At 45.5% G+C, this 144,179-nt stretch overlaps 4 protein-coding genes across 4 annotated transcripts in view; 1 reads left to right on the forward strand and 3 right to left on the reverse strand.

The window, feature by feature from the left end:
- The first annotated feature begins 18,324 nt into the window (after positions 1–18,324).
- Positions 18,325–69,923, forward strand: SPPL3 (signal peptide peptidase like 3). Its single transcript, XM_066603630.1, has 11 exons — positions 18,325–18,588; positions 56,259–56,336; positions 59,281–59,369; positions 64,043–64,162; positions 64,241–64,319; positions 65,238–65,350; positions 65,578–65,684; positions 67,573–67,736; positions 67,848–68,047; positions 68,484–68,593; positions 68,832–69,923. The coding sequence occupies exons 1-11, from the start codon at positions 18,566–18,568 to the stop codon at positions 68,901–68,903; spliced, it is 1,155 nt and encodes a 384-aa protein (XP_066459727.1). The 5' UTR covers positions 18,325–18,565; the 3' UTR covers positions 68,904–69,923.
- Positions 69,924–91,108: 21,185 nt separating this feature from the next.
- Positions 91,109–103,496, reverse strand: ACADS (acyl-CoA dehydrogenase short chain). Its single transcript, XM_066603631.1, has 10 exons — positions 103,364–103,496; positions 103,141–103,289; positions 100,617–100,766; positions 98,903–99,014; positions 96,865–97,016; positions 94,064–94,234; positions 93,850–93,987; positions 93,064–93,159; positions 92,929–92,985; positions 91,109–91,494 (listed from the first exon to the last, which is right to left on the reverse strand). Exons 1-10 carry the CDS (start codon positions 103,419–103,421, stop codon positions 91,342–91,344), a joined length of 1,236 nt encoding a protein of 411 aa, XP_066459728.1. The 5' UTR covers positions 103,422–103,496; the 3' UTR covers positions 91,109–91,341.
- Positions 103,497–103,623: 127 nt separating this feature from the next.
- On the reverse strand, positions 103,624–118,325 carry UNC119B (unc-119 lipid binding chaperone B). Its single transcript, XM_066603632.1, has 5 exons — positions 118,063–118,325; positions 117,871–117,981; positions 113,377–113,485; positions 110,288–110,460; positions 103,624–108,011 (listed from the first exon to the last, which is right to left on the reverse strand). The coding sequence occupies exons 1-5, from the start codon at positions 118,268–118,270 to the stop codon at positions 107,899–107,901; spliced, it is 714 nt and encodes a 237-aa protein (XP_066459729.1). The 5' UTR covers positions 118,271–118,325; the 3' UTR covers positions 103,624–107,898.
- Positions 118,326–140,857: 22,532 nt separating this feature from the next.
- Positions 140,858–144,179, reverse strand: part of MLEC (malectin) — a 6,446-nt gene continuing 3,124 nt past the window's right edge. Inside the window, exons 4-5 of the mRNA XM_066603633.1 lie at positions 143,807–143,864; positions 140,858–141,232 (exon numbers count right to left, since the gene is read on the reverse strand). Of these exons, the coding sequence (XP_066459730.1) occupies positions 141,009–141,232; positions 143,807–143,864 (282 nt within the window). The 3' untranslated portion in view covers positions 140,858–141,008. The remainder of the gene's footprint in view (positions 141,233–143,806; positions 143,865–144,179) is intronic.

Raw genomic sequence — 144,179 nt, forward strand, 5'->3', positions numbered from 1 at the left:
GGGTCTTTATAGTTAAGTGCTGCCTACATTTCTTCATTTTAGGGTATGAGGATTGTGCATCAGATCTAATTAGGTGTGCACCAAACCTAACAAAAGATTTTTCCAGTGTTGCTTTTTCTGCCAAGGGTCCTGGGCTGTCCAAAGAATTTGGGCCCCCGACATTTGAGATGAGCTGCTGATTACTACATATACAGTATACAATTACAGAACCGAGCTTACTACATAGATCGGATTACATACCTAAGCTTACTACATAATAATATAATAATAATAATAATCTTTATTTGTATAGCGCCAACTTATTCCGCAGCGCTTTCAGGCATGGATAAATGCAAAACAATACAACAATTGCAACAATTACAATGTGAGATACATTGGGTTAGACACAAATGGGTTGAGGGTGGTACAGGAGGTGCAGGGGGTGGGGAACACAGGCAGTAGGAAATTTTATGTACAGATCATTTATCAGAAGGCAAACAGGGTGGAGCACCATAGGGAGGGGCGAGGGACTAGGTCAGGAGATTTGGTATGCTTCCCTGAAGAGGTGCGTTTTTAAGGCACGTCTGAAATTTCGTGCATCGGGAATTGTCCGGATGCCTTGGGGTAGAGCATTCCAGAGGATGGGTGCTGCTCTAGTGAAGTCCTGTAGGCGAGCATGTGAGGTTCGTATTACAGGGGCGTTTAGTCTGAGGGTGTTAGCCGATCGGAGTGAGCGCGCTGGGTGGTATACTGACAGTAGGGAGGCGATGTATGGTGGCGCAGCGCCATGCAGAGCTTTGTGAGTGAGGTAGAGGAGCTTAAATTTAGTTCTGCAGTGGATGGGCAGCCAATGCAGCGACTGGTGCAGAGGCGTCTGAATAACGACTGGATAGAAAAATGAGTCTAGCTGCGGCATTTAGTATGGATTGCAGTGGAGCGAGTCTAGTGCGGGGGAGGCCAATGAGTAGCGAGTTGCAGTAGTCAGGCCGGGAGTGGATGAGTGCAACCACGAGCATCTTTAGCGTGTCCGTGGTTAGGAACGGACGTATTTTAGCAATATTTCTGAGGTGCATGTGGCATGTTTGGGCCAGAGATTGGATATGGGGGGCAAAGGAGAGGTCAGAGTCCAGTGTGATCCCAAGGCATCGGGCATGCCGTCTGGGGGTTATAATGGTTCCAGACACTGGAATGGAGATGTTGAGGGGAGGTCGGTTAGAAGGTGGAAAGACAAGGAGGTCAGTTTTAGAGAGGTTTAGTTTGAGAAAAAGGGAGGACATAGTGTTAGAGACAGCGGACAGACAGTCGGTGATATTTTGGAGGAATGTTCCAGAGATCTCACGAGAGGAGGTGTATAGTTGGGTGTCGTCAGCGTAGAGATGGTATTGGAGACCGAATCTGTGGATGGTTTGTCCAATTAGGGCAGTATAGATAGAGAAAAGAAGGGGACCAAGGACCGAGCCCTGGGGTACCCCGACAGCGAGAGGAAGTGGAGCAGAGATAGAACCAGCAAAGGAAACACTGAAAGAGCGGTCAGAGAGGTAGGAAGAGAACCAGGAGAGAGCAGTATCCTTTAGACCAATAGAGCGGAGCATAGTGAGAAGGAGATTATGGTCGACAGTGTCAAATGCAGCAGACAGGTCAAGGAGGATTAGTAGGGAGTAGTCACCTCTCGACTTTGCAGTCATCAGGTCATTTGTTACTTTTGTAAGGGCAGTTTCGGTCGAGTGTAGAGAGCGGAAACCAGACTGGAGGGGGTCGAGGAGTGAGTTGTCAGAGAGAAAGCGAGTAAGGCGGGAGTAGACCAGGCGTTCCAGTAATTTGGAGATAAAGGGGAGGTTTGAGACGGGTCGGTAGTTAGCAGCATTAGTCGGGTCCAGGGTTGGTTTTTTAAGCAGAGGGGATATAATTGAGTGTTTGAATGAGGAGGGAAAAGTGCCAGAGGTTAGGGAGAGGTTGCAGATTGTGGTAAGGTGAGTAATGAGAGCTGGGGAAAGGGAGCGGAGGAGGTGAGAGGGGAGAAGGTCGCTAGCGAAGGTGGTGGGGCGGGCAGCGGAAAGGAGCCTGGAGACTTCTTCCTCTGTCATTGGTTCTAGCGTAGATAGTGAGTAGGTGCTGGGTGCAGTCCTGATGAAACTGGGATCAGGGCTAACCATGCAGCTTTCAGAGATTTCTTTTCGAATGTGGTCGATTTTTTCTTTGAAATAGGCAGCTAGTTCTCCAGCAGTCAGGTCTGTCACAGGGGTCTGTTCCTTGGGGCTGAGGAGGGAGTGAAAGGTCTCTTTAGGTTGTTTAGGGTTGTGGGATAGTGAGGAGACAAGGGAGGTGAAATAAACTTGTTTGGCATGGTGAAGGGCTAGGTTATACGTTTTAAGCATGAATTTGAAGTGGAGGAAGTCTGCTGGCAGCTTTGACTTTCTCCACAGCCGCTCGGCGCACCTAGAGCACCGCCGGATGAAGCGCGTTTGGGACGTGAGCCAACATAGATACATTACCAGAACTGAGCTTATTACATAGAAATAATGTGAGAACCAGGCTTATGACACAGATATGGTACCAAAACCAAGACTTCTACATAGATAAGGTAAAAGAACCAAGTTTACTACACAGATACTGTACTAAAACCAAGCTTACTACATATTGATAATTATTGGTAACTAGCGTACCCGTCGCGCGTTGCTGCGAAGACAGACATACATACATACATTCGTTTTTATATATCTAGATGACGGCAGCAGCGACCACTGAGGTTTTGTAGGCCGCTGCTTCCCCCTTGCAGGCTGAATAAAATAGCCGTTGTGTGGAACATCCAATTTATCCGGCTGCTGTGGCTTCTTGGGAAGATAGCCTAGTACATGTTTGCCCACTTCCAACTCCAATGGAGACTGACTGTAAATGGCTGGCGTGCTCTAGTATTTATGGTTCCAAGCTGTACGTGTCATTGCATACAGTCTATCTATCTATCTATCTATCTATCTATCTATCTATCTATCTATCTATCTATCTATCTATCTATCAGGGTTATTGCATACAGTCTATCTATCTATCTATCTATCTATCTATCTATCTATCAGGGTTATTGCATACAGTCTATCTATCTATCTATCTGTCTGGGTTATTGCATACAGTCTATCTATCTATCTATCTATCTATCTATCTATCTATCTATCTATCTATCAGGGTTATTGCATACAGTCTATCTATCTATCTATCTATCTATCTATTTATCTATCAGGGTTATTGCATACAGTCTATCTATCTATCTATCTATCTATCTATCTATCAGGGTTATTGCATACAGTCTATCTATCTATCTATCTATCTATCTGGGTTATTGCATACAGTCTATCTATCTATCTATCTATCTATCTATCTATCTATCTATCTATCTATCTGGGTTATTGCATACAGTCTATCTATCTATCTATCTATCTATCTATGACATCAGGAAATGAGAGAATTAAATTCCGTACATAAAATTTGGATGCTAATTCTTTTGCGCTTAGAATTGAATAATCGAGTTGGGATGAGACATAAGGCCTTGCCCATAAGCATTCCCCAACCTCCAAGAACTGAACCTACCTACCTGAATGAGATTTTGTAGGCCGCTGCTTCCCCCTTGCGGGCTGAATAAAATAGCCATTGGGTGGAACATCCAATTTATCCAGCTACTGTGGCTTCTTAGGAAGATATCCTAGTACTTGTTTACCCACTTCCAACTCCAATGGTAATTGGCTGGCGTGCTCTAGTGATTCCAAGCTGTACGTGTCATAATAGCGTACCCGTCGCGCGTTGCTGCGAAGACTCTCCAAATCTAGCCCACACACTTGCAGCGATTGTCCTTGTGCTCTGTTGATGGTCATTGCAAAAGCGAGTCGCACCGGAAACGGTAAACGTTTGAATTCAAATGGCATATCTGTTGGGATGATTGGAATCCGTGGCAACAGAACATCTTCCCCTTGAATTTCCCATTCAGAATTGTAGCTTCGGTGACATTGTTCATCATCTTTTTCACTGAAAGTCTTGTACCGTTGCAAAGTCTGGTGGATGGATGTTTCGGAGAAGAATGATAGGCACGCCTATTTTCAATGTTAAAATATGCGGTGGCATACCTGGAAAATCGAGTGAATTCAAGAATTCCATTGGGTAATTGACAGCTTCATCTTGATTCATCACAGTATCGATGGACTTATATGTTGTCGCTTCGCCTGGTATTCCGTTTTGAATGCTGAAATTGATGGCATTGACATCGTTGTTGGTAGCTGCTAATATAGCTCGTGCGCTGAGCCACTGATGATTTTGGTAATTCCGCGCAATATTTGGGAACACCTTTTGGATCAATTCGTCTTTGGTTGATGTCATCTTTCCAAAGTTTGTTGGCAATGTGATACATTGTGTAGATCTGTCGATAGGCATTTTCCCATTTCCAATATCCAGCAATTGTTTTGCGAAGCGTTCGGCGGATGCATCATTTTGTAGTTGAACACGCATATTGGTTTTCAAAGTCAATTTCTTTACATGTCGCCATAGAACTGACAGCCTTAATGACATCACAATGCAGCTTTATAGAACATGTTGGGGCATGTTCAAGGGCGTCCGATGTTGATGACATCAGTGATGACATCACAATAGCAGGTGGCTTACTTATTCGATCTACGTGGGGGGGGGGGCGTAACTTTCGACGAAGCTCGCGCGCCATTTATCGTAGGATATTTGTACTATGCCTATAATCTTCCCAGGAGTGTACTTAACAACTTCCCAAAGTTTCATGGCGATCGGATGAATGGTGTAGTAGCGCATAAAGGACAAACAGACACGCACGCAGACACGCACGCACGCACGCAGACAGACATACATTCAATTTTATATATATAGATAATACTCAGTATTGAGGACATCCATAGAAGGACAAGCTACTGGGATAAAATATATAGGAGAAATACACTTTTAACTATATACAATTATTAACATTAATAAGGTAGCACTTTGTAGAAGTTCCATCGATATCAGGGATCATGTAATCATGGGAAGATTACCTGATTGACACCCATGATGTCATCACGCACCGTGTGGTGCGCACCGCTGCGCTCCAACAATCTCTATGGGTTTTTGTTCTCAAATTGGAACGCATTCTGCGTTCCAACTAGAAACCTCAAGTCACATGCATGCAATCAAGATCGCATCATCAGAAGGTGCCACTACCTTGTGCCTGTTTGTTTACACAAGGAGGCGGGTGAGAACCCCTTTGATTAAGCTTTTATAATTATATATATATATATATATATGTTTGATATGAATTTTTATGCTTGAGAAGGGCTAAGTGTTAGCCGGTGACTTGAAAAAGACCCCTGCGTGGGTTGAAACGTTGTACCATAACCTGATATGGAGTAAATAAAGAAGCATCCATTTTAAAGAAGACACTCCTGACGCTGCTCTTCTTTACCTTTATGCTGGATCAATATATCCTGGTCATGCTAGACTATGCCACTCATTATTCTGAAGTTTTCCCTTTAAGAAATACTGCTACCAAAATTATTGCACAGGAATTCTTCTATATGTTTTCTAGGACAGGGATCCCTAAAGAAATCCTTACTGACCAAGGGGCACCATTTATGTCAAAGATGTATTTACAATCATGCACATAAGATGGTCATAACTGGGACTCTCTATTATTATATCTGATGTTCTCCATTAGAGAAGTACTACAGGCTTCTACAAGATTCTCACTCTTTGAGTTAGTCTATGGTCGTCACCCAAGGGGTCTGCTAGACATAGCCAAAGAGATATGGGAAACAGAGTCTACTCTCTACAAAAATGTTATTGAACATGTGGCACAAATGCAAGAGCGGATTGCTACGAGAATGCCTATTATAAGGGAGAACCTGCAGAGGGAACAAGAGGCCCAGAGCAAAGTGTATATCGGTCTGTCAAGGTTAGAACTTTAAACCCTGGAGACCAAGCATGAAAACTGCACTTTATGCTTGGAGGAAGCCAAATACCTTGGTTACATCATTGGCAGAGGTGTAATCAAACCCCAGAATAACAAGGTGGAGGCCATATAAAATTGGCTGAGGCCAAGTCAGGGCTTTTCTTGGTATCACGGGATATTATTGCAGGTATGTGGCAAATTTTTCCTCCATAGCTCTAGCATTGATTGACTCGAATTAAGGTCGGAAGTCAGTATTGGTGACATGGACTCCAGAGACAGAGAAGTTTTTTTAGAGCCTGAAGTCTACTTTGTGCCAACAGCCAGTACTCATCACCCCTGATTTCACCAAGGAATTTCTAGTACAAACAAATGCTTCTGATGCCCGTTTAGGCAAAGTGTTGTCACAAATGCGAAATGCTGAGGAACATCCAGTAATGTACTTCAAAAAAATTATGTCATCATAGAATGGGAGTGTTTAGCGGTTACGTGAACACTTGAGTTGTTAAAAACACCTCCTGGGCAAAAAGGTTTTGGCTGGTATCAGACCATGTCCTCCTGATAAAATATGGTTCTTGTCATTGCAGAATTTCAATTTTACCTTTGAACATAGACCAGGCAAGTCATAGGGTAATGCTGACGCATTGTCTAGGGCAGTGGTGGCGAACCTATGGCATGCGTGCCAGAGGCGGCACTCAGAGCCTTCCCAGCTGGCACTCGCCGCAGTCGGCCGCTCTCCACATTAGTAAATACTGGCTGGGGTGCCGCAGCTCCCCTGCTGGTATTTACTCAGCAGCGCTGCTAGAAGCGCTGATCCCGGCGCACACTGTGATGTCAGTGTGCAGCTGGGATCCTCCTCCCCCCTCCTCTGACGCCTCCTACTTGGTTCCGCAAGAGCAGGGGAGGGGAGGAGGTGCCCGGCAGCATGTCACAATATGCTCCTGGGATCAGTGGGATCAGTGGCAGAAACAGCGCCAAGCAGAGGAGCTGGGGGGTGGGGGTGGATTTGGGTCTCAGAGGTGGTGCTACAGGGGCCACCTTGGGATGTCGCTATTATTACTGTGGCCAACTGTGGGATGTCACTATTACTACCGGCTACTGTGGGATGTCACTATTACTACTGGGGATGCTGTGAAGTGTCACTATTACTACTGGGGACCACTGTGGGGTGTCACTATTACCGTTGGGGCCGCTGTGGGATGTCACTATTACTGCTGGGGGCTGCTGTGGGATGTCACTATTACTAGTGGGCTGATGTGGGATGTCACTATTACCTCTGAGACCACTGTGTGGTGTCACTATTACTACTGGCTACTGTGGGATGTCACTATTACTACTGGGGATGCTGTGAAGTGTCACTATTACTACTAGGGACCACTGTGGGGTGTCACTATTACCGTTGGGGCTGCTGTGGGATGTCACTATTACTAGTGGGCTGATGTGGGATATCACTATTACCTCTGAGACCACTGTGGGATGTCACTATTACTACTGGCTACTGTGGGATGTCACTATTACTACTGGGGACGCTGTGAAGTGTCACTTTTACTACTGGGGACCACTGTGGGGTGTCACTATTACCGTTGGGGCCGCTATGGGATGTCACTATTACTGCTGGGGGCTGCTGTGGGATGTCACTATTACTAGTGGGCTGATGTGGGATGTCACTATTACCTCTGAGACCACTGTGTGGTGTCACTATTACTACTGGGGGGCCACTGTGGGATGTCACTATTACGACTGGGGAAACGGTGCGGTGTCACTATTACCACTGGGGCTGCTGTGCGGGGTCACTATAACCACCAAAGCTGCTCTGGGGGGGTCACTATTAGCGCTGGGGCTGCTCTCGGGAGGGGGGGGGGTCACCCTTACTGCTGGGACCTCTCTGGGGGGGGTAGGAGGGGGGTCAATATCACTGCTGGGATATGTTTACACGAAGTGGAAATGCTGTAGAATGTCCTCAGCGGAAATTTCCGTGGCAAATTCCACAGCAATTCCGCATCCAAAAGAAGTCAAAATCTGCACACTGTCTATTTTGAAACAGCCCAGTCCTTTTAAGAACGACGGAGGTAAAAATCATACGTTGTGATAAGCCCCGCCCCCTGACATGTTGGCACTTCACAATAAATAAGTGGGTTTTGAGTTGCAGTTTGGGCACTCGGTCTCTAAAAGGTTCGCCATCACTGGTCTAGGGTGCTGTATGATAGCCAAAAATACCCAGCCTTCCGGTCTATAGAAAAAGGAAGGGAAATGTAGGCATGTGAAAGGAAAGTTACTGGAGGGAGTCTGCATCTCACCAAGATGCTTAGCCTGGGAGAGATGGAAAATCAAGAAATGATGGTTTTGCTGAGTAAACTTAATTTACTGAGCTGTTGTTCAAGTGTGCTATACGTTGGATTTTATTCTAGTAATGGGTAGGTTGGTAGTGGGATCCATCCCTCTCAATCCAGAAAAGAACCTCTTCTTGGTCCCCAGGTAGCTCAGCTGTCTCCACAGAGCTCCTTACTGGGACATAAAATACTGCAATCCCAGGCAGATTCTCAGAGCCTGGAAGTGAATACAAATCCAATGTGAACTTCTGATTGTTTGCTGATAAAAGGTGTATGTTAATTCTATGTGAGCAAAGCACTGTCTAGTTAGTGCCCAGCCGGGCAGGTGTTTTATTTCTGTTTATTGCACAAAGTTTATGTGCTGCAAGTGGTTGTTTCTCCACTGATCTTTTGTTGCTGAAATAAAATAACGCTGGTCGGACTTTATATGGACTGTGTGAGTGACTGTGTCCTTGTTAAACCCCATGCCCTACACAGATATTGCTACAATATACACACAGAATTAATTTTAGACATACATGAACACACAGCCAGACTTTTACATACATCTTACATACCATTCCACCATTAGAATGTCACAACTGATCCTGGAAGGAAAGAAGGGGGCATGCAACTTCTGATTGTCCTTGCCATTTATTACAGCTTTATAGGGGCCCAGGTAAGGGAAGGCTAAGGAACATACCTAAACTTTCAAAATTATGTTGCCAAACAGGTCTTCCGTTGTTGTTTCCACTCAACCAGAAAGCAGGCAGAGGGAACAGCGCACACACCCAATCCAGCAGGATGCAGGCAAGAAAGGAATATGAATGCTTTGGATGGCCAGGGCTCCCCTTTGGTACTTGGGCTGGGGTGGTTGCCCCTATTATAATCTGCCATTGTCTGTGCCGATACTGATGCATTCGAATTCATCACACTACACCTGCCTACATCACTACAGCTGTTGCCATGTTGTCTGTTACATAAACCATTGTTTTTCAGATACCTACCATAGAACCATGATCCTTAAGGTACCTTTACATGGGGCAATTACCACCCAAATCATCACAGGAAAGAGCAATCCGAGTGATAGTCGTCCTGTGTACATGCACTGAGTGAGAAATTGCTCACTTGTTTAAGTTGATTATTTTTTCGCTCACCTTAAAACCGAGCGACTATCTGCCTGTGTAAATAGGCAATTGTATGGAAACGGACGGCTGGAGGAGATCTCTGACCTGCTCCACCTCCATTCTCTGAATGACTATAGCTCCTGTGTTTTCACACATGAGCGACAGTTGCCCTGTGTAAAGGTACATTTAGCCCCTGTTGATATTGCATAATTTTGCCGCAGATTTGAGTATGATTCCATACTGTTTTTATATAGTACAGATTTTTTTTACGCATGAGGATTTTTATATCAGCACGAATACAAACAAAAGAAGCAGTCTGTGGAAAAATAAGTCTGGCACACCAAAAAATATGTAAGACCACACTACAAAGGATGAACAATTGTATGTTATTTACTTTTTAACCTGTCAGCTTGCCAGTGTTGCCAGGGATAAAAAAAAACAAACGGGTAGTACTTACCCGAATCCCCGCGCTCCGGTGACTTCTTACTTACCTTGCGAAGATGGCCGCCGGGATCTTCACCCTCGGTGGACCGCAGGTCTTCTGTGCGTTCCATTGCCGATTCCAGCCTCCTGATTGGCTGGAATCGGCACACGTGACGGGGCGGAGCTACGAGGAGCAGCTCTCCAGCACGAGCGCCCCATTCAACACAGAGAAGACCGGACTGCGCAAGCGCGTCTAATCGGGAGATTAGACGCTGAAAATTAGACGGCACCATGAAGACAGGGACGCCAGCAACGGAGCAGGTAAGTGAATAACTTCTGTATGGCTCATAATTAATGCACAATGTACATTACAAAGTGCATTAATATGGCCATACAGAAGTGTATACCCCCACTTGCTTTCGCGGGACAACCCCTTTAACAGACCTCTTTTGAGGGATAATCGTTGTGTGCATTTACATGGCAAGATGATCGCTCAAAATTCGATCAAACGGCAGTTTGAGTGACAGTTTTAAGCGTTCACTTTGCATAAGTGTGTAAATGAAGGCTCACGAAGTATGAGGGGGACAGGCTGGTATACAGCTGAGCGCTCCGAGCGGGGTGTACAGAGGACAGCTGGAGTGCTATCTTTTGCACACTCCTGCTGTGTTCACAGAGCGCTCAGCTGGTATACAGCTGAGCGCTCCGAGCGGGGTGTATAGAAGACAGCTGGACTGCTTGTCTTCTGCATACTTCTGCTGTGTTCTCCGAGCGGGATACCAGCTGAAACAATAGTATCAGTGGTATCTCACTGAGAACTCAGCACGCGGTTGTGATAAGACTTATCATGGTCTTTCAGCTTGCTGAAAGACAACAATGAGCGAATCGTTAACAAAAACTGCACGATGTCTGTGCATTTAGACCCAGCGATCTCGCTCAAAAGATGGCTTTGAGCAAATTTTGAGCGAGAATCGTTGGAACTAAATGGGCCTTTAAACGGGACAAATGTCAGACAAATGATGCCCGACACTTGTCCCTGTACGTCATCACTCCTGTTCTGTTGCACGGGAGCTAGTAGCGCTGGCTCGCTCACAGAGTGGCCAACAGGGGGGCAGGAAAGGCTGCAGGTTATCTTACTCCTCGTGCCCCCCCACCCCTCTCCATTGACTTAACATAGCGTCTGCTATTTACACTAAACGCTCATCATTTAACTCATCGTCCATCGTTTATGCAGCATAAAGGATGGACGATGAGCTGAACGATCATCGCTCAGTGTAAATAGCAGCCGTTCAGTATTGAATGACTGCTATGCTAAGTAAATGGAGAGGGGTGGGCGAGAGCGAGGAGAGAAATCTCCTCCAGCCTCTCTGCTGTGAGCCAGCGATACTAGCGAGTATGTGCAGGGACAAGTGTTGGGCATCATTTGCCCGACATTCGTCCTGTCTAAATGGAGCTTTAGCCTCAGACTGAAGTACCCACTGAAATACTGCGCAGCTAAAATTCAATACCCTGAACACTGAAATCCACCATAAAAAGCCCTAAGGGCTTTAACACATGAGTGTGAATTTCTCCCCTTATACCGCCATGATAATCATGGCCGTATAACGGGACAAAACTAAACCACTGATCTCAATAAGGGTTGAGTGATTTTGTTTGCACTGCGTGGATTCCTTGGCCATGAATTGTGCGGCCAGGAAAATGTAGGACATGCCCAATCTACCCCGCACATAGTGAACACATTGTGTGGGGAAGATTGGGCAGCCACTATCTTTCCGCCTCTCTTTTCAAACTCCTGCGCTCTGGTGCGGAGTTTGAACTGCCGGTGAGGGAGAGAAAATTTCCCTCATGCAGGCACAGCTATGCTCCATACTCCCGAGTGTATTTGCGGCTACGGCAATGTTTTTTCAGCCTGAGGTCAGTTTCACACGGGCGATCATGATTTTGCTGCCAGAAAATCGCATTTTCGTTCCCGTGATTTTTCAGCGTCAACTATGCTTTTTATTGAGAATAATCTTGCATCACATCGCTGCCGTCTACGATAAGTTCGGGGGATAATATCTCACGATTTTTTATTATGAAAGTCAACAGGACTTGCTAATGTTAATAAAACATAACATTGCACGTAAATCGCAAGTACGTGCGATGCAATAAACAAGCAGGCTCCATAGGGAAACATGAGAGGTAAAAAATAGCACAGCGCAGAAATATAGAGCATGCTGCTATGTTTTTTCCTCACAACATAGCATCATTGAAAAAGTAGCTAATATGAAGGAAACCGTTGAAAAGCATGGGTTTCACAAACATGCGGTTTTTTTCGCTATCGCATTGCCAGAAAATTGCGCGTTTTTGTCACCCGTGTGAAACAGGCCTTAGGGTTATTTGACACATTGCAGATTTGCTGTGGATTTAACGCTGAAATTCCACAGCAATGTACAGTGCAAGTTAAGTGTTGGGATTTTAACACAACCAATTTACTTACAGCGGAAAAAACAAAACAAAACGCATGTCTGTATAAGGCTAATTTCACACTGTGAAACGCGGCTCAATATCACGCTCAGGAACATGCGATTTCCCTGCGTATGCGAGCCGTTTTTGTATCAAATGTTTCAATGGGAAGTTCCGCATCGCGTGCACCTTGCACGCAGTGCGATGATTTCAGGGCCTCATTGGAAACAATCAGCAAGGCATTTTGAGGGAAACCCCCAAAATAGGACATGCGTTGCGGGAAAAGACCCCATAGAAAAAAACGGGCTTTATATCCGTGCGACATTTGTGCATCTCACAACCACAAATCTTGCACGATTTTCTCTGTTGCGTAAAAGAGGCCTACCCCTATTGATTATAATGTGTCAGTGTGCTCTCTGTGTACAGTCAGTTGCAAATACAGAGAGCACATAGATATGAAAATCGCTCTGGAGCAGCTGCCTTCCAGCACTGTATGGCCGGCCATGCGCAGTACAGTTTTTTTTTTTCAAAACCCTGCCTAGCGATGACACGGGTACCCGCGACCTTTCAGAAGGGCCACGGGTGGGACGGCTTCCATTGACTTCAATGAAAGCCATCCGTGTGCAATCCGCACAGAAACGCGGCATACCAAAATTTTTCCTCTGCGAGTGGAAAATCGCACTTGATTTCCATTCATGGACAGGAAAACGTTTTTTTTTCATAGCATGCTATGGCCAGTATTTGCTGCGGAATCCAGGGAAGGACGCCCGCTCTATATTCCACAATGTAAATCCGCCCGTGTGCAGAAGGCCTAAATGTTGCCGATTTGACGTGAAATAAGCAAAGCATTGAAAGTTATCATACTCTCCTTCACTTTTGCTTGCTTAGGAGAAAATAATTCTTTTTTATGACTTGCTATATTCATGTAAAATTGCTCATCTCATATTCATCCTCTGTACTGGGTAAAAAATGGGAAATTGCTAACATGGATCACCAATCTTACAGTCAGTGAATGACTGTTATGGAAAGTGCCTACCCTTCTAGGTAATAAAGCTTGGGTGTTTGCCATTATTTCAAATACGTCTTCCCAAATAACTCTGTATCATCTGCTGTCATTCTGTTTGTATGAGCAATTTTATTACTGAAAGAGATCACTATTTGGAAAGTAATTCATAGACAAAGGGTGCTTTTAACCCTTTCCAATCCAATTTTGGATTCAGGGTTTCCTAAAAGGCTTTCTCTTTTTGCTGTTATGCAACGGTGCCATCTGCAAGATAAAGCCAGTGTGTGTTCGCCAGAGAGGCTCCGACAGTGGAGTGGCTGGCAATAGACGGCAAGAATACCCTGTCGGACGTCTTCTGATATTGGAGCCGTACAGGCTTTAATCAGAATGTAGGAAGACGTCAGACAGTAGATTGGAAAGGATTAAAGAAGTATTCCCCAAATCAACTTTTATCATCTGTTACACCCCAATACACTTACATGGTATGGCGAGAGGCCTTTTGTTGTCACGGTGATACCACACTCTATTTGGACACTCCAGATGATGATGACACAGAAATAACGGAGACCAGTCCAGTATAGCTTAGTAAACTGAGAGTGAGCAGTTTTACTAACTTTGGTTAATATTGGTAAACAACAGGTTAACTGTACAACTTTCTGTGGAGGGCTTTATCTCAGGTGAACAAGGATGCAATATAAGACAGGCAAGACAGTAAGATTGATTTGATGATTCAGTGGTTTTCAACGCTCTCTCTGTTATTTAGCTGAAGACTGATTTACTAGACAATTTTTCCCATTAGTGACGTTAGATGAACAGATTTAGGTTTGCTTTAAATGAAGGTATATTTGTGAAGCAGAGAGACTAGTGATTATGTCCTGATCCTGGCTTTTGATTTCACCGGGTAGCTGTAACTCACTGTTTGATGAAGATGCACTTCGGAAAGGGTCTTCGGGAACTCTGCTGTAGGATAGCAAGGGAGCGGGTTGTACCCCACACTCTACCTTGGCTAGGAATAACTCGCTGAATACTCCTCCTCTACGACCACGGAACTGCAACCTTCTCCTTACTCTCTCCTGGCTGAGTCAGCTAGCGGCTCTGCATCACTTCCTTTTATCATCTCTCTCACTACCCGTCCACTTGCATAGGGACTTGTATGCTTGTTTCCCGTCCTTGGCACTCTACACCAGTGAGATTAAACCTGCCAGCCAATGAGACGCCAGCTGACGTCCGTGATGAGCTCTAGCTTAGAGCAGAAGGGGAGACTTAGAGTCTCTCCCACAGACGGCACCTTCTGTATCCAGGGACGGCATACAGACAGGTGAGACAGGACAAGTGTGATGCTAGTGTTCTGTAGTACCCGCTGGGCCACTACATATCCACAGGATAGGTGATAAAAGTCTGATCATTGGAGGTCTCACTGCTGGGACCCCCACTAATCCTAAGAACAGAGGTCCCATTTCCCCCACTCCTCCTAATTGCGAGTTCACTCCATCCCAGGTAGTGACATAGAGACTGAATGGAGTGATGGCCGAGCATGCGGAGTACCTCTCCATTCGTTTCAATGGGCTGAGAGAAATACAGTTGCTGAGTACAAGCGCTTGGCTATCTCTGGCAGTCCCATTGAAGATAAATGGACCAGCACTGCACATGTTTAGAGGATGCAGTGAGCCTGTAGTGAAGAGAAGAAGGGAATACAGAACTTGTGAAGGGGGGTCTCAGCTGTGAGACCCCCACCAATCAGACTTTTACCACCTATCCTGTGAACAGGTGATAAAAGTTTTGACAAATGTGCCATCTTCTAATAACAGATGTCCTAAACAGATATAATATCTCAGACCCCCTAAATAAATACAGACCCAACAGAGTTCCTGAACTAATATGTATCCAAGACTAGACTCTTCCTTAACACAATCCCCACTTTAGACACCCCCTAAATACAGACTATTCCCGATATGCAGATCCAAGACTAGAAGTGCAATGCTCTCCTTTCTTCGTTCTTGTACATTTCTTCCCTCCTGGGCACAGCCGCAGACAATATCTTGACATCTAGGCTTTTGGCATGGTGCCTGGGAGGGAGGGGGAGGGTAGGAATGAGGAATGGTGAGTATAATTTAGATAGAAATATGGTACACAGATTTCAGGAGAGGTTGGTGATCCAGTGCTGCAGCACCCACCGTCCCCCACTGGCCTCTGTGACATTTGGTAGTGGTGGTGACCGCTGCAGCAGGAACATGGCATACTCCTGGCTCCATGGTTCCCATTGCTCAGTGATGATGCCAGTAGTAGGGGCATGTGAGCCCTGCAGTCACTGATTGGCTGCAGCGGTAATATGCTGGGAAGATGATGGATGCCACAGCGATGGATCAGCAGTAAAGGATACCTGAGCAGCAGTTTATAGTTTTATCATATTTCCAGCTTTTTTATTTTTGTTTTTGAGACTAGATAGCCTCTTCAAGGCCTCATACACACGGATGGATTTAAATAGTAGAATCCACGGCGGGCGTCTGCCTCCGGACTCCGCAGAAAATACCATTCATAGCCTGCTGTGGAAAAGTGATTCTTCATGCACACAAGCGAAAACCGGTTGTGGTTTCCGCTCACAGATAAAAGATCGCACCATGCTCCATTTTTGTGTGGATTCCGCGCGGACGGCTTCCACTGAAGTCATTGGAAGCCATCCAATCCACGGCCCTTCTGCAATTGACATTGCAGAAAGGTTGCAGATTCCATGTCATCGCTAGGCGATGACGCCAGAGAAGTAGGAGTTTTAAAAAATCTGTACTGCGCATGTCCAACAGCTCGCCGTGCAGACCATCCGCAGTACAGAGAATCCGAAGAATGACAGGTATGCAGGGTAGCCGTCCTCAGGGCCGGATTCCGTGCGGGATTTCGCAGCCGGAATCCGTACGTGCCATGTGCATGTACCCTAAGCTAGAAGGGAGGGGACCAACGGAGGATTCCCTGGTCAGACAGTCCAGTGCTGGTCATACAAATATGGTCGACTAAACACAAGTTTGAATGATAGCTTAAAGGGGTTTTCAGGCAAAAACTATTAATAACCTATCCTCAGGATAAGTCATCGATAGTCCATCACCAGGAACCTGCCGCACAGGATCCCCAGCAATCACCTGATCTCCTGGGCCACTGTCAATGCATCAGGCTGGACGTGTGTCACGGGAGGGACTGGAAATGTCCTAGCTGGCTTCACTCCCATTGAAATCAATGGGTGCTAAGCAACTATTACACTTCTGGGGACGGGCACAAAGGTGTAATACCTGCTTCAGCTCCCAGAAGCCAACTAGGCCACTTCCAGTCTCATCTCCTATGATACACGTCAGGCCTGCTGCATTGACAGCGAGCCGGGAGATCAGGTGATCGCCGAGGATCCTGTGCATTGGTGATAAACTATTGATGACCTATCCTATACATAGGTTATCAATAATTTTTGCCCGGAAAACCTCTTTAATGTATAGCTCTGCAGTTGAGGGAAAGCAGGGTCGGGTATGATTGATTTCAGTTATACCAATACTTCATTCCCTTGGGAGATAAGCTGCCATGTCTCTATGTCTGGCATTTTACCTGCACTGGTGTACCGGACATGTAAAGTATTTGAGCTGCTGATATACGGTAAGAGATGTGACTCCCAGTACTTGTCTTAGATTGGATCTGATTTTAGAGAACTTTGAGGTCTAATCTCTGAATGTGCGATTTACCCACGGACGCAAGGCGCTTTTACGTCAAAAATGCCTCATATCACTTCTGGGAAGTTGCGATCCTCCAGCGTGGCTTCCAGCCATGGCAGAAGATCGTTAAGGGCTCTCACACACTTGCATTTTTTTAACACTGCGATGTTGCTGCGTTTTTTTAAACGCGATTGTCAATGGGACTTTCTGATGTTAAACACATATCGCAAGTTGGTGCTTTGCGATTTTTGTGCGATGCGTTTTTAACATTAGAAAGTCCCATTGACATTTGCGTTAAAAAACCGCAGTGTTAACGCAGCGTTAAAAAACGCAAGTGGGTAGAAGCCCTAAGTGTTTCCTATTGTTTACATTGGGATGCCTCGTGTGCACCTCACACGCTGTGCCAAGTGTTAAAGGCCTCATGCCCACAGCCGGGTCGGATTCGGACTATGAAATCTTGCAGCGGAATCAGACCCGGCGCCCCAGAGACACATACTCACCTGCCCAGATCCGCCATAAGTGTCTCGGCCAGAGAGCATGCGCAGTGCAAAATAGAACATGCTGCGATTCTTCCCGAGCCGAAAATCGTAGCTGATTTCCGCTCGTGCGCAGGGGAGATTCGTTTAACATGGCATGTCTATGGATGGACATTGCTGCGTAACTCGCGCTGGGTGTCTGACTACGAATTCCGCAGTGATAATCTGTCCATGTGCATTCGGTCTTATAGTCCCATTGAAGTCAATGGGCGATGCGTTCTGAGGAACATGAAAAGTTATACCATGCCACAAAAAAAAAATTGCTCAAGTATCTGACCCCATTCAAAAGAACGGGGTTCATATTCATGCCAGATGCACAAATCTTGTACGATTTTCTCGGCCATGTGAAAGCGTCCTTAGTTTTTTAACGCAAATCTCAATGGGACTTTCTAGTGTTAAAAACACCGCACAAAAACCGCAAAGCACAAAAATGTGATGTATTTTTAACATTAAAAAATCCCATTGAAATCCATGTTAAAAAAACGCAGCGTTAAAAAGACGTAAGTGTGTGGGCGCCCTAATAGTCAATGGGTTCGATCTGGCACTATTCGGGTCCAGCACATGTAGCCTGGCATTACTCAACTTCTAGGGCGGTAACAATGTGTGAACAAGCTTACAAAAATATAAGTTATAGAACTTGTAACAATGAAGTATTTTTAGAAATTGTTAAACTTTTTCTAAAAAACCCTAGGCAACTGCAATCAGCCGTGCGCATGGTGCAGCATGCCCCCTGTTTGTCATTCCCTTAGTGCACACATAGCGGCGCTCCACACCCCGACCGTGCTGCGTTTATTATTACAAGCGCCGAGCTTCTCGACGAGACGTCATGGGAAGCTAGTAAATAACTCCGCCCACACACAGCACGTGACCTACCTCGCTCATCGCGCTTGCGCGTACCCTGCAGAGCGCACCGTGGACGCGCTTTGTGCTCGTAGCTTCAAGCGCGCCGCCGTGGCCTCTCCGCCAGTGCTAGTCCGGTGCCCGCTGCACGTCTCCCTCCCGTCTGCCATGGGCCTTCCCCCCCTGGGATAACCGTCCCCTTGACAACTGAGCTCGGGCCGACATGTTGTGTGCACAGCCGCAAAGCCGTCGCTGACAAACACTGGGCCGGAGCCCAGACCCCCCTGAGGAGACGCCGCCATGGCCGAGCAGACCTATTCGTGGTGAGAGAGGCCGGTGTGGTGGGATGGGACTGTTGTTCTGCTGCTGCTGGAGGGCCGTACCTACTGGGCGGAACGGTTCCGGCTGAAGGGCTTTGTCTGTGGACCGGCGGCCGTGATGGTTGTGGAGCACAGAGGTCGTTGTGGGCCCCGGTGCTCGCTGCTGGCCGCGGCTGCTCGGGGGGCTGCAGGGCGGGTGGCGGGTGCTGCGAGATCGTGCCTGCCTGTGCGGGCATGTAAACAAAGGTGCCAGCACTCCAGGTGCGGCCGCTTCTCCGTGCCCGCAAGGGGCATCATCTCCTGGGAAGGGCTGGTGTCCCCAGCAGCCCCTCTGCCCTGGCCACACTGCACTAGTGGGGGTATCTGGTGGGTGCCGGGCATGCAGGAGGAGGGGGGGGGGGGGTTCTGGTGGGCGCCGGGCATGGGGCTTCCTCATTGTGACTGCACCCAGCTGATTGTACTGGGGGTCTGGAATGTGATGTAGGCCGGTAAGCGTATAAGAAAACGCGTCCGTGATCCGGATCCATATTATAGAGGCGTCCTCAAGCCTCCCATCCGTATTTCTCTGCTCTTCTATTGGGCGAATGCACACAAAAATAGCTGAAGTGGCATCGAAAACCGTCCGTAAAGTGATGTCCAGGAGGTCACTCTTAGGTTTGCCTGCACCCCCGGTACGGGACAGTGCGCTCATCTGAAGGCGCCGTGGGAGGAGCAGTGAAGGGGTCACTAATATTACCTTGTTTCTGCTCCTTTTTGTATCTTTTGGTTTTACTATTTTGCAGGAAAGTTCCGGAGCCGCTTATTGTATAACGCTTGTGCCCGTTCTACCCCCGAGGACTGGGCTCAGCTGGTAGTCTTGCCAAGTGATGCCGAGCAGGCTTGTCCGTGCCAAGTAGCACAACGGGACTTCTGCTTTCTAATGTTAAAATCTAGTAGTCCATAGAAATGTACCTACTAAGGGCCCTTTAACGCGGGGCGACTAGTCGGGCGCAGGTCATCCCAGCCATAATCACTCCTGCGCTTCTACTCCGTAACAAGCGTGGCTAGTGAATGGAGACGGAGCGGGCCGGGCATCGGCCATTCCCAATAAACGGGCAATCATTCATAAGTGACTGTTTACCCGGCCGATCCCTTGTTATCTGCATGCAGAAACTGAATGACCAAGGAGAAGCCAATGAGTTCACGTTGGTCATTGAGTTGGGATGTGGATTCACTCTGAAGGATCTGTGGGCCCGTGAAGAAGGGCCCTAAATGATGTATACGCACAGTGTGTGGTCTGGGCACTGAGGGCGGCATGTGGTCCAGGAAAAGGCCACTTACCATCTGTAACTCTTCAAAGTAGTGACTCCAGTTTTTGGAATGATTAGGGCTTTTTTACCCAAGCATTTCTATTGTGCTTTTCCATCGTTGGGACGGCACAATGTACAGAAGTGGTTTCAGTTTGTAGCCCATAGGAACGTATATAACTAAAAACCTTTAATTTCGATCAGTTTCTGTATTTTCCGTCTCCATCCCATTTTCACATTTGAGCAAAAACGGAAACTGGAAAGCAATCCGTTTTTCATTTCTGGAGCGCCGCAGAGGTTTTTGTGCTTCCTTTAGGTCAGGACACCTGTGTGGTACTCGTGGCTCCTCTAAAAATGAATGTGGCTCAGTGGTTAGGCGCTGGGGTCCTGGGTTCAAATATTACCAAGGATAACATCTGCATGGACTTTTAGTAACAGATGTTGTCCTTGATGAGATTTGAACCCAGGACGCCAGCGCTGTAAGGCAACAGTGCTAGCCTGTTGCTTTTTCCTCTTGCTCATTCTCTCTCCTCCACTTCCCTCAGAGGAGGAGGAGATCTTTTCCTTCTCCCTTCCCTCCAAAGGAGGAGGAAGAATGAAAAGAAGCTTGGTGGCTTAGTGGTTAGCGTTGTAGTTGTAGGTTCAAATCTGACCAAGGACAACATCTGGAAGGAGTTTTTGAAAGTCCATGCAGATGTTGTCTCTGGTGATATTTGAACCTAGTGACCCCCAGCGCTGCAAGACAATAGTGCTAACCACTGAGCCATGTTCATTAAGAAGGAACCACCACCGCATAGGCACAGCACAAAAACCTCCTGTGGTGTCAAAGGGCAGCATCCACTATTGTTCACAGTAAAAACAAAAACCCGCTATTGTTAGTGTAACCGCTATTAGTGGAACCGTACACTGAAGGCATTCTGTTTCCTCCGGCACCTACCAGATTTTTATTTATTTTTTTTTCTCCAGAAAAAAGCAATGTTGCTTTCAGGTTGTGGTGGATGACAGCAGTGCTGTATACCTAAATAAATGTACGTGGTCTTGGAAGTATGGCCTGTGCTACGCCAATTACATACCGTCGTACTGCTCGGCATCATGCCAGAATTGGGAAATGGGCAACAGTATGTTCTGGGGCCCAAATAATGTTGTGATCCATTTGACTTCTCATTTATTCTGGTGCACTTCTGAACCAACGCTAATGGACTGGTGATTCCACGCTAACCGATACAAGTAATTGTATCGCGGATTCCGCAGCAATGTCCGTCCATAGCATACAATGGCAAAGCGACTTTCACGTACATGAGCGGAAAACAGTTGCGGTTTCTGTTAGCGGATGAAAAATCGTGGCATGCTCTATTCTAGAGCGTTTTCCGTGTGGACGTCATCTGTTGAAGTCAATGGAAGCCGTTCGACCCAATCATTGTGGGAAGGCCGCGGAATCCGTGTCATCGCATAGTGACGGCACGGGGGACTTCTGTACTGTGCTAGTGTGCCGGCAGCCCATCCGCAGTATAGAAGAAAAGAAAGGACATGTTAGCAGTGTCGCCGGCAGCGGACACGGGAGGATTTCGAGCGGGATTCCCCACGTGGAATTCGTGTGTGCATGAGCTCTTAGTGTTGTGGTGATGAGGACAATCCAAAGCGGCCCCTTAATTTTCGCATTAGTTGAAATCCCATCATTAGGGCCGCTTGCACACGACCGAGTCGGAGCCCGCAGCAGAATTCGACCCTGTGCCCAGCCGGTATCCACAAATATCTTGTATCTTCAATGGAAGCTGTCCGCAAAAATAGAACATGCTGCAATTTTTTTTTTCTCTGCCAGCGCAAAATTGCCAATCATTTCCGCTCATGTGGAGGAAAAAGTGTTTTTCAATAGCATGTTATGGGCGATATTTGCTGCGGAATCCGTAGGCGGACGCCCGCTCCAAATTCCGCAATGCAAATCCGCCCGTGTGCAGGCCATTACAAGGGGGGGGGGGGGGAAATAAATGTAGTATGCATGATGATGCTATGACACACCATGATTGTTTTTCTATAGCTTGGTGCCAGCGTAGTACCTATGTTCATTGGCTGTTTAAGGCCGCTTGCACAGGACCTGGTCGGATACCGCAGTGGGATCCAACCCTATGCCCAGTCTTAACCCCTTGAGTGGCGGGTTTCCTACCACCCTGTCGTGCCCACCAGGGCAGGTTTTTTAAAATGGTCTAATCATTGAATTTCAACTAATTTTGCAGTTGCGTCTCAAGAGCACAAGAGCCATAACTTTTTCATTTTTCCATTGACATGGCCATATAAGGGCTTGCTTTTTGCGGGACAAGTTGTGATTTTTTTTTTTTAAACAGGGGGGAGGAAAAAAAAGAAATGGGGGAAAAAAGAAAAAAAGGGGCTATGTCATTAAGGGGTTAAATAATGTATTAACTTCCTTCTCTGGGTTATTACGACACACGGATACCACATGTGTGATTGTATTTTTGATTTTTTACAAAGTAAAGGGACACAAGTGTTTTATTTTTTTATTTTTTAACTTTTTTTTTTGGTCTCTTTAGGGGACTTCCACAGGGACCCATCAGGACCCCTGATCACATTCCGGGGGTCCGATGGTGACAGCCCTTTACATGCTGCAGTGACAGCCCTTACATGCTGCAGTCACATCGACTGCAGCATGTAAAGGGTACACAGCAGAGATCGGAGGTTTCTCTGATCTCTGCTGTAAGAGCAGGTACCTAGCTGTCCTCTGACAGCTAACAACCAGCTCTCCCTGCCACAGAGACCATCGGCTTGCTTCTGACAAGCCGATTGTCTCTATGGCAACCTGTAAACAAAGCAGGAGATTGCCGGCATATCGGCAATATCTTCTGGTTTTTCAAAGCCCCTTGCTTTGTTCTCTGTGGGTCTGTGCAGGCAGAGCACACTGACACAGCTTGTGGCATTGTGCTCTGCAGCTCCCATAGTGATACATAGCCCGGAAATCTTCCGGGCTATGTTGCTATGAGCAGTGGAGCTCGTCCCGCAAAATTTCCGGGCGTGCCACTCAAGGGGTTAAAGGGGTTGTCCGGCCAGAAACATTGCATGTCATTACTTCTGTTTGCCCATTTCCATGCACTTTGTAATATACATTGTGCATGGAAAATGAAGCAAACAGAAGTTTTGGACTTACCTGAAGGGGTCCCCCCCCCCCCCCCCCCCCCCCCCCCACCCCGTGTTGCTCCTCCGTCGTTCCTGGTTGCGATAAGAATCTGCTCTTGTCGGGCCGCAGCAGCTCTCGTCAGCGCGGGAACGAGCCTCTTCTCATCTGCGCATGCGCAGTTCTTCTCTCTGCAGCCAGGACCGATATACGATCTCCTTGTGTGCGGGGGGGGGGGGGGGAGGATGGAAGAGCGAGGAGCAGGAACTGAGCTCCGGCCCCCTCTCTGCCTCCTCTCCGCCCCTCTGCACTATTTCAATGAGGAGAGGCAGGACGGGGCTAAGTCGGGTGACTTATCCCTGCCCTGTCCCGCCTCTCATTGAAAATAGTGTAGAGGGGCGGAGAGAAGTCAGAGAGGGGCGGGAGCTCAGTTCCTGCTCCTCGCTCTTCATCCTCCCCCCCCCCCCCCCCCCCCCACCCCCCCCCCCCCCCCCCCCCCCCGCTCACAAGGAGATCATATATCGGTCCGGCTGCAGAGAGAAGAACTGCGCATGCGCAGATGAGAAGAGGCTCGTTCCCACGTCGACAAGAGCTGCTGCGGCCGACAAGAAGAGCAGATTCTTATCGTAACCAGGGACGACGGAGGAGCAACACGGGGGGGGGGGGGGGCACCCCTTCAGGTAAGTCCAAAACTTCTGTTTGCTTCATTTTCATGCACAATGTATATTATAAAGTGCATGGAAATGGGCAAACAGAAGTAATGACATGCAATGTTTCTGGCCGGACAACCCCTTTAAGCGTTCACGATGCTGTAAAAATAACGAACAACATTCTGTGGTTCAGTAAAACGCTGTCAATATCCTATTTGTTTTATGCTTCACTTTAAAAATAACCTTTTTTTTTTCTTAAAACAAAATTGCTTTATCGCTATATTTTGAGACCAATGCTATTTTTTTTTTTTTTTTTTTTTTTTTAATGGTGATCACTAGAGATGAGCGAGTATACTTGCTAAGGCACATTACTCGAGCGAGTAGTGCCTTAGCCGAGTATCTCACCGCTCGTTTCTAAAGATTCGGGGAGCGGCGGCGGTAACAGGTGAGTTGCGGCGGGGGAGAGAGAGGTCTCCCCTCCGTTTCACCCCGATCTCCCTCCGTTCCTCCCTGCTCTCCCCTGCCGCTCCCCGACTCTTTAGAGACGAGCAGTGAGATACTCGGCTAAGGCACTATTCGCTCATCTCTGGTGATCACCATGCAAGATAATGATCTAATATTTGTGTGTGTGTGTGTATATACGGTGTATATATGTGTATATATAATGAAATGTTGGTTTTTATATGAAAATGGGTTTAATTTTAGTTTTTTTTGTTTTTTTTCTTGAACTTGTCATAACATGATTTATTGTACTATAAACTGCAATCCTACAGTGCGCAGAAGGGGAAGGTTCAGACTACGACAGAACTTGCCTTGGGTCATTAGCAGAACAGAGAGCATGGGCAGGATAATAGACAGTATGATGAATGGTATATAGGGTGGAGCACACTGCAGAGCTTTATAGATGAGCGTGATGAGTTTATATTGGGTAGCTGATGGGCAACCAGTGCAGACTGGCACCGGGTGGAGGCATCGGTGTAGCTTTTGGACAAAAAGATGATCTTGGCTGCTGCATTCGGAATGATTGGTGAGGGACGACCCATTAGTATAGGGTTACAGTAGTGAGGCACAGAATGGATCGGGGCAGCAATAAGAGTTTTTGCTGTTTCCACTGAAAGAAAATGATGAATTCTAGAGATGTTTTGAGGTGCAGGTGACATGAAAATGCAAATAGTTGAATATGGGAAGCGAAGAAAGATCAGCGTCAAATATGCCATCAAGACTGCGGTGTGCTGCCTAGGACTTATTGTAGCAACAGACTCTGAAATGGAGATACTCGTTTAGGTAGGTTAGTAGATGGTAGAAACACAAGTTGTTTCAGTTTTTGAAAGATTCATTTTTGGGTAGAGAGAGGACATGATGATGGAGACAGCAGAGAGGAAATCGGTAGTGTCTCGCTGTAGGTTGCAATAGTGGGGATCCCCATACAGTAAGTCCGCTTTCACACGGCGAGAAATCTCACAAGAATGTGAACCCCATTCTTTTGAATGGTGGTATATATATTTGTACTTCCACCCTCCCCCTCCCCTACCACCACCACAACATTGCAGTGCGGAAAAAAAATTGTAGTATGTCCTATCTTTGGCCGTTCGCCTATTGTTTTCAATGGGGCTGGAAAACGCATCGCATGGCCTACAATATGCAGACTAGGTTTCCCATCTCCCAATCTGGCCCTCAAATAAGGTGGGAGATGGACATGATGGGCATATTTATTAATACTGAAACCGTTGCCTGCGTTGGTGGTGAGTTGTCTGCAGGATTTGCATATGGATCTTGGAACAAACAACATTCTGTGTAAAACATGTGTTAGAAAATTTGTAATAAGGTGCCCATACCCATTAGACAAAAATTTGGGGGGGACCATCCAACGATCTAGTGTAAGAGACAATTCCATCAAGCAGAGTGTATGGGGATTCGGGAGGAATAGCCGTCAGAGACCAAAGGGGTCCACCGGTGGCTATTATCCACCTCTCCCAACGAGAAAAAATATGCATGCATGGTAATGGTGTGCGTACTTATGGTGTGGTCAGGGCAATAACTACCGGCCAAACTAGCGTTTTGCCTGCAGCTATTGAAAGGGGTTATCCCAATTAAAATAAATAAATCTGTCATGTCTATGGTAAAACGTGGATCTTTCCAGTCTCCCAATGACGCTGTGCGCGCGGGTTGCAGCAGTCCATTTACAGGATGTCACAGGCCTCCGTGCTTGAATGCTGATCCCTGTGGTTGGCTGTCTTATACACAGGCTGCTGCATCTTGTAGACACAGACCTGGCAAGGAGGATGGAGCTGGGAGTCAGTAGAGGTGAGCGGAAGCTGTTTTATGTTTTGCCATGGACTTGCCAGATTTAAGTAAATAATACACCTCTACCAACCCCTTTAAGGGCTCGTTCACACTACCGTTATGGGCTCCGTTTGGACCCTCCGTGGCTGATTTCTACTAGAAAGCAGGATGGAATGGCGCAGCAGGCTGTAAATTCTGGCATAATGCCAGCTGCAGGTCAGGCATCGAAGTGACCCAGTCAGTCAATGGCATCCGTGCTGTTCGGCCAGCGAGTGCCATCTACCTGCTTTCCATACAGAGTAGGAAAACGCAACTCCCCAACGCTGATGTGAACGAGCCGTAATGTGTGCGGCCATCTTTAGGTAATTTGCCCCTTGTACTGCTGAAGCTGCTGCATTGTGGCTGGCGATGAGGCCTCAGTTTATTTTGTGACATGCTGAAACAGGGTGGTAATTCCATGGATACTAGTAAGTGGTGATTACTTGGCTTAAGGAGACTCCGCTGCCTTATAATTATCCTTTAAAATTTGTCTGAATAAGTTTTGGGCTGGGTACAAAGTAAAACTAGGTGTTGGCAAATTGTCATGGGAAGAATGGGCTAAACTAGCCAACAAACCAGTCGGAGGGGAAAAAACGAAATCTAAAAAAAATATATATTCTCTTTTTTTTTTTTCTACAACTCATAACTGTGTGAGGTTTATGCTAAGCCTACTTTTAACGGATCCTTGACATTTTTTTGGTGTCATATTCTGTATAAAGTCCCAAATCCTGCAGGTTTCACTCTGATAATAGGCTGACCCTTGCTTTCTATTCTGTATAGATAAGTTTTCAGTAGTCCTCTCACCATCGCAGACAGGTGACACCTATAGATAGATAACCTAGGAGCCACCATTCACAGTAGGTGATAACCACCGCTTATCTGCGTAGGTCACTGGTACCTAGAGCAGTTTTACGTAGTGGGCAATAAGTCCCATCCTGTCCTTTGTGTCGGTTGTGCATCACAACAAGTTCTACCTGTCATGTGGAGTCCGGCTGCAGGTAGTCCCAAAGTGTACACCTCTGCTCCAGTCACTTCAGTGGGACCGCTGGAGACGGGTGTCCGCTATCTCCGGTGGTCCCATTGAAGTGAATGCACATGTGCGGCCCCTGCTACGATACACTTGGGGACAAGTAGCAGCCGCACGCTCTGCATCACAGAACTTGTATCACAACTCTTTTTAAGTGCAGCAAAATCAAAATGGCGCCCCCCATAGTCGGGTACAGGCAACAGAATCCAAGAAAATCAGCAATCGGTAAATAAAACCAGATTATAAAGATGGACTGTGGTTCATGATTTGGTTTTTAATTGGTAGAATATAGGTGATGCATTCCTTTAAGTGGACTGCATAAAAAATAGCATTTTTGTTACTTGTGGGTTGTCTTCACCACTTAAGGTTCTATCAACAACACTATCCTGAGGCTATTGCCATGTTTAGATCACCGGAATAATATTCTTAATACTTGTCTTGGAGAAATAAAGAGTTTAAGGCCGGATTTTAATGATTGAAACCACAATCGTCACCTGCGCAGATGATCTGCGGTATTCTGCACCTATTGAAAGAATAGAACATTCCCATGTCCGTTCACATGAGTGGCAGCGAATTACATTTCCGTGAGTGGATGTAAAATTACAGCATGTTCTATTTTTCAGTGGTATCCGCAGGGATGGCTATCATTGAAGTCAATGGAAGCCGTCCGACCTGCGGCCAATCTGCATTTGACATTGTGGATAGGCCCACGGGTACCTGAGTCATCGCCTAGCGACGGCGGGGAAGAAAAAGATGCAACCCCCCCTGTACTGTGCATGACCGATGACGAGCTGCCGTGGTCATCTGCAATACAGGAAAAATTAGGTACGCGGGGTTGCTGGCCGCTGTCAGAGCCGGATTCCGCCGGCTCACACATGTAGAATCAGACCGGGTCATGTGCTGGCGGCTTGAGAGTTGTTGTTTTTTTTTTTAAGTAGTAACAAATTCCCTCTCCCTCTCCTCCCCCCCCCCCCCCCAGGTAAATGCAGTCTGAGGCCAGTGTCACACAGGCATTCTTCAGCTTTTTATTACGACATTTTCAAGCGCGTTCGACAGCGTTTTAAACGCACCCAATAATTACAGTGGGTGATGTGCATTAAATAAAACGGCCTTCAAAAAGCGCGGTGTTAAAAACGCTGCGCTAAACCGCTCGTCTGAGAAGCCCCATTGAAACCAATGAAGAACATTGTGTGGTGCAGAGTGCTAAGGCAGCAGAAACGCAGTCCTAAGCTCTCGATCACGACCTGAAGGTTGCAAGTTTAATCCCTGCATGGTTCAGGTAGCCGGCTCAAGGTTGACTCAGCCTTCCATCCTTCCAAGGTTGGTAAATGAGTACCCAGCTTGGTGGGGGTAATAAATTACCTAAAAAAGCGGTACGGAATAAGTTGGTGCTATACAAGTAACAAGTTTTATTTTTTAACGAAGGCTCAGAACTGCATTTTTAGTGGGCGTTTCAAATGCAGCACCAAATGCTGTAAAAAAACGCCTGTGAGTGGCCTAAAGTAAATCAAAATGACGATTTTAACCAAAGCGGTCGTTTATTGGGTGAAATTTACTAATTGTAGTAGATGATCAATGAAGGACTGTCTGGGAAAATGCCTGCTTACAATCTTTCTTTGAAAGAATGGGACAGTTTTATGAAAGCTCTAAAAGAAAAGCGGCCTTTGTCGCACATAGCAACCAATCATGGCGTTTCTTTCAAGAGCTGTATAAGAAAAAAGCTGCGCTGTGATTGGTTGCTGTGAGCAGAAAGTGTAGTTTTTCTCTTATACAGTTTCATAACTCTTCCCAATGTTCCCAGAAAGATTTGGTGCATCGCCCAATGTCCTTGAGAAAGCGTATGAGCGCCTCGTAGCTGCTAATGGGGGCTTTTTTCTTCACAGCGTTGCTTTGACTCCATTCCTGTGAATTGAGTTTATATTTGCGCAAGTCTCGTGAGTAGCGAGACGCAGCACACAAAAGTTGCACGGGATTAGCGTGTGTGTGACACCGGACGTATTCTGTGCTTTTTTTACTTTAACTGTTGGCCTATAGTTGATGGACGAGGTTCGGCTGCTCGGGATCACCATCCATCAGCGGATCGTCCGGCCTGTTGTCCAGAGCGTCTAAACATCCGCAAACAAGTAGCGGTGACGTCACTGACGCACTCGTTTAAACTAGAATCGGCCCGTGTAAAAGGGGCATAAGTTGTCAGACGAGTCGTGTTGTGCGGACCAAAGTTTACACGTTACCACAACACGCCTAGCTTCCAGTTGTCGGTTTAGCAGTCCTTGGCTGCACTACTGTGTGGCAGGCTTTCTTTCTCATTCTGTGGTGTTCCTGTTTGCATGAGTTTCCTCCAGGTATTCTGATCTCATTATATAATACAATTATTTACTGAGGCGTTAATTAGCTTTCCTTTGAAGTGAACCTAATGTGTGTATATGTTTGAGTAGTAGAAAATAGATTATGAGCCAGATTGTTGATTTATTGCAGTGCGCTCGGGTACTTCATAACCAGGAAATATACACATTGTAAGAAAAACAAAATCAAACACCTAGAAGGAGTTGTTCGAGTCGAATGAAACTTTATATGTGCTCTTGTAATGTTGGTATAAGTAAGTGATTACAACATGTCGACAAAAGGAGAATTCATTGTGGAAAACTGAATACGTGAAGGGAGGCTCTAATACCCTGTTGTACCACCTCTAGCTTGGATACAAGATGTAATACAGGCGGGCATGGAGGCTCTAGTACCCTGTTGTACCACATCTAGCTTAGATACAATATGTGATATGGGTGGGCATGGAGGCTCTAGTACCCTGTTTTATCTCCTCTAGCTTGGCTACGAGATGTTATACAGGTGGGCATGGAGGCATAGAGGTTCCGTATAATATCCGAAGGCATATCTGTCCACATTTGCTGTAACTAAGCCTCTAAATTCTGTAAACCCATAGGCTGTTGAAGTTGGCATCCCAGCTAGTTCCATACATGTTCTATTGATGATAAATCTGGTGCCCGGGCAGCCATGGAAGTGAGACAATGTTGTGGAGGCTCCTGTGACCCCTTGTGTGTGCGGCCGAGCATTATCCTGCTGGGAAATGCCTCTTGGAAGCTGCCAGCAGAGGAACACATGTGGCTGCAGGATGTCCTGAACATATCACTGAGCTGTCATTTTCCCTCATACCACAATTTGTGGTGGCCGTCGTCTGCCATGGCCCCCCAGACCATCACACCAGCAGTGCGGGCAGTGTGCCGCTCCACAACAAAGGCAGGATTGAGGCGCTTACCGGTAGGTCTCCAGCCACGAGCACGGCCATCGTCCTGGCTCAAACTAAACTTGGATTAGTCTCTGAAGACAACCCAGTTTCACTCCATAGAAGTCTAGTTTCGTCGTTCATGACATCACTACAAACAGACGATGGTGGGTGGCTGTCAAAGGCAGTACATGTAATGGGCGCCATGAGACTAAAGGATGGATATGGTTCCTACAGAGACGTAGGGGTGTAACGATGGCGCCACCTGTCTCTGGATGGTGGACAACAAAACAGTTGTAGCTGCTCATGCTAGTCAGATGATCTGGTGGGCTGATGAAGGCGTCCTCAGCCTGCTTTCCTTATGTACCTTCAAGCATCCATTGCTCTCTACACATCCTTACAGTCTGATCAGAACGGCTTGGTGGCTGCAATTTGTTGATACGACCATCCAGCTTATCGCATTCCAATAATGTGCCCCCCCCCCCCCCGTCCAGTGGGCAACAAGCTCTACACAATTGGCAAAAGAGGTCCACTACACACAAGTAGGCTCAGAGCTTTTCTATAGGCCAAGAGTGGAACCACTTTTAGGGCCTCAGGTGGCAAAACTGTTCATCTAATCACATCACTTGCATATCTGCCTGATATGTAACTGCATGCAGAGTTTTGCAGCAAAACAACTCCGTCTTGGTGCTTGATTTTCATTTTTTTTTTTAGGGCTAATGCCCAAGGCTGGTTTTATGCCACATTCCCCCGCGGGGGAAGAATTCAGCTTTTAGGTTCTGGTAAACCTAATTGCTCAGTCCTCACATGCGGGATTCTGCCGCAGATTTACGCCATGGGGAAAAAATTGCGGCATATTCTATTTCATCGCGTTTTTCCGCGGTGGGAGGTCCCTATTAATATAGTATTTATGGAGACCACAGGAAAACGCCCGAATTCCGTGGTGTAAAACTGTATCCTGCTCCGTCCATGGGCAGGAGGCTTAAAAGTGTATATAAAGTGCTTGCAAAGTCACGATGTAGCTGTGCTTTCTAAAACCTGTTAGCATGTCATAGGGACATGTCAAATGTTTTTATTGCTGGGGATCTGGCTGCTGAGACCCCTACTGATTGCTGAAGTGCTCGTCCAAATGTTGTCACTTCTTGCTAGCTGAAGATGGGTTTATAGACTTTCTGTTGAGTCCATCTTCTACTAGCGAGCAGTGACAGTACTCCTTCTCTAGTGATCAGTGGGGGTCTCGGGAGCCGGACCTCCGGTATTTAAAACCTCTGACCTGTCCCTATGACTTGTGAAAAGTTTTTAGAAAGTGCAGGTACACTTTAAGAAATTATTTGCCTTAGTTATCTTGAGTTACATCTGGTATTAGAGTGACATTCACAATTCTGCTCTCATTGTCACGCATCTAAATTTCTATAATGCGGTGGAAGTTTGTTTTTCGATGTCAGATCACAGTACAGTCCCAATGACTACACTTTTTAGAATTTAAATCATTGGAGCATGCCCTGAAGACCTGAGATAGTAGGGTGTGTGCTCAATTAACGTAAATACCGTGGACGTTCTGCTGAACTTACAGTACAAGCCATATGGATGAATGAGAGTTCTTAAAATTTCACATTTGAAAAAAAATTTGTGCCGAACTGCATGCTGTGTGGATTTTAAACCTGCAGTATGTCAATTGCTGAGAATTTCCCCTCTGCTACACAAGGGGTGAAAGTTCCTACAGATCCAGAGCATTTCTGTAATGAAATCAACAAAAAAATGCTCCAATTTGTGGAAATCTACAGTGAATTCTTGTGGGAACAGACCCTTAGGCCATTCTCACACAACGCTTTTTACAGCGTTTACCGTGGCGTTTCAAACACCGCAGTAAACGCTGTACAACACCTTCATTGATTTCAATGGGGCCTTGCAGACTAGTCAGACGCTGTGATGTTCGAGCGCTGTCTGCTCTATTTTTGTGTATTTTAGCACTTGACACGCCTCATCACCCATCACTGTGGCGCCTCACAGGCGGCAGAGGGGTGTGGTGTGGTGTGGGTAGCAGCGGCAGTAGCTCCGCTACTTCGCCTCTTCACAAAACACAACCTGCAGGAAGATCGCACAATGTGAATGGTATTCTAGTTTGGCGTTAAGTGCTACCCGAGCAATGTAGGATGGTGATTTGTCAAGTTCCTGACGCCAGACCTGTGTCTGACATAATAAATGGGAAAAAGAAAATGAGTTATTCTTTCCTTTGAAATTTAGTGCGGTACCCCAGTGCAGATGTTATGGTGATGGTAAGGGACTCTAGGAAGTAGGATGAACAGTGAAACAATCAAGTTATTTATTTTCTTGAAGAGCAGGATCTTCAAGTGCCCCATAAATACAACATTACTTCATGTCTTGAATTATATTTTCTTTACGAGGTACAGTCACGTATATCCATACACGTGCAGAAACCATATCTGGACACTAATGGACTCTCCAATAGAAACAAGCATGGGCATCCTTTCTGTCCTCTACACTTTGCCCTCCTGCTTTTCTCTATTTCTTGCCTTTTTATTTTTTTAGGTATGAAGCTTGAGTTTGTGTTAGTTACTGATACTTTTAGACCGTTCTTTGCTTTCTTTGATCTGTTTCATTTCTCTATCTTCCTTCTCTTACTGAAAATCTGGCTTTCTATAACTTCTTTCTCTTCTCTCCAAATCTCATGTAACCTTTGTACTCACACTTTCCTCCTTCCCACCCCACTGGCTTTCGCCATCTTTACCCTTCTAACACTCCATCTTCTCCCTTGAGTCTCGCCCTAGCCACACCCTGTCTCTTCCTTATACCAGCTGCTCCCAACCAACCCATGCATAAGTCTTAACTGCCAATTACAAGTTTGCTAAGAACTATCTAACTAGATGGCCAATACCTGGGCTGTATTTGGTTGATTGACAGGCTGGAGAGCATGCTAGGGGGGCTTACCAGTATAATGCAGGGTTAGGTTGCATAGGCAAATGTAAGTGGTAAACAAGTTTCTTAAAGTCATACATCCATCAAGGCAGTAACCACATTTCTTGGGGTGCGTTAAAAACCACTGTCGACACTGTAGCATGTGATTGAAAATGCTGCTCGAAATCACGGAAACATGCATCGGTTTACCAACTGTGAGAGTGGTCTTGGGTTACCCTCTCACAGGGGCAGGATCGCTGCTTGCATTCCACAGCAGAATACCTGCAGAAAATCCGCAGTGGCCAAATCCACGCCATTTAGGTGCAGATTTGGCTGCGTTTTTATTTGCAGATCAGACGTGAAAGTTAACCCTTGTATTGAATTCTGCAGTATCATCCCACAGCAATTCTCCCTTTGTTTTCAATGGGAGACCTTACGAAGTTGCTGCTGACCCCATTGAAAACAATATCGCTGTCCGGCCCCCCATACACAAGTAGTAGGCAGTGGTTCGGACTACGTTTTTCATTTATGGCTAGCTTAAAACTATGGATCGGTACAAGAAAAACATTGCACTGTATGTACACAGCTTAAAAAAAAATCAATGCAACACTAAAATCGCATTTTGGATCTCGGCGATACCCATCGTCTCAGGACTCATGTCTGTGAAATGTGCTCATTGTGAACATGGTCATCTGTAAAAAGAAAGGGCGGTAATGGCACACCTGTCAGTTCTGGTGATCTCAGGTGAGTGCCAGTGGAGCAGCATGGTGCTTGGCTATAGGCTCTGTTGGTGATGGTGTGGTCAGTCTGCCCACCAGTCCCCTGTTTGTAGGGCTCTGGCAGTGCTCCTCCCATAATGCAGTTCTGCTGCTGGGTTACTGCGATTATACAGTATATAATGACCTGTGTCCTAGTATCTACTCCATGCTCTTCAGACTGTGCTGGGTGACTCAGCAGACCTGGCACATGTGGGAATGCTGTGCTGGAGGAGCAGGACGACCTGTGCATCCTGATTGGGCTGCAGGTACCGTCTCAGGCTGCAAGTAGTGACAGGGACACGAGCAAAATACAAAACTAGAGATTAAGGAGAACGCGTCGCATCCCAGAACACCATAAACTAAGTTATGGTGCTGCTAGGGATTATGACAGGGAGCTGGCTGGTGTACTTTTTATACTCTCCTGCTCCCGCAATCCAGCGGTGGCCCCTTCTGGAGTCGTCCTTTTCCTATAAACGTGTATAGGAGAGCGTGCGCACTGGACTCTGAAAATAGTCAGACTTTCGTGCTGCGGTTATAGAGTCCTATTACATGAGTTTTTCTTCCCTGCATAACACAGGTGACGCTATGTTGATTGCAGCCGTCTCCTAACTCTTCAGTTCAATCGCTGTGATGAGTTTACGCACCGGCAGCAATCAGTGTTTTTCCTTAAGGGACCTTGCACATGGGTGGAAAGTAAATTCCACACCAAAATCTGCATGGACGTGATACGCTGTCTATACGCAATACATTTCATACGGGAAAACAAGGGGAAAAAAAGAAATAAATCACACTGCGCATGACTGTAACGTGATTCGCGGGCATACGCAATGCCATACTCGGCCCATACACAGTCTCTTAGCCTTGCAGATTTTGGTGTGGAACTCTGCGGTGTCCCGATGACATTATTCCACCTGTGTGAAAGGTATGGTTGCATGGTTTTTGTGCTAAATCAAGCCGATCATTTTGCTGCATAGAAGCACTGAAGATGAGGTTCACATGTCGCTTATATCTGTGGAAAATTTGCAGTGGATGAGATTTAGCACCTTTAATTTATTTCTTAATTGATATTTTAGCATTGCAACAACCCTAACCTTTTAATGTATTTGTCGCCATATGAGGGCTTGTTTTTGGTGGCACCTATAATCTCTCATAGACCTGTAAAGGAAAGTGATTGCACAGAATCTGAGGAGGATGAAAACTGATAAATCTGATACATTTACTGTATTTTCCAATATTTTGGGTTGTTAATTTTTGCCCAGTTGGTGAGACATACGGCTCCTGTCTATGGGTGTTGCGATATCCCGCGGCAGATCTCCACCAGGGAGCAGGAGACAGCTGATGGATCTCCGCGGTGAGGCTATCTGAAGGATAGGCTGACTGCGGAGAATTGCGCTATGGTTCTCCGCTCGTGGACAGGGGAGCTGCGCTTTCCATAGCAACACTGCGTTCTCCAAGCCAGTTTATAGCCGCGTGGAACGCAGTGCAAAAGCGCCCGTGGACAGGCATCTCGATGGATAAACGACCTACTTCCTGTTAGGCCTCTTGCAGGTTTATTACTTTTGAGGTATATTGGTGTTGTGACTGACTATTTTAGTGGGATTCAGCAGTAATTCCGTGTTTCCAATTTCATACAGGCTCATTTTTTTCTGTTTTATTCCTTCTAAATCCTACAAAGAAAAAATGATGCCAAGTTCTCCCTGTTGGTAACTGAGTGGAGCGGGTACTGAACCTGCTAAAGAAGCATTGATCACTTTCTATGGACAACCCCTTGCAAGAGATTCAGCAATCATAAAATCACTAACAATTGACAAACTTTGGGACCTGGCACAATCAACAGGGGAAACCTGAAAACCTGCAGTCTGAAGCAATTTCTTTTCTGAATTCCTAATAAATTTAGATCCCTTGAATGAAAATTTGCAGGTGATTTCAGCCCGGCTATACAGCCAGCACACATTTTTGTGTTTGAAACATTTTTTTTTTAAAGAATTTGCAGTGCTTTTTATTTTTTTTGTTAACTTTCAGTCACAATCTATATCTTAAATAAAATTCTAAAATCTTGCATTTTTCACACTGAGCACAGCGCCTAACACTAATCTGCCACTTCCTGTTCTGTAGAGAAAGCTTTGCAGCAGTCATCTCACTGGCTTCACAGGTAGGGTTACATACACTGAAAGCTAACACCTCTATGTAGATAACACAGGATCTACCATTCAAGATAGGTGATGAACTGTGACCATATACTCCCCCCTCCCTGCAAAATGACCTCTGCACAGGTCACAGAACATGCCCCAAACCAGTCTCCCATGGAAGTCAATGGGTCAGCTCCTGTCCATTGTGTGAATGGCCCATGAAACTGCTGTAAAGCATTTCTCTAAGTGCTGTTAAATGCAGCTCAGGCAAGAGGGCTACTCCATAATCCTGTATAGACAACAGAATAAAAAATTCTACGATTAGAAAATAAAAACAGATTAGAAAAATGGAACATGTTTTTCTATTTCTTTTAAAGGGAAAATCGAGGGCTGTAGGCCATCAATTTCTGATCAGTAGTGGTTTACCACTTGGACCCTGGTCAGTCAGCTGATTTGTAAATTATCAATTTCATCACGTGATTCTAACACTATACAGAAAAAAAGCTCAGGCGTCGCTGCCATTTCCTGCATGGAATCCGGTGATCGCATGATCGTCGGCAACCAGGGTTTTTAGCAGATCCCTGACCAGCTCTGACAGTGACTGCTGTTGCATTAGGGGAATGTTTTTCCTTGTAACTGGGGCTCCTATGGATGGTAAGGGTTACAGTGGGAAAGTGTGGGGGTGGGGATGAATTTCCCCCCAGAGGTTTTGTATCACTTTATACATTACGAAAATAAGTTTAAAAAAATTACAGAATAAAATATATAAAAAAAATAAAATGACCCACCACAAGTGAAAATATATAGAAAAACGTCCGAGACAAAATGACAAACCCATTCCTGTACTTTAACATAAAATATAATTTTTAAATAAAGAACTATACACTTAAATAATTTTTTTTGCCTTTGGCACACATAACATCTAATAAAATAAAAACAAAAAGAAAAACCATTTCATTTAAAAAAAATAACAAAATAATAGCCCTGTATATGAGGTATGGGGGGGGGGGGGGGGGGAATGCAGCAAAAATAATTTTAGCAGGCCAGAAAAAAAAGGGGGGGGGGGGGGCCGTAAAACCACATTGATAAAATTGCTAAAAAGGGTCTGGTCCTTTAGGACAAACACTCTGGCCTTTTAAAGGGTTTAACTTTCCCAAAAAATGTAAGCTAAGGGGTTTATATCTAAATATACTTTTTTTTCCCACTCCAGACATGCCATAATGTATATTTAAAAAAAGGGGAACTGACGTAAACAGGACATTCTCTTCTTATGCAATCAAACAAGTATTAAATGGGACGCAACCATTTCAGTATCCTCTCCTATCTAAAAAACTACATTACCAATTAGCTTCCAGATGGTATAAAACACGTGATGCATAAAATTGATCATAGCCAGTCATCTTTGTTGCAGCCTGCAAAGGAGATGGGTATGACTCTACATGCCTGTCCAGTGATCCAACCATTCTGGAATGATCTCCAGGAAATAATCACGTTTAGGGGGGGTTGACCTGGAATCTTACTATTGATGACCTATCCTGACAGCACTGTAACCAGTAAGCTGTGTTCGTATTACAGCTGCCTGAGTTGGTACTGCAGGCTCTGCTCCCGCTTAAATTGGAGCCATGCCTGCAGTACCAAACTAGGTCGCTGCAATGTTGGCAGCGCTGTCTGTACTGGCCCGCTGGTCAGCTCATTGGCAGAGGTCTGCTGCTTGGAATCCCCACTAATCAACTAGTGATGGTCTCTGCGGAGGATCGGTCATCAGTGCTAAAAGTTTCAGACAAGCCCTTTATCCTGGGAACAAAAATGACTCCGTCCAGAATTTAATTTGTTTAGCGTGAATATCCCACGTCTGCATCTAAACCATACCTTAATAATACCCTATTTGTTGACGTCACCGCTAAGGTCGTCAGGCCTCGTGCAGAGCATTTAAACAGAGACTTCCCGCTGAATGGTTGGCTTCTCGTCCGCTTCTTGCTCAGTGCTTCACCTTCTATGGGAAGTGCTGAGCTGGGAGCATTTACACAGGACGCGTTCCGTGTAAATGGGTGCTATTACAGGAGCACTAGTAGTTGCTAGCACTCGCGTTTTCCCAACAATTGTCAGGCGGTATCGGTTATAGCACTAATTGACAGGTGCCGCCTGAGAACTGGGGAAAACTCAAGTGCTTGAGGCCCATGCTCGTTTATTAGTGCCCTAACAGTTGTATATAATTAGCAATGTTCAATTGACACACAAGAATTCTCGCCTGAAAAACAATCTAAACGAAAAAGATGGTCCCAGATTTTATCAGCCGACACGAGTCTCTTCTCCCATAGAACCATTGCTGTATTTTGCTGCCATACGGAGCGCCGTACATCAGAAGACAGATTGCCTGGGACTTTGTAGTACGTAATCTTAAGTCTCTTCTTACATCCATGTATCAACTGTGGATGAGACCTAAGGCCGCTCTCACACAGCCTGCTTTTTACAGCGTATAGCGCGCGCCACGCTAAACACTGTTAACCCCTTAGTAACGGTCCAATAGTGTCTATACGTCCTGCCGTTGCAGGATTTGTATGGAGGGAGATAGCGCTGCTATCTCCCTCGATACAGTGCGGGTGTCAACTGTTTATTACACCTGACACCCTTGGGCAATAGCTGTACGGCCGATCGCGGCTATTAACCCTTTAAATGCCGCTGCCCATTCTGACAGCGGCATTTAAAGACCCCAATGTCATACGTGACCCATAGAATAAAGATATTGGGTTATTTTTGTTGCAGTTTGTGCGCCGTAGAAACAGGACGCAACGAAAGATATGTCGTTTTTTTTTCCATTTCTCTCCACTTCGAATTTTTCATTACATTATAAGGTATAATAAATAGTATCATTGAAAAATACAACTTGTCCCGCAAAAAACCAAGCTTTCATACAGTGACGTCGATGGATAAATAAAGGAGTTACGATTTTTTTAAAAGGAAGGAGGAAAAAACGAAAATGGAAAACAGCAAAAAAGCTCCATCACTGAGGGGTTAAACCCCTCCATTGATTGCAATGGGGCTTCTCAGACTAGCATTCGAAAGTGGCATTTCTAACGCTGTATTTTTGAAGCAGTGTACTTTTGCCGTTTTAAGCGTTTTTAAATGGAATGCGTCGCCCATTGAAGTCCATGAGGAGCGTTTTTAACGCTGTCAAAAGTGCAGTAGCATGCTGTGTACGACGTTTTATGAAGGGCTGAAGACAGAATTATGCATTTAGAAGACTAGATGTGTTTTGATATGGCGTAGGGTGCATGCCTGCTTCACAACAGTTTGATTTTTGTATTGCGCCAAAGCTCATCCAAGCAGCATTATTCATACATGAGTCTTATTGTATACAGATTAGTGTCGGTTACAATATAACCTGTTCAGATAGTCACACATGGCCTGATGCTGTCATTCAACAGGATCATTGTCCAGTTTGCTTGCTTTGTCCAGGTCATTTCTAGTTTCATATTAAATGCTGCAGAGGTCCTATGTAAGAGTAAGGTGATGCAGAGTACAGTTAAATGCCAGATCTGGAATTGCTGTATGAGACCCCTTCTGGTTAAAGCGATAGTTTATTTTGTAAGTCTGTTTATACCATATGTAAGGCATTTTAGCATATATTGTAGTTTTGACTGATATGTATTAGACATTGCTGGGCTCCAGCTGGTAACCAAAATGGTCAACGCATCCAACATTTTAGAAATGGCGACAAGACCTTTTAGTCTTGTCGCCATTTGCGATCAGCCCTGCAGCTGTGGTAAAGAAAGCCTAAAAATTAAGTTCTCTAAAAATAGGTTAATTAGCTGTTAACCCTTCTGCTGGGATCCCTAGAAATCGGTGGTAATTTCTGGGGAAACCTTGAGATAAGTGATTAGTTTCTCTACAGTGCCTCCATAGGAGAAATGAAGCATTACACCGTTCACATTGAAATCAGTGACTGTCCATGGAATGCGTTGATGTGCCGTGACCCTCCAAGGAAAAGGTACCTTTACATGGAGCAATTATCATTGAACTCGTAGCTCGGTATAGTCATGGAAGCATACCAGCAGTCATTGGTTTGCTTTTACACGGAGCGATGATTGTTCATTAGCTGTTTGCTGAGATATCGGCCATGGAAATCCGTTCAAGTACGAACAACCGACTTTGATCAACCAGTGAATATTTTTTGGTTACCTGCAACAAAACGATCAGCGACTTTTCGCTGCAGAGATATTATTTTTTCTGTGGTCCACCTCTACTTAAACCCTTATTGGTATCCAATGGGTATGTCCGGTACGCTCCGCTGTCTTACTCTGCAGTGCTTTCACATTCTGTAATGACGACGCAGTTTGTACAGTTGTGAATGCGCACTTGTCAGTAACTGGCAGTGAAGCATTGTGGGAAATGTAGTTTTTGCATTCCCCAGCGGCCATTTTTAATCATGTGGAAATCTGAAGCTGGCTGGGAAGTGGGTATCGAGTAGGTCGGCAAAACAAGATATTGAAGTTTAAAAATTTAGGGCTGGTTCACACAGGCATATACAGGTTTTGGGCCACGTAAAAATGCATATTTACGCAACTGAAATTGGCAAATGCCGTACACGCTACCAAACAGGAGCAATACAGTATGCAGAGTCCATGGGTTAAAAAAACCACATGGTAACATGTATATAAGTAAACCTAGGGACTAAAACAACATCAGAAAAATCACTGGCCTACTTAGGTTACCGAAATGACGCATCAAAACCAAATGTAAAGACAGGCTGCCCTTAATAAATATATACCAACCAAAACTGGGGGATAGCACCGCACCCCGATGCACATTCCCTTCTCCTTCCCTTCCTCTCCCTGACCACTGCTACATGAGCTTCCCTTCCTGGGTCAAACAGGAAAACTTTAAGGCTGTCTGTCCACGGGCGTAGCGATACCCCGCGGCAGATCGCTGCCACTGGGGAGCAGGAGGCAGCTAACTGTTCTCCGCACTGAGCCTGTGCGACAGATAGCCTCACCGCGGAGAATCACGGCAAATCGCAACATGCTGCGATTTGAATTCCGCGAACGGAGAATCCCTATGATTCTCCGCTCGTAGACGTCACGGCTGCGCTTTCCATAGCAACGCTACGGAAAGCTTCAGACAGCATGATTCGCTGGCGTTTTATTGCTGGTGGAATCAGGCCCGTGGACAGGAAGCCTAATGTGTTTTTATTCTAAAACTCTGCAGCATTCCAGAATAACACATGGGGGCGCTGCTTAAATCTGTCCTGGGCTTATGCTGCCCATAGTTGGGCAGCATGAACTTGATGACAGGTTTCCTTTAACCCTCTAAGGACATGGCCTATTTGGGGTATGTTCATATGTAGCAGAATTGGTGTGGGTTTTTTTTACTATGGAAAATCTGCACCAAATCCACTGCATGTGAATGTGCCATAACAGCAGATATTAGCCATTCACACAGTGGTAGGAGGGGGCAATGACTCCGAAGGCTGTTCTGGGACCTGTGCTGAGGTCATTGTGCAGCAGGGGGCAGTAGATGCATCACCACATTGTGAATGGTGGATCCTGTGTTATCACATAAAGGTGTTGCCTAGCATTGTATGCCTTCCTGTGATGATAATGAGGTGACAACTGGAAGTATCAGACTGTAAGCTTAGTGGTCAGTGTGAAAACTACAAGGTATTGGGATCTTTTTAAGATTTAGATGATGACTTTTTGGAAATTAATTTAATTTGTTTTTTAAAATATGTTTAACATAAAAACTTTATTTATAGAATGGATCATTTTCTGATGACACATTCCCTTTAAGCAGCGTGGGGAGGGATCGGGGTTGGGAATGTGTCCGTAGGGAGAGGCCTGTGTACAAGGGTGAGTTACGAAAGGGCATTAAATGCTAGGCCAAAGGGCTGCTCTGTATTTCATATTAGGCGGAAGCAGTTTCTGCTACTTCTAAGTTGTCTTTGCCCTCGCCTCATATTACCCAAGCTATGTCTGATCAAAGTGCTAGATCCAATATTGCTGAAGTTTGCTTCTAATATCACTTTCATTATCTTTTTAGAGTGAGGGAATTAGTGACTGTTCTGTTGTACTGCTGGAAGCATTAGATAAGGTAAAGTAGCCATACCGGGCAATCTGGCTCTGGGTGCCCCTGGGCGCCCTGGTTCTCCCCGGTCTCTGAGGGAGGGGTCTGTAATCCATTTCTTTCTGTAAGTTTCTGTTAATTGACTTTAATTTCAGCTGCTGTAAAGCACACACACCCTGCTGCACAGAGCTATAGAGGAAGAGGCTTCAATATAGCAGATCCCAATTAAGGCCCTCTGTCCACGGACATGTATTTGCCGGCGGTAAACCGCTGGCAAATCACGCTGTCCAACGCTTTCCATAGCATTGCTATGGTAAGCGCCAGTCCCTGTCCATGAGCGGAGAATCATTGCGACACATGCTGCGAATTGCCCCGACTGTCCGCGGCCAGCCTATCTATCAGATGGGGCTAACCGGTGGAGATTCGGCGGCGGCTCCTACTCCCGAGCAGCGGCTCACGCGGCAGAGATCTGCCGCGGGACTTCGCAACGCCCGTTGACAGCCGGCCTTAATCTAATCAATAAAACTAAAATTAAATGACGCTTTTCCTTTTAAAGGGATTGTGTCATCCGACAACGTGCAGAGCTGCAGCACGGCATACACATGAATTAGCACCTTAGTCATGGCCAATGTGTCTTTTTATTGACCTCATTAATGGGCTTTAAACCTACCTACCCATGCATCTTTTTGCTGACAGCTGGGCTTCTGCTGTAACTGCCAGAAGTTGAGAAACTTCAGATCCTGACATGCTACATCAAGCACAACTGCCGCATGTTAGCAGATGACAGGGAGAGGGGGCTCTTTTTGTCACCCACTTGCACTCCACAATGCAAACGCAAGGTACCAAAAGACAGCTATTACCGCCGGAGGCCTGACAAAGGCCTCAGTAGCTGCCATGTAACAGCCTGTTAGATCCCGCCTCCGCAGAGTCTGATATGCTGATGTCATAGGCTTAGTAAAATGCACTACATAAGTAATGCAGTGTACTGTCCTATGGGTTGATTGAAGTCTTCTTGAGAAACTAATAAATAGTGCCAAAAAAAGATCAATAAAGTTTAATTTAAAAAAGTAAAAAAATCCATTCTTCCCCTAAAAAACCTTTTCAAATAGATAAAATACCCAAAACCTTTTTTTTTTTTTAAAAAAAAAGCAGCACATAGTAGGTATTACCGTGTTTGTAATGACCAAGAAAACGACAATATTTTATCTCGCTAGTTGAATGCCATGAAAATGTCTTTAAAAAGTAATGCCAGAATCGCTTTTTCTTTTGTTCGCCTCCCAAAAAAACACAGTAAAAAGCTGGTAATGGTAAAAACTGCAACTCTTCTCTCAAAAGACCTTACACTTAGGGTGTTTTCACACGGCCGAGTAAATCGCACTAGGTTTGAATGATGCCGTATACATGTGTTCTCTGTTGTGTTTTTTTTCCCGCATTGCAGTGTGGGAAGATCTCTTTGGGTGTTTTCAATAGGGGAGGAAAAGCATTCCAGGGCATGCGAGTGTGATGTGGGGTTTCCCATTGAAAACAGGAGGATCGTTACTTCCCTGAAGTGATGCAAAGTGTTTTTAACATAAAACCCCCTTACATCCGCGTGGACATTGCACGTTAGCGAGCGTGATATTTGGTCGAGTTTCATGGCGCGATATGGCACTCCCCCGTGTGACATTAGCATTAGTAAAATCTCTCTAAACTTGTTATTGCAGTAACCATGATCTTTATAAGAAGGTTATGTTGTTTTTAATGAATGGTGAACGTCGTGAAAACAACCCCCAAAAAAGTGGTGGTATTTGGCCAAATGCAGAAGGTCAGGTCGTATTCCAGAAGTATAAAGGATCCAGCAGCACTCGCTCTATCCCAGTGCACACAATAGGGAGGGGAGGGAATGAATCCAAAACACAAGTCAAAACACAGCCAACACCAGGTTGTGGACCATCAACCCAAATAGTCATGCTCTGGAGCATGGAGCTACTGCTCTGTTTCAAGTGATAGCGGCTTGATAAAGATCTATGTTGGTCGAAACGCTGCCTGTATGTCTATCAATGGAACAGTAAAGGCTCTTTTTAACTTAAGCCATCTGCACCATTTATGCTGCCACAACATATATTATCTTGAATGGCCAGGTCGGATTCCGACTTCGAGATTCTCACAGCGGGATGCGACCCTGTGCCCCTGCGTCAGCGGTGACATGGCCGTGCAAGCCTGTGCGAGGCTCACACTGAAATGATACAAAAACCACTTATATGTAAGAATTGATTGATGAAGACAGTAGGGGTGAGGGTCCTGCTCCAGCAAGCTTACATACTACAGATAATGGGGTGATACCGAAGGTGAAGGGGCTGGAGATAGGCACGGTATGCCAAGGTGGAGAGTGTGGGATGCTATACACATAGACAATAGTCAAATTGAGCCGTATAGTGGCTGAATCAGTATGACTGCAGGTGCCAGTTGATTGCAGCTAGCAGGGATTGCAGTCAGTAGGTCAGGGAGCATGTTATTAGGCGGAGTACAGAGGGGTTTGGTTTAGGGGATATGGTATGCCTCCCTTAAGAGGTGCATTTTTAGAGCACGCCTGAAGTTTCATGAATCGGGATTGCCCGGATAGCCTTTGGTAGTGCGTTCCAGAGAACTGGTGCTGCTCTGGAGAAGTCTTGGAGGCGGGAATAAGAGGTTTGAATTAAAGTGGCACTTAGTCTGATTTTGTTAGCAGAGCGGAGGGTGCGGGCTGGGCGGTGGATTGAAATGAGGGCAGCAATGTAGGGCGGATGCATCTGAGTAGCGTCTGGACAGGAAGATGAGCCTGGCTGCCGCATTCAGGATGGTTTTGGAGGGGGGAGAGTCTGGAGTAGGGGAGGCCAATCAGCAGCAAGTTACAGTAATCGAGCTGAGAGTGGATGAGGGCAACTGTGAGCGTTTTTAGCGTGTCCACGGTGAGGAAAGGTCGAATTCTTGTAATGTTCTTGAGGTACAGATGACATGTTCGGGCCAGAGATTGGATATATGGGGTAAAGAAGAGATCTGAGTTGAATATAATCCCAAGGCAGCAAGCGTTTTCATGTAGGATGTTGCGTCTGATATACACTTTTGTACTACAGTACTTTTTGTTGGTTTTAATGAACTGTTTAAAAAAGCAAAAAACCATGTAGCCTAAGGGACTACATATTTCTTGTGAGGATTCTTCAGGAATTGAGGGCAGAACGTTTGCTGATACTATGTTACCTGAAGTGTACTGCAGTGTATTTCTAGTCTCTCGCATACAAGTAGGATGAAGTGCCTGCAGTCTCCGTGCTATGTAAGGCCTCCACGCAGGTGACACAGCATCTCCGTGAGAAAAATTGCATATCTGGTCCATGCGATATCGCTGCGTCTTCTCGCGGAAATACCGCAATTTTTTAGCACAACATGCGAGAATTTTTGGGGGGGGGGGGGGGGGAGGGAGGTGGTGGTGTGTTGTGTTGAAATATAAGTCCTACCCCAAAAATAAGCTGTAGCTGAGGGGAAAAATATATGTATATATACATCCCCTCTCCTGCACTGTCTGGGGCACCGCCGCAGCTTCTCCCGGGGTACCGGCACTGCTTCTCTTCATCTTCTGGCAAGGGATTAAAAAATTCCCTGACTGCTGGAAGCGCTGGCTGTGATTGGCTGGCCCTTTTAGCCAATCACAGCCAGTGCTCGATGAATGGCTGTGATTGGTTGAATAAACACTGGCTGTGTTTGGCAAAGCATCAGCCAATCACAGCCAGCGCTTTCAGGAGGTGGGGAATTTTCAATCCCCCGGCCAGAAGATGAAGAGAAACCGTGCTGGGACCCGGGAGAAGCTGCGTCAGAGTTGGACAGCGCTTCTAAGGAGATGTAAGCTAGGGCATAGATTTGGCTTTGACATAGGATTTCCTACTGTCAAAGTTGCATCGCACCGCACAGAAATAGCGTTTTCATGCGATGCAACAGAGAGGAAGGCTTCATAGAAAAAACACGGGCTACAAAACCTCATGAGTCGCATTCACATCGCCGGACGCATGAGGTTTTTGTGTCGGGATGTCGCATGCTACAAAACATCACGTGTGAAGTAACCCATAGGAAAGCACGGGCTTCACATACATGCGATTTGTAGCAATGTGACAAAATCGTGTGACTTTCTCGCCTGTGTGAAGGAGGCCTTAGTGACAGTGCTTCTTGCTTGTGACGCTTAAGGCAGCTTCCCACGGATGTATTTGCATACACAAAATTTGCGCAAGCAATAGGCAGAGAATAGAACTCATTGATTTCAATAGGTTCATTCTCATTTTTGCGCACGTTAAAAAAAAAAAACAACAAAATAATAACATGCTCTATTTCGGTGTGCAGCAAAGGCCCCCTAAAGCTGTTGGAAAAAGAGCACATCTGGAACTAATTAGGCTACATAGCCGTTTAAATCAATGACACAGGTGAGTCCTGCGCCCATGTGATATGTCCCTGACAGTGCAAAAAGTACAATAAAAGCGTAACGTTCAAATATGTTGCGCTAACGTGTGTTTTTGCGTATATGCCCATGTGAGAACGACCGTAGGCCACTCTCACACTTGCGTAAAAATGCTGCATTTTAACAGCGTTTGATTGCGTTTTTAGCACAGTTAGGCTGGGTTCACACAGGGCGGATTCCCGTCAGAAATCTCGCGGTTTGGCCGCAGCAAAAACCACGAGATTTCTGACGGGAGAACCGCCGCGGCTTTAAAGCGGCCCGGCCGCATGCTTTTCCGTTGCGGCCAGCTCTCCCATAGAGGAGAGCGCGGCCGTGACATAAATAAACAAAAAAACGAAAGTAAACAGACATGCTGCTTCTCTTGAAACCGCGGCTGCGGCCGCCGCAGCTGCGGTTTCAACCGGATTTAACGCAGTGGATTAGCCGTCCCGTGTGGACGAGGTTTCTGAGAAACCTCGTCCACATGGCTGGCTAATCCTGAGATTAGCGGCCGCGGGCGGATCTGCTGCGGCAGAACCGCGGCAAATCCGCCCTGTGTGAACCTAGGCGTATCAACTCAGACAAGCAAGCTGATAATACCAGAACTGAAAAAAACCCATCAAAACACAGTAACCATTAATTTCAATGGGCAAAGCATTGAAAAACGCGTAGAAAACTCTGCGTTAAAAGCGCTGCATTTTAGCGCATGTCTCAGATCCCCATTGAAAGCAATAGTAGCCTTTGACAGCTTTAAGCACTGGAAAAAAACGCATGTGTGAGAGCGGCCGTAAGCTGTGTTCACACATGGGATTCCTTGTTACTGCTTTCGACTGTAATGAAGAACTACATTAAAAAATCGCATTAGGCTTTTAAAAACCACTTGTAGTTTTTAATACCTGTGTTAAAAAAAAAAGCGTGCATTTTTTAAATGCGGATGAAAACCTCATCCGTATTGCCATGTGTGAACGCAGCCCAAGGTGCCCACGTACATTAAAGTTGATGGAATAAGACTTTCAGCCAAAACGATAGTTCATCGATGATCGGCGTCCGCACGGAGGATCCACAGCAAAACGACGTGTTGAAAGGTATGTAAAACGGCTGTTTCCGTCACATTTGCAGAAACTAATTGCGTATTCCGTGAGCGGAGAAAAAAAAATCAGTCAATGGAAGCCGTCCGCACCGCAGCTTATCCACAGTTGCGGGGAAAACAAATATGTAAAAATATTCTTCTCTGGCTGTGTACAGAACGCTGTACATACGTATTTACATTGCGTATGTGTGGTGTTTATATGTAATGCCGCTAAGTAACAGCGGGGGGGGAAAAAAACAGCCTGTGCGCGACATATGCTGTTATGCGCAGGCAAAAATCGTTGCGATGCGCGGGTCCACAGCGTTGTAAGGCCCTGCGTCATATCGGCAGTGTTTTACCGCACCCCTGTGTGAACGCAGCCCTTGGGGAGAATATTCCCAGAAAGATCGTCTGTCTCCTGGCGGCATTAAACATTTACGGCCGGTTTGAAGAGCTGTAAGTGCCGGTCTGTGCGGCCGTGTCTGTACAACTAATGCTCACCGCGTCCTCCTTCAGCATTGAACTAACGGCCTCTGTCTGATGGCCGCCTTAACGCACACGGACACTTTTGAACTGCAGTGTTGATAATTCCATCTATTAGTTGCCCTTTTTACAGGCATTGCGGCTCTTCTCATCCGGCGGGGATGATTTGATGAGATAGCGGCGTAGAAGTGTTGGTAACTACGTACAAGGACGCGGGGCCGAGCCGGTCTCGGCTATAGTCAGAGTATCTTGCATCACTTTTTCGCAGGCGTTCTCTACTGGAGGTGATAATTGACTTCTGAAATGGTTTTATTGTAGAATGTCAAATTAAAAAAAACAAAAAACTTTATTTTTATGAAAACCACTACTAAAGCGAAGTGAGAAGCAATCACCATAGCAACCAAACAGATCAATACTCTCCTTTCTTGCCTGGAGTAGAGTGATGACTGGGTTGCACATGGCTGCCGCCTTCTAAACATCAGTGCCACACTTGTACACAGGTTGTGCGGTCTGTTCAGCCCTGCCGAAGTCATTTCCATGCAGCGGAGTTGCAATATTGGGCACAAATATGGACAAAAGTTTACACATGGATGGTTTGCTACGGGTTTTCTACAGTAGAAAACAAAATCTGCACCAAAATCCTCACTGGATTAAAGGGATGAAATCTGTTGTGGCTCATTGTCAAAATCCACGCTGAGGCTGCCTGTCCACGGCTGTGACAGAATATCACTAGTGATATTCCACCGCAAGGGAGGAGGAGAAAGCACGGACATGTCTCTGCGGCAAATCACAATATGTTCATAGAATCATAGAATGGTAGAGTTGGAAGGGACCTCCAGGGTCATCGGGTCCAGCCCCCTGCTTAGTGCAGGATTTACTAAATCATCCCAGAGAGATATTTGTCCAGCCTTTGTTTTATGACTTCCATTGAAGGAGAACTCGCCACCTCCCGTGGCAACTTGTTCCACTCATTGATCACCCCCACTGTCAGTTTTTTTTTTCTAATCTCTAGTTTGTCTCCTCCCTTTCAGTTTCATTCCATTGCTTCTAGTCTTTCCTTGTGCAAATGAGAATAGGGCTGATCCCTCTGCAGTGTGACAACCCTTCAGTTATTTGTAGACAGCTATTAAGTCTCCTCTCGGCCTTCTTTTTTGCAAGCTAAACATTCCCAGATCCATTAACTGTTCTTCATAGGACATGATTTGCAGACCGCTCAGCATCTTAGTAACTCTTCTCTGAACTTCCTCCAGTTTGTCTGGCTTTTTTAAAGTGGGGTGCCCAGAACTGGGGACAGTATTGAGGTCTGACTAAGGAAGAGTAGAGGGGGAAAATGACCTCACGTGATCTAGACTCTTAATACATCCAAGAATTGTGTTTGCCTTTTTGGCTGCTGCGTCACATTGTTGACACATGTTCAGGCTATGATCTGTTAGTATACCCAAGTTATTTTCACATGTGCTGCTGCTTAGCCCAATTCCTCCCATTCTGTATGTGATTTTTTTTTTTTCTTCATTTTTCTTACCCAGATGTAGGACTTTGCATTTCTCCTTGTTAAATACCTTTCTGTTAGTCGCTGCCCACTGTGCAAGCTTTTCTAGATCTTTTTGAATCCTCTCTTTTTTCCCTAGTGTTAGCTATCCCTCATAGCTTTGTGTCATCAGCAAAGAACAATTTGTGTATAATACAAAAAATGTGACCAGGTGTTACTTTAATAAGAAACTGTCAGCATCTTTTCACAGCCCTCTGATAGTAGCACAAGGTAGTTACAGTCACGCAGACTGCAGGGATATGCCTGGTGTATGTAACTGTGCAGTAGTTTGGGAGAAACTTGCATTTTATTAGTGTTATTTCTTTCAAACTACTGCAAAGATACATACATCCGGCATATCGCTGAAATCAGTGAGCCAGTCTCTATCGTGTGCTGCTGTCAAATGCCCATTAAGGGACAATTCTCACAGGATGGAATATTCCGCAGCAGCATTGCAGAATATGTCCTGTGGAAAATTCAGCCACAAAATCTGGAGATTTTGGTGCAGAATTGAAATCTACCGGAAATTCTGTATCAAAATCCGCAGTTAGCAGTGCAAATATTGGTGTGGAATTCGAGGACTGCATCTTCTGTCCCATGTAAAAAGTCCCTATGTCAGCTGCTCAACTTATGGGCTGAAGGTAACTTACGTGTTGAGTCCGAGGATGTAAGTTTTGTACTTCCTTACCGTTATTTTTGTCCGCTCTCAAATCTCTTACCATGCAATAGAGTAAAATGCCATAAGTCCCGAACAACCCCTTTTAATACATGACTTTTTTTGGTACTATTAACCCCTTAACGACTGCTCATGCTCCTTTTTACAGCGGCCTTTTAGGGCCTTTATTGTGATGCAGTCACCTTTATGGCACGCTATGAGAAGCCTGGCATGGGTGCTTAGCTGTTGGATAACAGCCTGGCAATTGCTCAAACAGCAGTGATTGGAGAAACCCACGATCCCCTCTGCTTAATCCTTTACATTCTGCGGTCAATACAACTGAAGCATGTAAAAGGCTGACAGAGGCAGGGGGCTCCCTCTGTTACCCATCGGACCCGAGCGATGTGATCCTGGAGGCTTGAATATGGCCTCCGGGTGGTTTGCCAGCTACAGTCTGGCGGCTTTATAATGCGCTGCTATACTAAGTGATAATAGATAATGATATTCAGGTCCACTAGTGGGACAAAAATAAAAAGTTAAAGTATGAAAAACATCAAAACCGCACCTTTCCACCTTAATGCTGGGTTCCCACAGGTCGGTTTTACCACGTAAATCTCGCGGTTTTGCCGCAGCAAAAAACAGAGATTTCCGTGGGATGAGCGCAGCTTCAAAACCCACGACACTTAGCCACGGGTTTTGTGGCGGCTTCGCCGCATGCTTTTTTGTTGCAGCCGGCTCTCCCATAGAGAGGAGCGAGGCCGCAACGGGGGAAAAAAGACAGCACTGTTGAGCTCTGTTCTCCATACCCAGCATGGAGCGCTTGGAGCAGGGAGCAGCTGGATGCAGAAGACAAGCGAGGACACCCCGCTTGTCTTCTGCATCCTCTGTTTGCAGCGCAAGATGATCGCTCCTCTTGATTGATCATCTTGCGCTATAAATGACAACGATTATCGTTCAAAAGACATCTTTTGAGCAATAATCGTTGTCTAAATGGGCCTTAACAAAGCTCAGCAATTGATTGCTGAGCTCTACTATTGGCTGCTGCACCTGAGATGTCCTGTAAACTGTGTGGGACTGCAGCGTGCAAACAAACGGGTGGAGATGCAAACTGCAGCGGGAGCTAGAAGAGGTCAGTGTATATACATGTTAGTGCATGGGGAGTGGGCTTGACAGAAATTATTACACCTGACAATCCCTTTAATTATTGGAACAAAATGACTTTTTCTTTTAAGGATTAGAAAGTCGAAATCGCTGAAAAAAATCTCAAGTTTACGAGTGCGATATTGGTCTGATTTATTTCTAACCTATTATCGCACTCACCCATGTAAATACAGCCTTAGTTTTAGCCAGTGACAAATGGGGTTTTAGTAGCCACTCTCCTCAATGATTGACTACTGCAAACGAGTGTTGGGATGAAATGTCATTGCTGCAGCAGTGTAAGCAGATGCTGGCTGGATAATCTGGAACCTCTAGCAAAGGGATGTAAAAGGGTATTAAATAAGTTTGTTATCCTAAAGGGCCACTTCGGGCAAAACACAATTCTCCATCCCTGCCACACTCTGGAGGTCTCCTCTGTGCATTACAGTGCTGCCCCTGTCTGATGCTTATCAGGCACCATCTTGATGCTGACAATTTAGCTGCTTCTCTCCGCCCCCCCCCCCCCCCCCCCTTCAAACCATCCTTCTTTCAACCGATCTTCACTGGGTGGCGGCGCTGGATCGCTGGGCAGCGGAGTATAAAATATACATTGCCCGGCTCCATGTCATCGCCTGTAACTTAGTGTATGGTGCTGTCGGGACGTGACCGGTCCCCTTCGACCCCTTAGTGACCACCCTATAGTGTTTTTACGTCCTACAGCTGAAGGACGTGTATCGAGGAAGATTGCGCTGCAACCTTCCTCCATACACCGCATGTGTCAGCTGTTTCTTACAGCTGACACCCAGCAACAGCAGCCCCAACAAGCCGCGTGGCTGATTGGGGCTGTTAACCCTTTAAATGCCACTGTCAATTATGACAGCGCCATTTAAATCCCCTGAAGGGTCCCCACACGATGAGATCGCAGGGAGCTGTGCGAGTGTCATGGCAGCCAGGGGCCTTCTGAAAGGCCGTGGGGTGGCCTGAAAAGACTGCCAGATTGTAGTATGATGTAATGCTATGGCATTACATCATACTGCAGGAGCAATCAAAGCATCGCATGTTGTGGTCCCCTAGGAGAACTTAAAAAATGTAAAAATAAGAGCAATAAAGTTTTACTAATTATTAAAAAAAATAAATAAATAAAAAGCAATAAAAGTTCAACACCTCCCCCACCCCCTTTTGCCATGTTTACCACAAAAGAATCTTAAACAAAATACATATTTGAAATCACTGCGTCCGTAAAAGTCCGATCTATCAAAGTAATGCATTATTTACCGTGCACAGTGAGCATAGTCCAAAGAGGTAAAAAAAAAAAGACCAGCAGAAATGCGCTTTTTTTTTGGTCACCTTGTTTCAAAGAAAAAAAATGTAATAAACTATCAAAAAGTTGTATGTATTCAAAAATGGTACCAGCGTAAACTACAGGACGTAGCGCACAAAATCAGCCCTCATACAACTATGTCGACGGAAAAATAACTTATTGTATGTGGAAGATGGAGAGAGAGAAAAAAAATTAAATATCTTTAAAAAAAAATATATATTTACAAGTAGTACAGCCAAAAACAATCCAAGTTTGGTATCGTGGCAATCGTACTGATCCATAGAATAAAGTGATGTCATTTGTGTTGCTGAAACAAGACGCACCAAAAGACAGCGGAATGCCATTTTTTTCCCCCCATTTCTCTTTACTTTGAATTTGTTTTCAGTACCTTTTATGGTACATTAAAAATACAACTCGTCCCGCAAAAAACAACCCCCATACAGTTATATCAATGGATAAATAAAGGAGTTTTTTTTTTTTAAGGGGGGGGGGGGGGCGGGGGGAGGAAAATAGAGGAAAAAAAACACTTTGGTAACTAATTGGTTAACTTCACTGGATGAGAATGAGGACGCGGACTTTGTGGTTTTCGGATGAAGCTTTTTCTTTCCCCCTTCGTTCTGTAACAATTCCACGGTTTTACACTTGTGTTGTAGGTTGTGGTGATCTGGTCTTGGCTTACAGATGACTGGATGATTATTTTTAGGCCCCGTGTCCAGGGACGTGATTTTGCCGGCGAATCGCACTCTCTGAAGCTTTCCATAGTGTTGCTATGGAAAGTGCCGCCCCCATGTACACGAGCAGAGAATCATTGCAATTCTCCGCTTGCGGCCAGCAATTCGCAGTGAGCTGCGAATCGCCGCGATTCTCCACAGTCAGCCCAGCTGCCAGATAGGCTGACCGGCGGAGATTCGTCTGCGGCTCCTGCTCCCGCGACGGAGATCCACCATGTGATACTGCAACGCCTGTGGACATTTTCTTCAGACGCGGTACAACAGATCTATAAACACTGTTTCATGAGGCCTCATGCACACGGGTACGCACAGATTTTGAGTGTGGACCCCGCAGCGGATGCCACCCTGTGCCCACAGACATGAGGCTAAAAAGACATATTTACTAAACTGTCTGAACACGGTGCGGCTCTTCTGTTGCGGATGGATCTTTTTTCTCCTACACGGCAGATGCACTTGGCGCACCGACCGACGTACCGTACACATGCGCTGTTCCCACCCCCCCCCCCCCCACCCCTTTTTAACTCTTGCTTTTCTGTGGATCTGCAGCACGTCGGCAGCGTCAGCTGTGGGCGTGCTGCGGAATGGACGGCTTCCATTGACTTCAATGGAAGCCGACCCTGCGAGATCCACAGAAAGATGGAGCATATTGCATTTATTTCCCCCCGCACGTGTGATTCGCACCCTAGGGGGAAAAAATGGCATCCACAGGAATTGGAATACCTACGGATGCCCATAGTCTATGGGCATATTGAACTGCAGATTATCTGCACGGGTGACCCACGTGGATTCCGCAATTCAAGTATGCCAGTGGACATGAGGCCTCAATATTTTTGTTAATTTAAAAACAAGGGCTCTTATTTCTTGGAAATATCATAATTCCAGGTTTACTGTGGTTTGAAGATAAATGTTTTAGGCCCTGCCAACCTCAAATTAAGACTGAACTCACACCTGCGTAATTTCACCGCGTATAACGTGGTGAAGAGTCAATGTACGTACATTGATCCATTCAAACTTGTGACTATTCATTGCGTGTAATACAGTATATTCTATTTAACAGCATAATGGAGCCTATTCTTTTCTATGGGCACGTAATGAATGCGGTACATACGCTATTACATGGCGTATGCGCCGTTGTAAAGCAACAATGCCGGAAATGTAAACAAAAAAAGAAACCGAGAGCACTGTGTAGGACAGCGTGCGTGAGACACCTTGTCCTGCGCAGTCCACAACCGCTGCCTTACGTGGCGGTAGGCCGGCTCTACAGCGGTCACATGATCCCGGACTGAGGCTGGATTCACATAGATATATTGCAAGTCGTGCTCAAGACTCTGATGCAATGCTCATCGGATGGCACACCTGTCTGTCTGCATGCGGCCTGATCTGCAAGGGCATGCAGCAAGTTTTCTCCCCCCCCCCTCCCCCCCTCCAAACATAGTTGATCAATAGATGTAGAACTTTCTGGAACAAAAAACTGAAAATAAATGCTGGATATAGCATGCAGGTATTTCCCCTGCTGGAAGCACACCCATGTTATGGGAGAACCCACACCTGCTGCTGTCATGCCAGTCTGTGTGCCCGCGGGTGACGAGCTGGAGCTGATCTCGGTGTGTCTGTAGAAGGTGACTGCAGTGGGAGTGCTGGCCGTTATGGGGAGAGAGGAAAATGTGCTCATTGTCTGCCCTGACAGAGCGCTCTGTGTTTTGGCCTGGCATTTCTACAGCCTCTCTGTGGTGGAAACCCCGGCCTGTGTAACAGACACAAATAGACGGAGACTGCAAACCACTTATTAAAATCCCTCTGGCCTGTGTTGTGAGTTCAGCGACGGGGTTGGGTGGTGCTTTTGTCTGCATAGTGTGTATGTGGGTGGAAGTGCCCGTCAGCGTCATCCTGGCACCCTGCAGACCTTTTTTTTTTTTTTTTTAAATTAATGTTGCATCTCCCCTCTAAAAGTGCTAACTATCTGGAGGGCCACGCATGCCATGCTGTGTGTGTAACAGACGGCGTATTCAGCAGGGTTTAGCCGGCACATGTTGGTTCTTCACAGCGGATGAAGACATGACGGAGTGGGGGCAGGAAGTATAACGTGCCCCATGCATGTCTAGGGAACAGATCTGGGCTAACGTCTCCCTTGTTGCTTGGGCTCCAGGTTTTAAGTGCAGAACAGGTTAAGCCAGTGCGTAATAGTGCAGGTCTTTTTGGAAATCTTCTATTATAGATTGTGAGCTTGCGGTTAACACCTACAAGTTTGTTGTATAATTGTGGGTAATTTGAATAATACAGCTACCGATTCTTCACTGTATTTTGACAGATCTGGTTTTACAAGTTTTGGCGTTTCTGAAGGGGCTTGTGTTTGCTTGTCATATGTCATGAAACTCTACAAATCCAACCAAAACTGGCGTACTGCATGGATTAAGGGCTCACACCAGCGTATGCTATCTGCTGTTTGTATTTGTGTGGATTACCAAAATAGGGGACACGATTTATTTTTTAATGTAAAGGGCTCATGTCCACGGGCGGTTTTTCACAGCGTATTACACGTGTGATGCACGGCTGCGTGATACATGGTGAATGGAGTCATTGAAAGTCCATGTGGGAAGTACAAACAAACAGACCAAGTATGCGGCCATATGCAATACAATTATGCGCCATACGCAGTGTCACCAGCCGGAATCCGCTGTAGGCCTCCCACATGCGGTAAAACCCAATATTGAGCAACCCCCTTTTGTTACTTTGATTACAACTGACATTTAGTTTCCTGGTTGTTTGTGATTAGTTGCCACTAACACTGCTTTTTGTTTTTTCTACAGGGCTTACTCCTTGGTGGATTCCAGTCAAGTCTCCACGTTCCTTATTTCAATCCTCCTTATAGTCTATGGCAGCTTCAGGTGTGTTTCTATGTGTATTACACTAAAATGACAATTTTAGCTTCAGAAATGCTTATTGTATCAAAACAATAAAATTCAGCTTTTATAAATGGCTAATTATAACTGACAGCTCTCTAAAATGTGATGCGCAACTTGTAATGACCTTTGAAGCCATTTATCACAATATATGTAATTGGTGATGAGTCATTTATTGTTTCTAGCCTAAGTCTTGCAGCTATGGTCAATATATTGTTTAACCCCTTAGGCTGGTTTCACACGGCCGAGAAAAAACGTGCAAGCTTTGTGTGTTGCGGGAGGTGCAATTATGAACCCCGTTCTTTTAAATGGGGTCATACACATGAACGTTTCTTTTTTTTCCCCCAGCACTGCGATGTGGAAAAAAATCACAGCCTTTCCTATCTTTGGGCGTGCCTTCGCATCACCTATTGTTTTCAATGGGGTTGGTCGCTGCGCAGCATGGCACCAGTGCAGAGTGCACGAGTTGCAATGCAAGATTTCCCCATTGAAAACAATGGGAGGATCGCCACTTCCCCGAAGTTTATGCAAGGCAGGTTTGATATTAAAACGCCATGCTTCACAACCCAATATTGCACTTGCCTGTGTAAAATTAGCCTTAAGGACCAAGCATGGTAAATGTACGACGCTTAGGCCGGCTTCACACGAGCGTGACGGGCTCCGCTGCGGAATATTCCGCAGTGAAGCCCGTCACGGCGCCCCCCAGAGACCCCATACTTACCAGCGGAAGATAGCGTGAAGACACTTCCCCGCCCACCGCCGTCGCGTCATGTGACACGCCCACCGCGTCACATGACACCGCCGGCCGCGCCACGTGACGCGCCGGCCGCGCCATATGACGCGGCGGCGGTAGGCGGAGAAGCGGTTTCATGCTATCTTCCGCTGTGTTACAGCGGGAGATAACGTGAACGGACGGCTTCCATTGACTGCAATGGAAGCCGTCAGCGCGTACACCCTCGGCAAATAGAGCATGCTGCGGGTGAGGACGGGAGATTTCACGGTGCGAAATTCCGCGGTGGAATTCCGCATCGTGAGCATTGCGCTATTAGGTTCAATAGAACCTAATAGCAGGGGGCAACGCAGCGGATTTTTGCCGCGAATTTACGCGGCGTAAATCCGTTCGTGGGAAGGAGGCCTTAGTCCTACACTTTAATCCTTGCCAATAGCAGAAATACGGCGCAGGATTAAACCCTCTGCTCCTGCAACCGAGCAGGTCAGGTTCTCAGCTATTAGTCATAGCTGAGAACTCAGAGGAGAAGGGAGAAGCGGTTTTTAACGGCTTCTGCCTTCTCCTTTCTTGGCTACATAGCACTAAGTGAAAGGGGAAACATTACTTCCACTATGCGACCCGTGACCGCGATTACGTGACCGCTAGGTACCCCTGTCATAGCTGAGCTGCAGGGTCCTAGCAGACCCTGATGAACTCTGCCACTGACTATTGTCACTACAGGGAAATGTTTCCCCTGTAACTGGGGCTTCCATGGTTGCCTCACCTACAGAGGAAAAGTGTGAGGGGGAAAAAAAAAAAAAGACCATGTGAATGACCCTCAGAGGTGTTGTATGACATCATAGATGGCAAAAAAAAGTTACAAAAATAAGTTAAAAAAATTAAGACTAAAATAAAAATATATACATAAAAAGAAAATGACCCACCGCTGACTCCAACCATCGCGTATGAGCCCTGTAATTCAAAACTATGCAAAATGAGACCATTTCCGTACTTTTATTTTAGCGTAAATATACTAATTAAAAATACAAACGCTTTTTAGCTGTTTAATCCCGGAAAAATAGGAAAAGCTGACAGTGAAAAATAAATATTAAAAAATAGCCCTATAGCTCAAACGCAGCAAAAATGATTTTAGTAGCTGGAGGTAAAAATAAAATACGGCCGTAAAACGACTACATGGGTAAAATCCCTAAAATGTGCTGATCCTTTAGGTCCAAAACAGCCTGGTCCTTAAGGGGTTAAAACGTGCCTGAACCTTTTGACTATTTATAAAAGATCTTGTAGTGTGAAAACCTTTCTTTGAGCATTGGACTGACCAGATATATCCATCTGCTGGAAGATACTGTAGCTGGTACAACTGTAGAAGATAACTTATTATATTAGGCTGAAAAAGACAATGTCCATCCAGTTCAGCCGGTTTCCACCCCCCTTGTTGATCCAGAGGAAGGCAAAAAAAAAGAAAATCCCAATGAGGCAGAAGCCAATTCACCCTCATTGTGGGGAGGAAAAAACTCCTTCCCAACTCCATAATGGCAGTCAGAATCCTCCCTAAAGATGGGAATAAGTGATAACCTGTTGGTAGGATACGCTGTTGCTTTATGATCTGGGGGAGAAGTAGGAGGCTCTGAAAATGAAGGGACCTGAAGAGACTGTAGCGCTAGCCTCTTCATCAATTTTTCCTGCATAGTGATACCCTGACCACTCGCTTTTCAGGCAGCTGCAGAGTCACTCTATTCAAGAGAATGGGTCAAGCTGCAGTTCCCTGTACAGCCTGCTGACCAGGGGTGCTGCTGTACAGAGAAGACTTAGGCTGCCTGTCCATGGGCGTTTTTGCATTGCGTTCCACGCGGCGATAATCCGGCCGGGGGGAACGCAGTGCACGTTTTGCGTAGCGTTGCTATGGAAAGCGCAGCCCACCTGTCCACGAGCGGAGAATCATAGCTTTTTTTTAACTCTGTTAGGGGAGCCGCACTAAAATGGAGCATGCTGCGATTTCTTTTCCAGACCGAAAGGTCCACAGTACAAATCCGCTTGCTGTAATTCACGTGCGACGGCCATGCTCCTCTATGGGCGGCTTGATTTGCGGATCTTCCACGTGGGTGACCTGCACGGATTCCGCAAATCAGATCCACTCATGGACTTTTTTTTTTTTTTTGCACATCACTTTCCTAAATGGGTTATATATTTTTTTTGTCTTTCTAGGTCTCTGAACATGGATTTTGAAAATCAGGACAAAGAGAAGGATAGTGGTAGCTCTCCAGGAGCATTCAGCGGGAACAGCACCAATAATAGTAAGCATGACTTCACAGCTTGTGTCCATGTTTCAGAAGTTCTCTAACTAGTATATGAAAGGTGTGTATTCCCATCACATAAAGTGATGGCCAATCTCTATGATATGCCTCCAATTTGTAATTTGGTAGCTGTTTGATCTCAGGAGCCCCCACCGATCCGAAGAATAAAGGGGCTATATAGCACTGTGTTCATTTCACTGGCTTTCCCTACACAACGATGCTCTGATGGACTCCCACCGATGAGAAATATCATGCCTGAACACTTAAGACATCTCTCTACTGACCCCAAAGCACAGGGAAAGGAGGCACCAACATGCTCAAAATCATATAAATAAACTACAGAAGTTTGGGGATTCTATTCTGTGAACTTTTTGAGCTTTTGGATCAGCAGTATGTCTGGTGGAAGAATGAACTATACTTCTTAGGCCTCATGTCCACGGGTGGATTTGATTTCCAGAATCCGCGATCGGCACCCTCACAGAAGATCCGCAGTTCAAGCTGCCCATAGGAAAGCATGCAGCGGCCGCACCTTCATGCACACATGCGGATTTGTTTTGCAAATTTTTTGTGCAAAAAAAAAAAATCGCAGCATGCTCCATTTTATCACTGATGGGCTCCATTAATCTCTATGGAGATGAGCGATCCGCTATGCATTGCGGATTTTTAGGTGGATACTTCTCTGGTTGCTTGAAGACCAAGAAGGGAGGAGAGGGGGGAAGTCAGTGACTTTGGGCTGGCTATCTTTTTTTTTTTTCCTGCGTGGACGATCTGTAGTACATCCGCGTGGGTAAAAAAAATTGCATCCATGGTCGCCAGCAAGCATTTAAAAGTCATTTCCGCACTGACTTTTACAGGTCTTCCGTTGTGAAAATCCGCATGTGCTGTGGACATGAGGCCTTAGCCTTAAAAGTGAGGGAGACGGAGCATTTAAAGGGGTTGTCCCGCGGCAGCAAGTGGGTCTATACACTTCTGTATGGCCATATTAATGCACTTTGTAATGTACATTGTGCATTAATTATGAGCCATACAGAAGTTATAAAAAGTTTTTCACTTACCTGTTCCGTTGCTGGCGTCCTCGTCTCCATGGTTGCCGTCTAATTTTCGTCGTCTAATGGCCAAATTAGACGCGCTTGCGCAGTCCGGGTCTTCTTATCTTCTCAATGGGGCTCCGTGTAGCTCCGCCCCGTCACGTGCCGATTCCAGCCAATCAGGAGGCTGGAATCGGCAATGGACCACATAGAAGCCCTGCGGTCCACGGAGGGAGAAGATGCCGGCGGCCATCTTCACCGGGTAAGTAAGAAGTCACCGGAGCGCGGGGATTCAGGTAAGCGCTGTCCGGTGATCTTTTTTAACCCCTGCATCGGGGTTGTCTCGCGCCGCCGTTTCGGCGCGGGACAACCCCTTTAAGGGGCAGATCTGATGATGCAGATCTCTTGTGTGTTTAAAAAAAATAAAAAAATCATTCTAGCTAGTTTAGCTTAACCCCTTAATGACGCGGCCCTTTTTTTCCATTTTCATTTTTTCCTCCCCCTTTAAAAAAAAAAAAAAAAATCATAACTCCTTTATTTATCCATTGACGTCACTGTATGAAGGCTTGTATTTTGCGGGACGAGTAGTAGTTTTTAATGGTGCCATTTAAAGTACAATATAATGTACTGAAAAACTTTTAAAATATTCCAAGTGGAGTAAAATAAAAAAAACGACATTCCGCCATCTTTCAATGCGTCTTGTTTCTATGGCACACAAACTGCAACAAAAACATGATAACTTTATTCTGAGTCAGTACGATTGCTACCATACCAAACCTGTATAGTTGTTGTTTTTTTTTTTTTTTTACCATACTATTTTTTTCAAAGACATTTAATTTTTTTCAATCATTTTCTGCCGTCATCTTTTGCGCGCAATAATTTTTTTATTTTTCCGTCAACGTAGTTCAGCAGGGGCTCATTTTTTGCGGAATGTCCTGTATTTTCCGTTAGTACTAATTCGGAGTACATACGACTTTTTGATCACTTTTTATTGCGTTTTTTCTGGGGGACGGTGACTGAAAAAGTGCATTTCTGGCGGTCTTTATTTTTTTTCTCGGACGATGTTCACCGTGCTACTTTGATAGATCGGACTTTTACGGACGCAGCGATACCAAATATGTATTTTTATTTTATGATTTAGATTTTTTAATTATAGATATGGCAAAAGGGGGGGTGATTTAAACTTTTATTCCTTTTTCTATTTTTTTTACAATTGAACTTTATCGATCTTTTTTTTTTTACTTTACTTTAAAGTCAATATGCGATGCTTTGATCGCTCCTGCAGTATGCATTCTGACAGGCAGCTTATCAAGCCACCCCACTGGGATGGCTTGATAGCCACTCTTCCAAGGCAGCCCTGGGGCCTTTCAGAAGGCCCCCGGGTGCCATGACACCTGCACGGCTCCCTCGATTTCACCGCGGGGGGCCTTACGGGACCCCTGAACATTGTTCAGGGGCTTTAAATGCCGCTGTCAGAATTAACAGCGGCAATTAAAGGGTCAATAGCCGCGAACGGACAATTGTGGCTATTGCCCGCGGGTGTCGGCTGTAGTAAACAGCTGACGCCCGCGCTGTATGCAGAGAGGTCGCCCCGTGACCTCTCTGCATACATGCCCCGACGCTCCAGGACGTAAATGTACGTCCTGGAGCGGGAAGGGGTTAAACAAACAAAAAATTAAGATGAAAATCGCCATTAAAGGGGTTACCTGGGTCTGAACTATTGATGACTTCTGCTTATGTCTCTGTACACACTGACAAAGACTCCAAGATCAGCTGATCGCAGGAGATCCTGAGTGTCCGCACTCCACTGTTGACCTACTCGGAGGATAAGCAATCTGTAGTTTTGAAGTGGACAACTCTAACAGAATTGTTTATTGAAGTCTCCAGCAATACTTTAGAAGTGGATACCTACATTAAATAGTTTAACTGGGTTAGGGATCACTCACACAAGTGTGTTTGGCCTGCATATTACGCAGTATGTCCTATTTTGGTGCGGTGCTTGAATAAAATTGCGAAATGTCCTCTCTTTGAGCTTTCCTTCAGAATGCATTGCCCAGTGTTTTTTTTAATGGGACAGGAAAACACAAGAAGCACTTATCGATCCTCTAAAATGGCTAAAAGTTGCACGGGAGGATCGCTCCCTCACTGAAGTGATGGGATGCGTTTTTTTTGTACAGAAAATGCCTTGCATCCAAAGTTAGATCACATGAGCGCGATATCAGGCACATGGCACCCTGGATACATGAAGTGCCGCAGGATTCTTCATGCATCCAGCAACGCTCCATGTACCTTCACAGAAATGTACGCCTGGTCCTGACCAGATGTACATTTCTGACATAATTTAGGCCCATTTATGGAGTAATCTATACATAAATCTGTTGGTCATGGGGGGCCACTACCCCTCCTGAAAGTCATCCAGCTTTCGGATAAGTGACAGGGCCAGCGCAGGGGAAAAAAGTTCCTAGTCTCGCATCTTCCAGGTCCTCGCAACTGTATTTTCCTTTTGACACTATGTTTACCAACTGCAGTCAGCTTGTGAAGGAGTCATTGGAGCTCTGAAGTCTGTGATTGGCTGCAGCCTTCTGTGACACCTCTTTCATGGACTGTCTCTGCAGAGCGTAGAGACCCACCATGAGTATAATGGTGTCGCTCTGGACATACAGGAAGCTGGAGATGTGAGTTTAGGACCTCTTATTATGTTTGGCCATGGGAGCACAAATTTTAAAAGTAAAAAAAATAGACCTCCCCTTTAAGTCGTGGACAACATCTGTTGTGTATAGTCCGCTCTAGTCCTCAGATTACGTAAGAGAGATTCACATGACTGCTCTCTCCTTCATAAACGTGCCTATTCACCATAGTGGAAGGGCATGATTTTCTCAATACAAGTGAGGATTAGGGTTTGCCAGCCACACGATGATACTGGATGAGTTGCTGTACAAGCTGGCTGAGCCTTACTTCGTCAGGGCACAGCCGAGATGCCCCCATACATTGCCAGATCCTATTATCTAAGCCCCCATTAGTGGTGGAATCTGTGCTTCAGTGAGATGTACATTCTGAAACATGATTGCACTCTAACCAGAACAGAGGACTAGAATAAGTACATGTATCTTATCTGTAGTGCTATTGTGGTTGAACTATGGAACAAACTGAAAATGATTGTCACCTCACTTATTTAATCAGCCGTGCCGAGATAGACGGGTGTGTCAAAATAAACGAGATTTAATATTTTCGTTTGCTCTGAAAGCCAAATAAAATATGGTAAAACAATGCAACTCTGTTTTGAGTCTTGTGCAATTTTACTTCAAAGAGAACAAACTTTTTTTTTTTTCAATTTCTTGCAGCTCTGTGAGTTGTGCATATGTAATAGCCTGTGATATAACTACGTTAATCTACCTTTGGCAAATAGACCGTAGCTGTTGGGGTGTATTCACACATTAATCATACAGTGCTTTTTGCAGCAATGTTAGTGTAGTTGTGTATTTAGCGTGGCTTATACTAATGTAATCCTGTGCTAAACCTAAAATGATTTTCCTTTTTGAGTTGCTCGAAGAGGGCTATAGTACAGGACAGATGTTCTTTCCTCTATTTCTAAATCTTCCTTGGGGTTGAAGAACTTCTTTCATAGATGAGTCATTTCTTCTACAGGTATCCAGACTATTGACTCTACTCAGGCTTTGTTCCTTCCTATTGGAGCCTCAGTGTCTCTACTGGTCATGTTCTTCTTCTTTGACTCTGTTCAGGTGGTGTTCACTATTTGCACTGCAGGTAAGTATTATTCGGGTTCTGCATAAAAATTACACAAAGGTGGTAAATATGGAAACTAATGTTCATTTTCTCTTTTAGTTCTTGCAACAATAGCATTTGCATTTCTCTTGCTCCCTATGTGCCAGTATTTAACCCGGCCCTGCTCCCCTCAGAATAAGTGAGTATGCATGCATGGATTAATTCTTCTCTAGCATTGAATTTACTTTCATTTGTGCACAAATGCAAGCAGTTTGCAAATGTTTTTATTTTTTTTTTGGCAATCTGCCCTTTATCAAGTGGGGAAAAACCACAAACGCTGTATGTACTGCTATATATCAGAGACTCTGAATATGGAAACAATTCCAAGTACTGGTAAATGGACTCTTAGGCCACTCTCACACATCTGTTGATTACTGCTGTGGTATAATGCTCCCATTAATTTCAATGGGGCCTCGCAGACATGCGTTCAAACGTGGCACTTCCCAGCACTCTGCTGTATTTTGGTGTGTTCAGTGCACCTCATCACCCATCACAATGATGGGGTGCGCTGAAACCCACTGTCGGGGGCAGAAACCTGCATCTGAAAACTGCGGTAAAATCGTGGCAGAATGCCGCGATTTCGATCGTGCCGTTTTGCGCACAGCATGTGTGAGAGTGGCTTTAGTATTAGTCCAATTTCCTCAATGGATGTCTGGTTAGAGCGGTTCTCCTGTGTAAGTATTAGTGTATTACAGTTAAGGACTGTAAGGACATGTTTGTGTTTGCCGTTGCTCGGAGTGCATTGTTATGCTGTATAGACCACCATTGTAGTATGCCTTGTGGACAACATCTGTAAGTATAGATGTAAAGCTAATCCTATCTTTAGCCAATGGTCAGCACCGTGGTAAAATGGTGGTAGGATTCCATCCACAATGTCGTATATAGAAAAAAATACAGTCAGCAGTCGATCTTAAGGGGACTTCTTTTCACATTAGCTGATGTGTTGGTCCTTCTACAAGGCTGCTTCTGTGAATACCCAAGTGTGCCGCATACACTAGATTAGCACTTAGAAATGATAAACTTCCTTCCATTGATCTACTACCTTTGTGTTTTTCAGGATTTCTTTTGGATGCTGCGGTCGTTTCACGTTGGCAGAGCTGCTATCATTTTCTCTTTCTGTAATGCTAGTTCTTATTTGGGTGCTGACGGGCCACTGGCTGCTCATGGATGGTAAGTGTCCTTATTTTCGTAAAGGGATATTGTAGAGTTAAGTGGGACACCAACCTAGAAGAAGGGTGCAAAGTGTCTTCAAGTTTAGATGTAAAATGCTATATTGTGTACAGCTGCACGCTATTATGTAGCTGCATAGAGCCCATTACAGCTGTCACAATACAGTGCATGGAGTCCCTTTTTGAAGGAATGTTCTGAACAATTTACTACTTTGTTTTTCTTTCTAGCCCTAGCAATGGGACTATGTGTAGCCATGATTGCTTTTGTCCGCCTGCCCAGCCTGAAGGTTTCCTGTCTCCTGCTTTCAGGGCTGCTCATATATGATGTTTTTTGGGTAAGCAGATTTGTTGGTTTCAAAGGCATTAATTAGTCTGTGTTATACAAATTAGCAATAAAACTGATTTGTGAAAGAATGCAAAGGGTTCTGTTGATGATTTTCTCTTCAAACATGGGGCTGAAATTCGCATTAAAATCCATGTTACATGCGGATTTTGATACGGATTTACTGATGCTGCAGATTTTCAGTGCAAATTTCGCCTTCATTTGAGGGGATTAAATCCACCTTGGAATCCATATGTTACATGCAGATTTTCTTGTGCTGTATGTTTTCAGTGCCTCACCTTGCAACTTTCCTATTGAGGGTAAAATCCGTATCAAAATTGCATGTTATATGCAGGTTTTGATGTGGATTTTCCTAATCGAGTTGCCAACAATATGACTAGCTTGTAGATGGATCTAATATGTAAATTCAGTCCATTTTTAATTCTATTCCGTGGTCGATGAATAAATGGGCGTTACTTATTTCTAAACAGTGTCAAAATTGCAGATATTATAAATTGTTATCCAAGATTAAAAAAATAAGGGTACTTTCTTCCAAAAAGTGTCGTACCTAACCACCGGTTATGGTTGGTGCTGCAGTTCTGCTCCATTAATGTAACGAAAACTGACCTTCAAAACCAGTTCCAACCTGTGTACTGGTGTCGTACTGTTTGTAAGGAAAATTGCGGGGTTTTTTTAATCTCTGAATTCCACTTATTTGACTGTTTACTTCTATAAATGCTTGTTAAAATAACATTTCATTAGTAATGCAGGCGGTTCATTGGCACACTTATCGCATAGTTGGCAGCCCGTATACATACTAGACAATGTTGTAAACTATAGCCTGTTCTAATTGATGTTCATTGAACAGTTCTAGAGGTAAAATTTCCCAAAACGTTGCCTCTTAATTTTGGGATACTTGGCTATTCTGATTGCACTACTTTTAATGACCTCAGATTTATGCATTTTCTAATGTATTCTTTAAGGTCCACAAATGTCATGCTGTGCTTATTAATGTTATTAACATGAACCACTAGAACCTATGATTAATAATCTTTGATAAGTACCATCACATTAGTTCTAAGCGAAGATATTGCAGTTTGTATGCCAGTTGACAAACATCTTGGCTTCTGAGGGTGCCACGTAGCTGTCGTTGCATGGCTTCGGTTGTGACAGTGATGCAGCTGGGAACCCCGGCAGTAAAGTAGGTCCATGTGGCTTGCTATTGTGAATTAGGTGTTCACTAGCTGTAAGTTGTTTATAGCCATGTGGTTTGCCTAAAACCATGCAGCCGTTAACAACTTACACCTAGTGAACACTTAATTCTTAGCAAGCCACATGGGGCTGTAGCTTCAGCATTGCTGCAACCCAGCTGTGCGACTGCTACGCTGCATCATACCCTTAGGTAAATCTCTAGGCCATTAACAACTTACAGCTAGTGAACACCTTATTCATCAGGCGGCCACACAGACTTGTATCACCAGCTGGGTACTTGGCTGCTTACGGTGACCACTACATGGGACAGGTCTCTCAAATGGCAAATTTAATGGACCGAGGTTCCATACATGACACTCTGCTAAAGGCTGTGCCCAACTTGGCAAACCTTGTATTGCCCCCAGCAAAAAAAAATAAAAAAATCAAGCAAGTTAGCAAGAATTGGAAACAGATTTGCAAATGTTACACAGGGATTGTGTGGTGTGCAAGCCTGTACTCAAAGGTCTGCATAGAAACTACATACACACTTGTAGGGCTTTTTACCAAACTGCTTCATTTTCTTTTTTTGGATGTTGCTGCCCATCACATCACATTCTAAATTGCGCTTTTATAGTAGCTTTATAGAAAGAATGCAAAAAAAAATCAATGGATAATCCATTTCTATCGTACTTCTCTCATCGTATCCGCAGGTCTTCTTTTCTGCCTACATATTTAACAGCAATGTGATGGTCAAGGTGGCAACGCAACCTGCTGATAATCCTTTGGATGTCTTATCAAGAAAGCTTCATCTCGGCCCAAACGTTGGGAGGGACGTACCTCGGCTGTCCTTGCCAGGAAAACTTGTATTCCCCAGGTAAGGCTTTCTAGTTGAGAAATGCTTTCTAGATGCCGCCATTGCTGTAGTGAGTGAAACTGCTCTTGTTCAAGTATGTCTAGAGAGATTTATTGCTGTCTCTTTACACAGTTCTACAGGCAGTCACTTTTCCATGCTTGGGATTGGGGACATTGTAATGCCAGGACTGCTTCTCTGCTTTGTTCTGCGTTATGACAACTACAAGAAGCAGGCGACCGCTGATTCTTGTGGCGCACAGGGAGCTGCCAACATTTCTGGGCGCATGCAGAAGGTCTCCTATTTCCATTGCACACTAATTGGGTACTTTGTGGGTAAGTAGCCAGCACCAAATCTATTATATTCATGTTAATCTTTCGAGATGCATCACCCTGCCCCGATACATTTACCTTATTCTTGTGTCCATCTACTTGTGCCTTTCCACTCTGTATGCTAGCTACAGTGGTTGCCAGCAAACATTAGCAGTATATACGGTATAGACTTACCTCAAGTTTTATCTACTATATCTGAGCGTATCCAACCCAGAGGATCGCCCTGGTCTTGACATGAATTCAGTAGCAGAGATTTTGGGATGTTAGGGACTTTCTTTTTTTCTTTATTTTACTTCTTGGTTTAAAAAAGCAAACAAAAAAAAACGAGCTGCTGTTACATTTCTTTGTAGTAGTAATCATCGGAGTCTCTTCTCATTATGCCTTGCCTAAAGTACCAAACACTTGATCTCATGTTAATGTTGCCATTCTTCCATTACAGGACTGTTAACAGCTACAGTGGCCTCACGCATCCACAGGGCTGCACAGCCTGCTTTGCTCTATTTGGTTCCCTTTACTTTATTACCGCTCCTCACCATGGCCTATTTAAAGGTAGGTTGCATTAGCTATTTGTTTCAATTACGTTTTCTGTCATTCGTATTGCATCACTCGGCTAATGTCACCTTTATTTGTTTTTTGAAGTAGACGTCTCAGCACGCGATGGTTCATAATCTTTTCTGTTAATCTGTTGCTGTTATAGGCACAGTGCACTAGATTTACTGAAGATGTAAATAATATTTAAAGTATTACACTGGACGTTAAAGTGATTACTGACATTACTTTCTCACAGGGTGACCTGCGCCGAATGTGGTCAGAACCGTTCCACACCAAGGCCACTAGCTCCCGCTTCCTTGAGGTATGATGGGAACAGGAAACAAAGCCAAACATGGCAGAATATTTTTTTTCAACTTGGCTTCTCTCTCCTCTGGATAAACTCAGTGTAAATGGACACAGCTACAACTGATGGACCTCAAAGGAATTAATTTTTGTGTAAAAAGGTGGGGTTGGGGGGGTGGGGGGAGACAAACTTTCTAGAAACTTCTACAAGGGTCCTTCTCTTCGAAATATGCCCCTTGGCAGTGGACTATATTCCTGTTGGAACATCAGAGTTTAGACTAAATATATATAAAAAGAACTGGGATCCAGTGATCCATATGGATTGTAAATCTCGGATTTCTTCAAGGTCTGGCCTTATTGTGGCTCTATGTAGCATGTGACTTTAAAGGCCTCTGAGCTATATGAACTATTTTGGCTCTGTGAAACCTGTGGGACCAGACCCCATGAGGAACAGTGCAGCCCTCTAACCAGCTCTCCTTCCTGTTCCTGGTTTTTTTTTTCTTTGTTTTTTTTTTTTGTTTTTGTTTTTTTAAATTTCTTCTGTGGCGTGAAGTGACTTTTTAGATCTCAGCCAGTGTGTGAGTTACTCAAAGTATATACATAGTCTGTCGTATTTAATTCCATTTCACCCTTCTCCCAATTCATGTTGCAGAGGGCAAGTGTGGGATGAAATCTTTTCTATGGATAGTTTAAATATTCACAGAATAACGCCAGGTCGGGCCAGGCCTGCTGAGTTCTGTCGCATGTCCTGCACTTTCATCTTTGGCTTTATATGAGTAATCCATCCCAGCAAAGTGAAGCCTCAGTTCCAATCCAGTGTATTGTGTGCTCGTTCTGATGTACTCATGGGCTGTTTAGTGACTGTATTTGGTTCTGATCAATGTAGTGACCTAGGGCAGATGAAATGTTCCAAACCTCCGTCTTCATTTGTGCGCAGCCTTTTTAGCGGTTCCCTTGGACTCTTGCATGTCAAACTTGCTGCGCTCATTGCTCCCCCCATAATAATGTTACCTTCCTGTAAATACATATTTTCTTTTTTCTATTGTTTTTGTATTTTAGTATTTTCATTTGTCTGCTGTATTTCTGATATTTCCATGTGACTACCCTCACTCATGAAAGAAACTAAAGAGAAAAAAAACTCCTTCAAATATGGTGCTGGATGTCTGCCTCTACTACTGTTTCATCAGCTGCTGGACAAGCGAAGACCTTTTAGCTCGAGTATTGAAACTTTAACGGGGTTTTTTGGGCAAAACATTAATAGTTAGTCAACGGGGGCCCGCTGCACGGAATCCCCAACAATCACCTGATAGCTTGGCTGTTAGTGTAGCGGGCTGGGCATGTGTCATGGGAGATGGGACCGGAAGTGGCCTAGCTGACTTCGCTCCCATTGCAATCAATTGGCGCTGACACTAGCTATAACAATTCCATAACTACTGCCTCCCACACAGAGGACAGGTGCGCAAGTGTAATAGCCACTTTTGGTCCAGTCTCCTATGATGAATGTCCGGCTCGCTGCACTGACGGCTGAGCATTCGGGTGATCATCGGGGATCCTGTCCGGCAGGTCCCCTGTGATAAACTATTGATCTATCCTCAAGATAAGTCATCAATAGTTTTTGCCTGGAAAACCATTTTAATATGAAACTCTGCAAATTTAATTGTGAGGATGTACTTGGGTCATGTAAAGGAACGGTAAACCTAGAAATGAATGATACAAGTAAATGGGATTAAGTTGCCCACACTTTCAGTATATAACATTTTCTGTGTGATTCTGAAACCTTGTTCTAGAAATTTTGAATGTGGTGGGACTTAACTTATTGTCCTACTACAGCCGAGGGGAGTCTCGACTTGCTGCCAGACAGAGAATAATGAGGAGGGAGGGGTACATGGCTGAGCTCCTGGGCCACACAGAAAGTGCTCTACAGACTTTTTTAGTTTTAATTGTAACATGACAACATTATCAAGATAAATAAGGAGAATAAAGGAGTTGTCCCATTTCTAGTGGTTTTGCTGTTGGAACCAGATGTCTATGTACATTGCGCAGTAGCCTAGTTTGGTACTGCAGGCTGAGTCCTATTGAAATGAATGGGGTTCAGTCTGCAGTATCAACCCGGGCCACTGCACAATGTACGGAGTGTCTGGTCTCTGCAGCCAAAGAGCGAGAAGGGAGACAGCTCCTTTAAGGGCTAAATTTCTGGTATGTTTTTGTGCATTCTCTAAATTTTAGTGTTCCTTTTTAACATACTTGGGCCATAGATTAATTTGCTGTTGACCCCCAAAAGTTTCAAAGCTGTTCTGTAAACTTTACAGTCCACCAAGATGCAACAGCGTGTTATTTCCTGTGGTATTAAGGCTCTAAAGCAGAAGTTACTAAAATGAAAAAGGAATCAGAGCTCTTAATACCAGTATTATGTGCATCGTACGTGCATGGCGTCAGAAGAGCAGAGTGGCATTTTTGCAACTTCACCTCTACAACCCAGTAACATGAGGCATTGTTTGTATGTCCTCTAGTATTAAGAAAGCCGTCTACAACACGCCGAACTACTCAACATGGTTTGTTACATGACCCAAGTAGGTCCATGCTATGAACTAGGAAAGCTTGTCTGGAATATTACTTTTAAAGTAAGTTGTGTCAGCTGTTTTGATCATGCAAAACTGCTGATGAACGGTGCAAGGTAGGGGAAGGGGAGAGGCTTGTAAATATACCTTTTGTCTGAGCTTTTCTTTTCCCAGCACTCAGAAATCCATGAGCTTTATTCCCTCGTCTGCCGCTGACGCAAGTACCTGGAGGGCGAGCTTTCTTCCTGAAGAGCTTGTAGTTCTCTTCATTGAGCTGCCCCACAGTTCTGGCAGTTGTGGCATCCATCTAGGAGACAATTACAGCAGTCAGCCAGAGCTATGGAAGCATCTCAGTGAGAGAGTAGAGAGCACTTCAGAGAGAAGGCTCGCCCACAGGGCACTTAGGGGCATCACAGGGGAATAGTTCGTTTTCTGAATGCTGGTAATAGTAAAATCACGGACAACGGTATGTGTACACTCCAATTCAATTATTGAACATAACGCCTTATATCAGAATGGTAAAACTGAAGTGTGATCTGCCAGGACATGGCAGTCATACCCTGGGCCAATCTATGCTGCTATTCCCAGCAAATGCATTTCTGGTAAGTAACAGAATAATGAAGCGTTAACTGCTTTAAAGGGTTCTGTGTATAATTTTTTTTTATAAAAGTTACAGCTTCACTTTATGAACATGAACTTATCGTACTTGTGCTACACAATACACTCTGCATTGGTTCCACAGCATTGTGTAGGTGGTGATAACTTTTTACATATTAGGTTCTAGTTTTTGGTCTGGATGCACAGTATACCACAAAGGTAATCCGCTTACTTGACTACACAGCATGTCCTTTTTAACCCCTTAAAGCCACAGGACGTAAAAGTACGTCCTGGCTGCAGGGTACTTAACGTAACATGACGTACACTTATGGCCCGTGGATAGCGTGAGATCAGAAGAGATCCTGCGCTACCTGGCAGCGATAGCCCGCCTGCTCCTGCAACAGTGACGTCATGTAATTGCAGAGAGCCCGTCTGGTTACCATGGCAACAGGAAGCCAGATACAGGCGTCCTGCATTGCCAGTGCCTATGATCGCTATAACAAGCGATTAGTCCTGCGATACTTTATCATCGCAATCATAAAATGGTGATGAAAATCCGGCAGACTGCTGCTGGTTTGAGGAAGGCCAGGTAAGATTTTAGAGAAAATATCTTGGAAATCCCCTTTAAAACACAAATTGCCACATTGGGGGGGGGGGGGGGGGGAAGAGCGGGAGGAAGAGTGAGAGAGATCTCTCTCTCTGTCTTCTACCCGCAGCCTGCTTGGATCACTAAGCAGTTACTCGAGAAGAGCGATGCTCGCTCAAGTAACTGCCTTACCAAGTAGGCTCGCTCATCTCTAGTAAAAATGCATAAAAGAAAAAAACAAAACATGAAGAAAAGTGTTTGATATCTTTTAAAGTAATCCTCCGAACCTGGATAGATAAAAATGGCTGTGCCACTTCTCCGACTACCTGCTGCTCACTGTTAGTACGCGTCGTTATTCTAAGACACAAGATGCTGCTTTTATTGGTCAGCGCTGATCAGTATGTAGTATCTTAGACTAATGATGCGTAATTACACACAGTGTGTATCAGAGAGGCGGTGTGGTCATCTTTATTTTCCACCTTTGGGGGGGGGGGGGGGTTCATTGAGGCCACAGTGTTTTATTACTTCCACGGTCAAGAGATGTGTGCGTTTTTATATATGCGTCATGAGGCCCTGGGTTCAAAACTAGTATGAGTTCAAAACAATTCACATGGCAGTTAATGTGTCAAAGGCTGTGAACACCTTTTGGGAGCAACTTTTTTTTCTCCACTTAAATGGTTTTTTTGGCTGGTTGATCGTTTTTGCAATAGGATTTAATTACACCTTTTTCACTATTTGGCTCCTGCATGTCTTCATTATCAATGTATGTTATGGGAAATTGTTCACCCAAGTGAATGAGCAAACTGTCACAGTTTGCTCGGGTGTTCAGTTTAAACACACAGATAAATAATTTTTATTTTTTTATTTACCGGATCGTTTAGTAGCAGTGACTGAGAACGACTCAACAATTGATGTTTAAATCGAACGATTAGTGAACAAGCCAACAATTTGTGACAATCTGTGTTTTATGTCAAAAATTTTAATAAAAACATATTAATGTAATCCTACACAAACAAAATAAGAAACCAATATATAGCAGGTCTCTTAGGACTGCAACTATGGCTTATAGATTTAGTAAGGAAATATATCAAATAAGGCAGCAATAGAAGTCCTGGTGCATCCTATAAAAATTGCATGTAAATAATAGAATAACATGGCACCAGGCCCTCGGATCTGACAATTCCATGTGCTTGCAATAAAAAACACAGTTTTTAACCATCTGAAGCCATATAAAAAAGGAGAAATAGAAACAAACATTCAGCATAAATAAAAGAAGGCATAGGAGGTCTTGGGAAGAAAGGGGAAAAAGGGGGGTGGGAGACCCTCTAGTAACAACTCGTAAGCAGCTGTTTTACAACCCACCATGCATCAGCCCGGTAACTGCCCCAATCCAGCGCCTCCTGATAAACCCCTCGCGGCCCATCCCCCTACCATCCTGTCATCTTTTGGAACTCGGGTGAGTCGCAGAGTGCATTCCACAGTACATCGGTATGACCACTTGAGCCCAGCACCTCCGAACCTTCGTCACCCAGATGCTCCATGTTCATTGATTGATTCAGCTGCTGAACGAATTCCAGAGTCAAGGGGGTGATGATACACTGCCATTGGGGTGGGATCACAGCCCTAGGTGCAGTGAGGAAATGACGTAAATGGCTTTTCTTAATCGTGGTGAAAGGGCCAGGAATGATAGAGAGCAGTGTCAGCTGCGGGATGACCTCCACCGTGCTACGTGACGCACCACCCTATAGCTCAAATACCTTTTTCCAAAAAGGTTGGATGAGTGGGCAGTCCTACCAAATATGTAGCATGGTACCAAGCCCGGACCCACATCTCCAACACTGCTCTGGAACTGAGAGAAATATACAGTGAATCAGGTCATGGCATCTGTACCACCTGGAAAGGAGCTTAAAGTTTTTCTCCTGCGCCACACAGGTCAAGGGTAATTTGTGTGCAAACGTGAAAGCTGTCTCCCAATTTGAGTCCTGCAATTCCAAGGCCAGGTCCCTCTCTCAACCCCTAATATACTGTGGAAGACCCTGCACGAGCCTCTTCAGAATGATTTCATAGATCTTAGAGGGGACCTGAACCGGGGGTATGGCTCACAAGAATAATTTCTCAATGTGTTCAGGGGTGTTCCGGAAGATGCACTACCCCAAACGGGTTCTCCAGAATGAAGACAACTAGAGATACTCCATCCACAGCAGTTTCTATTCTGTTTAAGATACCTACAGCTCATTAAATGATGACTGAAAGACCACCGGAACTCACAATCTGGCAGCGCTGCGTATCCTCTTCCTCCCTCCAGTGAAGGAAACTGTCTCTCTTGCCCTGGAGGTAATTCCGGGTTATGGAATACGGGGGGAGGGGGGGGGGGGTCAAAGTTCCTCTATGAATCACAACATCCCCTTTGGTAGTCAGTCTGTCCCACAAGTCCAAGCAGTTCCAAGTTAATGGAATATGAGGTAAAGTTGCCGGCCTATCCTCCACGGGGGTCCACGGCAATAAGCGCAAATGGGGCCAAATCAAAGTTGTCTCCAAACCCACCCACTGCTTTGCGGCTGCATGATGGTGCCAGTCTACCAATCTGGTAAGGACCACGGCCGAGTCGTAAATTTTGAGGCAAATGAAGTTCAATGTTGATAAATGTAAGGTTATGCACATGGGCAGCAAAACGGATGTTACCAATATACACTTAATGGGGTACCGCTAGGGAAAAGTGATATGGAAAAAGACCTGGGGGTACTAGTGGATTGTAGACTAAACTGGCGTAACCAATGCTAGTCAGCTGCTGCAAAGGCAAATAAAGTCTTGAGGTGCATTAAAAGAGGTATAGGGGCGAAGGACGAGAACATTATCCTTCCATTATATAAGGCACTTGTCAGGCCCCACATGAAATACTGCGCACAGTTCTGGTCACCGGTGCTCAGGAAAGATCCTACAGTACTGGAGGGGGTTCAAAGAAGAGCGACTAAACTAATACATGGAATGACGGGACTGGAATACCCAGAGAGGCTATCCAAACTGGGATTATTTACTCTAGAAAAAAGGCTAAGGGGCGACCAAATAACTATGTATAAATACATGAGGGGACAATGCAAGGATCTCTCCCAGGATCGGTTTATACCCAGGACTACGACGGTAACGAGAGGGCATCCGCTACGCTTAGAGGAAAGCAGGTTTCATCACGAACATAGAAAAGGGTTCTTTACTGTAAGAGCAGTTAGACTGTGGAACTCTCTGCCTGAGGAAGTGGTGATGGCAAAATCCATAGAAGAGTTTAAAAGGGGACTTGATGTCTTTCTGGAGAGGAAGGATATTATAGGTTATAAATCTTAGATTAATTGTTAATTCGGGTTTACAGGTCGGTAGGAACTATTAGAGGTTGATCCAGGGACCCGTCTGCTTGCCATTAGGAACTCGGGAAGGAATTTTTTTCCCCAAAAGGGCTAATTGGCTTCTGCTCTCGGGGGGTTTTGCCTTCCTCTGAATCAACAACAACACAGGAGGATAAACAGGCTGGACTAGGTGGACATTGTCTTCATTCGGCCTTACGAACTATGTTACTATGTATGTCATCTCCAGCAAAGGAACATAACTAAGATGGTATAAAGAGGAAAGCTCTGCTGCTATATATGCACTCCAAGGTATTGGATGGAGGTTGAACCATTTAAAATCAAATTGATGTGCTAAGTGGGCTACCTCACAAGTGGGGGAGAGATATTTATGGCCTCTGTTTTGTGTAGGTTAACGTTGAAGTTGCTCAAGTGCCCAAGATTGGAAAACGCCTGAAGGACTGCCGGAAACAATGCAAAGCTGGGAAACAAATAGAAGGTAGTCATCTGCATACAAAGCCATGTTACAGGTCTGGGTCCCAATCTGCAGGCCCTGTAAATCAGGATTGTTCCTCAGTGCCACAGCCAAATGCTCCATAACAATGGTGTACAGGGGAGGGGACAGAGGGCAGCCTTGTTTCTTCCCGTTCCGAATAGGTTCCAGGTCCGATAGAAGGTCATTCACCCAGTTCCAATACAAAACCAAAATCCAGTTCAGAAACGTAGATCCCAGACCTAAATGTGTCAGCGAGGAACTCTGAAAGCCCCAACTAACGAGGTCAAAGGCCTTCTCTGCATCCACTGAAAGAAGGCAAAATGGCCGCGACAACTGTTGGGCCTGGCTAATCAGTAGGAGGGTCTTGGTATCTCTGGCTTCCCGCCCCTTTATAAATCACACTTTATCGTTGTGTATATGGACCAGCAGAATGGTAGCCAACCTCCCCGTTAGAAGCTTGGGAAAAAAAAGCTTAGCATCTAAATTGATGAGTGAAATGGGATGGTAACTGGAGCATAACTCTGGATCTTTACCTGGCTTGGGGAGCCCCGTTATATGTGCCTTACGCCACTCAGGAGGGAAAAAAGCTGAGAGCGATATTTGGTTAAACGTCTCTTGCAGAACAGGAGTGAGGATTTTCCAGGATTGTTAAAAAAAAAACACTTTCCCCGTCGTTAAGGCCTTAATGGCTTCGCCAATCTGCTCTGTCGTGTACTCAGACTCCAAGGCTTCTCTAGTCTCTCCCAGGATACTCGGGAGGGCCGTTCCTCCATATATAGTCATGAATCTTGTCTTTCAAGTTAGCAGAGGGCATATCCCCCAGCTGGCCTCGTAAATAATAGAGTCCATGATGGTAAGCCCTAAATGTCTCCGCGATCTCCTTGGGGTCGTGTTTCTTTTGGCCTGTATTGTCCGCTATGTGGGGTACGTATGTGAGGTTAGTCCTATCGTGGAGATAGCGTGCCAGTGAGCGTCCGCATTTATTGGCATGCTTGTAAGTGTAGCGTTTCAGGCTGTCCCTAAACCGCAAGTACTTTTGGTCTAAGATGTGCCTCAACTCCTCTTGTGTTCAGTAATTCATTCTGTGTGAGTGAGGTTCCTGACCGGCAGAACAGTGTCTCTAGGTTTGCTATTTTGGCCAGTAGGTAGATGATTGTGACCGCCTTCTCCCGTTTTAGGTGCACCCTGTCCTTGATAATGAACCCCCTTAGGACACATTTAAGTGCTTCCCACTGGACCGGTTTAGATGTTGTCAGCTGAGTGATCATTAAGGAAATTTTCAATGGTGCTACGCAAGTCCCCACAGTGAATGTTTCAAAAGATTATCATTCTGCCTCCATGATCAAGGCCTCTCTGGAGCACCCAGCGCCGTCAAAGTGAGAATTGGGGCATGATCTAACTGTAGTGCTGACCCAATGGCTGCCACCGGGCTTCAAGTTAGAGCGTGATGACTCGTGACTATAAGGTCAATGGGGCTATGCGAATGGTGTGTCGGGGAGAAATAAGAGTAATCCCACTCTGAGCAGTGGGTCACCCTCCAGTACTTATCCAGTATTGCTCCATTTGTACAGGACTCTGATTGGGAAGGTACCACGCCGCAAGAGTGAAGAGTTAACCCCACATTCTAACCTTTTAAGAAGCTAAACCGCCCCTCCGGATCAGTCTCCTCGCTAAACGTTACTTGGGGTTTGCCCAATACCAGGGGGAGGAGTAAAGACATAAGTTTAACTGTAGGCAAAAAAAGAAACGGAAAAGTTCCAGTTAACGCAAAAAGCAAATACTTGATTGGGGTTTACTCAGAACCAGAATAGCAGCAGCCACCTCAATAAAGCGGAGGCCACCGTATAACCGGGGCACACCCACCTCCCCCTGCAAGTGAGGAAGATGCCTGCGCCCCAAAAGAAAAATGGGGGAGGTAAAAAAAATCTAAAAACTGCCCATGGGCTGACCAAAAAGTCAGTCCCGGGCCCTCCAGTCTGGAACTCTTTCCAGCAGTGGAGAGTCCGTCTCGGAAGGCGCCCTCCAGCCCACCATACGGCAACAACGGCCATTCTGTAAACTTAAGAAAAACCATTTTCTAACACCAGAAACCTAATGCTAGCAGCATATAAAACTTGTAATACTAATTCAGGAGCAGAGTTCCTTAAACCTGTGCTAATCAGCTACGCTGAGAGCCAGGTGGAGAACGGACACCGCTTGTCCCTCCCGGCGGCGGCTCCTTTTGGGGCCCCTATACGGTTGTTGAGGGAGCTCATTCATATGTAGTAAAGGCAGGGTTGGCCAGCCCACTATGTCTGGCACAGGGAGACTGAGCATCTCGCAGAAGGCCGGAGCTTCCTTTGGGTGTCTCAGCTCCCTCATGATCCCTCTGTGGTGGACCTGAAGACAAAAGGGAAAACTCCAGCTATATGCCATATCCCAGCAGCGGAGTGTGAATCGCGCTTTGTTTAGCCAGTGTGAATCTGGAGAGGTCAGGTAGTATGTGAAGCCGTGCCCTTTCATGCAGTATTTCCCGTCGCTCTCGGGCTCCTCTCATTATAGTTTCTTTCAGTTGGAATCTGTAAACCCTGCAAACAATGTCATGGGGTCGGTCCGGGTCTCTGGAACGGTGGCCAAGGGCTCTGTGACATCTGTCCATTTCCAATGGAGCATCTGACGGGGCCTCTCGTAGATCATTGAAAATACTTCGTACTGTCTCCTCCAACTGGGGGGAATCTTATGTCCTCAGTGAGGCTTCTGATACTGATATTACTCGTATGAACCCTGTTCTCCACGTTATCTGGAGAGTCCATTAGAAAATGTAACTGATGGGATGTGGTAACCAGAGCAGACTCATGGTATTCCACTTTATCAGCAAGGGACGCCACATCGCACTCAGTCGTCGAAACTGTCTCTCCCAAGTGGCTCCTCGCAGACAGAGCAGATCTCGGCCTTGTAGGCAGATTTTAGGCGTGAAACACATGCTTCCATATCTTCTCTAGTAGTAATAGATTGAAATTGGGCTCTAAAATCACGGAATTCAGACATCGTATACTCATGACCCACTTGCTGGGATGGGGATGTAGTAGAGACCCCTGAACTGTCCCTATCGACTCCTCTCTCTGATATAACCCTGTGCTTTGGCCGTTCAGTATGGCGGCAGCTGAGCTGGAGTTAATTGGGGCTGTTTGCCCCCTGCGTTGGATTATAATTCCTCCCTAGCCAGGCTGGATGGCGGCGTGTTGATGTTCTGGACCCGGATTTGCGGTCTGGACAGAAGTGAGAGCTGGTAAAGAGTCCACAGCTTCGGTCTGTGTGGCAGTGATGGCTGGGGGAGAAAGTCTCTTCACATCAGAGGTGGATTTACATACCTAAAGGGAGTTTAAGGGCTGTCTTCAGGGTGTAGGAGGATTACCCCTATCAATTGTGGCTGCGGCCCCCGCTCTGTCCCCTGCGCCCTACTTCCACTCCAGTGTTGCTGTGCTGCTCCCCCTCTGGTAATGGCTGCCTTTTGCCATGTGGAGCTTGTTGCCGCGGGGCTGGAGGGACTACTGCCAGTGCCTTGTCCCTGACAGTCGCTGCCACCGTCCCCTGTGGATGCAGTGGTGGAGGAGCAAGGGCAGCCCAGGTCCCACCACATGCTGCTCCAGAGAAGTACTGTGTCCTTGCGGCACTTCCTGCTGCCGGTGCCATTTTCTTCCTCTTCTTGGCCGAGTCCAGACTGCTGCTTGCCGAGGAGAAAGGCATCAATCACCCAGCCTGCGAATGGATTCCTGAATGCTGCTGCACACAGCCCTTCTTGCAATAAAGTTTAAAAAAAAAGTTTTAAAAAGTTAAAGATTCAGCTGCCCTGATGGATCGAACCCATCAGGGCAGCTGAAAGTACTCACCTGCCTTGTCTGTGGTGTCCCACGGTGAAAGGGCCAGACGAATGATGTCACGCTCATGTGCAGAAGGACAGGAACCGTGGGAATTTTAAAATCTCCTGGTTTCCGGCTCCTGAAGGTAACCGGGAACCAGGAGATTTCACCGGGGACCGTGGTGAGCGGTCCCCAGGCCCGTGATCGCCGCTATCCAATAGATAGCGGCGATTGCGAAAAAGTTAAAAAAAAAAAAAAAAAAAAGTTAAAAAAAAATTTTGTTTCACCTCCTCTCATCCCCGGTCCTCAGCGGTGTTCCGATCCCGCGGGACCTGAAGTCTCCTTCTGCGCATGCGCGCCCAACGTCAATCATCTGGCACGTGCACAGAGGGGCTCAGGCCCCGGGAAATTCAAAATCCCTCTGCTCCTGGCTACCATGTGTAAAAAAAGAAAGTTTAAAAAGCTGACGTTTCATCAGTGAGGGAGGATAAAATTACGTACTTCAGGCCCACGAATTTATCCACGGACCTTACCACGGCTTCTGCGCAAGCGCCCGTCGCCAAAACAGCAGATGAATGCGCAAAAGCCGTGGATTGCCAGGGTAATTTAAAATCTCCCTGCTCTTGGCTACAAAACTTAGCCGAGAGCCTGGAGCTTTCACGGGCGTCTGCGTTGAACGGTTCCTGGTCACGTGTTCGCTGTTATCCAATGAATAACAGCGATCACGTAAAAGTAAAAAAAAAGTTGAAGTTTCATCTCCCCTCACCGATGTGATCAGTGAGAGGAGATGAATCTTTTTACCGGAGGCCTCCGTATTTGAACCCCGACGCTTTCCTCCTCCGCGGACCTTCCAAAAATTCTGCGCATGCGACCGCCGCCAAAATGCCGGACACATGCGCAAGAGTCGGGGAGCCTAGGAAACTTAAAATCTCCTTGCGAGCCTGGAGCAGTGAGCGGTCGCCGGTCACATAATTCAAAAAAAGCAATCTACCTTAGGCCGGTCTCCCATGACCGGATAGGAATTACGGATCTCATATGGATCTGATCCGCGGTAATACGCAAATCAATCACATTGGATTACACAATTCCGCTCACATTAGCGGGTTGGAATTACATAATCGACTCACAGAAAACAACGCAGCATGTTCTATTTTACCGCGGATATCAGCAACACAGAGCCTATTGTGCTCCATGGTCGCGGATATACCTGCAGCCCATACGCAACTACATTGTGTATGGGCTGCGGGTACCCGAGTCATCGCTAAGGTGTACTGCGCATAACCACCTGTGTGAGTAGGCAGTTATGCGCAGTACATTACATGGCCATACATAGCGCCACGGCCAGGCTCACAGGTGGGATCCGCTGCGGGCCTCCGCAAATGGATTCCACATACGGCTGTGTGAGACCGGCGTTATTCAGACAGCTACCTGTAATCCTTAATTTACCAGAAGCCCCGGGAACGCTCGCCTTCCTGCAGTTCCAGGAGCAGCTTGTTGAACGCCTTCTGTCTGAGACCGCCGCACCTCATCAAGCTTACGGAGACTCAGTGTGCCACTTTACACCCCGTCCCTGCCGCTGAGGTCAAGAAATACCCCCCTAAAAGGATAGGAGGAGGGGGGGATACCAGATTTTATTGCCCCATGTACCTATCCCAACCAGGCCCCCCGTAATTACCTGTCTTCGAAAAATAAAAAAACCACACAGTTTACATTATTATTTTTATCTAAGATTTGGGGAAGGCCAAAAAGGGCGCGTAGTTGGAGGGTGGGGGTTTATTTTTTAAGGAGTCAATTTTTTTTCCCGCCCAAGTGAGCAATGGGGCCTGGAATTTATTCAGTTGTGCCCTGCAATCCAACGGGTGTTTCCTCCATTATAGGCTTTGCCATGGGTCCTGTAAGTAAATTAGGGCCATAATGGGTATGTGTCTGAACATGGGACAAACGGGGATATCCATTTTGGGGTGAACGTCTTCATTCCTATGTACACTGTGCAAAAAAAACTTTTTAAATTGACACAATTGCCAAAAAAATGGAAATCATAATTTTTTCCTTCTGATTTGATTAGATTCATTCAAATACTGTGGGGTCAAAATATGCAGTACACCCCTAGATGAATTCATTAAGGGGTCTAGTTTTCAAAGCGGGGTCATTTGTGGGGGTTCTTTATTGTTTTGGCTGCTCAATGGCTCTACAAGTGGGCAATGGGGCCTGGAATTAATTCAGTTGTACCCTGAAATCCAACGTGTGTTCCTTCCATTATAGGCCTAGCCATGTGTCAGGTATGCAGATTGGGGCCACAATGTGTATGTTTCTGAGAACGGCACAAACGGGGATCCATTTTGGGGTGAAAGTCTTCATTTATATGTGTGCTGTACAAAGAAAACAGTTTTTAAATTGACACAATTGCTAAAAAAAAATGAAAATCGTAATTTTTTTCCTACTGCTTTGCTTAAATTCAAAAATTGTAGGGTAAAAATTCTCAGAACACCCCTAGATAAATTAGTTAAGGGGTCTAGTTTTAAAAAAGGGATCATTTGTGGGGTTTTTCTATGATTTTGTCCGCTCAAGGGCTCTACAAGTGGGCAATGGTGCCTAAATCACCTTCATGCCAAATTTTTGTTCTGAAAGCCACCGACTGACTGCTCGTTTCATTTTGGGCCCCGTTGTGCATAGAGACATAATATTAGGGCCGCAATGGGTATATTTCCGAATACAGGACAAACTGGTATCTATTTTGGGGTGTCAATCCTCCTTTTCATGTGCACTATAGAAAACAAATATGTCTTTAAAATGACATATGTGCAAAAATATGAAACTTTATTTTTTCTCCTCTAAATTGCAATAATTCCTGAAAAAAACTGGGTTCAAAATACTCATGACACCCCTCAGTAGATACATTAAGGGGTGTAGTTTTTAAAATGGGGTCATTTGGGGGGGGGGGGTATCTATTATTCTGACACTCATGAGCCTTTGCAATCTTGGCTTCGTGTAGGAAAACAAAGTGTTCCTCAAAATGTGGAAAAGTAATGTTAAATTTGTACGTCTCCTAAATGGTTAAAAAAAACAAAAGTTTTTCAAACGTGCATTCAGAATAAAGTAAACAGATGGAAATGTATATCGTAGCAAAAATTTGTACAGTATGTTTGCACAGTTTTGAGAAATTACAGTTGAAAATGTGAAAAAATGACAATTTTTTCAAAATTTTCCCAATTTTGGCACTTTTAATAAATAAACACAAGTTCTAACGGTCTATTTTTACCACCTAAATGAAGTACAATATGTGGCGAAAAAACAATGTCAGAATCACTTGGATATGCAAAACCTTTACGGAGTTATGATATGTTAAGTTCAAAAATTTGGCTCCATCACTAAGGCGCAAACAGGCTTCGTCACTAAGAGGTTAAAGGGGATGTCCGAGATATTTTCTTCATCCTTGCATAAAGTGAACGATAAACGAATGAATTATCGTTCAATCGGTGGCCGTGTTTACACTGAACGGTTGTCATTTGTATTTGAATGATAGCGAAATTTTATTTATTTTTTTTCTTGTTGTACAATAACACTGATCTGCGATTTTGCAACTTTTGTCTTTTTTTTTTTTTTTTAAAGGGGTGTATCTGTGTAAAAGCACCTTAAACTGCACACGGGGCCTAATAGCTCTCTGTGTGCTAGACTGACAGCTTGGTTTTGAGCTCTTTTATCTGTTTTCTTCTGAATGTTCTTATCAGCTGATTTATTACAATGATAAACTTTGAGGTAATCAAATAACTCATAATGTTTAACTCATTAGGAGGAGAGATGAGGGATAAAAACTAAGCTGTCAGTCCAGCACACTGACATCTCCTATTGAGTCAGACTACAGTTCTATGTAGAGGCTGTAGAAGCCAAACGGTGCAAAAGTCTTGATTAAACCTTAATAAGCCCAAAATGCATGCATTTAAGTGAATAAATTTGCCCCAATGGTGGCCGGAGCCTTTATCTGTGTATTGCAGCTCTTGATCTCTATGTTGGAGCTATATAGCAGCAAAATCAGTCATCTGCTCGCAATCGAGTGCATAAATAAATAGCTTTTCCTTCATTCTTATGATGAGATTCCATTTTTGGTGGTAAATATACAGCTAATGTGCATACTAGTCTAAAGTCAGTTGTATATGTGACTAAAGGCCCATTTACACTAGCCGATTGCTTAAAAAAATCGCTAATTGGAGATCGTTTTAGCGATAATCGTTGCGTCTAAATGTGCGGCCATCGTGCGCTTTTGGGTCACTGCTAGCTGATCGTTAAATTCAGTCCATACTAAAAATCGTCATTCAGCCTTATCAGCAGTTCTCCAGGGGAAGTGCTGATAGCATTGTTTACCATGGAGAACAAAGGATCTGATCGCAGATTAACAGCACTCAGTGAAGGCTTCTTTTGCACACTTAATTGCTATTAAGTAGCTGAGTAGCTACTTAATACTTTATGCAAAATGATCGCTCAAAGCTGTCACTCAAACTGTCGTTTAAGCGATCATCTGCTGGTGTAAATGGGCCTTTAATGGTGAATTCATGAACCGATGTTCGTTTTCTCTGTTGCTTTTATTAATTACCTAGTTATGGTATATGCATGCCACTTCTCAGGCCTTTTACAATGAGTATAGGGAAAGACTGCCTTCATATTGCTATCTAAATAAACAAGGGTGTGGTTGCTGCAGGCATACAACGTTTCTTCTCTATACTAGTCTTAGAAGATGTCTGACAGCAGTTTTGCCAATGTTAGAAAGGGAAGATGTAATCACCTTTAGACAGGCTTTTACTGTCATTAGTGCCAAGGGAGAGCCTTCTCTCTGATGTACCCTGATTGGATGCTACAACTGTCCATCAAACCTGTAGAGCAGCTCAAAGGACAGGAACAAGGTGCAAGCTCATGGTACTTGCAGCGGCGCTCTCCTTTTAAAAAAGGAATCTGACAGCTTGAACATGCTGCCCAAACTGCAGGCATGATGTTATAGGGCAGGAGCAGCGGAGCAGGTTGATATAAGATTCAGTATAACTTGTAGTTTATTCATGTAAACCTCTGCACATCTGAGCTGAATAGTCCAATGGGCGGTTCTATCACACATATAGCTGTCAATCACTGATAGCTCCGCCCATTGGACTGTTCCGCTCAGAATGTGCAGAGGTTTACATGAATAAAATACAAGTTATACTGAATCTTTCCTCACTGAACTATATGTGTCTGATCAGCTCTTCCTGCTCTATAACATCATGCCTGCAGTTTGGGCAGCAAGTTCACGCTGATGGATTCCTTTTAAAGTATAATTAATTCTATTATACAAGATGTTGCACAAAGTAAATACCAGCCAAAGTCTGGGCAACATCTTCTAGAATATAAATATTAGGATAAAGGTGTGCATTCAGAGCTCCTCTGTATAAGGCCCAATGTCCATGGGCGGGTTTTAATTATAAAATCCGCGTGTGACTCCTGCACGGGAGATCCGCACGTCTTGCCGCCCATAGGGATGCATTAGCATCCGCACGGCAAGTAAAAGCATGCAGATGTGATTACCACCCACCTCCACCTGGTGTGGGTCGAAATCGCAGCATGCTCCATTTCCCTGCGGGTCACTGGCAGCTGTGCCTGCTGCGGCATAGCCACAACTATCACTGTGGAGGTGCCACAGATCCATGCGAAAGCAGGAGATTCAAAAAACAAAAAAGGGAGCACTGCACATGTGCCGGGTGCGTCGCCCGACGCTCCCGGACGCATCCGCCATGCTGAAGAAAGAAGATCCGGCTGCCTCCGAGAAGATCTGCGCTGGACCCGGAGAGGTAAGAAACATTCTTTTTCTCTCCATGGCTGCAGGCACACACTGGTACCACTGCGGGATTCAGGAGTGGTATGCGTGCGGTCAAGTAGACATGAGGCCTAACACATTGATTTATGAATTTAATGGGCTACAGTCACAGGCGACAACAGTTTTAAGAAGAAACTACAGTTGGCACAGACCAGCCCCAACTGGATAATTGAAGATTGCAAAAAAGGTTACTTAAAGGAGCCATCCACCACTTTTATGTTCATTGGACATGCTGTGAAAAAGAAAATCTGCAAACCGTTCCCTTTACTTATAGTATGGCATCCCCTGGTGTTCAAAGTAGATGTAACAGTGCAAAAATATAAACTTTTTATTTCATCATAACAAGACTGCTGCCGTTTGAGCCTTTCAGATCTTGATCACGCATAGAAAATGTATGCATACATAAAGTAAATATCTACCCATCCAACAATCTGTGATTAAATATGGTCATTTAAATATCAATTAAGCAGCAGCTGCTGTCGTATCCAATCTTGTGTACATTTCCAACCATGTGCATGCATATATTCACCCTGTAATGTGAAACCAACCTCCAGTTTGTGCAAATACATTAGCGATAAACCGCCCACGAGAGGGACACGGCGCAGCCGCTGGTGCGCTGCAGCACACAATGCAAAATGATCCCGTGGTGCGTTGGGGACAGATTCTGAATCGCGGATATAGTGGTGGCAAAGGAACCTTGGTGCTGTATCTTTGGGATCCAACAATATGTACTATGTTGGATTTGTAAGATGTGCGAGTATATAAAGCTTGCTGGAATTTTTTTTTGTGATCGGTGTGTCTTTGGTGATAGCAACTGGCAAGATGCAGTTTGACAGTATTAAGTGCTATTAGGACGCAATGGGACAGTGCTACAAATCGCATGTATGTGGAGCCCATGCTTTCCTATGGGTTCTTCCATGCAAACGATATTTTTTAGACTGCGAAAATACAAAATTGCAGCATGCGATTTGCTATTTATTTATTTTTTGTTGTCCATGTTCCCCTATGGAGCCTTCCTTTCTGTTTGTGGTTTTCGGGCGGTGAGATGCAACTTTTACAGTAGGAAATTCTACTGTAAAAGCCCTAGCTGCGTTAAGAAAAATAATAATAAAATCACCTAAGAAGCACTGTCATCTTCGGAGCGCATCTCCTCTTCACTTCATATCTGACACTCTTTTTTAGTCTTCTGACAGCCCTTCCTGGATTGGAGGATCAAAATTCCGGCCTCGAAGAAGGGCTGGTTGTGATTGGCTGAGCCACGACACTCGTGAACTAATCAGAGCCAGCGCTTGATTAACTAATTACAGCAATTCATTCATTGAATGATTGGTTCACAAGAGCCGTGGCTCAGCCAATTATTCAATGAATGAATGGCTGTGATAGGTTCATCAAGCGCTGGCTCTGATTGGTTCATGAGTGCCGTGCCTTAGCCAATCACAGTTCAGCTCTTCTTGGAGGCAGGGATTTTGATCAACCAATCCAGGAAGGGCTAGCAGAAGACTTCACGCAATTACTGAGGAGTTTCAGGGGAGAAGACACGTCAGAGATCGCAGCGTCTCTTAAGTGTTTTTTTTTTAACTGCAGCTAGGGCTTATTTACAGGGTAGGGCAAATATTTCAAGCCCCCCACATAAAATTGCATTATCGTTGTGAGAAAACGCAGAGATATTGCACGGACCACCGCTGCAATATTGCTGTGATTTTCTTGCGTCGGAATCGTGTCGCGCATGTGAATGTGACCCTAAGACCTATTTGGACACAATTATCGCTCAAAAGCCATCTTTTGAGCGATAATCCTTGTGTTTAAATGCACTGACATCGTGGACTATTCGTTCATTGTTGCTTTCTAGCAAGCTAGAAATCAACGATGACTCTTATCAGAGCCGCACGCTGACTTTTTGACCTCCCCGTGGGATACCAGCTGAAAGCTCTGAGAACAAAGGGGCTGTCAGTGCTGTTTCTCTGAGCTAGCAGCTCAGCAGGACACAGCTGATAACTGCGAGACCAAAGCAGCTGTTTTGTATATGCAAACAGATGCTTTGTTCTCGCAATCAGCGGTGTCCCACGCTGCCATTTATTTATAACTCTTTAAGTAGCTAATTATCTACTTAAGAGTTATGCAAAGATGATCGCTCAAAACTGTCACTCAAACTGCAGTTTTGAGCGACCATCTTTCAGTTTAAATGCACCTTTAGGCTGATAGCAAAAGATCAAAGTGTAGCCCTGCACTATGTGACCTGTCTTAAGGTCCATTTACACAGGACAAATGTCAGTCAAATGATGCCCGACACTCGTCCCTGTGTGTCCTTGCTCCCATGCTCTTGCATGGGAGCTAGTATCGCTGGCTCGCTCACAGAGTGGCCAGCAGGAGGACGGGGCAGCTGCAGGAGATTTCTCCCCTCTCCATTCACTAACTACAGCGGGTGTTCAGTACTGAACGGCCGCTATTTAAACTGAATGATGAGCTCATTGTTCATCATTTACGTAGCATAAACGATGGATGATGAGCTCATCGCTTAGTACTGGACGGCCGCTATTTATACTGAACGATGAGCTCATTGTCCATGCTACATAAATGATGGACGATGAGCTCATCGTTCAGTTTAAATAGCGGCCGTTCAGTACTGTAATAAAATCGCCACGTGCTACTGAACTGTGATAGCAACCCAAGACCTTCCAAAGGCCCTCAGGGCTGCCATGAATGAATGCCTGTGCCACGTCTTGATACATTATATTATATGGGTGATCTAACAAAAATGAAGAGTTAAAAAAAAAAAAAAAGGATATTAAAAATAAACCTTTTCCGATATATGTAAAGTAACAGAACACCCTGCAAGGTCGGGCAACTTAAATCGTAGTTGTGTAACAAGTACGCCCTCACTCAGTAACAAGGGTAGGCCATCCAGACAATACAGGCCCTTAGATTTGTGCACGCTAAGTACAGACCTCCAATCTATAAGAGATTTGTGCAGCACAAAACAACCCTTAAGGAGTCCTCATAAAAGAGACATAAGAGAAATATCAAGGAGGTCCAGATATACAGTAACCTCAATAAGGTTAGTGTGAGATAACATGGAGGTTCATGTAGGTCAATTCTAATCAAAGAATGCCCAACACGAACTCTTACTAGCTGCCGCTGTGCTTATACGGTCTCCTGTCTCAAAGTGCCAATCCCATGTGGTGGTGCATTAGGGTACAAACCACAGACATGTCTCCATATCACCTAAACCACGTTTAAGACACACAACAGCACTAATAGCCCAAATGTGTAAAGTGTAGCAAAGCAACACATAGTTGTCATAATTGTGCTTAGGTTCAATTCACATAAAAGGAAATAAAGTGCCCAGTCAAAGCAATTTCCAATGCGTTTCTCTGGCGAACCGCAGCAGATCATCAGGGGCAGGATGGTTAGAACAGAAAAGGCTGGTGCCAACAACCAGACTGCACAAAAAAGGTGCAGTATGGTTAAAGCTAGAGATGAGCGAGCACCCAATTGCTCGGGTCGGCGTTATTCGAGTCGAGCTTTTCGTAAAATTCGAGAGCTCTATAACGAACCCCATTGACTACAATGGGAGACTCAAGCATTTTTGTATGTGGGATCCCAGGTGCCGACCTTTTTTTTTTTTTTTCTTGGTGTGTTCGCTCTCTCTGCCAAAAAAATTGCCATTGGCGCGCTGCGTCGCAGCAGAGGGGCCAAAACAGGCACATCACAGCGGGGAGGAGCCAAAAACTGGGGCGGGGTCGAACACGGCATGATGCTCGTTCGAGTAATGAGCACCATCGAGTACGCTAATACTCGAACAAGCATTAAGCTCGGTAAAGTACGTTCGCTCAACTCTAGTTAAAGCACCTCCACTCACACAAAACATATGAAGTTGAGTGGAGGTGAAAGGGTTAAAAGGAGCCGACTGGTTCAATGAGAAACCAGATTGAGACTCTAGAGCCCAAAATGCAAACAAATCCCCATCCAACCTAAATATATACAGCTGACTAGCCCTAGAGAGATAAGCAATATTTATCTATCCATATAAGATATCACTAGATAAGTGGTTGGAAAAAACTTTAAGATTTCAGGGACTTTTCTTATAAATCTAAGCAAGGTTCAGTATACTAAGAAAGTCCCTGAAATCTTAGTCTTTTGCAATGTTTTTTGTTGCTTATCAGTAGTTTCGACAGCTGGGTCTGTTCAAGTAAACTATTGGATAAGACTTGAAGATTTCAGGGACTATTCTTAAAAATCTATCCAAGGTCTACTACACTAGCTTTATACAGCAATTTTCTCCTTTGTGATATGAGTGACACTTTCAGGTTGTGTGGGTTCGGTCATCTCACCAATTTGTTTAACCTGATTGCCCGTGTTCTAGTAACTTATTTTTGTATTTCTTCCCCATGATGCTCTGGATAGTGTTGTCCAAAGTGGAGCAGTTATGGGTAGTTTTATACTGTGTGTACTTCTAGGGTTGTGTATATATTAATCCATAACTGTAGACCGTATAAAAGACTATATGTCCGTATAGTGCAAAAGAAAAAAAACAGTTGGGAGGCTAAGTTCACACAGGCAGATATCACGCTCGCCAACATGCGACTTTCTCGCAGATGCGAGGTATTTTTTATTAAAAAACGTCCTGCATCACTTCGGGGAAGTAGCGATCCTCAAGTGCGATTGACAGCTGCAGCAGAGGATCGTAGAATTTCTCTCATTGTTTTAGTAGGAAAACCTTGTATTGTACCGCACAACCTAGCAAGCGGCGCGATGCTGCCGCCGGCCCCATTAAAAACAATGGGAGATGTGTTGCCATGCCCAAAGGGTAGGATTCAAATTCATGCAACACTTGTGCATCTCGCAATGAACAAATCTCATAGGATTTCCTCAGTCGTGTGAAAACTGTCTCACCCAGCTGTGTTCTGCAGTTTTTGTATTGGCAGATGTTTTAGTGGCCAATACCATGTTTATTTCCTTTCCCTTCATCCACAACTGACCAAATCATACAAATCAAAAAAAATGTAATTTTATTGTAAATAAATGATTTTCCATATGTGTAAACTCTATGACAAGGATTCTTCTCTGTGCTCGCTTAGCTATAAAAATACTACAGTGTACATTCTCATTCATTGACAGCAATGATGATGCATGGACGGCCCCGCTGTAAACGGATTGAAGAAACTTAGTGGCTTTGTTCAAGATTTAAGGCAGTCCGGTTAGTTTTTCTTTTCCTGAGTTTAATGCTGATATTCTTTAAGCAGTTGATTAGCTATTACTAGTCTTTGGATCTCACTGGTGCCTTCATAGATTTCAGTGATTCGTGCATCTCGGTAATGACGCTCAGCAGGCATCTCCGTTACATATCCCATGCCACCAAGGATCTGAATGGCCTAGAGAGAAAAAAAAAGTGTGGTAACAATAATTTAATGGAACCCTAACCCGATGATAGTCTTATACAAGTAGATAATCATGGTAAAACAAAAAAACAGGCAGCGGTGTTGTGCACATGACCACTCTGCCAATCACAGGCTTCTGCAGTCATTATGCCAGGAAAGGCACATGAGCACTGAAGCCTCTTAAGAAGTCAGGACTTCTACTCTGGGGCTGGGACAAGCCAACCTTTTATAGTCCAATTTTTGTTTTTGTTTTTACAAAAAGTGGTAAAATTTAGGCTACTAAAAAAATTGAAAAGTTGACACATAAAAGCTTAAGGCAGTGTTCCCCAACTCCAGTCCTCAGGGCACCCCAACAGGTCATGTTTTCAGGATCTCCTCAGTGTTGCACAGGTGATGTAATTATTGTTGGTGCCTCAGACATTGCCACGTGTGTACTTACTATAGGAGATCCTGAAAACATGACCTGTTGGGGGTGCCCTGAGGACTGGAGTTGGGAGACACTGGCTTAAGGGGATAAGGATGGCTTATATATTTATTTTCCACCATTCCCTGCCAAGAATTTTTTTCTTCAGTCTTGGAAACACGCTTTATAGTTTAAATAGTCAAGTGTGAACTGGCATTTGTGGTAGTATTTCATTACACTTATTAAAACATTACTGGTATAAATAATTAGCTGCACTCCTTTTGTAATTGGCAAAATTAAGCATGCCTGCATTACTTGACTTCCATGCTCAGGCCCTGTACATTTATTATTGTGTCTGATTGTGGGGAACTGATGGTCGCAGCATTCTATACATGTGGTGGGAGTGGAAAGTGGAGCAATCGGCAAAAGCCCATCAGGAACATTGAAAAAGGAGAGCACCAGGTATAATCCTTACTAATATTATAAATGTGACCGTGACTCCTCTTCTGTCTGTTACCTTTTCATGGCTAAACCCCTGAAGCGATTTTGATGAAATTTGACAGGGAGATAGCTTGCATCTGGAGGAAGGACATGGGCTACATTTTATCCCGAAAATTTAGAGAGTTCTCTAGGGATTACACAAGGACAGATTTATTTGGCGATGTGTAGCTGCAACACCGGCACCGTGAGGCGGAGGGGAAGGGGGTGCACATCATACGCTACGCCTACACAAACTGGCAGACGTCGTTGCCACACATACACGATTATTAAGTGGAGGGGAAGGAGGTACACATCACAAGCTAGGCCTCCCCAAATGGGCAGACGGTGTTGCCGCACGTATGCGATTATTAAGCTAGCAGGGATACCTGGCGTTTCCCTGGATTAAAATTTGAACGAAAGACATTAACATGGATTGATGTTTTCCTCAGGATAGACTATCCAGTTCTAAACATCAGTCCATTCTCCAAGCTCATACGTTCCTGACTGTTATGGCCATTTGAAGCATAACGCAGTTTTAGACATACCTGGTGTGATATCCGTGTGGCAGCCTCTGAGGCGGCTAGTTTTGCCATTGCAGCTTCCTAATAAAAGAGAATAGATTATCACAAGGCAGGATATGCTTGTGTGTGGTACATATTACAAGATGGAAGAAGTCTAACCTTGGTATAAGGCTTCTCATTATCCTTAAGCATCGCTGCTCTCCAGGTCAGCAGCCTTGCACTCTCCAGAGCTAGCGCCATGTCCGCCAGCTTAAACTGAGAGATGGAGATAAATACATAAAAAAAATTAGCTGTACAGATGATTAACTAAGTCAACGTGCTAATGACCATTAGTCAGTCTATGTGTGCTGTGCGAGTTACATGCAGAGCCTGACCGTAACTGTGATGTCGCCATCATGTAATCAATTACCGGTTCTTGGTTCCGCCCCTTGTGCACTGAATGAGGGATTATGGGTAGACTACACCCCCAAAAACTCCTGAGGCCTCAGTGGCTATGGATACAGCAGTACTCAGTCTGGCAGTTTGTATGTTGTGAGACAGCTGGACTCTTGTGTGGAGACTCCAATAAATGACACCTCACAAATGTACACATACATAGCTGGCAGTGCATATTGACCAACAACATTAAAGCATAGTCCTTCACATCTGAACGTGATATCATATCATCTCAAGTGCTAATGCCGCCAACACTAGTCCAGCCTTCATCTAATCGTGAATCGTTGTCCATTGTTGGAACAAACCATCGCTGTTGTGCAAGCATGTCACCACAGAGGGTTTAGTGCTGCCGTGAAGCTAATGCAGCTTATATGATACAGTGACACATTGTAAATCACATACAGCTCATATGTGAAAGCAACATAGCGGGGCTGTGTGGTGCATTGTACCTCCAGAAACGTTGGTACTATAACTTCCTAATAATTACTAGTAGTGATTTATGTTCTGTACCTGGATAGCTTGTAATTTGGTAATTGGAGAGCCAAATGCAATCCTCTTCTCTGCATAGTCTACTGCACAGTCCAGAGCAGCCTGAGCAATACCAAGAGCCTGAGATGCAATACCTATCCTCCCGGCATCTAAAGTTTGCTGAAAGAAAAGAAACAATTTAAACAAATCATAACACATACAAGGTGATAGCAAAGAATACAGAAACACTTATCACCATAGCAATTTTGAAGCCCATGCCAGATTGTCCTAGAAGATTCTCACGTGGTATACGGCAGTCTTCAAAAATCAAATTGGCTGTGGAAGAAGCTCGGATTCCCAACTTATCCTCTTTCTTTCCAAGAGAAAGGCCTGGGGTTGGCATCTCAACCAAAAATGCACTTATACCCTGAAAAGTACAAATAATAGTTAAAGACCACAGGTGTAACAAAATGCAAAGTGCAAACAATTTACCTAATGTTACTGATGCATGTGGGTCCCAATTCCAGGAACCACATCCATGGCGAGGGGGTGTCTAACTTTCAGCAACTTCCATAAAAATGATTGGAGAATATCATGTTCTCCACGCTGTCTGGATACAGCTCTTAAAACAATCAATTAGTGCTAAAACTATTCAAGGAACTTTGAATTTCCCAGCGATTCATCTGAAGGGTTCAAGAACACCAGGAAATTCACAGACATATAGGTACATATTTGTTTTATTCTTTCCCTCTTCTTACTACCAGAGTCTCCTATGGAGAGGTTTGAGATTAGCATTAGCCTATTCAGGTAGGTGGCTCATGAGGCTCATGATCTTTTAACTAGTTAATGAAAGGCTTTATCAGTTATACAAGTTACTTGTGAGTTTCTAGTTACTGGTGATTCCTCACAAGGCAGAGGACCTTTATTCTCAACACTAACAGGTACACATTAGAGATGAGCGAGCGTACGTGCTAAGGCAAACTACTCGAGCGAGTACTGCCTTATGCGAGTACCTGCCCGCTCGCTTCAAAAGATTTGGGTGCCGGCGGGGAGGAACAGGGGGGGGGGGGGGGGGGTAGAGATCCCTGCTCACTCCCGCAAACTCACCGCTCTCCCCCGCCGGTACCCGAATCTTTTGAGACGAGCAGGCAGGTACTCGCATAAGGCACTACTCGCTCGAGTAGTTTGCCTTAGCGAGTATGCTCGCTCATCTCTAGTCCACATTTATCAAAGTATGTTTCTTAGCAAGGGAAGAATAAAAAGTTTAGTGCCTGCCAGGCTGTTGCACCCATCTCATCTCCTACAACTGAAAACCCCAATTTTCCAGCTTTACTTGCTTATAGGAAGTTGTATTTATTTTAGCAGTGCAAGTTAATTTTACAATAGCCTGTGCGACAGGTAGATCAACATAACTGTTCTTTAACAATTTTTTAATCAGATGCTTCAAAGCCAAAATATCCAGCTGCCTGCACTGGAGTTTCCATGTGTTTCACTCTACACCTGCACCAAACTAGAGAATACGGCACATGTGTAGTGACTCTCACCGCAACACGCCATAAATGTCACACAGCTGTGCAGTCCTTTTTGTGACTCAGGGCAGGGGAGCCGGGAATATCAAGCAAGACCCAGAGAGGTGCGTTTACACCAAAGTAGTGGGAGAGAGCCCGAACGACTGCTGGACGTTAAGCCCCATTGGCCGATTTTAGCTGTCATTTGCATATGTGATATTTTGGCTTTGGAGCATGTGATAAAAAATAAATAAATAAAAAGTGCGGTTATGTTCATCTGCCTGTTGCAGGTATTATACAAATACCTTACATGAACTGACAAACTTCCTTTACATCTGGGAAGCACTGCCATTAGTCCAATGTATAAAAGCTAATAAGCTGCTCCAACTTCCATTACTAGTATCAATGGCTTCTCTGCTATTTCATCACTAAAATACGGTCTAGGAAAATCATGTAGTAAAGCTCCTGTTAATCATTTGAGACCTACTACACTCCACAGAGAGGCAAGAACTGAGGTTTGTTCTTTTTATTTCTTCTTTTACTGTGTTAGTTAACATGTTTATATGCTCTATATACAGCAGGTGTCGGCTATCTTTAACAGCTTAAGGGCTCTTTCACACGGGTGTGACAATTTTCGGCCAGCCGTGTCATGGCCACAGCGAGGTTGAAAACTGCCCAGGTCCAGTGAGAATATGCTGAACCCGAGATACCGTCGGGCAGGGTGGGGGGGAGGAAGTTTAGCTCTTCTAAACTGCCTCCCCCTTTCCGCCCTCTCGCCAGCTTTCGGCAAGTGGAGGGGAGGGTGTGGGAGCTGGCTAGTGTGCTAAGCTCCTGCCCGCTCTCCGCCCCTTGTCGGTTGCCAGCAACAGGAGGGGGCGGGACAGAAGCTGCTACACTCCCTCCCCCCTCCCTTCTGTGGAAGTTGCCATAAGAGTCTATGGGAGCGGCCGCCGTATTCCGACCAGGAAGATAGTTCCTGAATTATCTTTCCTGGCCGACGTAAAAGCGCTCCTATGTGCTATCTTGGCTGGCTGGGCGCTTTTACGCCGTGGGAATACGCCCATCTGAACTGATGCATTGCAAACCAATGCATGAGATGGGCAGCGTACATTGGCTGGGTGTGAAAGCGCGGCCGATATATGCTCGTGTGAATGAAGTCTAACCCTGGCCTGCTGGTATAACAATACTCCCCCCAAAAATGGTGCAGTTACGCTCCCCCCCCCCCCCCATTTCACTCCACTTAGCATTTTTTATTAACTTTTCAGTACATTGTATAGCAAGTTAAAATTGTGCAATTGAAAATTACAACTCGTCATCCAAAAAACAAGTCCTCAGACAGCTATGCTGTGAGGAGGCAAAAACAAATTGGTTGTGTCCTCAAGGGGTTAAAGCTATAACTGTAGGCAATGTATTTTATTTTTGTAGATTGTGTCAGATTTTTCAACTTAACACCTCCTAATGAAAAAAAGCAAAAATCATATTTCAGGCAAATATTACTAGAATTGCCTAAACTGGGAAAAGCTATTCTCACATACAGTTATGTCCTCACCTTGTGTTTCATGGACTTATCTGTTGTAGCAAAGACGACCGTTGCAGAGGCTTCCCAAGCGTTGGTAATCCAGGACTTCGTTCCATTCAGCACCCAGTGTTCCCCATCCAGCCTGGCAACTGTACTGGCTGCTCCGGCATCACTGCCATTACCTGAAAGTGACCAGATCAGTATTTGTATCGCCAATACAACAGTCGTTGGGACTTGTCTCCAATCTGTGTGCATCTCTCTATTCATTCCTATCTTTGTTTAGCCATCTGACACCCACCCAGTTTTGCTCTATGTGACAAAGACCAATTTTTCCCATCTGACATATTTCACTTTAGTTGTTAATAACTTTGGGACTCCATGTACATACAGCTGTTTCAGGGTTTTTGCCCTTGTATAAAAAGACTTTGGCTTGAAGGAATGCTGCCTTTCAATAGGTGGCACTGTGGAGGATTTATTCCATCTCCCATATTTCTTATCCTGAGATTGTTTCGTTACACATTTTACTTTATATTCATCAGGAATTTTGTTCCGTATGTTTTGCATTTATTTGGAGGAAGAAATAATTGGGAGAAAATTTTGAAAAACCTCGCATTTTTCAAAATGTGACATTTTCTATTTGTAACAGATATTCATATCCCACATAATAGTTAATAAATAACATTCACGATATTGCCACATTATGTCTGCATCATTTTATAGCTTTCTTTTTTAATTTTTTTTGAGCCGTTACGAGGCTTATATGTAGAGCTGCCATTTTAACATTTGGAATAATATTCTAAAACTTTTTTTTTTTCAGGAACTTGTTGAGTTTTTAAGTGGATTTGAAGGCCATGTGTATTAGAAAGCCCCTAGAAATCATCGCATTCCTCAAAGTATTCAAACCCACATTTAGGTAGTTTAACCCCTTAGATGTTTTACAGAAATTAGAGCAAAGTGGAGGTGAAATTTAACAACTAAATTATTATTTTTTTACAGATTTTTTAATTTTATGATTTTCCTTTCTGTATCGCAGCTGTCGTTAAAACAAAATTTCTATATTACACTGAATATGCAATTTTTAGAAATATCCCACTTGCACCCTATTATGCAGCATAACTCGAACATAGGCCACAGGACCGATATCGCGCTCGCTCATGTGAAGGTAGCCTAATGCACATGTTGATCTGTACAGAATCGCGTTGGAAATTTCGCACACAGATTTTGCCCATTGACAGGGTTGAATTGGTATGCAAATCTGTGGCAAAATGCATAGCAGAAATATCCAGCTTAGCTGCAGATTTCTGTTATGATTTTAGATGCGGAATCCATGTGGGAAAAATCTGTGTTGCATTCTGCCATGTGAACATACTCCGTATGCAAATAAGGGAGATGGAATAAATCCTCCGCAGTGCCACCTATTGAAAGGCAGCATTCCTTCAAGCCAAAGTCAGACTTTTTATACAAGCCTTGTTACAATGACTGGGAATTAAAAGCAAAGCCAGATTTCATGTACAGACAGCTGTTTCAGGGTTTTTGCCCTTGTATAAAAAGTCTGACTTTGGTTTGAAGGAATGCTGCCTTTCAATAGGTGGCACTGTGGAGGATGTATTCCATCTCCCTTATTTGCATACGAAGTTATGTTCACATGGCAGAATGCAACACAGATTTTTCCCACATGTATTCCGCATCTAAAATCATAACAAAAATCTGCAGCTAAGCTGGAGTACCTGCTGTGATTACTGGCACAGCCATCACATGCTTGGAGACCATGCTGATTGGTCTCCAGGCAAAGCTCTGTGATCTGAACTGTCACTAGACACTCAGCTCATGGAGCTCCTGCACAGGGGGAGAAGCTCTGCAGAGAGGTGTTAAGACATCCCTGCAGAGATAGATAAGGACTGCCTGGATGTTTATAGTCTATGGGCAGTCCTTTAAGAGACTTTATGACCATCTTTTTGCACAAGGTAGTGCCTGACATACTGGATTACACACGAATATGTCTGCTGTGTGGGTCTGTGCAGTAGTTTCTGAGAAGCTTGCAGGTGGTTGAAGTTGTCAACTCACAAACCTGGTTCACTGAGTGCAAAGCAGCCGATCTTGTCCCCACTACAAAATGGAGTGATCCACTTCTTTTTCTGCTTCTCAGAGGCATGTTTAAGGACCGGCCCTAAATAAAGGGACTGCAAAAAACTCAAATGTCAACCTATAAAACAAGTAGATTGTTAAATGGTTAATAGATTGTCTCACGAACTGGGATGGTATAGCTGTTCCTTTAAGCAACGCTCAAAGGTGGAAAATAAAGATGACCACACCGCCTCTCTGATACACACTGTGTGTAATTACGCATCATTAGTCTAAGATACTACATACTGATCAGCACTGACCAATAAAAGCAGCATCTTGTGTCTAAGAATAACGACGCGTACTAACAGTGAGCAGCAGGTAGTCGGACAAGTGGCACAGCCATTTTTGTCTATCCAGGTTCGGAGGATTACTTTAAAAGATATCAACACTTTCCTTCATGTTTTGTTTTTTTCTTTTATGCATTTTTACTAGAGATGAGCGAGCCTACTCGGTAAGGCAGTTACTCGAGCGAGCATCGCTCTTCTCGAGTAACTGCTTAGTGATCCAAGCAGGCTGCGGGTAGAAGACAGAGAGAGAGATCTCTCTCACTCTTCCTCCCACTCTCTCCCCCCCCCCCCCCCCCCCCCTACAGGATAAATCATGTGTTACTTTGACAGTTTTTCTAAACTTTTCATAGAGGGACCTCAATGCAGGATTCACTAAATCATCCCAGACAGAAAAAAAACTTCCATTGAAGGAGAACTCGCCACCTCCCGTGGCGACCTGTTCCACTCATTGATCACTCTCACTGTCTAATATCTAAATTTGTGTCTCCTCGCTTTCAGTTTCATTCCATTGCTGTGATTGGATCGAGCACCAGCCAATCAGAGTCGGCGCTCAATGAACCAATCACAGCCATTCAGTGATGTCATTCACTGAATGGCTGTGAATGATGGAGCGCCGGCTCTGATTGGCTGGCGCTTGATCCAATCACATTGCTCGCTTGCAGAAGGTGGGGTATTCAAAGCCCTGTTACCAAGAAGAGAATGTCCGGGTTACAGCAGAGAAGATGGGAGATCCAGCTTCTGTAAGGGATACGAACCAGGTCCTGTCCGGGAACATTATTGATATTTCACACGGTTCCCTCCCACGCTGCTGCTCATACTCCTAGCCCCTCGCACACACCTCAACCACCCGATCACTGGCAGAGGTGAAAGCAGCAAAAACAAAATCAAGTGTTTCCGGACAAGAGCCAGCTGGCATTGCTCCCGGGAGCTGGGTCCAAGTGCCCGCCGCTTCAAGTGAATACTAGTGCTGGCCGCCTGCACTCTCAAAGTATATTCGGCAATAAAAATCAATTATATTATGAAACCTTCTGCTTGCACATCTCTAGGACCCCCTTTTGCAGCTGTAAACATTAACACAGCTTCCCCTTCTCTGCAGTAATCTAGACATTTAAGCATTGGCCATTAATCCGTGTGATTGAGCTTTTGCAGGAGTCCCCCCGCCGTACACTGTAAACAGTTAACTCTTAATTCGTTCCAACTAAATTATTTGTGAGTAAAAATACATTTTAAAAAACTGTGAAGGTCGGTGTCTGCAGGCTTTAAGGAGTTAATGTCCTGCAGGGGTAGTCATGGTATCCCATTCGCTGGCACAAAGGTCACACTTCTAGTTTTATTCTAGTTCCAATAAACATAAAATCTTTGTAGTCTCACATTGTTGACACTCATGACGACTCCGGTGGAGGCACAGCCCCGGCTGACTTCTTCTAGTGCTATAGCATAAGCCAGGTAGTCCAGCCCCGCTCCACCCAAGTCTTCTGGGACTGCCACTGATAGCAATCCCATCTGTCCCATCTTCTGGACCTGGAGAGAGGCGATAAATGTTTCAAAAATTAAGTCATCACTACATCACTAAGTCCTTGTTATGGCCACTACAATTATCTAACTATCCAGAAATATAGGGGTGGAGCACAGAAGAGATTTGATTGCAGTTGCAAAAGCTCAATAAGTATAATGGCTATTGAGGGGAGGGGGCAGCTATGAAAGGCACTGCTGCCATGTGGGGGCTGGGGCCTATATGGGGCATTATTATTGAGCGGGGACCTACATGGGGGAGTAATATTGATCTTTGTAGTATTTTTCCAGTAACACCGGTGCTGGTACGTGACAGTATTGATCCTCATTCACTGCCACTATTGGTATTATGTGGTCATGGTGTGGCGGTATTAAAGGGGTTCTGACATAAATAATGTTTTTATGCTTTAGCAGCCATTGTTCCCTGGTCTGCCTAATGGACACAGGAAACCCACGGTTTAATGGCTGCTAAAACATAGAAACATAATACTTACCTTGTCTCCTGTTGTTGTTGACATCGGGGGGGGGGGGGGGGGGGGGGGGGGGTGTCATCTCCCAGTAGGCGCTGCTCGTCCTCTTCTTCCTCCACGAGCCGCGCTACTCGGGGATCGTGGACATGCGCAGTGGAGAGGTGCCCTCTGACAGGAGTCAGGACGGGCCGCATCTCCACTGCGCACGCGCAGAATCTCGGAGTTCAGCCGGGACGGATGGGCCGCCCACAGCAACCACTGCTTGTGACGTGCTTGCTGTGGGCGGCCCGTCCGTTCACCTCGGAAGTGACTGACGGACGGAGCAGAGAGCGGTCATTTTGACCGCTCCTGCTCTGCTTCTACAAGCCATAGAAGAAGATGCCGGCTAGAGGGGACATGCCTGGCGATCGGACCTGGCCAGGCAAGGTGAGTAAAATTTTTTTTTTTTAAATATCAGAACCCCTTTAATGGTAATGTTAGTCTTTGTATACTGCATTTGTTATTCACAGAGGCAGGGAGAATCCCACATTTCTTTGCTACAAATGCAGTATACCCTTCACAGTTAGGATTAGTTTAAAACATGCAAACTTTATTAAAGAATTTTAAAATTCTTTAATAAAGTTTGCATGTTTTAAACTAATCCTAACTGTGAAGGGTATACTGCATTTGTTCAGTGATAATATAGAGGTAATTATATGGGCAATGAGACGGTGTGTGGTTTAATTTTCTTCACCTCTACAAAAAATAAATTTGTTTTAAACTGTCAGTTTTTTAATAAACTTTATTAACATTTTTTCCGTTATTTATTTAGACCCAATAGAGACATCACAATGTGATCTTTGGTATACTCAGTGTAGAAAAGAAATATGCCAAGTGTGCCTAAAACTGCAAAGGAATCTATAAGGTTGTGCTGAAGGCTCATCCTAAAGGCTCATTTACACGCAAAGACAATCTTTCAAATGATTGAAAGATTGACAGTTTTAGTGATCATTTTGCATAAAGTACTACTGAGCACTGATGCCCATTAGCACTGTCAGCTTCATTTGCATGTAAATGAGGCTCCAGCAGCTATTTGCAAATCCCAGGATGTGGTCTGGACTTTACATTGTATTCAGCTGACAGCCCCATGCAATCAGCTGCTCCTGTGGAGAGCACACCATCGGTCACTGCTATCTCTCTCCAGCTGAATGGTGGATTTTATGCTCACCTAAAAATCATCATTCAGCCGAAGAGTGAAAGATGGAAGCGTTTACATGCAACGATTAACACTCAAAATCTATAGTTTAAACAAATTTTAAGCAATAATTGTTGTGTGTAAATAGGGCTTAATAGTTCTACAGCTGTGGGAGGCCTGGGGGTCTTTCCTTGGCCTCTGGCTACCATAATGAGCCATCAGCATCCCACAATTGAATTTGTTGGGGCCCGATGTGTAGATAACATGGTCCCTAATGACTGTGGCATCTAGGGAGTTAAATGACAGGAATCGGTATATTAAGAGCCCGGCTGTCAGACAGCACAGGGATCAGGCAGACAGATCACGTGACAAATAAAATAATCCATTAGGAACCATGGGCTTCACATACATGCGATTTGTAGCGAGATTTTGTAGCCCGCGTGAAGAGGCCTGACGGGCTAGAAGGCAGCGCCTTAATGAGATATATTACACACACACACACACACACCCCTCCAGTTTTCTGGACTTCATAGGAAAGTTACTGCACGCTACACAGGTCACTCCCTACAGCTGTGTGGTTGCTGCAGGCCATTTGCCCCTTTGATTCCCCAATCAGCCCCCGATAACATATCACTACTATACACCACCGCACTGTGAGAACGCACTCAGGTCACCTTACAAGAGAGCAAGGGCTGGGGCACAGGTGGCAGTGGGTGAGAGGGCAGCCCTGGTGTCACACCTGCTCTCTCGGGTAGCGGTGCTCTCGGTCCAGCAGGCCAGCTACGGGCTGGAGCTCCTTCTCGGCAAACTCCCGGCATGTGTCCCGTAGCATGCGATGCGTGTCCGGTAACTCCACAGTCTGGTACACCGTATGCAAGTACCGGGTCGCTATGGAGACAACGGCCAGAGGTCAGCTGCGGCCAGAGGACACCACAAGGTCACTTCACGTCGCCCGAGCTCACCTGTGCGCGGCGCCAGGGGCCGCCATGTCCGGCACAACACCGTAACTCCCCGCAGCATGTCTGTTGCTCTCAGCACCTCGGAATACCGGTGCACCCAGGCTCCACCTCTTCTCTGACGTGCTCCTATAGCACCGCCCACTCCCAGACGTAGCGTAACGTAACATACAAACACTGTCACGTGACCCGACGTCTCGGCGGTTGATTGGATCTACCTTGAATGGATCAGGCCAACTAATCGATAACAAAACAGACCAGGCGTCTTATTTTATTCAAAAGTACTTTATTTCCTTACAGAAAAATACAACTTCTTGTAAATGTCCCCAACTGGTGGCAGTATTTCCCTTGGTGACAACAGTACGGAGTAGAGGGGTCACCATAGTCACAACCCTCTACAGTACTGCTTCACCTTAAAGGCACAGTAACAATTATTTGCGTCTACTGTTTCAACAGTTTTGACCACTTCCACATATGCAAGTAACTAAAACAAGCTCATCAGCTGTCAGTTATAATTTCGGCTCCCTGTTCCAATTTAAATGGAAAGAAATGGGTTTTTTAGGGGAAAAAAAACAAAACCAGAAATCTCTCAGTCTGCTTCCGTTTGTTCCACCAAACAGCACAGTCCGCAGCGCTACATGTTCAATTAATAAAACAGGAGCAGACGGAAAGCTTTTTGGTTTGATTGTTTTTTACTGAAATCAATGGGGGATAAAACCCCACAAACGTTTATTGGTGTTTTACTTCCCCTTTCTCTGCTTCAAACATGGAACAGAGATGAAATGATAAGCGCCAGCCCTAAAGGAAGTGTGAATGCACCACTCCAAGCGTTGTAGGGAATATATGTTCCCTATGAGGGTACAGGACCCCGTACCATATAGCACTCTATACCTCTTATTACACCTCACCAAGACTGGCAGGAAACACTGAACAACAAGGCCATGTGATAAACATACAGACCACACCTTAAAAGGGAATCGGTCACAATATTTTCACCTATTAAGCCTTATTTACCCATAAAAAGGTGATAAAATGCGTATTTACACACCATCTACTTTGCAAACTACCAATATCTACTTTGCAGATCTCTACAATCAAAGGCTTTAGTTTTCCAGTGCTGCAAGCAAATTATTCTTCATCTGTCCGGTGGGCCGGCCATACCCTCTCAGGTGGGCTGCGTGCCTTCACAAACACTACCCCACTCTGGGCTAGTGGTGTGAGACGCTTTTGCAGCAATCCCGCCACAATCCACATCTCATCCATGCACCACAAGCAGCATAATCTGCACATGTTTAGTTCATCTGTCTCCTGTTGTGAGCAGATTCATGAAATCAACTATTTTTCACAGCACTTGTGCGAGATGTGGACCGCGGTAGCAGTGACGCGAGAACATCACGTTACCAGCAGAGTGTGGGCCATTGTTTGGGGAGGCACGCAGGCTCTTTACATGGTCCGGCCAGCCCACCAGACTGATCACGGATAATTTGCATGTGGCCTTTGATTCTAGAGGTATACCCAGCCCTGGACAGTAAGGGCTAATGCGCACAGATGGATTTCTGCAGTGTCCGCCATGGTGGAATAACGCAGCTATTAAGTTCTATTAAACCTAGTAGCTTTTCTTCCTGTCAGTGCTCACATGTGTAATTTCTACTGCGGCATGTTCTATTTCACTGAGTTTTTCCGTAGCGGAGGTCTCCATTAATATAGTATTAATGGAGACCGTGGAAAAAGGAGTGTTTTTCTGCGACCACCAGTGAGGACTTTGTTTACCACTGTGGTGTAATCCGTGGGCATATCCCGCTCCGTCTGTTGGCATGAGCCCTTAGGCATTTACATACCGGTAGCTACTTTGCTATTTTATCACCTTTTAAATGGTATATGGGGTTTAACATGTAAAAAAAACGGTGACAGGTTCTCTTTAAGGGCGTTATTAGGTCATCAATAGTTAATTGTTGGGGACCACCGCTTGGGATTCCCAGTGATAAGCATTAAACACTGACAGTGGGCTGAACATCATCACAGGGGGTGGAAGCAGAAGGGCTCTGGGCGGCTTTAGTCTCATTGAAATCAATTGGAGGGGAAGTGACTATTACACTTTCACCTTCGGAGGCAGAAGTGCCAAAAGTGCAATAGCCAACTTCAACTCAAATTGATTTCAAAGGGAGTCAAGACCCCTATGATGACGTCCAGCCCACTGTCAGCGATCAGCTCATCACCAGGGATCCTGAGCGTCGGGTCACCGGCAATTAACCATTGATGACCCATCCTAGTTTTTGCCTGAAAACCCCTTTCAGAAGAGAGTTATTTATAAAGAAAAAAGAGTGACACTAACACAATGGGAAAATTGTAAAATGTGGGATTACAATGCCTTTAAGAAATAAACACAACAGGAATCTGTCCCCAAATCATAGATACAAGTAAGTTTTAGATACAAGATTAAACTACTCATGTACAGCATACAAATATAATCCAGTAGATCCCAGGATCCTCCTCCTGCATCCACTACCAGCCATGGCTGAACCTGTACGTCCAAACATGATATAACAGAGCAACAGGCTTGTCTACACCCATTTGGTCTGTAATCTCACCCTGCAGACATCCATCTATACATCTGCTTGTGGTTAAAAAAAATAGGCTACAATTAGTCAGAACTAATTACAAATTGATCATTGAGAATGCATTAAACAAATTATTGCTAAATGCTAAGAGCTGCCCAAACCAGCATTTGGGGGTTGTGTAACCAGCCTCTAATCCAGCTAACAGAGAGAGTTCAGATAACAATTGTGATTTGTTGTCAGCAGATCTCCATCACATTGCCATTTTTCCATATAAAGCAATGGCGACGGGCTAAGAGCAGTCAATACAGAAGAGTCATTGTACGGAGCGCTCAATCGTCTATTCAGCTGAATTCCAAGTAAATTATGGAAGCCTCAAATTTCTGGTTTCACAAACAGTACAGCAAAAGCTCTTAGTACCCATAATTGTATCACATCACAGGCATTTTATAGATGCCTTGTCCTGAAAATAAGTTATGTCTAATGACAAAGTCTCATTAAAAGGCAACTGCCATTAAACAATTAAAAAAAACAAAACACATGCAGGGGCTGTGCTGTGTACAGGCCTTACACAGTATATCACCTGCTCCCATCGCTGAGTCAGAAGTAGACTTTTTTTCCTTTTTTTAATGTAAAAGCACTTATTAGGCCATATTCCCACAGCGGAATAGGAGTTGTGCCTGAATTTCTCGGGCACAACTTGCATCACACAGACACCATGTCCGTGTGCTGTGTGGGATGCTACATTATATGTCCCATTCTTGTGCAATACTCAAACCTAAATAGGACATGCAGCAGCTTTTCAACCTTGGACCACTGGTCCAAGTGAAAAATCACTTGTGTGAATGATCGCATTCAAACAAATGGGTTCCTTTTCCATTTGAGTTCTGTCTATCTCCAACAAGGATAAAACTCGTTACGAGAATACGACCTCTGTGTTCCTAAAAACAGATCAAGTATTGCTATGGATGCAGAATCACCACCTGCCCATTACCATCCATACCATATGGAAGACATTATTTGTTCTGGTCTCCTCTCTCTGAGCTAATGGCAGACACAATACCTGCTATTTTAGACAAATTATTGCTTTAACGGACGATACAAATAACAGTTACAACTATCCCGATGAGGAGAAAGTGAGATTCATTGTGGAAATAGGCACCTTAGTGAGCCAAAATTTAAGGAAAACATTCTGTTTTCATTAGGGCCCATTCACAAAGATGTATATTCAGACCATGTGGCTGTCTGTTGAGTCCATGCACGGTACATGGCCCCATAGTAGTATACAATGCTATTCATGTGGCCAACGTTTTTCACAGACCAATGTGTAAAGAAAAAAGAAATAAAATAATCAGTGCATGTCCTAATCTCGACAGTTTTCACAGACAAGAATAGTAAATGCAATGTGCGCGGTCCGTGGGCTGTCCGATGCGACCCGCATATGACAATTGGAAAACAGCCTTAAATGAGCTCCTTACATTCTTAAAAAATATTGAACGCAGAAAGAAAAAAAAAAAAGAAAGAAAGAAGAGGTTTTACATAAATTATCAAGCTTGTTCAGATTTCAGAAACCATATATAAAATGTTATACCGCCCTGTGCAATGCATGACCAGATACCTACAACTGGAAAACAGGGGTATAGTATTGCACAAACCAAGAAACAAACGACGCAGATCTTTTCTCTGGAAATCCCATAGTATGTATATTCCTGTAACAGCAGCTGTTCTCTTCTCACTTCCTTCTCAGCTCAGAAAGCTGTAAAGGCCAATCAAGGAGGAGCGCACTTAAAAAAATAAATAACTATCTTTTTTTTTTTCTTACAAAGTCTTGTATTACAGCACTTTATAAAAGGAAAATAAAAGAAAAAAAGGACAATGCCGCACAACGCAGCAAGCAGAGGATCGACCTCAAGTACATCCCCAAATCCTCTGCTCTTGTCAAGGAATGTGATGTCCTAAAACAGATCAGTCCAAGGAAGCAGATCCTCACTGACCGCCATTGTAGGCATAATCAGCTTTATTGTGCATGATGAGCTTGTTATCCACAAAGTAGAAGCTATCAGATCTGGTCTCATATGGGTTATCAATCATCAAGCGAACTGCAGGAAAAAGAAAGCCAGATTAAAAAAACGAATACACATTTGTGGCACTGCCTAGATATTGGAGGAAAATTGCAAATGTTAACGTCCTTTTCAATCTGTTCGCAGAAATGATCAAGAGGCGATGCAATTTGGCCGAATTAGACATCGGGAGTCAAAATCAGTGGCACAAATGTCAACAACCTCCGATATGCAGATGACACCACCCTGCTTGCAGAAAGTGAAAGGGGCCTGGAATACCTTATCCAACGAGTGCAAAAGGAAAGCAACGCATGGGACTGTATGTCAACAGAAAGAAAACGAAAGTCATGACGAAAGGCAACAGTACAGAGAACATAAAAATTAACAATGAAGAAGTCGAGACGTTCCAAGATTCCATCCTCCTTGGATCCAAAATCTATTGCATTGGGCAATCTGGAGATCAATAGACGGATTACACTTGGTAGGAATGCAGTGCAAGGAATGGAAAAGATCTGGAAAAGGAAGGATATTAGCATTGCAACAAAAACCAGACTGGTCAATGCAATCGACGTATGGTTGTGAAGGTTGGATGCTCAGAAAAACAGACAGAAGAAAAATTGATGCGTTTGAACTATTGTGCTGGAGGAGAATGCTACGGATACCTTGGACTGCCATGACAATGAACAAGATAGTGTTAAATCGCATCAAACCAAAACTGTCACTAGAGGGCAAAGTCATCAAAGAGCGGCTCTCTTTTTTTGGCCACGTGATGTGCGCTAACTCACTGGAAACAGTACTGATGCTTGGCAAGGTCCGTGGGAAGAGAAGATCAGGACGACAAAGAACAAGATGGCGAGATATAATAAGGGCCACCACGAACTAAATAAAAATAAAAGCCCTATCTCAAAAATATCTGCGGCTCACTTGCTTGTAGTTTTCCCTCAGCACTTCCTTGTCCGGGGTTTAAAATCCCCGCCGCCAGGAAGCGCTGGCTGTGATTGGTTCTCGAGCGCTGCGGCTCAGCCAATCAGAGCCAGTGCTCTATGAACCAACCACAGCCATTTAGTCCGATTGAAGTGATTGGCTGAGCCGCGTCGCTCGAGAATCAATCACAGCCAGCAAGTCTGCCAGAGTTGCAGAGGAGACGTGCCGCAGAGCCAGACAGTGCCTCTTGGGTGATGTATAGTGTTTTTTTAAGCAGCTAGGGACAATTTTAGGGACAAACAGTAGGACTTCCTATTGTAAATATTGCATCACATCGCACGAAAACCGCGTTTCGTGCGATGCAATGCAACAGGAAGGAAGGCTCCATAGGGAAACATGGGCTGCAAATCGTGGCAAAATTCAGCAACCCGCGATTTCTTTTTTCTCGTAATGTAGCCGGCTACAAAACAGTGTTAATGTGAAGGAACCCATTGGAAAGCATAGGCTTCACATAATGCAAATTTGTAGCACTGTTGCATTGCAACAAAAAGCACGCGATTTTCACCTGAGCGATGTTTTGCAGCCAGCAACATTGCGCAAAAAAAAAAAAAACATGGGTTGCTAAATATTACCGCGATTTGTGATGTTTTGTAGCCCATGTTTTCCTATGGAACCTTCCTATCTGTTGCATCGCACAAACGCGGTTTTCGTGCTGTGCGATGCACCTTTTACAGTAGGAAACCCTACTATAAAAGCCCTAAAGTAAGTCCTAGCTCCATAAAAAACAACTCCAACAATAATACATCACCTATTAGGTGCTGTCAGCTCTGGCACGCTTCTCCTCTAGTCTTTAGGCAGCCCTTCCTGGATTGGAGGTTTAAAATCCCCGCCTCCAGGAAGCACTGGCTGTGATTGGTTCTCGAGCGCCACGGCTCAACCAATCACAGCTATTCATTGATCCATTTACATTAGCGTATTTACATTTTGTGTAATAAGCTTGTGAAAAAGAATGCAGCATGTTCTATTTCACTGCGTATTACACGCGTACAGCAGTATGGGTTGGGTATTTATTGAATACAATGGAAAAACACTTGTCGATCCTCTAAGCGGCTCAGAGCCGTACTGGGTGAACTTCATAGAAATGATGGGAGGCATTTTTCTGGCATCGGAGTGACATCGCGCTTTAGAGTGAGCATGTAAGTGCTTTAACTGTTCAGTAGGCATTTAATTAAAATGCTGCTGAGAATGGCTACAAGTATGCAAACAGCAGAACAAAGCGGGGAAGGAGCAGAGAATCAGACCTCATATCCTCCTAGCATCCAGCTTTTAGAACACAAGCTCTATATATTGATTTCTATATTAAAGATACATTTAATATAAAAAATACTTACTAAGTTCTTCTGAAAGCTGGGGAAATTCATACATGTGTTCACAAGTGTTACTGCTGTTCGGAATGCAAAAGCCAAAATCAAAATCGAAGCTTTTAAGTATGCGATCACGGAAATAATGCCTCTCAATCATTCGGAAACTCTTCACTGGTTTATCGCCTACAGTGAACTCCACACTAAAAAGAAAAAGGACATATTCAGTAAAAGTTGCAGATGGTTTACCTACAGAACATGACTATTCACTGCAGGGCGGTTCCTTATTACAGGGGTTGTATCTATCCATAGGATAGGGGTAACTTACCGATCTCCAGCACAGGACTCCCATTTCCCACTTCACTGCGGGGGCCGCTTCTCCCTCTGCAGCGACATCAGCATGAAGCGAGCACTGGTCGAGCATGCACAGTCGGCACTTCATTCACTGTCAATGGGGCTGACGGAAATACCGAATGGGTGCCGCTCGGCTATCTAAGCAGCCCCATTGAAAGTGAATGAAGGGCTTGTGCATTTGTGCAAACAGCTCTCCATTCAATCTCCTTCATAGGGTACCTTCACACTGGCGAAAAAAATTGTGCGATGCGAGAGTGAGTGAAAACATACAAATTATGAAACCAATGATTTTCAATGGTTTCCTTCCCATTTGCGATGTTGCGATTAAAAAAAAAATTGCGTCATGTCCTGTCTCTATTGAGCCTCCTTTCTATTGCAATTTTTGTCCTATTGACTTTCGCGCCCCAAAAAAATTGCAGCAAAATAGCTCGAGAAAATTGCAAGAGGCAGTGATGTTTTTGGAGGGAAAGCAGCATTGATGCTCAAAAATCACAGGAAAAAAGTTGCGATTTTGCCAAGATATTCTTGCGCCAATATCACATTCATCAGTGTGAAGGGGCCCTTACTGCCGAAGGGGAAGAATTTCAGTGAGGAGGGTGGGGGCACGGGACCCCTGTTTTTGAGATCAGTGGGAGTCTCATCAAGTTATTTCCTATCCTGAGGATAGGGAACAACTTTGAATCTTGGTACGACCCCTTTAATTACTAACTAGTTAGGCAGCATTCACACAACATTGGCGACCTATGTCACAAATCCCATGAAAAATGCCAGAGGGGAAAAAAAAACGAAAAACAGCGCAGCATACAGTGTTTTTCTTTCCTGGTAAAATGGACGCGACAGAAACCCAACAGACCCCATTACAGTCAATGGGGTCTGTCTGCTGGTGGCACATCATTGTCTGTCATGTGACGGATCTGTTGCTGCCATCATTTTTGTGAAAGTCAATTTGAACAGACCCTTAAGGCCCTTTTAGACAATGATTTTCGCTTGAAAATCTCTCAAAGCCATCTTTTGAGCGATAATCGTTGTGTCTAACTGCACTGACAGCATGCAGCTTTTGTTAAGCTATTGCTGATCTTTCAGCATACTCAAGGATCAGCGATCAGTTGTCAGGGATTCACAGCGGGATATAGCTGATACTATTGTTTCAGCTGTATCCCGCTCTCTGAAAACAAGCGGGGTATGAAGAACAGAGCTCTCCAGCAGTGTTCTTCATCCCCCGCTCAGCGCTTGGCTGTATAACAGCCGGGCGCCTCCGAGCAGAGAACAGCTGGATGCAGAAGACATGCGGCTGTTATACAGTCGGGCTCTCCGAGCGGGGAACAGCTGGATGCAGAAGACAAGCGTCCCCACTTGTCTTCTGCATCCCCCACTCAGAGCGCTCGGCTGTATAACAGCCGGGCACTTCGTGCAGAGAACAGCTGGATGAAGAAGACAAACAGCCCCGCCTGTCTTCTGCACCCCCCACTCGGAGCACAAGGTGATTGCTCAACATTTGAGCGATCACCTTGCGCTGTAAAAAAAAAAGTACACAATTATTGCTCAAAAATTGGTCAAAAGATTTTTTGAGCGATAATCGTTGTGTCTTAACCAGGCTTTAGAAAATAAGGCTCTGGGGTGTTTTTTCACATAAATAGCTCCAATCTCGTCCATGGACAGTGTTGGTATTGCAGCTCAGCTCCTTTACTTGAATAGGGATGAGCAGTAAAAACAGACACCACTCAGGGGCAAGAGTGGCGCCGTTTCTGGGAAATACAGATATTTTTTTCTCATCTCAAAGCAACAGCCTGAGTCTTTAAAGTCACAAATGTTATAAGAGGATGATTTCTGACTACAGAACACTAAAATAGGTCACTGATCATAACTGCGCCCTAATGGAGCAGAGCTTAAAAGCAGCTAAGATCAAAGAAAATAAGTAGTGGATAAACGCTACCCAAAGTCTATGTCCACAACGGAAGGAAATGTGTGCTTTTTATCCCTCGCAGGATAAAGTTGTCAATCGAACGCTCATTTGGCTGTAGGCTATAGCCGCCAACCTCAACACAAGCTGGACATACAGGTTTATTCAGTAGGGAGAGGGAAACATGACAGATGCTCATCTCCTGGCGGAATAAAGACAGCGTTTCACCGCAGCTATTAGGATCTATTGAACCTAATAGCCCAATGTACATGCTGTGGAATTCCGCAGCATGAAATTCCCCGCAGCATGTCCTATTTGCTGCGGGTATACGCACAGACGGCTTCTATTGTAGTCAATGGAAGCCGCCCGTCATGCTATACTTCCGCTGTAGCACAGCACAGCGGAAGTATAGCATGAATACGCGTTGCACCCATCGCCAGCCACGTCATAGGACGCTGCGGCGGGTCATGCGACACCGCCGGCGCATCAAATGACACTGCTGGCGCATTATGCACTACATGTGCTGCGCATGCGCGCCGCAGCATCATGCGGGACTTCATGCAGCGGATCCAAAGGTAAATAGGGGTTTTTTTTGGGGGGGGGGCGCCGTGATGGACTCGCTGCGGTATTCCGCTCGCTGAACCCGTCACGGCTGTGTGCATAAGGCCTTAATATTAGTAACAGAAGTCAAGCAAGATATGCTGCTCCATAGTTATGTACCGAAAATGGGGTAATGAAAACGGATTAGGAAAGTAAATAGGTTTCATTATCTGGTTGTAGTAAGTAAAGAAAATATATGTAGTTGATACATTTCCTGATAAATCAGCTTTCGCAGAGCTTTAGTTAGAGTTTCACGAATACTCACGTAGCGCCAACTTTTCGAAGCCTAAGAAATGCTGGTGTGAACTGATAGCGTACAAAGCGGCCAGCACTACTATCCACTTGTCCCGCTTCTTCATCCTCGTCTTCTTGTTCTATCAGAGAGCACAAGAAAAACATGTAGAAACTAATTCTGATAAGCATCAGCCCTCAAGGAGAGAGTAGACTTCTGTTACTACCAGTGGTGCAACTCTAACAACCATCCTGTATTTCCAAGTAGTTTTACAAGAATTACTGGTTGAAATTAGGATTCAGATGAGAGGCGTGTTCATGGAATCGCACCCACAATTTTAACCCCTTAAAGATGCAACCTTACTTTTTTCTCCTCCGCATTTAAAAAAAAAAATCATAACTTTTATTAATCCATCGACGCAGAGGTCTGAAGACTTGTTTTTTGAAGGGCGAGTTGCATTTTTTAATGGTACTATTTACTTACCATATAATGGACTGAAAAACTTTAAAAAAATTCTAAGTGGAGTGAAATGAAAAAAAAATAAAAAAATTCCGCCCTTGTTTCTAAGTCATAGGCCGCCTGCAGACGGCCAGATTCGATCCCGCTGCAAGAATTCTCGCAGCAGGATCCGACCTGAGTCCCTACAGGGACCAGTGTGGCACTCACCTGCTCCCGTGGCACCGGCTCTGTGATGTGCCGGCTGCCGGCCAGCCAGCACATGCGCAGAGTGGAGCCGGCGCGTCGGGAGTGATATTTCTGTGCGGGCCTCGCAGAACATGCCGCGATTTGTTTTCCCGCATGTGTTTTCCCGCGGACAAATCGTGGCCGTCTGCATAGGATTGCGTTTTGTAATGAAATCCTATGCAGGCGGGCACAGGCGGAAATTCTGCGGGAAATCTCACCGCGGAATTTCCGCCCGTGTGCAGGGGGCCATACACTGCAGGAAAAATGACATGTTGACTTGTGACGTCTATGGGTCAGTACGATTACGACGATACAAAATTCATATAGTTTTCTTTTGCTGTACTACTTTTCAAAAATAAAATATCTTCGGGAAAAGATAAAATTATTTTCTTCCGATAGCCATAACTTTTTTAATTTTTCTGTCAACATAGTTGTAGGAGGGCTCATTTTTTGCTGGGCGTCCTATAGTTTCTATTGGTTCCATTTTGATGGCTTTTTATCACACTTTTGTTCCTGGAGACAGGGTTACTAAAAAATAGTGCATTCCCGGCTATGTGTATTTTTTTCTGACGATGTTCACCGTGCGGGATAAATAATGCGTCACTTGAATAGATCGGACTTTTAGTTTTTTTTTTAATATTAATAATAATGAGGGAATGGGGCGTGGGGAGGGGTGGGGGTTAAACTTTTATTATCTATTGTTTTATTTCATTTTTTAAAAGTTTTATTTTTGTATATTTTTTTAGTTCCCATAGGGGACAAGGACTTGCAATAGATTGATCGCTCCTGCTCCTAGTAATACATTATACTACGATTAGACAGGCAAGTCTATCATTGCAACTGAATGGCACCCAGCGATCTCATCGCTAGGGGCCATACAGGACCACCTCGAATCCTGTTGGAGCATTTAAATGTCGCTGTCGGACATGATGGTGGCATTTAAAGGGTTGATAACTGATCAGCATGAGCGCTGATCACGGCTGTTGCCAGTGGGTGTCAGCTATGAGAACTAGCAAGCAAAATACCATTGATGACCTATCATGAATAGCTGATCAGCTGGGGTCCACCACTTGGTACCCTGGCCAATAAGCTGATCGGGTGGCTGCAGTCAGCACTGCAATACACAAGGGTCGGAGTGAAAGCCGTTACTCTGACCAGTGTCGTGGTGGGCCATTAGAATAGCAGGCGCAGCTCTCATTGTTTTTAACAAGACCCCAGCCTGCAGTAACAAGTACCAGCCAATACAAAGGGGCTTCCACTCCAACCAATGTGTATTATGGCACTGACAGCAGCTGCCCGATCAGCTGGGGTCGCGAGTGGTGGCCCCCAGCAGATCTACTTGATGACCTATCAATATCATCTTGCTAGGAAAAACCCCTTTAACTTTTCTAGAATTTCCCACTTATGTCCTTTGTTGATAGACTTATTATAGTGACACGTCTATTAAGGCCGAATGCTCACGAACGGATTATCACTGCGGAATGCGACGTGCGTCCATAGACTTGGGGGGGCGCTGGGTCTGATTCCGCTGTGAGATTTCACTGTCGGAATCTGAACCGGCCGTGGGCATGAGGCCTAAGGCCGCCTGTACCACAGACACGACAGAATATCGCTAGCGGTATTCTGCCACAGCGGAGGATGGGGGAGCACCGTAAGGTCTCCGCGATGAACCTATCTAATTGATAGGCTCACCACAGAGAATTGCAGCATGCCAGGATTTTAATTACGCGAGTGGAGAATCGCTATTATTCGCCACTCGTGGACGTCGGGCTGCGCTTTCCATAGTTATCCCATGGAAAGAGTGTCATGGAAGCTCTGCAGGAGATTTATTGCCACAGATCTCGCCATGACATCTTGCCTGTGGACAGCCAGCCTAAGCCTAGGTTCACACAGGGCGGATTTGCCGCGGTTCTGCCGCAGCAGATCCGCCCGCGGCCGCTAATCTCGGGATTAGCCAGCCATGTGGATGAGGTTTCTCAGAAATCTCGTCCACACGAGACGGCTAATCCGCTGCAGTAAATCCGGTTGAAACCGCGGATGCGGCTGCCGCAGCTTCAACAGAAGCACCATGTCTGTTTACTTTCGGTTTTTTGTTTATTTATGTCACGGCCGCGCTCTCCTCTATGGGAGCGCCGGCTGCAACGGAAAAGCATGCGGCCGGACCGCTTCAAAGCCGCCGTGGCTTAAACCGCGACGGTTCTCCCGTCGGAAATCTCGTGGTTTTTGCTGCGGCCAAACCGCGAGATTTCCGACGGGAATCCGCCCTGTGTGAACCCAGCCTAAGGCTGCTGTACGATCAAAAACTGATGTTGCCGGCACTGCACAATACTATCAAGTGTGAGAAGCCACAGAGGACCCCAAAGAGAAGAAATATAACAAAAATGTATATATTTCCATGTATCCCATCATTTTAGAAACCACAAGCAGTAATACCATATACCCCTTTAAGCATTGCAGGACATGGTATATATGTTAAATGCTAGAAACAATCAAACTTAAGTCCCAGAACTGAACCATTTAAAAAAAAAAAAAAAAGATATATATATATATATATACACACACACACACACACACACACACACACACATATAGCCACAACATTCACAGAAGCGAGCTCTATCAAAACAACACATTATTTATCCCGCATAGAGAACGTCATTGGGGAGAAGAAGAAAAAAAAACAGACAATGCCATCATTGTGCTCATTGGTCACCCTGTCTCCAATAAAAAAAAAAAAAAACAACATACCCCAAGATGTTACCAATAGAAGCTACAAAAAACAAGCCCTCATACAGACAGATTTAAAAGTTATGGCTGTCAGCAGACGGTGACACGTTATATTTATTTATTTTTTTAAGTAATACTGTAAAAGAAAAAAAAAAAACCACAAAAAAAAAAACACTATAAATTGTGGCTGTAATAATCCTGCTGATCCACAGAATTTTTTTGCTGCGATTTGTACACAGTAAAAGCAAGAGCCCCTCCGGCCGGCGGCGCACACACGGGTCAGATTCCGTATTTTGGAGCCCGCAGTGGAATCCGTCCCCGACAGCAGCCGGCATCCGCTGTATTTTTCATACTGCGGATGTTTATTTTTCCCGCGCCGTCGCAGGCGATGATGCAGAATCGGTGACCTTTCCTCAATATCAATTGCGTATATGGCCGCAGGTCGGACGGCTTCTATTGACTTCAGTGGATGCCGTCCGTGCAGAATCAGCACTAAAATAGAACATGCTGCGATTTTTGCTCCGCAAGCGGAAATCGCAATTCGTTTCCGCAAGTGCGCAGGAAGCGATTTTTCATCGCATGTAACGAACGGTGTTCGCTGCAGATCCGCGGTGCCCACGGCAGATTCCACACTGCAGATCCGCGGTGCCCACTGCAGATTCCACACTGCAGATCCGTTCGCCCGCAGGCACCTCCACTTAGAGGTTTTGTAAAGTTCTTCAGTACATTAAATTGGTTCATTGAAAAAGAAAAATACAACTTGTCCCTCAAAATACGCGCCTCAGACCGCCGCATCAACGGGAAGGAGTTATGATTTTTTTCGGAAAGTGGGGCTGCTTTCCTAAGGGGTTAAAACCAACGGAGTACTGCTAGATGGCGGTATTATTTGAGCTCGTTATGGCGCTGTACAGTGGCATTATTGGCGCACTGCATGGCAGTGAGCAATGTATCGGCGCGGGGCTGTACACAGATGGTACGCCATGATGTAACCGCGCTGCATTACATGGTGGTATTATAACACTACATGGTGGTGCCATCTGTATATCTGTGGAGGGTACTGTGCCCCATCCCGTGATCAGCAGGCTGGCAGGGATGCTCCTCAGTGCCATATGCTACCTGGGCACGGCTTGGAGATCTCGAACAGCACGGTGCCCGTCTCCAGGTCGCGGATCTTGAAGCGGGTGAAGTCAATGCCGTAGATATTCTCCTCAGGGTCACACAGATAATCTAGTGACGAGACAAGAGAGCGAGTGAGAGTGAAGTTCCCGGGACCACCGGCAGTGTGGGGGGCGCTGCGGCACAACTTACTGTCCGTCACTCTGCTTAGGCCCAGGACGTGCTCCGGCCTCAGTTCCTTCAGGCCCAACAGCTCGTGCTCCGTGACCGGGGTGACGGCTCGGAGCTCCGCGGCGCCGCCCTCCCGGCCCTGCACCCTCCGCGCCTTCAGCCGGTTGATCACCCCGCCCCCCGCCTTCTTACGTTCTTCCTTCGCCGCCTCACGGTTCGAGCCGCTCATTTCTACAACAAGATGGCGGCTGCCACCTCCGCTAGTGCCGTAACTATGGAGAGGAGGCGGAGAGCGCCGTTGCTAAGCAACCTGAGCGGGTGGAAGGCGGCACAATGGGGCGTCTAGCCAAAAAATGTGCGCACCAATGAGGGCTAGGGGCGGACTGTGAGGGGAATACAGCCCGGGGCTCTTCCTGCCCTCCATTGTCGGCACAGAAGTAGTCTCCCCATATGGAACGGGACTTTCATTTGGTATAGGGTGCTGCCCAAGTGCTCTTTGAGCACGGGGGAGAGGAGGGCAGCAGAGATCTGGCCATGGTGGAGAGTAGGACAGCAGAGCTCTGGGCACGGGGGAGAGGAGGGCAGCAGAGATCTGGCCATGGTGGAGAGTAGGGCAGCAGAGCTGGGGAGAGTAGGGCAGCAGAGCTCTGGGCACGGGGGAGAGTAGGGCAGCAGAGCTCTGGGCACGGGGGAGAGTAGGGCAGCAGAGCTCTGGGCACGGGGGAGAGTAGGGCAGCAGAGCTCTGGGCACGGGGGAGAGTAGGGCAGCAGAGCTCTGGGCACGGGGGAGAGTGGGGCAGCAGAGCTCTGGGCACGGGGGAGAGGAGGGCAGCAGAGATCTGGCCATGGTGGAGAGTAGGGCAGCAGAGCTGGGGAGTAGGGCAGCAGAGCTCTGGGCACGGGTGAGAGTAGGGCAGCAGAGCTCTGGGCACGGGGGAGAGTAGGGCAGCAGAGCTCTGGGCACGGGGGAGAGTAGGGCAGTAGAGCCCTGGGCACGGGGGAGAGTGGGGCAGCAGAGCTCTGGGCACGGGGGAGAGGGGGGGCAGCAGAGCTCTGGGCACGGGGGAGAGGGGGGCAGCAGAGATCTGGGCACGGGGGAGGGTAGGGCAGCAGAGCTCTGGGCACGGTAGAGGGTAGGGCAGCAGAGCTCTGGGCACGGGGATGAGTAGGACAGTAGAGTTCGGGGCACGTGGATGAGTGGGGCAGCAGAGTTCGGGGCACGTGGATGAGTGGGGCAGCAGAGTTCGGGGCACGTGGATGAGTGAGGCAGCAGAGTTCGGGGCACGTGGATGAGTGAGGCAGCAGAGTTCGGGGCACGTGGATGAGTGAGGCAGCAGAGTTAGGGGCACGGGGATGAGTGGGGCAGCAGATTTCGCGGCACGGGGATGAGTGGGGCAGCAGATTTCGCGGCACGGGGATGAGTGGGGCAGCAGATTTCGCGGCACGGGGATGAGTGGGGCAGCAGATTTCGCGGCACGGGGATGAGTGGGGCAGCAGATTTCGCGGCACGGGGATGAGTGGGGCAGCAGAGTACGGGGCACGGGGATGAGTGGGGCAGCAGAGATCTGGGCACGGTGGAGGGTAGGACAGCAGAGCTATGGGCACTGGGGAGAGTGGGGCAGCAGAGTTCTGAGCACGGGGGAGAGTGGGGCAGCAGAGTTCGGGCAACGGGGGAGAGTGGGGCAGCAGAGTTCGGGCAACGGGGGAGAGTGGGGCAGCAGAGTTCGGGCAACGGGGGAGAGTGGGGCAGCAGAGTTCGGGCAACGGGGGAGAGTGGGGCAGCAGAGTTCGGGGCACGGGGGAGAGTGGGGCAGCAGAGTTCGGGGCACGGGGGAGAGTGGGGCAGCAGAGTTCGGGGCACGGGGGAGAGTGGGGCAGCAGAGCTCTGGCATGGTGGAGAGTGGGGCAGCAGAGATCTGGACATGGTGGAGGGTAGGGCAGCAGAGCTCTGGGCACGGTGGAGAGTAAGGCAGCAGCGTTCTGGGCATCGGGGAGAGTAGGGCAGGAGAGCTCCAGGCACGGGGGAGAGTAGGGCAGCAGAGCTTTGGGCACGGGGGAGAGTAGAGCAGCAGAGCTATGGGCACAGGGGAGAGTAGAGCAGCAGAGCTATAGGCACAGGGGAGAGTAGAGCAGCAGAACTATGGGCACACACCTCCTATAGATTTCTTTTGGGACCCTTGGGCTGGGGTCAAACAGGACCGAAATCTTGCAGAATGACCATACGGAAATACCACAAGATTTCTGCGGGAGAAATGCAGCATTTCGCCGTGGTTTTGGAGCAGCTTCGTTGCCTGCATTCCGCTGTGGCCATCGCTGCCCATAGAGAGGAGAGAGGCTGCCGCCGCGGAAACGGGGAGAGAATTGACATGCCGCATCTTTCAGTTCTGCTCCCATGTCAATTTCAGTGAGGCTTGGCCACAACAGATCGGCCGCAGCGTGTGGAAGAGATTTTTGAAAATCTCGGATACTTTGCTGACCAATCCGGGGATAAAAAGCTGTGAGCAGAATTTCCACGCAGAAAGTCTGCGCGAAAATTCTGCGGTAATTACGCCCCGTGTGAACCCAGCCTTGGTGTGCAAAAGTGCACAAACAAAAAAAAAAGTCCTATTATTTGGGCGTGCGAAAAATGCACATGCAAAAACGGAAAATGCATACGAACCCTTGGGTTCTATTCTCTGCATATTGTGCGCACAAATAAATCCACGTGAAGCCTCCTTAGGAGGTGACCGCAAGTGACAGAATGCGATGTAGCTGGAGCCATTGTGAAATGCCGCAAACGCAGCTGCCAAAATAAATACAATGCAATACATAGTGAGATAGAAGAAGCTCGTGCCTAAAGGACCGCCAACCCCGTTCATAAACTGTTTACCCCCCAGCAGCATCCAACACACATGTATGTCAGATGTGGGCAGGGTTTGTATGGAGCGGCCTTGAGAGTCAAGCCTACTCTTTATGTGGCTCGTGCCAGCCAACACCCTGCGCTTACCCCTTTAGAGGCCATAGAGCTGACCATCGCATTTAAATGGCTTGATACAGGGAACAGCCCTCCCTGGGCAAGAAGGGGACTTAGGTCTGGACAGGTGTCTTGTAAAGCCACCATAGGAAGGTCCCGATCCAACAGAGACCACCACAGCAATAGATCCATAAAATATCAGGACGGCAGAAATCTGGTGCAAGTAAAATCCTTTTATTCCTCCAAACTCTAAAACGACGTTTCGACTCTTGAAAAGGACTCGTCAGAGTCAAAACGTCGTTTTAGCATTTGGAGGAATAAAAGGATTTTACTTGCACCAGATTGCTGCCGTCCTTATAATTTAGGGCGCCGTTCTCAGATGTCAAAGATGGCTGCAGCAATTTTCTAACTTTTGATTTGTAGCTATATAAGGTTAAGGCCGCATCTACAGGGGCGACACCAGCGATATCGCTGCAGTTTCTCGCAGTGATGCCATGACTTTGTAGCACCACATGCAAGGATTTTTTGGGGAGGGGCTTGAAATATAAGCCCTACCGTGAAAATAAGCCGTAGCTGAAGAAAAAAAAAAGGAGTATACATCACCAAGAAGCGCTGTCCGGTTCTCCGTTGCATCTTCTCCCTGGGTTCTCGGCACTGGTCGTCTTCTTCTCTTCTGGCCCGGAATTGAAAAATCCCCGCCTCCTGGAAGTGCTGCATGTGATTGGCTGATGCTTATCCAATCAGAGCCAGCACTCGAATGGCCGTGATTGGTTCATTGAACGCTAGCTGTGATTGGCTAAGCGTCAGCCAATCACACGCAGCACTTCCAGGATGCAGGGATTTGTCAATCCCCAGCCAGAAAAGATGAAGACAAACAGTGCTAGGATCGGGAAGAAGATGCTGCGGCGTCGGAAAGAGCTTCTAAGGTGATGTATACTGTGATTTTTATTTTTTCCCTGCAGCTTGTGCTTAGGCTATGGCTTAGATAGTAGGATTTCCTATTGTCAAAGTTGCATCGCACCACATGAAAATCATGTTTTCGTGCGAAGCTATGCAACAGAGAGGAAGGCTTTGTAGGGAAACATGGGCTACAAAACCTCACGAGTAGCACGCATATCGCCGGACCCACAAGGTATTTGTGTCAGGATGTCGCATGCTACAAACATCGCAGGTGTGAAGTAACCCATAGGAAAGCATGGGCTTCACATACATGCAATTTGTAGCAACACGACTTTGTCGCCCGTGTGAACGAGGCCTAATATTTACTCCTTACTAGTGTACCTGCTCTCTGATTGGCTAGTGCTGAGCACATGCGAAGCTTTGGTCAATCAGAGAGCAGGTACAGTGCATTGATAGTTCACCACTAATCGATGGACTGTGGGGATTGGATAGTTTGAAAATTGTGTTGGCCATCTTGGATTGGTGAAAATAAGATCTGCAAAGGGCAAATTGGAGAACAACAGCAGGTAATTTAGGGGGTCTCTCCTCCTTCTATTCCGGTAAAGAATTTTATCCCAAAGCGGGAGGGCCACTTCAATGGGATGCCTATAAAAGTACAATATACTGCGAAACTGAATATTGCTTACTTCAGTATACTGTATAAGCAATCAAATGATCGCAAGTTCAAGTCCCCCAATAAAAAATAATTAAAGATTTTTTTAAATTATAACATTTATTACATTTATTTACGGAATGTATAGTGTTTTTACATCCTGCATTTGCAGGACGTGTATGGAGGGATATAGCGCCGCTATCTCCCTCCATACAATGCGGGCATCAGCTGTTTATTACAGCTGACACCTGCAGGCGGCTGATCGCGGCTATTAACCCTTTAAATGCCGCTGTCAATTCTGACAGCAGCATTTAATTCCCCGGAACGATGTTCGGGGGTCCCGGACGGCCCCCACGGTGAGATCGGGGGAGCCGTGCAGGTGTCATGGCAGCCTGGGGCCTTCTAAAAAGCCCCAGAGCTGCATTGGGAGACTGTCTATCAAGCCATCCCCGTGGAGTGGCTTGATAGACTGCCTGTCAAAAAGCAGTATGACGTAATGCTTTAGCATTACGTCATACTGCAGGAGCGATCAAAGCATCGCTGGTTGTGGTCCTTTAGGAGGACTAGAAGAAAGTGTAAAAATAAGAGCAAAAGAGTTTTACTATTTATTTAAAAAAAGATAAAAGTTCAAAAAAAGACCCCTTTTGCCATATTTGCAATAAAAAAAATCAAAATATTAAACCAAAAATACTTGTTTGGTATCGCTGCATCCGTAAAAGTCCGATCTATCAAATTAATGCATTATATTACCCGCACGGTGAATGTGGTATGAAAAAAAAATAAAGAACGCCAAAAATGCACTCTTTTGGTCCTCCTATCGCCAAGAAAAAATGTAATAAAAGCGATCAAAAAGTGAATTGTTTGCAAAAATGGTACTAACAGAAACAACAAGACGTACTGCACAAAATGAGCCCTCACTCAACTATGTCGACGGAAAAATAAAAAAGTTATTGTGCGCAGAAAATGGACACAAAAAATAATTTTAAAAAATTAAATATCTTAAAAAAAATTACAAGTAGTACAGCAAAAAAACCCTACAAGTTTGGTATCGTAGTAATTGTATTGACCCATAGAATAAAGTCTTCGGGTCATTTTTGTTGCAGTTTGTGTGCCGTAGAAACAGGACGCAACGAAAGATGTTGGAATGTCGTTTTCGTTCCATTTCTCTCCACTTAGAATTTTTTTAAAGTTTTTCAGTACATTATATGGTATAATAAATAGTATCATTGAAAAATACAACTCATCCTGCAAAAAACACGCCCTCATACAGCGACGGCGATGGATAAATAAAGGAGTTACGATTTTTTAAAAAGGAGGAGGAAAAAAAGAAAATGGAAAAAAGCAAAAAAGCTCCATCACTAAGGGGTTAAACTTATTATTAGTTTTTACTTTAATCTCCAGAGGAAACAAGAACTTTGATTGCTCCTGCAGTATGATGTAATGCCATAGCATTACAATATACTGCAATCTGACAGGCATTCTATATAGCCATGCCATAGGCACGGCTTGATAGGCCTTCTGTTATGACAGCCCTGAGGCCTTTCAGAAGGCCTCTGGCTGCCATGACACCCGCACGATAATCTGCGATCACGTCGTGGGGGGGCCGTATGGAACCCCCGAACCTTGGTCGGGGGATTTAAATGCCACTATCAGAATTGATGGCAGAATTTAAAGGGTTAACAGCTCTGATGAGCCACATGGCTTATCTGAGCTGTTGCGGGTGTAAGAAACAGCTGCCAGCTGCGATGTATGGAGCGAGATCACCCCACGATCTCCCTTCATACATACCCCCAAGCTGCAGGTTGTAACTGTATGTCCTGTAGCGTTAAGGGGTTAAAACCCACTCTCATACATTTTTCCATTCTTGCCCATCTTACCTGATCACTGGTAACACTCTGGAGGTCTGCTATGTGTATTTCAGACACTTCCATGCAGTGTAGCCTTCTGTCTGATGCTTTTCAAGAACCATCTTGAGGCTGAGCTTTTTTTTGTTTTTTTAACTTTCAGTTTCACATCAATCCAATGATGCACCAAAACAGCATTAGCCAAGGCTCTACCATTTTTGCCTGCTCAGTCAACAGTTTAATTCATTAGCTCTTACAGTCTTATAAATAAGCTACAGGCCATAATTATACAGTCAGGAGGATGAGCTGTGATCTCCTCTATTATTGCTGTGTGACCAGTAACTGTGACAGGAGTCCCTCTGGCCCCAGTTAATATACAATAATACACAATGAAAATATAATTGTGTGAGCCGGGCCTAATATAGACTCGGGGGGGAATCACTACGTAATTAATTTTAAAAATAATCACCGGAGTGCCCCTTTTAGTCTTGTGGTACCAGTGCTAGCAAATAAAAGCAGCATTGTTATGAAGTCCAAGTGGTTGGATTTTCCTGTGCAACAACCTATGAAGCAGCCAGCGGAACTACTGCTCAGGCATCATTATATATGAGAGGCTGCTGATAAGTCTTTGGCTTTGTGTTTTCTTTTCTATGGTAACGAAAGCCTTATGTGTCTAATATATGTTTTCAAATTTTGTGTTTGTAGCTTATGGCAACCGTGATCTACGCACACAGGAAAACAAAATGGCGGAGTCTAAGGCGATATTCATAGCAAATGAGAGCAGAGGAGTGATAAAATTCTTGTTTCTGCAAGGAAAGTCCCCGAAGGATATTCATGGTGATATGTCGCAGACATTGGGGGATCAATGCCCTTCATATTCTACAGTTAAGAACTGGGTTGCCAAATTTAAAACGGGCCACTTCAGCACCAATGATGAGGAACGTTCTGGACGACCGAGAGAGGTTCTTGTTCCGGAGATCGTCAATGCTGTGCACAACCTCAGCTAAAGGAATAGCAGACATCATGGGGATTTCTGGTGAACATGTTTGTGTCATTATCCATGAACATTTGAACATGAAGAAGCCATTTGCACAGTGGGTCCCCAAATGTTTGACCACAGATCAGAAAAGCATGTGAGTGAAAACTTCACGCTCGATTTGTCAGTGTTTCCAGACTGATAAGAACTTCCTGGATCGACCGGTCACTATGGATAAGACCTGGATTTATTTGTATGACCCTGAAACCAAGGAGCAGTCAAAAGAGTGGAGGCACAGTGGTTCTCCTCACCCAAAGAAGTTCAGCCACTGAGGTGCTGCTAGTGGACTACCTTCAAAATGGTTCCACCATCAATGCAAGGTATTACATTGAACTTTTGGACCAATTGAAGGCAGCTCTGAAGGCCAAAAGTCGTGGCAAGCTGTCCAAAGGAATCTTGTTCCTGCAAGGCATCGCCTCGGCTCACACTGCACAAGTGACCACGGCAAAACTGGTGGAGCTAGGCTTCCAGCTGGTTGACCACCCACCTTATTCACCAGATCTAGCTCCCTCCGACTATTATCTGTTTCCAAACCTGAAGAAACACCTCAAGGGCACCAAATTTCACACCATTTCTGATGCCATGGCTGCTACGGATGACTGTGTTGAGGCACAACTGAATTCCTTTTTGCAAGGCTTACAGAACTTGGAATACCGATGTAAGAAGTGTGTTGGCATCAGTGGAGAGGATGTGGAAGAAATGTAAAGTTTCATCTTCATATCTCGTTTCTTTCTCGGTAAAGCCAAAAACCTATCAGCAGCCCCTCGCACATAGGACCGATTAAACAGTGCCTGTCCATCTGGCCTATTAGAGTATATTATCATACTGTGCTGGGGACCCGCTCTCTACCCCCTGGCAGCTGGAGTGGCATGCTCTTGAGGATTATGTACTAAGGCTACCAAAGGAAAAAAAAAAATAGGTAGAAAGTTTTTACAAATACTCATGTGAGAGCGACCTTTAAAAAATTCATCACAAAACTTTTTTTATGCCAGCAGCTTCTGTCTGGCTTCCAATGGTCATAATGATTTCTTCTCCTCATCAATATTATGTATTTGTGTAGAAAGGGCCCATAGAACTGAATGGGAGTTGCACACTACACTAAACAATTCGTGGTTCCGGGGAGGGGGTGGTGGGGATAGAGCTCGATGCATATTTTTTGCGCCAACGAGATGTGCTTGCAAAATACGTTAGCACATTGAAAACAATGGGTTCTATTTGCTGCGTAGTGCGTGCACAGAATACTACATAAATATGTTCGTGTGACACATGCCTAACAACTAGAGATGAGCAAGCGTACTCGGTAAGGGAGTACATGCCTGCTTGCCCGAAAAGATGTGGGGGGGGGGTGGGAAATCTCTCTCTTCCCCCTGCTCACTCCTGCAACTCAGCGCTCACCCCCGTACAATGTAATCAGAAATATACACATTTCTGATTACATTGTATGATATAGAAGTTGTGCAGTTTAGAAAGTGCATTTTGGAAGTATTAGGTGACCTTCTCAAGCAGTAGCTGCTGCAGAAAACACAGCAAATATGCTGGAAATGTGAAGCGGCCAAATCCACTCCTAGATGGTGCAGATTTGGCCATAGTTTTTGTTGCTAAGTTGCTGTGGATTTAAGCCTTTGAAATTCTAGGGATGAAATCTGCAGTATACATAGGCATGCTGCAGCTTTACAAGCCCAAGCTGCAGCCGTTTCCCCCTGTATGTGCAGGCAATATTAGAAATCGCCTCCAGGGGGCTCCATTCTCCATTGCCCCTGTGGAGCCTCCGAAAATTTACAGCTGATCACTGGGAATCTCAGTATCATGGATGACTTTGAATTGCATCATTTTTGCAGGACTAAGGGCTCCTGCGCACCAGCAAGAGCTATATCAGGCTGTGAATCACAGCCCGATATTGCTTTCATAATCCATGGGAAACCCCTGGCTGGGAGGCGGTTTCATGTGAAAACAGCCTCGCATCCCTGAGGGGGTTCCCTTCATCCCATTGCTTTCAACAGGGCAGGAGCAGTGCTGACCCCATTGAAAGCAATGGGAGAAGATCGCAATCCACTGCCACTGCTGTGGCAGGGGATTCCCCTAATCACTGAACACTATCAGTGCTGTCAGTGTTCACTGATAATGGTACTACCCACAGGAATAAAGGAATCCCCTGCAGGGGCAGAGGAGTGCGATCTTATCCCTATGTCTTTAATGGGCCGGCGCTGCTGCTGGCCTCATTGCCAAGGTGAAGTCTCTAGATGCTGTTGCATCCAAGGAAACCCCTGCTGCAGCTGTCATGGCCACAGCAGGAGATAGCGATCCTTTCCTATTGCTTTCAATGGGGCTGGGGCTGCTGACCCCATTAAAAACAATGGGCATGCTGCGATTTATTTTTTTTTTCCCCACGCAGCATTGCTGAAGTGAAGACATTGCAAATGGGAATGAAACCATTGAAATTCATTGGTTCCCTAATCATGCGTCTTCACTAGAGATGAGCGAACGTACTCGTCCGAGCTTGATATTCGTGCGAATATTAGGGTGTTCGGGATGCTCGTTACTCGTAACGAGTACCACGCGGTGTTCCGGTTACTTTCCGTTTCCTCTCTGAGACGTTAGCGCGCTTTTCTGGCCAATTGAAAGACAGGGAAGGCATTACAACTTCCCCCTGTGACGTTCAAGCCCTATACCACCCCCCTGCTGTGAGTGGCTGGGGCGATCAGCTGTCACCCGAGTATAAAAATCGGCCCCTCCCGCGGCTCGCCACACATGCCTTGTGACTTAGCTGAGGGAAAGTGCTGCTGCTGGTGCTGCTGTAGGGAGAGCGATAGGAGTCAGTGTAGGCTTCAAGAACCCCAACGGCCCTTCTCAGGGCCACATCTACTAGTGTGCAGTACTGTGTTAGCACAGTATTTTTATTTTTTTTTTGTCCAAAATTGGATCTGCAGAGCATTGCGCCCAGCAATAGGGACAGAAGTGGTGGTTAGGCAGGGAGAGTGTTAGGAGTTAGTGTAGGCTTCAAGAACCCCAACGGTCCTTTCTAGGGCCACTTCTATCCGTGTGCAGTACTGTCCATGCTGCTGTTAGCAGTGTTGCATATTTTTTTTTTTTCTCAAAACCGGCTGTGCAGAGCATTGCACCCGGCATTAATACTACAGGGATAGAATTGTGTAGGCAGGGCCAGAAGACATTTATTATTCATTGAATACACGCAGTGGGGTCTTCCCTTTGCTAAAAAGGAAAAAAATTATATTTGGCCAGCCTGTGTCAGTCCTAAGGTCTCCGTGTACGTGTGTGCTGCGTGTACAACGTACAAAAATCAAACGCAACCAGCTACGCTTTACTGCAGGCTTGCGCCATTGTCTTTCCTGACTGGCAAATACCTGCTCTGCTTGAGTTAATAACTCTGCTACACTATACTTGTGTGACACTTTTTCAGGGCCACACCACAGATATTAAACTTCTTGTTCATTGAATATACGCAGTGGGTCCTTCCCTTTGCCAAAAAGGAAAAGAAATTATATTTGGCCTGCCTGTGTCAGTCCTAAGGTCTGCGTGTACGTGTGTGCTGCGTGTACAATGTACAAAAATCTGACGCAACCAGCTACGCTTTACTGCAGCCTAGCGCCATTGTCTTTCCTGACTGGCAAATACCTGCTCTGCTAGAGTTAATAACTCTGCTACACTATACTTGTGTGACACTTTTTGAGGGCCACACCACAGATATTAAACTTCTTGTTTTTCATTGAATACACGCAGTGGGGTCTTCCCTAAGCTAAAAAGGAAAAAAATTATATTTGGCCTGCCTGTGTCAGTCCTAAGGTCTCCGTGTACGTGTGTGCTGCGTGGACAACGTACAAAAATCAGACGCAACCAGCTACGGTTGAGTGCAGCCTTGCGCCAATTTCTTTCCTGCCTGGGAAATCAAATCACTGGTAATACAGCATGCTGAGGGGTAGGGGTAGGCCTAGAGGATGTGGATGCGGCCGAGGACGCGGAGGGCCAAGTGAGGGTGTGGGCACAGGCCGAGCCAGTGCGGTGGCCAGGGGTAGAGGCAGGGCCAGACCGAATAATCCACCAACTGTTTCCCAAAGCGCCCCCTCGCGCCATGCCACCCTGCAGAGGTCAAGGTGCTCTACGGTGTGGCAGTTTTTCACAGAGACGCCTGACGACCGACGAACAGTGGTGTGCAACCTTTGTCGCGCCAAGAACAGCTGGGGAGGCACCACCAACAGCATGCGCAGGCATATGATGGCCAAGCACCCCACAAGGTGGGACGATGCCCGTTCACCGCCTCCGGTTTGCACCACTGCCTCTCCCCCTGTGCCCCAACCTGCCACTGAGATCCAACCCCCCTCTGAGGACACAGGCACTACCGTCTCCTGGCCTGCACCCACACCCTCACCTCCGCTGTCCTCGGCCCCATCCAGCAATGTCTCTCAGCGCAGCGTCCAGACGTCGCTAGTGCCACAGTTTGAGCGCAAGCGCAACTACGACGCCACGCACCCGCATGCTCAAGCGTTAAACGTGCACATTGCAAAATTGATCAGCCTAGAGATGCTGCCGTATAGGCTTGTGGAAACGGAGGCTTTCAAAAGCATGATGGCGGCGGCTGCCCCGCGCTACTCGGTTCCCAGTCGCCACTACTTTTCCCGATGTGCCGTCCCAGCCCTGCACGACCACGTCTCCCGCAACATTGTACGCGCCCTCACCAACGCGGTTACTGCCAAGGTCCACTTAACAACGGACACGTGGACAAGCACAGGCGGGCAGGGCCACTATATCTCCCTGACGGCACATTGGGTGAATTTAGTGGAGGCTGGGACAGAGTCAGAGCCTGGGACCGCTCACGTCCTACCCACCCCCAGAATTGCGGGCCACAGCTCGGTGGTGGTATCTGCGGCGGTGTATGCTTCCTCCACTAAAGCACCTTCCTCCTCCTCCTCCTCCTCCTCCAACGCAACCTCTGTCTCGCAATCAAGATGTGTCAGCAGCACGTCGCCAGCAGTCGGTGTCACGCGGCGTGGCAGCATAGCGGTGGGCAAGCGTCAGCAGGCCGTGCTGAAACTACTCAGCTTAGGAGAGAAGAGGCACACGGCCCACGAACTGCTGCAGGGTCTGACAGAGCAAACCGACCACTGGCTTGCGCCGCTGAGCCTCCAACCGGGCATGGTCGTGTGTGACAACGGCCGTAAGCTGGTGGCGGCTCTGCAGCTCGGCAGCCTCACGCACGTGCCATGCCTGGCCCATGTCTTTAATTTGGTGGTTCAGCGCTTTCTGAAAAGCTACCCCCACTTGTCATACCTGCTCGGAAAGGTGCGCCAGCTCTGCGCACATTTCCGCAAATCCCACACGCACGCTGCCACCCTGCGGACACTGCAACATAGGTTTAATCTGCCAGTGCACCGACTGCTGTGCGACGTGCCCACACAGTGGAACTCTACGCTCCACATGTTGGCCAGACTCTATGAGCAGCGTAGAGCTATAGTGGAATACCAACTTCAACTTGCGCGGCGCAGTGGGAGTCAGCCTCCTCAATTATTTATAGAAGAGTGGCCCTGGTTGGCAGCCATCTGCCAGGTCCTTGGAAAATTTGAGGAGTCTACCCAGGTGGTGAGCGGCGATGCTGCAATCATTAGCGTCACCATTCCTCTGCTATGCATCTTGAGAAGTTCCCTGCAAAGCATAAAGGCAGACGCTTTGCGCTCGGAAACAGAGCCGGGGGAAGACAGTATGTCGCTGGATAGTCAGAGCACCCGCCTGTCTATATCTCAGCGCGTTGAGGAGGAGGAGCATGAGGAGGAGGGGGAAGAGACAGCTTGGCCCACTGGTGAGGGTACACATGCTGCTGGGCTGTCATCCTTTCAGCGTGTATGGCCTGAGGAGGAGGAAGAGGAGGAGGAGGAGGAGGATCCTGAAAGTGATCTTCCTAGTGAGGACAGCCATGTGTTGCGTACAGGTACCCTGGCACACATGGCTGACTTCATGTTAGGATGCCTTTCTCGTGACCCTCGCGTTACACGCATTCTGGCCACTACGGATTACTGGGTGTACACACTGCTCGACCCACGCTATAAGGAGAACCTTCCCACTCTCATTCCCGAAGAGGAAAGGGGTTCGAGAGTGTTGCTATACCACAGAGCGCTGGTGGACAAACTGATGGTAAACTTCCCATCCGACAGCGCTAGTGGCAGAAGGCGCAGTTCCGAGGGCCAGGTAGCAGGGGAGGCGCAGAGATCAGGCAGCATGTACAGCGCAGCAGGGGAACATTCTCCAAGGCCTTTGCCAGCTTTATGGCTCCCCAGCAAGACTGTGTCACCGCTCCCCAGTCAAGGCTGAGTCGGCGGGAGCACTGTAAAAGGATGGTGAGGGAGTACGTAGCCGATCCTCCGTGACGCCTCTGCCCCCTACAACTACTGGGTGTCAAAGCTGGACACGTGGCCTGAACTCGCGCTGTATGCCCTGGAGGTGCTTGCTTGTCCTGCGGCTAGCGTCTTGTCAGAGAGTGTGTTTAGTGTGGCTGGGGGAATCATCACGGATAAGCATACCCACCTGTCAAACGACAGTGCCGACAGGCTTACACTCATCAAGATGAACAAAGCCTGGATTTCCCCAGACTTCTCTTCTCCACCAGCGGACAGCAGCGATACGTAAGCAATACGTAGGCTGCACCCGCGGATGGAAGCTACGTTCTCTCTCACCATCCAAAACGGGGACATTTCTGCTTCATCAATCTGTGTCTAATATTCCTCCTCCTCCTCCTGAAACCTCACGTAATCACGCTGAACGGGCAATTTTTCTTAGGGCCACAAGGCTCACTCATAATTTTTCTAAACAATTTTTATATGTTTCAATGCTCTTAAAAGCGTTGAAACTTTAACTTGAACCAATTTTTCGTTACACTGGGCTGCCTCCAGGCCTAGTTACCACTTAAGCCACATTAACCAAAGCGATTAATGGGTTTCACCTGCCATCTTGGTTGGGCATGGCCAATTTTTTGGATGTACATTAGTACTGTTGATACAGCAATTTTTGGGGGCCCTCGCCTACAGTGTAATCAAATGAATTTTTAGCCCACCTGCATTACAGCTGACGTTACATCCGCTGTGTTGGGCAATGCAATGGGATATTTTTGTGTATCGCCGGTGGGTTCCAGGGAGCCACCCATGCTGTAGGTGCACACGGAGTTTAACCTACATCTGTCCACTTGTAAAGAACCCCAATCTGACTGGGGCATGCAGTGTGGGCCGAAGCCCACCTGTATTAAGCACGACATTACTACCTCAGCTGTGTTGGGCAATGCAATGGGATATTTCTATGTACCGCCGGTGGCTTCCTGGCACCCACCCCTGCTGTGGGTCCACAGGGAATTATAAATGCATCTGTTTCCACTTGTAAAGAACCCCAGTCTGACTGGGGCATGCAGTGTGGGCCGAAGCCCACCTGCATTAAGCACGACATTACTACCTCAGCTGTGTTGGGCAATGCAATGGGATATTTTTATGTACCGCCGGTGGGTTCCAGGGAGCCACCCATGCTGTGGGTCCACAGGGACTTCACAATAGGGAGTTGTACCTGCCTGTGTCTATGAATTAAAAACCCCAGTCTGACTGGGGCATGCAGTGTGGGCCGAAGCCCACCTGCATTAAGCACGACATTACTACCTCAGCTGTGTTGGGCAATGCAATGGGATATTTTTATGTACCGCCGGTGGGTTCCAGGGAGCCACCCATGCTGTGGGTCCACAGGGACTTCACAATAGGGAGTTGTACCTGCCTGTGTCTATGAATTAAAAACCGCGGTCTGACTGGGGCATGCAGACACCTTGACAGAATGAATAGTGTGTGGCACATAGGTTCCCCATTGCTATGCCCACGTGTGCAGCTCCTGATGGCAGTGGCACAGGATTCTATTTCTCATTGCTTCTGTACAGCATTGTGGGCTATCGCCCCGCCACTTTTAAAGAGGGTCGCTGCCTAGCCGTGCCAACCTCTGCAGTGTGTGCCTGCGGTTCCTCCTCATGGCAGACGCACTTCTAAATAGACATGAGGGTGGTGAGGCATTAGGGCAGCTGAAGGCTGCGCAGGGACACTTTGGTGTGCGCTGTGGGGGGGGGGGGGGGGGGGGAGGGGAGGGCGGTTGGGCAGCATGTAACCCAGGAGAAGTGGCAGTGGAGTGTCATGCAGGCAGTGATTGTGCTTTGTTGGAGGTAGTGTGGTGCTTAGCTAAGGTATGCCATGCTAATGAGGGCTTTTCAGAAGTAAAAGTTTTTGGGAGGGGGGGGGGGGGGGGCCCACTCTTGCCACTATTGTGGCTTAATAGTGGGACCTGTAAACTTGAGATGCAGCCCAACATGTAGCCCCTTGCCTGCCCTATCCGTTGCTGTGTCGTTCCCATCACTTTCTTGAATTGCCCAGATTTTCACACAAGGAAACCTTAGCGAGCATCGGCGAAATACAAAAATGCTCGGGTCGCCCATTGACTTCAATGGGGTTCGTTACTCGAAACGAACCCTCGAGCATTGCGAAAAGTTCGTCCCGAATAACGAGCACCCGAGCATTTTGGTGCTCGCTCATCTCTAGTCTTCACTCACTCTCACATTAAAACCTGCAATTTCCTCACCAGTGGAAAGGGGCCCCAACAAAGAGAGGTTGTCCAAAGTGGATGAAAAGTACCGCCGCTTGTGATCTCTCGCTACTCTTAAGGTGTGGCAGCCTTGGTGTTACCACCACGTAGGCAGGACCATTCATCCAAGGCCAGACTGGGCAGGCAAGCACAGGTGGAAGAACATGTTTATGCAGGGTGTGAGGAGCGTAAAGGCAAGTGCTTTTGTCATGATCTCCAATCAATACCATAAGGAGATACTGATGTTTGTCACATGCCAATCTTTTTTTAGCCACGGCCTCTTAAAGCTTGGGAAACCCCTTCAGGAAAGAGCTACTGTTCTTAAAGGGGTTGTCTCGCGCCGAAGCGGGGTTTTTTTTTCGGCGCGAGACAAACCCAAGGGATGGGTTAAAAAAAAAAAATTATATATATATATATATATATATATATATAAAACTTACCCGAATCCCCGCTCTGCGACGACTTCTTTCTTCCTTCTCCCAGATGGCCGGCAGGATCTTCACCCACGATGCACCGCAAGTCTTCTCCCATGGAGCACCGTGGGCTCTGTGCGGTCCATTGCCGATTCCAGCCTCCTGATTGGCTGGAATCGGCACACGTGACAGGGCGGAGCTACGATGACGACGCGGGACCAGCTCTCCGGCACGAGCGGCCCCACTCACCAGGCAGAAGACCGCACAGCGCAAGCGCGTCTGAAAACGCCAGAAGACAGCAAATTTAGACGGATCCATGGCGACGGGGACGCTAGCAACGGAGCAGGTAAGTGAATAACTTCTGTATGGCTCATATTTAATGCACGATGTACATTACAAAGTGCATTAATATGGCCATACAGAAGTGTATAACCCCACTTGCTGCCGCGGGACAACCCCTTTAACTCAATCAGCCGTAGTAGAGGCGCTGGAAGCCACTTATCACAGAGAGAAACCAAGGAGCAGATAGGTTAAAAATAAATAAAAAATACCCAAAAGCAGCTGTCCAACCACCATTTCCTCCCTACCGGTTTAGCCTCTGAGTGCATTTGCAGAGATTTATAAAAAGTAACCATAACATGTTAACGCTTTCTAGACTTATTGGTAAAGCCTTTGATTTTTTTTTTTTCCCCCTCCATTAGATCTTGTATTATGGACTACTTTAGGCTGGTCTGATACGGCTGAGAAACTCGTGCGCAATTTGTGCGTTGCAAGACACACAAATAGGACTCCATTCAAAAAGAATAAGGTTCATATACAAGAGTTATGCATGTCCTATCTTTTCGCGTTCAAGAGACCGCATCGCCCATTGTTTTTACTGGGGAGTTAAAAAACAAAAACACATTGCACACATGCAATGTACACGCAAGTACGATACAAGGTTTTTCATTGAACATAGTGGGAAACACTTGCCAAACTGACGCAGCTGCGCCGGAGGATCGCTACTTTGCTGAAGTGATGGGAGGAGTTTGACAGAAAAGCGCCTCGCATTGCCATGAAAACACGTTGGCGAGTGCGATATCAGGCTGGAAAAACCTGGCCCAATAGCGTACTCTGCTGTGTAAGTAGCTTTAGTGACTAAGGCTTAAGACTAAACACTGTTACTGCTCATACGGACGTAAATACACCGCATATTTCTTAAGCGCATAGCACACAGAGAATACAACCCATTTCAATGTGTTCATTAACATTTACATAGTCACAAAATCTTCAGTCACATGAAAAAATGCACAGCATGATCTATTTTGTTGTGTATTATGCACAGAAAGAGACCATAAAAGTGAACGTCCCAGCAGAAATACGCAGCGAGTATGCAGGAGACCTGCATATTCATGCATCAAAGCGATGCGCCCGAGTATTTTTTTTTTTTTTTGCACGCAAATATGCTGCAAGTTTACGTGTGCAAAACAAGAAAAAAAAGAGACACACACCAGAAGAGCCAAAATACACATGTAATGAGCATTTTTTGGTCCAAGAATACGCTGCATATTCACAGACCTAAATACGCTCACGCCCATGTGAATAAACCCTAAGACTACATTGCAGAAAGTTATTTTTTGGTTACAGATCTAGACATGTAAACATTGGAGAACACTTGAAAGGCACAGTTGTTATGTAAAAGTACACGCATCTATTTAAAGCCATGGGCAAACTCTAGGTATGACTCCTTACAATCTTAGGACGGGCCATACACATCAGATCTAGATTGGCTGAACCCACCAGCTAAATGTGAATGGCGACAGGTGTTGGCAGAAATAAGGATCGGGCAATTGGTTCAACTGAATGCCGCTGCCAGAAACGAAGGGCATTCGCCAATCACTACATACAAACTCATGCACACTTGGCCAAGCATGCATGTGCACAAGGCTTCTTTCCCACGAGCGTACATCAGCCAGCTGTTTTCACGGCCGGCCAATATACGCTATGTTGGGAGAGATAAAATTGGTGAACGGGCGCACAAATAAAATGTTTGTGCACCTGTTCAGACAGCATGGGTCCCACTGCATAAGCGCCGAGACAACCATGCCGTGGCCCCTTTTCCCTCCCTATCGCATGCTCACCTCTTCTCCTCCCCACTCGTTCTTTGCAATGGGAGGGGGAAGGACAGGGGCAGAGCCAAGTGCCATCCCGTTCAGTCCCCTCCCATTGATGGCTATGGTCAAGGGGCGGGAGCTTAGCTCTGCCCACATCCCACCCCTTGTCCACAGCCACCAATGGGAGGTGGGACAGGCACTTAGCCCACCCCCCTCCCTCCACCTCCTATTGCAGAGAGCCAGCAAGAGGAGAGGACAGGTGAGCCTGCGTGGGGGGTGCAGAGGGAGGGTGTTTAACAGCCACGCTGCTAAACTCCCTCCCACCTGTAGCTACCATGGGCTCCCATAGGAGCGGCCGACATAATCCGCACCAAAAGATAAAAACGCCCGGCGCTATATTGGGCTGGTTGGGCGCTTTTACGTCTCAGGAATACAGCCATGTTATCTGATGCATTGGAATCCAATTCATCAGATCAGTGTATATCAGCCGGCCGTGAAAACAGCCGGCTAATATACGCTCGTGGGAAAGAAGCTTAAGGGGGTTGGAAGAGCCATTTAAAAATGTAGGGAAATCAGGTTGCCATAGAACTGCATTTCCAGTTGTCAAATCAATTCTGCTTAAACATATAATCAGCAAAACACAGAAAAGTATAATATAAACTTTATAATCTTTATTTTCTTTATAAACTGGTTTTAACACCAGATTTCCAGATCAATAAAACAGAAATGAACCAAAAAGAAAAAACAAAGAAAGGTGAGTTGGCAGTTGAACCATTTCTGCAGTATCTCCTACTGGTTCAGGAGCGCATGGGGTATGCTTCATAAGGACACTCACTCAAAAGGCATGTAAGCAAACCATAAAACAAGGCAAAGATGAGCATTGGAAAAATATACTGTTCATCAGTAATGCTATTAAAAATATATACTGTATAGTTAACTTTAGACACCTACCATAGAAGATGCACCAAGCCTATGGAAGAGACTGCGCATAATAAATGTATACACTGAAGGCTTGTTACGGTACACTCTTCCACTAGATTAATTGTGTGGTTTAGTGTCACAGTAGGCATTGTTCCAAATTGGACAGCATGTTGGATAATAAGCCAAATTAAAATTGACTGGATCACTATAGGCCAAGTGGACAACAGCTGAAGCTCACCATCAGCAAGCATGCCATCATGACCCGATCACACAGACCTAAGTCAATGACTGCAGAAGCTCTTGCTCCATCAACTCATATAGCCAACTATGAAACCGAGTCGATCAAAAGATTCTCAGGCCAAGTGTCAGAATTAGCTTACGTACAGCTGCACTAAAGTCATCTGTGTATATAGCGTAATAAAGCTGCAATATATATATTTTATTAAAAAAAAAAAAAAAGGCAATAAAACATTTACCAAAAAAGAAAAAAAAAATTCACATCCTCACTCCTGGAGAAAAGGGAAATGGAAACAAAAAGCAGACATTAGAAATAGGATTATGATAGAGATTGTACCATTTGAATAAGGTAACCGGTCACCATGAAAATGTAGTCCATAGCTTGTATTGTATTCATTTAACTCGTTAATGAACTGCTTATTTTGTGCCTTAAAGACCAAGTGATTTTCATTATAGCATCGCAAGAGCTATAACTCCTTGACTTAGCAGTATGAGGGCTTGTTTTTCTTTTTTTTTTCTCAATGGGATGAGGCAGGGTCTAATAGGCCGAGTTACATGTCAGACCTCCAGCTGCCATGGGAACCCACTGGTATCTTGTGATTACAAAGTGCTTACAGGTAACAGAAGGAGCCTGCCCCTGTCATCTGCTTACATGGCATTATGGCATGTAAGGCGTTAAACTGTCAGGATATGAGGTTTCTCCACTCCCAGCAGTTGGAGCAGGACCCTGGCTGTCAATCAGCCAGGCCACTGCCTTAAAAAGATGGATATGCAGGTTTAAAAAGTTGTTATAGCCGTCACCAAGTTAAAGCCTGCTCACTCAGATTTTGGAGGTTCAGTAGGCAGTCTCATCAGTGATTGACAGCCATTTCTGTATGCACATAAAACTGTCAATCACCGATGGGACCGCCCACTTGACTAAGATCTGAGAGAGCAGACCTGAAATGAAAAAAATACAAGTTATCCTGAACCTTTCCCCATAAAACTATAGATCAGTCCTCCTGCTCTAGAACATGCTGGATGGGTGTATTTTCATGGTGACAAGTTTCCTTTAAGTTTGAAACCTGGCAGGTACAAAATCATGTTAATGTTTACACCTCTTGCCAGTGTCCGATACATCATGAGGGAAGGAATAACTAGTCCACATAACAGGTTTGTGGTTTCTCATCTCCAATATTATCCGTGTGCACACAGTACCACCATAAAATTCAAGTTTAAAAAAAAGGCCAAAAATAAAAAAAGTACCAAAAATCTTCACAAAGCATGAAGTTACTGTACCTGAAATCAAAACTTCCACCAAACAATTATAAGTCATTCATACTAGAAAAAATTTTCTGTACTTGCCCGGCTTGTACTTCAGAACCAAGTGATAAATAAATGGCAAATAAAAGACCGCCAAGCAGAATCACACAGCTGGAGTCTGGAATCCAGCCTGCCAAGTACCTCAAGTGTGTCGTCCACAATACAAATCATTCTGTCATATATGTTCCTGAGGTCACAAGACAACAGGTAGTATTCAACAACTATAAATAGGAGGGAGGACTGGACCGATAACCAGCAAGTCTTCGTTTCTGGGAACTTTGTGCAGTCACACTAATTCAGCTCTAGCAATACATGAAAACAAGATGAAAGGAGTCGGAGAAGATAATCCTGGCAGTCATTAGCACCAGAGAAGCAAACTAAACTGAACCAATGTTCTTTTGTTGTGCTGCTCATCAAGCATCGCTTGCTCTATTACTTATTGGCAGTTCTGCCATCTTCACAAAAATAAAAAAAAACGCAAATACATAAATATCATCTATGGAGGCATTTTACTCACAGCATCTCATGAACATAAGCACAAATGGATGCTACATCTGAATCTCCTATGAACTACAACAAAAAAGGCACCAAAAGGAAGTGGGGGATTAAACTTAAAGCCACCCTCAACCAAGTAAACTAAAGTCACACGTGTGAAGCTGCACCATATAAAACCATTGTACGAGAGTCATCCACAAATGAAGAGCTTCCAGCTATGGTGAGCCAGCAGTTTGCCATTAGGCTTCATACAAACAGATTGTATTTTATACTAAAAACAAAATGTGATTGTTCCCAGCAAGAGAAACCAAGTAATCTTGTAGATAGGATACCTTTTAATGGCTGACAAAAATACATGATGTTATAGCGAGCTTTCCAACCTCGGAGCCTCAAGGTTGGAAAGCTCGCTATAACATCATGTATTTTTGTCAGCCATTAAAAGGTATCCTATCTACAAGATTACTTGGTATCTCTTGCTGGGAACAATCACATTTTGCTCTACTGACTAACACGGTACCAAACTTTTTTCATTATGCTAAAAACATGAATGGATCTTTGAGAAAACTTTTCCCGTTTCCTCTGGTGGAATTCAATCTCCTTCCTAGGCCTAAAATCTACAACCGTACCAATGAGCCTTTATTCCTTTAAATTAAAGGAGGAAGTTTGTTGTAATTTAAACATTAGCTTTTGGCACTGCCGCCAGCTAGCGGCTGACACGTGAGGGGATGGACAGCAGAGGTTGCCTGTGCCTCCAACTAAGCGCTTGGGGAGAAACATGTAAAAGTTTTACACACCATGGTGTTACAACCTCTTATACGTGGTGGACAGTGGGGCGGAAGGCAGTTATTAGTGAGTCACTTCATGGTATAAATCACGCAAAATATAACATATATAAAAACAAGAAGCTAGAAAATCAAATATTTCCCATTGTATGCATAGCAGAAAGACATAACTCATGGTCACTATTATGGAGATGTTGCAACAGAGTACTTGGATGAAGCTGAAGTGAACTTTAGATCTCCTGCTACCACACACAAGCGCACACACAGATTTGGCAGGAGTTCAATCATTGTTATTAAAGGATTTGGAGAGCTGAAACCCAATGTCCTGTCAGACATAAAAATATTTAAGAGTATGCAGAAATGGTACCCTGGAAAACTCCTTGCAAAACTCTATAGGCTGTGTGTCCAATAGTCCCATAGCTCCTCCAGGTCAGAGAGAAATAGCAGCACATTCTACTCCAGTTCTCCTTAATAGAGGTCTAAAGCCATTCAGGAGCGCAAGCCTAATAGTTCTGATATTTTATTGGCTGCAGCTCCGAATCCGTTTAACATGTAAACATGAAAATATCAGGCAATGACTTGCTGCTTGTCTAGGGCCACCTCTCTCCATTATAGGAGAATTTCTGCTTCATTGTCAAAAGATTCTGAAAAAAGTACCAGGATAAAGGAAAAACCAAAAAACAACTAAAAGCAAAACAGAAAAAAAAAGCAAACAAAAGATTGGCATCCAGCCTTCTATAGCCGGCACAAGCAGAAGAGTGTGGGGATAAACACTCCAAAGGCCACCAGAATTGGAAACATGAGGCTGCTGTTGTCTGAGGCATAGGGGTTAGGAGTGCGAGGACCAGACTGCACACTTTTCTTTGTATTCCTTCTTGTACTAGGGCTCTCCTCTTCCTCATCTTCTTCCTCCTCTTCCTTCTTTTCTAGACCGGGGTGAGGCTGCAGCTTTGGGACTTCTAAGGAAATTGAGGGCAAAAAAAAAAAAAAAGAAAACTTGTTTAATTTACATCAGGTAAAGTAAACTCTACATTCCAAATTGTAACTTTGCTTCTTTCGAAAACAGTAAAAGGTTAGCAAACCATCCCAAAAGAAGAAGGTCCGGTGGCATCCCTGCTCTTAGCAAAGCTGCATGGAGGAAACAGCAGCCCTGTATTAAGACCCAACATAATGACTTTTAGACGAGCCCCTATCAAATATCCTTTTAGGAAAGGTTTACTTAAAGAAGCACTCCACCTTTAGTGCGGTCTCCACTTGTAAATCCCATTAAGTGAAATGTACTGCTGGGAACCCTCTTTCCTGGTGCTTTATTGAAGCAGCAACAACTCCAATCCCGGTTGCTGGTAGATTATGTGACCCTGAACAATGGGAACCACCGAAATCATCTGCTGTGTGGATCCCAAGTCAGTGTCTTTATGCAAGTCTGCGAGAGCCTTCTTGATGCGAATCGCAGACTTGCATAATAAAACTGACCTCTGTGCACACAGCAGACACCTTGGAAATTGGTTTGTGCGTGTGTCCTATGTGATCTACCAGCAGCCAGTACCAGAGTGGATGGTTCTTCAATAAAATGCCAGGTAGAAGTTCCTGCAAAAATGTCATTTTTATTTATAAATATATACAAGTGAGGACACCAATAAGAATAATAAAAAAAAAAAAAACTAAAAAAAAAACAAAAAAAAAAACACACACACGCACGCTCCGGAGTAACCGGATCACCTCCAGTTACTGCAGCAAATACTGCCTATAGATATGTGTTGCAAAACGCTTTTTCATGCCCATGAGCAGAAATCAACTGCAGTGAACTGGGGGGGAAGAGTCCAGGGAAATCGCAGCATGTCCTATTCTAGTGCGAGCCTCGCACGGAAGGCTTCCATTGCAGTCCATCCCACGGTGAGTCGCCACAGATCCGCGTCATTCTCTGCACTGCGCATGTGCGGCGGCACTCCAGCCGACACATCCGCAGGGCAGAGAGAAGACAACATGACTGGTACGCAGGGGTCACTGCCGGGGCACAGGGTCCGATTCTACTGATTTGACCTTAAGAGTCCTGAAAGTAGCACTACCTCTTAGGTCCAATGTCCACAGGCAGGTTTGATTTGCAGAATCTGTGTGGAGCATCTGCGAGGAAGATCCACAAATCAAGCCACCCATAGGGAAACATGGGCATCCGCAAATGGAATAAAGCATGCGGATATGATTTGCAGACCTTTTGGTCTGGAGGGGAAAAAAAAGGAATATCACAGCATGCCCTGTTTCAGTGTGAATCCTGCATGGACAGCTTCCAGTGAGGTCAATGAAAGCCGTCCATTCCATGGCCCGTCCGCAATTCAATAGCTTGTGGATTCTGTGGGAAAGCAGGAGTTTAAAAACAAAACAAAAAAAAAACAAAAAAAAAGTACACTGCACGTGCGGCATTGCGCTCGCTTGCACTTTCGCACACATCCACAGTGAAGAAAATGAAGACCTGGACAGGTAAGTGGAGGACCCAGCCGCGAGCATGGTCTGATTCCGCTGTGGGTTCCAGCACCCGAAATTCGATCTGTCCGAGGACATGAGGCCTTCAAGATGGTTTACCAAGATAGACTTACCACTTAACCATAGAGTAGATGATAAAAATGTGATTGGTGGAGGTCTCACTGCTGATCCCACCAATCCTGAGAATGGGGCTCCCATGTCCTCCCCTCCTTCTCACTGCAGGCTCGCTGAGAATAAGGCAATTATAAAGAGGTAGGTAGGCTTCTACACATACACATATATAATTACTGTATATACCGGCGTATAAGGCGACGGGGCGTATAAGACGACCCCCCAACTTTCACCTTATACGCCGGTAATACAGTGGAGAAAAAAAAAAAAAAATCAGTACTCACCTCCCCCAGCGTTCTGTCGCGCTCCGGCAGGCTATCGCTCCCATCTGGTCCCCGGCAGAACATTGCTTTCTGAATGCGGGGCTTGAAATCCCCGCCTCCAGAAAGCTAATACACACGCCGTCACCCAGTTACAGCCATTCAATGACATCATTGAATGGCTGTGATTGGCTAAAACACACGTGGCTTCAGCCAATCACACTATTCAATGACATCATTGAATGGGTGTGATTGCTAACACACGTGCGCCTTCAGCCAATCACAGCCATTCAATGATGTCATTGAATGGCTGTAACTGGCTGACGGCGTGTGTATTAGCTTTCTGGAGGCGGGGATTTCAAGCCCCGCATTCAGAAAGCAATGTTCTGCCGGGGACCAGATGGGAGCGATAGCCTGCCGGAGCGCGACAGAACGCCGGGGAAGGTGAGTACTAATTTTTTTTTACACTTTTTTTTTTGTATTACAGGCATATAAGACGACCCCCAACTTCAGAGCAGATTTTTCGGGGTTCAAAAGTCGTCTTATACGCCGGTATATACGGTATATGTATACACACACACACACACACACACGTTATATGCCATTATATAAAGTATCAGAAAATATTTCCTTTACAATAATACAAACTATAGAATCGGTAGTCACGTTATTCTCACAACTCACCGTCTACTGTTCCTTTCATAAGGTATAGAGCACAAACTTTGGGATTATCGTAATATCCCTGAAAAGAAAGTAGAGTCAATTATGTAGGCGTGTAAATAATCTCTATTGCAGGCACTGTATATTATCTGCAAGCACAAAACCACCCAAAAATGAGATAACAGAGTGACCAATAAAAGTCATAAACTGATAAAATGCAGTCTCCTTATTAGGAGGGGATACAACAATATGTCGTCATTCAGACACCAACTACTGCAATACCAATTAGTATCGGTCACGACTTTAAGGGTTTATTCACACAAACGCATTTGCGCTGTGTATTACAGGGAATAAAGCCCATTGATTTTAATGTGTTCATTTACATGAGTATTTTGCG

Source organism: Eleutherodactylus coqui, chromosome 5, assembly GCF_035609145.1.
Source record: "Eleutherodactylus coqui strain aEleCoq1 chromosome 5, aEleCoq1.hap1, whole genome shotgun sequence".
In the NCBI taxonomy this organism is placed as follows: domain Eukaryota; kingdom Metazoa; phylum Chordata; class Amphibia; order Anura; family Eleutherodactylidae; genus Eleutherodactylus; species Eleutherodactylus coqui.

What these genes read in the sequence shown, in the direction of transcription:
- ACADS (XM_066603631.1), bottom strand. Translation starts at nt 103,421, where the DNA reads ATGCTGCGGGGAGTTACGGTGTTGTGCCGGACATGGCGGCCCCTGGCG. An exon ending in CTTTGCACTCAGTGAACCAG is followed by an intron (nt 97,017 to 98,902) that starts GTTTGTGAGTTG and finishes GGTCACTTTCAG; the next exon opens with GTAATGGCAGTGATGCCGGA. An exon ending in CCAAATTACAAGCTATCCAG is followed by an intron (nt 93,160 to 93,849) that starts GTACAGAACATA and finishes TCCATCTCTCAG; the next exon opens with TTTAAGCTGGCGGACATGGC.
- UNC119B (XM_066603632.1), bottom strand. Translation starts at nt 118,270, where the DNA reads ATGAGCGGCTCGAACCGTGAGGCGGCGAAGGAAGAACGTAAGAAGGCG. An exon ending in CCTAAGCAGAGTGACGGACA is followed by an intron (nt 117,982 to 118,062) that starts GTAAGTTGTGCC and finishes TCTCGTCACTAG; the next exon opens with ATTATCTGTGTGACCCTGAG. An exon ending in CTTCGAAAAGTTGGCGCTAC is followed by an intron (nt 110,461 to 113,376) that starts GTGAGTATTCGT and finishes TTTTCTTTTTAG; the next exon opens with TGTGGAGTTCACTGTAGGCG.
- SPPL3 (XM_066603630.1), top strand. Translation starts at nt 18,566, where the DNA reads ATGGCCGAGCAGACCTATTCGTG. An exon ending in ATAGTCTATGGCAGCTTCAG is followed by an intron (nt 56,337 to 59,280) that starts GTGTGTTTCTAT and finishes TTGTCTTTCTAG; the next exon opens with GTCTCTGAACATGGATTTTG. An exon ending in TCACCATGGCCTATTTAAAG is followed by an intron (nt 68,594 to 68,831) that starts GTAGGTTGCATT and finishes ACTTTCTCACAG; the next exon opens with GGTGACCTGCGCCGAATGTG.